The 143,214-nt window shown below is 47.4% G+C and overlaps 4 protein-coding genes, 2 long non-coding RNA genes and 1 pseudogene across 11 annotated transcripts; 4 read left to right on the top strand and 3 right to left on the bottom strand.

Moving 5' to 3' along the window:
- The first annotated feature begins 5,661 nt into the window (after positions 1-5,661).
- LOC127696447 (syntaxin-7-like) lies at positions 5,662-6,417 on the top strand (annotated as a pseudogene).
- Positions 6,418-15,651: 9,234 nt separating this feature from the next.
- On the top strand, positions 15,652-21,646 carry Grpel1 (GrpE like 1, mitochondrial). The gene is made up of 4 exons (XM_052198344.1): positions 15,652-15,765; positions 19,377-19,539; positions 20,582-20,663; positions 20,999-21,646. The coding sequence occupies exons 1-4, from the start codon at positions 15,704-15,706 to the stop codon at positions 21,343-21,345; spliced, it is 654 nt and encodes a 217-aa protein (XP_052054304.1). The 5' UTR covers positions 15,652-15,703; the 3' UTR covers positions 21,346-21,646.
- Positions 21,647-23,656: 2,010 nt separating this feature from the next.
- On the bottom strand, positions 23,657-35,063 carry Tada2b (transcriptional adaptor 2B). Its single transcript, XM_052198343.1, has 2 exons — positions 34,566-35,063; positions 23,657-26,957 (listed from the first exon to the last, which is right to left on the bottom strand). Exons 1-2 carry the CDS (start codon positions 34,833-34,835, stop codon positions 25,965-25,967), a joined length of 1,263 nt encoding a protein of 420 aa, XP_052054303.1. The 5' UTR covers positions 34,836-35,063; the 3' UTR covers positions 23,657-25,964.
- Positions 35,064-35,218: 155 nt separating this feature from the next.
- Positions 35,219-38,044, top strand: Ccdc96 (coiled-coil domain containing 96). Its single transcript, XM_052198515.1, has one exon. It carries the CDS (start codon positions 35,451-35,453, stop codon positions 37,197-37,199), a length of 1,749 nt encoding a protein of 582 aa, XP_052054475.1. The 5' UTR covers positions 35,219-35,450; the 3' UTR covers positions 37,200-38,044.
- A 3,670-nt stretch (positions 38,045-41,714) lies between these two features.
- Tbc1d14 (TBC1 domain family member 14) lies at positions 41,715-134,785 on the bottom strand. Of its 6 annotated transcripts, XM_052199483.1 has the most exons (15): positions 134,068-134,212; positions 129,888-129,974; positions 122,833-123,574; positions 96,090-96,210; positions 75,745-75,863; positions 73,042-73,124; positions 70,797-70,914; positions 69,588-69,694; positions 64,154-64,234; positions 62,220-62,314; positions 58,132-58,203; positions 57,358-57,486; positions 54,657-54,766; positions 45,981-46,239; positions 41,715-44,215 (listed from the first exon to the last, which is right to left on the bottom strand). In XM_052199483.1, the coding sequence occupies exons 3-15, from the start codon at positions 123,555-123,557 to the stop codon at positions 44,150-44,152; spliced, it is 2,085 nt and encodes a 694-aa protein (XP_052055443.1). In that variant the 5' UTR covers positions 123,558-123,574; positions 129,888-129,974; positions 134,068-134,212; the 3' UTR covers positions 41,715-44,149. The 6 variants fall into 6 exon arrangements, with proteins under 6 accessions (XP_052055443.1, XP_052055444.1, XP_052055442.1 ...); XM_052199484.1 differs by lacking the exons at positions 129,888-129,974; positions 134,068-134,212 and adding an exon at positions 134,753-134,785; XM_052199482.1 differs by lacking the exon at positions 129,888-129,974.
- Positions 82,344-86,254, top strand: LOC127696633 (uncharacterized). The gene is made up of 2 exons (XR_007980286.1): positions 82,344-82,712; positions 85,937-86,254. It is a non-coding gene; the product is annotated as an uncharacterized LOC127696633 (long non-coding RNA).
- Positions 112,306-114,726, bottom strand: LOC127696634 (uncharacterized). Its single transcript, XR_007980287.1, has 3 exons — positions 113,903-114,726; positions 113,337-113,453; positions 112,306-112,462 (listed from the first exon to the last, which is right to left on the bottom strand). It is a non-coding gene; the product is annotated as an uncharacterized LOC127696634 (long non-coding RNA).
- Positions 134,786-143,214: the final 8,429 nt, after the last annotated feature.

Below are 143,214 nucleotides of genomic sequence, written 5' to 3'. Positions count from 1 at the left end.
AATAATAAAAGATTTCAATTTTAAAAGATCAACTTGAATCTAGGCAAACGCAGTAAGGAAACAAAATGAGGAGTAAGGGAAGGCAGGCCGTGTGAAAGACAGAGCTGTCCGAGCAGCCACTTCACCAACAGGATCGAAGGGGCGGCAAGATGGCGCAGTAGAGAAAGGGCTTGCTGCACAAGCCTGGGAACCCGAGTTCAATTACTGAAAAAGAAAAAAACAGACAGACAGACAGACAGACAGACAAAAAAAAAAAAAACTGAAAGCAAGTAGCACCATGGTTGTAATACCAGGAACTGGAAGGTAGAAATTAGCCTAACTAGTGAGCCCGGACCCCAGTAAGAGGTCCCGCCTCAAAAGCAAGGGGGTCGACATCTGATACTGCGTGTGGTCTCTACATGCATTCTCACACACAGGCACCCGCATAACATGGGCATGCACATTCTTGTGAGCATACATACGTGTGTGTGCACACATGTGCACACACACATACACACAATTAATGGACTGAAAATAGTTTTAAGTGGCAACCATGAATACTGATAAGACAAATAAAATAAAGGTGTGGCCACCAGAGGGCAGTAGCACTCAGGAGCTATGTTAGGCTGATCGTGACAGGTGCCGGAAGCAAAGGCACAGGAAATTAACTACAAACAAATACATCTTTCTATTAAATATATTTTTATTGTTAGATTTATTCTCTCTCTCTCTCTCTCTCTCTCTCTCTCTCTCTCTCTCTCTCTGTGTGTGTGTGTACAACTCTTAGGACTTGGTTCTATTCACGCACTGCAGGATCCAGGAATCAAACTCAGATGGCCAGGTCTATCTCTAAACACTGATCCCTCTAGTGTGGTGGTGAGCACCTTTAATCCCTGGAGGCAGAGGAAGGCTTATCTCTATGATTTCCAGGCCAGTCATGACTAAGTCATGAGATCCTGTCTCACACAAGAAAAAAAAAGATTCTGCCCCATGTCGGGAGCCTGAAAAAGCAGGCATGATCCCACAGGGAACAGGGGGATCCCAGGTCCAGCTCCTGCAGACATATCCCTACCTTCCTAGCCCTGGGCAGGTGGAAAACCCACTCCCCACCCTCCCTCTTTTGAAATGTTCCTCCTAACACATTGAGGAGTAGGGATAGTTTGTGGGCTCTGCTGGAGGCCCTGTGTGTGTGTGTGTGTGTGTGTGTGTTTTCCATGGCTGTGATAAAATACCCAAGACAACCAATGAAAGGGCGAAGTGTCTTTTCTGACATGACTTCAGTGGCTTCACCCCTGGCCACTAGGCTCCATTCATTCTGGCCTGTGATGAGGCAAGAATGCATGGCTGGGAGCATGTGGTGGGGCAGATGCTCACCTAATGACCTTCAAGAAGCAGAGAGAGGGGGAGAGAGACAGAAAGACAGTGGGGGGGGGAGGTAGAGGGAGAGGGAGAGAGGGGGTGAGGGAGGGAGAGGGAGAGAGAGGGAGGGAGGGAGGGAGGGAGAGGGAGAGAGGGTGGGAGGGAGAGGGAGGGAAAGGGAGAGAGGGGGAGGAGGGAAAGAAAGGGAGGGAGGGAGATGGAGGGAGGGAAAGAGAGGGAGGGAGGGAGAGAGAGGGAGGGAGAGAGGGAAGGAGGGAGGGAGGGAGGGAGAGAGAGAGATTATAACAAGTTCCTGCCCTCTAGACTCACTAGCCTCTAAGTACATCAATGTATTTTTATACTTCCAGGTCAGAACCCTCAGGAGCCAACCACCTTCCACAGCTGCTTCAAAAACAGTTATTAAGGTGGTCTGGGGAAATAAGGTGCTTATTGGACAAGCATGAGAACCTGAGTTCAATCCCAGAATAGAAAGAAAGAAAGAAAAAAAGAAAGAAAGAAAGGAAGGAAGGAAGGAAGGAAGGAAGGAAGGAAGGAAGGAAGGAAGGAAGAAAGAAAGAAAGAAAGAAAGAAAGAAAGAAAGAAAGAAAGAAAGAAAGAAAGAAAGAAAGAAAGAAAAGAAAAGAAAGAAAAGGTGCAAACAATTAAACCAACCTGGAAGTAGCACTGTAGTTGTCACCCCCCAACCTCTGAACACAGCTGCACTAAGAACCAAGGTTCCAACACATACACTTTTGAAGGCAGCAGATTCAAACTCTGTCTGTGTCCTGTCTCAGAGCTAAACAGCGGTACCCAAAGGGCCCCTATCCTAAGCACTTGGCCTATAGACACGAACCATGCAAAGGTGGCTACATTAAGGACCTGAGACCAAGGCCCATCTGGATCACTGAGGGCTCAGGAGAAGCACTGGGCTCTTCCGAGAGGGCTCCAGGAAGCCATACGAAAGGGTTGATGGTGGGAGATGCAAGGGTCTCACACACACACACACACACACACACACACACACACACGCACACACACACACGCACACACACAGAGAGAGCTAAGAAGGCCTCATGCACCGCTGTCTGGGCACCCAGGGAGAGTCTGCTCTGCCGTACCCCACCTGCAGCCCAGGGAGGCTGGCTCCATTGGCTTCTGCCTCCCAGAGTGAGGGAACAGTTGCCAATTCCTTCACAGTGCTGTGTGTAGTGACTGTCTATGCAGCCATCTCCCTCACAGTAGGTGAACTGGGATGCCTGGGCCAGCAACCAAGAGAAAGGAAGGCCACCAGGGAAAAGCTGTTATCCTTAAATAATCCCATGAGTCAGTTCTTAGCATTCCTACAGTAAGCACTCACTACAGTATGGGACCCCCACCCCAGCCCTTCTGTATGCCCATGGCACTTTCTCAATTCTGAAAACTTTCTGCCTGACTGATCTGGTCACCACACAGGAGTGTTCATGGTGCATGGGCCTTCAGCCAGACAACGTAACCAGTTTTAGAGTCAAACCTTCTCTTCACACCCACCAGCTTTAGAAGATGCGATTGTCAGGATCCTGGGACTTCAGCACCTCCAACTCTCCTTTGGACCAGCTAAGGTCACTTGACACCCACTCTGTGACTACTCTGGAGGTGTCTAGAGATGCCCCCCATCACCGAAATATTCTCAGGGAAAATAGAGACTAATTTTGTGTTTGCTCATCTCCTATGCACCTGTCAACCCAAATAAAAGGCCTCACAGGAAGTCTCTGCAGCAGGTGACTTCAACCTGACCATCCACAGCCTTGCCTCCTCCCCACAGAGGTATTTTTCCTACCAAGAGCACCTCTTTCCATTTGGAACCCCATGGGTGGGGTGGAAAAAGCCAAGTTTCTGAGTCAGGGGCCATAAGGCCAACCAAGAAACCAAGGTTTAAGGCACATTTCCACACTACGCATCAAAGTCCACAGTGAGGGCACGATGAGGGGAGAGGGCAGTGCTGTGGCTTCTGTGAGATAAAACCAGCTCTCCTCTCCAAAGCTCACCAGGCTCAGGGGAGGGGCCACTCTCAGGCTCCGCCCAGTGGCTGGTTATTTCCACTCTTCCCTGCTGCAGGTCTGAAGTGCAGAGATTCTGACAGGCTTCAGCCGGGGTTTACCACTCTGCCCCTAGGATCACTTGTCCACCTTCCAGTCAGTGACCGAGATTCTACACTTGCTCCGGACTTTGCCTGGAATTCCCTTCTGGCTGCTTTTAAAGGACTTAAAACCTCCAACTTACAAGTCAATCGCTACCTCAAGGACAATGGACTTGGGACATGGATGCCAAGAGCAAGCTTCTGTCCAGCAGCACCTAGACTGAGTGATGGGAAAGGTGTGGGATGGTCTTCGGAGTCCATCTAGAGAACTGCCTGCTACTTCCTAGTTTCCTCGTTACGTCTTCCATTGCTATGACAAAACAGCTGGCAAGAAGCATCCTGATGGAAAAATAGCTCATTTTGGTTCAAGACTGTTAGAGTCCATCCTGGTGAGGGAGGCAGGAAGCAGGAGCTTGTGGCTGCCTGCTCATATTTCCAAGACCAGGAAGCAGCGGGAGACAGGACAGCAGGTGCTCCTCAGGCTTTCTTCTTCTCGGCCTTGGGCTTCAGTCTATGGGATGGTGTCATTCACATTTAGATCTTCCCTCAGTTCAACCTCTCTGTGATAGTGTCATGGACACCATCCCCCCCCCCACACACACACACACACACGTCTCCCCTGGGTCATTCTAATCCGGTCAAGTTGATAAAGGTGAGCCCTCACATCCATCAATCCCAGATGTTTCCAAACTGGACGGCCACCAAGTTGCATGAGAGGATGAAGAGCCACCCCTGAGCGCCACCACCATGTAGCTGAAGGCAGTAATGGACACCGTTGGGAGACAGTGCTGGTTCTGCTTTCCACCCAGTGCATGCTGGGTAATATTCAAGAGCCCTGTCTTTTTCTAGCTGTGTGATTCACCTAACCTGGCCGACTCCTCCTCTCCCCAGCAAGTCTTGGGTCTGATCCATAAGAGGCCGTCTTAAAGCACCGGGCACACAGCAGACATGATGGAATGCATTTCACACCCACAGTCAAGCTGTTGAGCCATCTGCATGACCTTCTGAGGACTGGTTTTCTTTGTAAACACTACTTCATCCTCTCTGCCAGCCCCCATCACGTGTTCATTTGATCCTCTGGTATCCTTGTCTCTGCTGGGCCATCCATGACTATTGGTGAATGTGAACCCAGACAGTTAACCCAAGTGTTTTCTCCAAGCAGCTCCATCTCCTTGTACAGATTGCTACCCTGGTGGGTGGTGAAGTTCTGGACCTCAGGGGAACTAAAGAACAGCCTAAGATGGTAACCTCTGGAGATGGCTCCCACTCAAGTAGTTCCTGAGTGGGTGGCCAGGTGGCAGCATAGGCCGGTGTGCCTCCAGGCAGGAGAACCCTGCCCTGAGAAGCAATTCAGAGTCCCCAGGGTCCTCACCCCTGGGAAGACCCTTACCTCCACACAGCAGCTGTAACTCTTCATCTGCCTCTACTTACAGATATGCTGGTCACAGGCGTTATCATTTCTTTGAAGCCTCACAGCAAATGAGAAGACACAAGATTTAAGAGTAACCATGTTCAGGACAGAAGCAATTTGGTGACCTGGTGTTACTGCCAGGGAAAGCCATGGGAGGTTTAAGTCTTTGACCAAGCCCGCTCAGTCGTCAACTGGTTTTCCAGCGCAGGAGCGATTAAAAAGAGACAATTAGACAAAACTTCAAGGAGACTGAAAGTGCGTTTAATAATTTCTGATCCACTTTTATACCAATTTAATTACATGCAGGTATTAAGATAGATAGTAGTACAATGAGGAACAAGGAAGACAGTAAACACAAAATTGTCAAAGCAATAAGCAAAGTCCTGTGACAGTTGTTTCCAAGGACTTGTCAGAATGACCAAAACACCAGAGCCTACTTCCTTGTCCAAGCCCGGATCTTGCCTGAAGCCTGCTTCTTTCTTTCCACCCTAAGATTAAAATTCCTGCCTTAACCTGCTTCCCTATTATACCCTAATGTCAGATTCCTGCCTGAAGCACTTGTCCTTGGTCAATGTCAAGTTCCTGCCAGGCAGCTTGGCATCCCAATAAGGCCCTTTACATCTCTCCCTTTTTTATTTCAAAAACAAGGCTGAGCCTGTCTTAGGTCGTTCTCACAAGGCCTTCCTTACCCATCTTCAAGGTCACACGCAGCTTGTGTTGTCTGAACAAACACAGCCTTACTAGTGTTTATTAATAAGCAAACATGGCATCATTAGTGTTTATTAATAAACCAGCCATGTCTTACACTCAGGGGATTGGTGGAGACCCTGTCCAGCTGGCTCAACCATCTCTTCTAACATCCAGAAGATCACACAATGCTCCGTGGAAATACAAAGGAGTCTGAATCAACTTGGAACACCTAAAGATTCACTGGAATTGAGGCAACAGCTGCAACAAAAGCAGCAATATACTAACAAACTTGAAAAAGAAACAGTTAAGTACATTAAAGAGTTTGACACTCTGCTTACCACCCCCCAGTGAACAGCCATCTAAGAAAGATACAGAAAGATCAATTGGTGGCAGAATTCACATCACTTAACAAACTTTCAGAAGGCCCAGAGGCAAGCTGCTGAGAGAAAGAGTTTGCACCCCAAGAGCCAGTTCCAGAGTATCCGGTGGTTTTCCTGAAGAGTTCAGAAAAATATCTTATATCCTGGCCAAACACAGCCTCAAGTGCAGGTCCAAGATGAAGCAAGCAATCACAGAGGATGACCTCCATCTCATGCATGAGAGAGGCTTCAATCAGGCAGCTGGAAGCTGACATTATGAATATTAATAAACTATTAAAGACTTAGGGATGATGATTCATGAACAAGGCGATATGACTGACAGCATAGAGGCCAATGTAGAGACTGCGGAGGTTCCCATTCAACAGCAAACCAACAGCTGTCGAGCAGATCAGCGCAAATCCAGGAAAACCCTGTGAATCATTATTTTCATCCTTGTGGTTGGAATCAAGATCTGTCTCATTACATGGGGACTGAAAGGCTGAGCCCCGAAGGCATGGGCGACTGCATGATGTTGTCCGAACGATGTAGGCAGACTCTTGATATCTCTTTCTCTTATTGTTATTTTGAGGCTATTGTGTAAAACAATGGTTCCATACTTTGCCATTTTTAACCAGGGTGGGGGAAAGATTCTTTTGGATTCAATCTGATATTTCCTAATACCCAAGACTTTTCTAAATACCCTTGCTGGCCCAAATTCCCTGCTTTTTTTTTTTTTTTTGTTCAACGACTGTTGGGTTTTGCTTGCGCTGTAAATGCCTTTCATTTATAATTTATTTGTATTGTTTGACTGAGTCTGGGAATTATTTGATTGGGGTGTATTTTCTGCCTGTGCCTCTGTCACTGTGTAACATGATTTTGCTATCTGGTTTTTTTTTTTTTTTTAAAAAATCCAAGTTTAAATTTCATTAGTCCAGTAAGTGTTCTCAATAGGAAACCCTCAACATACCTGTTTCTGGAATGTTTGATCCCCTGCAGTTCACGGCAGTGCGGATCATTATTGCTCTCTCATTATCGGATTGTTCTTACCATCTCTGAATAAAGTCCGTGTATCTGTTCTCGATGTGTATATATGCATTTGCTGTAGATTGCATAATAAAGATAGTAAGGATAGGTAGTTTTTACATATGGACTATCTAATTCAATGCATACTAAAGAAAGTATAGTTACTGTACTGTTCAGTGAAAGTTGGAGGAAGAGTCTGGAAAATCCATACCTATATCTATTCTGTTTAGAGGCTAAAGAGTCCAGGTTCTTACTGCACCAAATCGCTTTCACCATACAGTCTGGTTTCCTGGCCATTATTTACTTTCTGCAGTGTCCCACAGAACACTGCTTAGACATTCATCTGTCTTCACAAAGTAATGGTCCCATAGTTACAGATTTGGGATTTCGTTTTTTATACTTAATTTTTGACACTTAAGTTTTAGAGTGTATTTAGATGCTGTCTTAGTCGGGGTTTCTATTCCTGCACAGACATCATGACCAAGAAGCAAGTTGGGGAGGAAAAGGTTTATTCAGCTTATTCCTTACCATTGCTGTTCATCATGAAAGGAAGTCAGGACTGGAACTCAAGCAGATCAGGAAGCAGGAGCTGATGCAGAAGCCATGGAGGGATGTTTCTTACTGGCTTGCTTCCCCTGCTCTCTTATAGAACCAAAGAATACCAGCCCAGGGATGGCACCACCCACAATGGGCCCTCCCCACTTGATCACTAATTGAGAAAATGCCCCACAGCTGGATCTCATGGAGGCACTTCCACAACCGAAGCTCCTTTCTCTGTGATAACTCCAGCCTGTGTCAAGTTGACACACAAAACCAGCCAGTACAGATGCCATCTGTTTTTTTTTTTTTTTTTTATCATTCTTCATTCAAATAGGAATCAGATGTCTCCCGATGAACTCACTTGTCTTTCTGAATCAACATTCTCAATGCACTAATGGGGATGCTGTAGAGGGGGTTATCTTAGTTTATCGTTTTTGTTTTATAATGTTCTTACACAGCAGTTTGCTAATGATGGCACTGCTTAATGTGGCTCTGAAACCTTTAAATGGGAACAAGTGAAATATTAACAAAATAATTGTATCTTTGTAAGCAGACTAAAGATGATTCTGGAGATGTCTGCTAAAAATAAAATAAAATAAAATAAAATAAAATAAACACGGCCTTTTGGCACATACCTCTGTCTTAGGTTGGTAAGGATTTGTGCGGAATCTTACCTGTCCCTGGATTGCCAGCCTATAATATTAATGACTCTGTTTGAGGGTTCCTTTTTAGTTTCAAGCCATGTACCTTAGCCTCCAACAGATTAATGTTGTTAAAGACAAGCTTTAACATGATGGGCAGGAATAAAAGTATTCCCAGAACAAGAAGGGCCAGCATGATCAAGCCATTTATGCCATTCTTGAAACTTGACCAGGATGGAAATACTGACTTCAAGCTATGGATAATTTTGCCAGAAATATCGGCAGCATCAAAGCTCAGTGGAGCAGCATTCTTTAAATTCATAATCTCAGTATGCAAAGCTAAAACATCTAGAGAAGTGTTGGAATTATGCCAAACTCTGCAAGTGTTTTTGAACCTTTTCCAAATTATAGTGACTATCATTGTAAACTTCAGAAGTAACACAAACCCATTGGCATTTAGCATGACACAAGATGGCTTCTTACTCTTGAACTCTGAAACTCCTCTCTAATAGTTTGAATAGTATCATAAAGAGCATCAGTCTGTTTTTCCAAACCCTATCTAAATCCTCTTGAATACTCAAAACATTAGTAACATTTTTTGCTAAATGAACAAAATTAGCTGTCTTAACTTCTTGTGTCAAGGCAATCGCAGAGGCAGTGATGCTAGCTATCAATATAATTAAAGCTGCTATACCTGCAATAATCAAGCCCACTGCTCTCTTGCTTCTACTTAAAGCCTGACTTACTTCCTCCAGTACCAGCAAGCTTTTTTCAGAACAGCGAGGTCCTGTAATAGTCACAGGTAATAAGACAAAAGCTGGTTGATAGACCACCATAACAGACATGCCATTTTCCAACACACTTACATAATTATAAAGTGTACAATCGATACAACTTATATTAAATACTGTGGAAGAGACAAAAATAACTTTGACATTACCAATTAATAAAGATTGGAAGCAGTAACACTTGTACTAGCACTTGTTTGAAATCTAGATCCTGTCCTAATTTTATCCACTGCAAATGTAACTTTATACAAGGAAGTGGTCAATTTTCAAATGTCTCTGAAAATGTCCAGAACCAGCCTTCTAAATGAAGACTGTCATTTCCTTTTCTCCAGTATTGGATTGACTTCTAGACCAGTCCATGATTGAGTAAGACTAACTGGTCACACTAAAGGATAGAGAAGAGGCATTATAACAGCTTCTCTATTTGATTAATAGAACGCTCCAAGGGTGAAAGACAGTCAGGGGGACCTGACTGTGGTTTTCTGAAACGAAGGGGACAGAGTGCTCCTTCTACCGAGAAGGGAGTGGAAGCGGAATCCCACTCGTCAGAGGTCTCATTTGGCTGTTTAAGTCCAGACGCAGACGAGTATGTTTGGATGTGCTAGTGTCTGTTGTTTTTGTTCTGTTCTTGTGTCTTTTTTTGTTTTTCGCCATGGGGCAGACCGTGACAACCCCTCTGTCTTTGCCTGAGGGCCATTGGACGGACGTTAGGGCAAGAGGACGGAATTTGTCAGTAGAAATTAAGAAAAAACCTTGGCAGATCGTCTGTACCTCAGAATGGCCTGCTTTTGGGGTGGGCTGGCTGCCCATAGGAACTTTCGATTTGCCTACCATCAGGTCCGTGAAGGCCGTTGTTTTTCAGGAAGGACCAGGATCACACCCAGACCAACAGCCGTACATCACGTTATGGGAGGACTTGGCACCATCCCCACCTCAGTGGGTCTGGCCATTCCTCCCACCCCGTTGTTCCGGCTCCAGGATCCTGTCTGTCCGAGGAAGTGCCGAGAACGAGAAACTGAAGTCGCAGCCTGAAGATGGCGAATGCAGCACTTCACCAGCACCCACCCCTAAGATCTACCCTGAAATAGAAGAACTCCCCGAATGGTCCACTGCCCCACCCCCTCTTTACCCTGGAGCTCCACCACTGGAACCCCAACCCTCGGCTCCACCGGCCTCCTTTCCAGCCCTGGCCCGTGGAGGCAGAAGAAGGGGTCCCTCTGCGGGGACAAGGAGTTGACGGGGAGCCATCCCTGAAGGACCAGCCAACTCCACTGTGGCGCTTCCCCTTAGGGCTGTCGGGCCACCCCCAGATGACCAGAATGACTTACAACTTTTACAGTACTGGCCTTTCTCTTCCTCTGACCTTTATAACTGGAAAGTTAATCACCCTCCCTTTTCAGAAAATCCTGCAGGGCTTACAGGTCTAATATAGTCCCTGATGTTCTCACATCAGCCTACCTGGGACGACTGCCAACAGCTCTTACAAACCTTGTTCACCACCGAGGAGAAAGAAAGAATTCTCCTCGAAGCTCGGAAGAATGTCTGGGACAATGCCGGATGTCCTGCCCCGATCCCAGCTGGGATAGATGATGGATTCCCCTTGACGTGTCCTCAACGGGACTATAACACGGCACAAGGTAGGGAACGGCTGTCCAATTACCATCGGGCTCTAGTGGCAGGTCTCAGGGGTGCCGCACGAAGGCCTACAAATTTGGCTAAGGTAAGAGAGGTCATGCAGGGGACAACTGAACCCCCTTCAGTCTTTCTGGAGAGGCTCATGGAGGCTTACAGAAGGTACACCCCTTTTGACCCTACGCCTGAAGGGCAGCGAGCCTCCGTGATTATGGCTTTTAGTGGGCAATCAACCCCTGACATCAGAAGGAAATTGCATCGGATTGAGGGATTACAAGATTATACTATAAGAGATGTGGTTAGGGAGGCTGAGAAAGTGTTGATAAAAGGGAGACAGAGGAGGAGAAACAAGAAAGAGAAAAGAGAGAGGAGGGAAGATGAAGATAGGAGAGACAAGAAACAGGAAAAGACTCTGACTAGAATACTGGCCGCAGTAATAGACAGAGATAAAAGAGATAAGACTAGGAAGTTAGGGGACCTGGGAGATGGAAAATGGCAGGGGCCAAGGAGACCCAGAAGAGATAGACCGCACTTGGAAAAAGATCAATGTGCACACTGTAAAGACAAAGGGCACTGGGCCGGTGAGTGCCCCAAGAAGAAGCAAGGGACAAAGGTGCTGTCCCTCGAGGATGAAGACTAGGGGAGACGGGGACACTAGCATTCTCATAAACCAATTGTGTAAAAAAAGAAACCTCTGCTTGAGGGTCTCAATTGAAAATTCTACTAGCTGGGTTTTTTTTTGGTTTGTTTTTGTTTTTGTTTTTTAAGTCTATCCACACATTCCTGAAACAGTTCATCAGGAGCCTGTTTGATACCAAATAAATTCCCACTAAGATCTCCTTTCCAATCTTGAGGGGTTAGATTTTGTTTCTACCACTGTATCCAATAAAGCTTGTGTAAAAGGGGCAGAGGGCCCATACTGGCCACAGCTGTTTTTTTAACTTTTATTACCCTTGAAATCATCCTAATTACAAAATATGGGTGAGTTACGAATTGTGAGTCTGTGATCAAACTGCAAACTGCAGTCAATGGGAACACTGGCAGTTCAGCCTTAATCATTACGTTTCTTTTGCAGCAGGGCAGTGGTGGCGCACACCTGTAATATCAGTACTTGGGAGGCAGAGGCAGGTGGATTTCTGAGTTCCAGGCCAGCCTGGTCTACAGAGTGAGTTCCAGGACAGCCAGGGCTACACAGAGAAACCCCCGTCTCAAAAAGAAAAATAAAGTTTATTTTGTAATACTAAAGCATAACCACACAACTTTGGAAAACGAAACCCAGGCAGTGGTGGCGAACACCTTTAGTCCCAGCACTTGGGAGGCAGAGGCAGGCAGATTTCTGAGTTCAAGGCCAGCCTACTCTACAGAGTGAGTTCCAGGACAGCTGGAGCTACACAGAGAAACCCTGTCTCGAAAAACAAAAACAAAAACAAAACAAAAAATCCAGGGCTCTTGGGTGGGGGAGACCCTCTGGGAGCCAAAGCAGGGAAATGAAACCCAGTCCATTCTCTTTACAATCAATACTAAAACATTACTTTCAAATTACAAAAGTTTGACTGCCAGTTCTTATATGAATGCTTGACCGTGCAACCTTTAATACCTCATTAAAGAAACATTGTTTTAAATCTTATCCCTTATAAGTCTAATTTCTAGGATAAGAATTACACAAAATATTATCCCAATTTTGAAATATCTTTTAAGGGCTGATTTCCAGGGCTGGTTCTTGCCATGTTTGTTTAAAATTACTCGAACCATGAGTTACCAGTTTTAAGCTAACCTTTTTTTAAAACCAACGTTACACTTTTTTAATCATATCCAATAACTTATAAGCCAATACTCTATAACCAAGACATGCAGGGCATATTTATACCTTTAAGACCAATCAGAAACAAAATGAAACGATTACACACATCTTATAAATTTGACAAAAGTTTTCACGTTTTCTAACTATAATTTTAAGAGAGGAGCTCCTTGTCACTTGCTGAACCCAATAATCACAATCATGAAGATTTTTGTAAGAAAAACAGCCACCCTTACCATAGAAACTGAGAGTTTCTGGCCCCTTTAAGATCGGCTTGTACAGAGAAGCTCCTGTCAGGGCTTCTCAGCTGTGCCAGACTCCTTACTACAGGTGTCAATCTCCAAAGGCTGATTGAGACTGCTTTTTATTTATTTTTCTCTTTTTATGAAATTAGTTAAAACTAAAAGTATGAACAACCATCAGAGAAAGCTTTAACCATTTTTTTCTTTTGCACACGAAACAACCAAACAAACCACAAAAGGAAAACACAGACTTAACATAAAGCAGTCAGTTTTGACAGACATGGACAGATTGGCACACCACAGACAGACAACAGACAGAGAGGGAAGAGAATCAGAGGCCCGGAAGGGACCCAGATACCCTACCTAAGGCACCCAGAACCAAACATTTCTCCAGTAGGAGCCAGAGGAGGCTGGTCGCCTCCTGACCTCCTTCTGTCCCTAGGAAAGCTCTGAGACAGTTTATGTTCATTTTCTTTCTCCTTCACCAAAGCTTCCCAGACAGTTGGGGAAGAACTGCTTTTCTCTAGCCCATTCTCTCACGTCTAGGGTGCAAACTGTCTCTAGGCAGGGTCCAAAAAGCACCTATGAGATTTACCTTTGCTTCTCTAACCTTTGGCATAACTCTAAACACATACACAAAATACATTTTACCTTCACCTTGTCCTTCTATAAGGTTTATTCATGCCGGGTGGTGGTGGCGCACACCTGTAATCCCAGCACTCAGGGTGGCAGAAGCAGGTGGATTTCTGAGTTCGAGGCCATCCTGGTCTACAGAGTGAGTTCCAGGACAGCCAGGGCTATACAGAGAAACCCTGTCTCGAAAACAAACAAACAAAAAAAAAAAAGTTTATTCACCGCTGGCCCAAATTTTCCTCTTCATGTGCTTCCTTTTCCCCCGGTGTCCTTCACTGTACCCTGCTTTATGGAGCCTGATGTTGAGGCGCCACCTGACCAAGCCCACTCAGTCAGTCACCTGGTTCTCCAGCGCAGGAGCAAGGATTAAAAAGAAAGAGACAATTACACAAAACTGCAGCATGACCCCAATCAATTCTGAGACTGAATGTGGGTTTAATAACTTCCAACCCACTTTTATACCAATTTAATTACATGCAAGTATTAAGATCAATAGTAGTACAATGAAGAAGCAAGACAGTAAACACAAAATTGTCAAGGCAATAAGCAAAGTCCAGTTACAGTTGTTTCCGAGGGCTAGTCAGAATAACCAAACCTGAGCCTGCTTCCTTGTCCAAGCCCAAAATCTTGTCAGACGCCTGCTTCTTTTGTTCTGCCCTAAGATTAAAATTCCTGCCTTAACCTACTTCCCTACTATGCCCTAAAGTCAAGATTCCTGCCGGAAGCTCTTGTCCTTGGTCAAGGTCGAGCCCCAGCCAGGCCGCACAGCACCCAGAAGCCTCTACCACACCAGGCGGGAAAACAGGAATCAAGCTAAGCTGCAGGATGTTTTGCTCTCAGGAAACCTGTACAAACAGCTCACCTGGGGACGTTGAGCTAAGCTCACTGATGCCCAACAGTATAAGCCCCATGGCACGCATCACCAGCTTCAGCACTTGTCAACACTTTCCACAGTCTTACAAGAAACCTCACCTTTTAAAACGAGAGTGTTTTTTTAAAAGCCATTCCCAAGCAATTTGACAGTTTACCATAAATATTCCCATTCAGAGCCCTGACCATTGGCTCATATCATCCCCTAACCAAAGGGCCAGTGGCACCGAATTATCATCTGATACCTGTCACGCTCTAGTCCCTAGCCTTTTTCAGGGATCCATCACACCCAAGTGCTATAGACTCAATCCAATTATGTCTTTTCTTTTCATTGGTGCTCTAACGGTATTCCCTCTCCCCCTACTCGACTCCAGCCCTAATAAATTAACAAATCAGGTCACCTCAGTGACTGTGGAGAGACTGAATCTATGCAGGTGCAGAACCTAATCTTGGTAATGTAGTAACAAAACCCTATTCTCCACCAATCAAAGGGCTAAGAGTGCTATCAAATAGCATCAGCGGCTTACAGCTGACGTTCCTATTTGCTGTAATCACCTAAAGTCTCCACTGAAATATTTTATGTCTTCAATTGTGGCTTTCTTTGTTCTGATACTATGCAAACGTCCTGAAACAGTTTTCACGTTGGATCATCGGATTTGAGGTATTCTAAAACTGTTTCTGGGCCAGTCACTCATAATTGGCTCCAGAGTAAACTTTTTCCCTATGAGGTGAGAGCTGTGCTTTTTTGTGTGGACATGCTCCACACCACCCGCCCCCACGCCCGGCAAAAATGCAGCATGTGTTGAGGAAATGGTTTTAATAAGAGCGAAATTAAATAATTGAATATCGGTCCTTTCGAGGGCACACACAAGCGTCCACGGTCAAAGCGTTCTGTCTCGGGATTTGAGGAAGTCCGGAGACGAAGGAAGCAGCTGCACGTATGTAGACAGGACAGAAAGCGTCCTCCGACAACTCTCAGCTCTGCGACCTCCCCATAGCACTGACCAAACATCTGCACCAGTATTTTCGAAGCTCACCTGCACACGCTGCCGTTAGTTCTTTTTCTTATGTTGCACGCTGAGAAAATTGGAAGTGGCAGAAAGTACAAAACCAAGTCACGCTCATCGAGCCGTCCAGTCAGCCTGTTGACACAACGAGCTTGCGGCAGAGTAGAGATGGAGTCTGTCCCTTCCCGGGACACCGGCGTCCGGCCGGAGGAAGGTAGCAAGAGCCTAAAGCAAGCACCAGCCACCAGGCACGAGCTCGCGGGTCCGGACGCTCGCCGCCTCCCGCCCCGCCCCGGAGCTCTTCCTCTTCATTGGCTATGCCCCGGCGCGCCCACGCCCACAGAAGCTCCATTTCCCTTCACCCCGCCCACTTCACCTTTCACCTCCTCACCTTCCGGGGCTCCCAGAAGCCTCAGTCTCCGCCCACCGGAGAAGGGTGGGAGGGGAAAAAAAAAAGTACACCGCCATGACTCACAATTATTGGTGGAAATGATCTGTCCATCAGAACAACAACGGTCATGGATTAGCTAAAAAGCAGCAATAGGTGGGAAAAACCGGTGTAGGGCGTCTGCGCATGCTTAGTGTGGGCGCAGTGACGCGACCCCGAGGGCAATCATGGCGGCTCGGTGCGTGAGGCTGGCGCGGCGTAGCCTCCCGGCTTTGGCGCTGTCGTTCAGGTAGGAGAACATCGTTCCTTCTCACGGCCTTGAGAACATCTCATCACTCACGGCCGAGAGCTCTGGTGGGGGAGGGGGGCTTAGCACCAGGTCTGGTCCCCGCAGCCGGTGCCCCTGTGCCCTGAAGTCACATCCTCACCGTCGGGTCCCCGTGCCTGGCCTCAACGCACGGGTGTCCCGGTGTTTACTGTGGGGCGCTGCGCGAACTGGGCTCAAGAGCCGAGGAGTGGGGCTGCTGGGGCGTAAATGAGGTGATCTGGATGATGCGTCAGGTGGAGTGCTCCGCCATTTGCTGGTCTGGCGGCACACTGCACTCTCACGGGCATAGGGGCACCACCCCTCCTGGAATTGCAAAAGATTACCCCAGAAGCGGGAGACTTGCCCAAGGTCAGGCAGCCAGGCAGAAGCCCGCCTGCCCAGGGGCTGGGTTGCTAATCCCTAATCCAGACCAGGATGTGTGCTGCCTGGTTTGTGGGCTTTTTCCACTGCTCCTCACATTCCTTCCCCTGCTCCTCACATTCCTTCCCCACTTTTGTCCTCCGCGGAATGTGAAGTCCAAGGAGCAACAAAGCCAGTGTGTGCACAGTTTAGACAAATGCCCATTTTCTTGCTGTCTTTACCTTAACCCGTGGTTTCAGGTTTTTGAGTCGCACCTTCAAAGTTAGGTAGATGCTCGGAATCTTTAGCTTGTTCCTTGCTAGGACCAAGTTTTTGGTTGATTAGAAAAAGCGACTTTGCCTGAATTTTATGGAAACTGAGCAGAATGGAAGCTAGCCTTTTTTGTCTGGTGAGAGTCAGCAGTGGATATGGTCTCTTACATGTGACTACAAGATGAAAACAGGCTTACGTTGTGCAAAACAGTGGAGTCTGAAGTATTTTCGTGGAAGCATTTCCTATTTGTGGTGCTCTATTTAGAGTTGACAGGAAAGAACCCCCATTTCCCATCCCATCCAGTCCTGTCCCATCCTTAACAGAACTGTTTCTGAAATTGTGGTTTTGAAGAAAGGTGCTGTAGTAGGAAGTCATAACTCCAGTATCCCTGAGCTTGGTTTCCCACTTCCCTGAGAGACATAGCTCTAGGAATTCTTCCCATGAAAAGATCTGTACAGCAATATTGATCTGCTGAAAGACTGTGATTGTCATTCCCAGGGGTGGAACTAATCCATAGTGAAGGCAGGCTTCACAATTTATAGGGTTTTTTTTTTTTTAATATTTTTAGCATAATTTTGGTTTTCAAAATTAATTACTGATTTTTTTTTTTTTTTTAGATCTATGTGTATGGGTGTTTTGCCTATATGTATGTCCATGCAGCATGTGTATGCCTAGTGCCTTCAGAGTTCAAAAGAGTGTCAGATACCCTGCAACACTTAGATAGTTGTTAGCTGGGAATCAAAGTCAGGTCCTCTACAACAGTAACATGTTCTACCACCGAGTCAACTCTCCAGCCTGGATTCTTAGCCTTTTTTTAAAGCATGAAAGTAAAAATAAAATTAAAAGGTCACCGCTGGGGCCAGAGAGAGAGAATTGGGGCTCAGTGGTTAAGCACTGGGTACTTTTATGGAAGACCTGGGTTTAGTTCCCAGCATCTACACTGGATAGGTCACAGCCACCTGTAACTCCAGTCCCAAGAGATCCCACACCTCTCTTTACCACCCTACTCTGTAACTCACCTGGGCCTGCTGTGGACCTGTACAGGAGTGCACACACTGTAGTCCCAGGACCCAGCACCTGGGAGACTGAGGCTAGAGGATTGTAAGTTTATTGCAAGACTCAATCTTTGAATAAACAAATAGATCAGAAAGAAAACTAGGGGCTGGAGAGAAGTCTCAGTGGCTGAGAGTGCTTGCTGCTCTTGTAGAAAACGTAAGTTTACTTCCTAGCACCCACACTGGGACATCACAACTGCCTGCAGGTCTAGCTCTAGAGTATACAGTGGTTTTGGCTTTCATAGGCACCCAAACTTATGTGGCACACACTTACACAAACACACATACAAAGGTACACAGGACAGACAAACATGCACATAATATCATAGCAATACATTTTTTTTTCTGTTTTGTTAAATCAGTTTGCTGGGTATTGTGGTCCACAATTTTAACCCCAGCATTTGGGAAGCAGAGGCAGTCAGAGCCCTGTTGGGTTTGGGGCCAACTGTTATCAAATTCCAAGCCAGCCAGGGTTACACAGTGAGGCTCGTGCTCAGAAAAGAATAGCAGTCTCCTGGGTTTCCCTGCATCCATAGGTCCTTGTGTTTTGGATGTTTACTTTTTCTGTCTGACGACAAGATTTTTGCTTAGGCCACTGTCGTTGGCAGGATATACAGTGGGTCTTGTTCTATGAAAGGGGTCTAGGTGCTTGGACTCAAGGGGACACCATAGAATACGTGAGAAGGTAGATAGGGGACACAGATAGGTCAATATTTTTAGCATAATTTTGTTTTTCAAAATTAATTACTGATTTTCTTTTTTAGATTTATGTGTATGTGTATGGGATTACGGATTGTACATAGTCACATGTCACTTAATGACAGGGCTGCTTTCTTTGAACTGTTTTGTTAGCTGGTGGGTATCAGAGTGCATTAATAACACCTACTGGCACAGCCACGGCCACCTATGGCATGCACTGTTAAAGACTCTTAGGATGGGGCAGAAGTAGAGAGATGGCTCTGTTGTTGTTCGCTTCTCTTCTATAGGACCCAAGCTCATATCGGACAGTTGACAGCCACCTGTAATTCCAGCTCCAGGGGATCTAACACCCTCTTCTGGTCTCCTAGGACACCTCACTCATGTGGCTACACTCACACTGACACACCTAGAAAGGCATCTACATTCTTAGTGTGGTGTATGTGATATGAGCACATTGGGAAGGCCCAAGGTCAACATCAGGTATCTTGCCTCTATTCCACCCTCATTTATTTATTTGTTAGGGGCCATGGCAAATGTTTGGAAGTCGGGACAACTCGTAGAAATTAGCTCTCTCCTTCCACCATATAGGTCCTGGGGATTGAACTTATGTCATGACTGTCTTGGTGGCTAGTACCTTAGCCCAATAAGCCTGCTTGAATGCCTTGATTTGACTAGGGTGGCTGGCCAGTAAGCTTCAGGAATCTGCCTGTCTCTGCCACCTCAAGAAGAGGAGGACTACAGGTGTGCCTCCATACTTGGCTTTCTTCTATGGGTTCTGGAAGTCCAAACTCAGGGCTTGGGATTGAGCTATGGGGGGTCTTCACCTACTGAGACACTTCCCCAGCCCACAGCACGTGCCTTTAGTGTGTCACAGTTGCCTTTGTGAGGTTCAAGTCTTTTCTAGCAAATAGTTTGAAATTACCTACATGTATAAGTTTTGTTTTAAACATTTCCTTTGTTAGGGGAAGAGGGCTGCATATCTGTACAGTGAATGTGTGTGTGTGTGTGTGGTGGAGACTGGGACAGCTTGTGGGAAATTGGCTCTTTCTACCATGTGGGTCCCTGGGAATAGAACTCTGGTTGTCAGGCTTGGTGGCCAGTACCTTAGCCACTGAGCCATCTCAAAAGTCCAAATTCCTACAAATCTGCTTTCTGTCTTTAGCATGCTGAAAGGCTGTCTTCATTTATGTGTGGGCTTTTCCTTAGGCCTTCTCCTCGCTTGTTGTGCACAGCTACGAAACAGAAGAACAATGGCCAGAACCTGGAAGAGGACTTGGGTCATTGTGAGCCAAAGACTGATCCACCCTCTGCTGACAAGACCCTCCTAGAAGAGAAGGTGAAGCTGGAAGAGCAGCTGAGGGAGACCATGGTAAGGACCCTCAGGGTGTGCACACTGCTGGATTGCTGCCTGCATGGTCCATATGACATGGTCCATGGCACAGGTGACAGAGCAAAGCCATTTAATAATTTGTCTACTGCCTGCTGCAGACCCAGGTGGCAAACTAACTGCCAAACGGGAACTAGAATTCAAACCCTCTGTGGCTCTGCTTCTGACCTTGGGAGTTTCTGTGTGGGCTCTGCAATGTTAATACTACGGTGTTATCTATACAAATGAGAAATACTGATTGAGCTAGGACTCAGGAAAGGAACCAGAAAAGTCTATGTATAGGAGCAAGTATAGGAGTCAGTGGTAGCAGTTACCACTCCGTGTTGAAGAGCAGGCACCAGTCAAGTTCTTTAAGGTGTGGGCCATTTGTAGTGTCACTTACCTAGCTGGCACTGTGATCCCTTCATAGATGAAAATGAGAGACAGAGAAGCTAGCAGTTTCCTAAGTCACCAAGGCTAGACCAGGACAAGCTGTCTTAGAGCCTTGCTCCATGATTGCCTGAAAACTGAGATCAGAGGTAGAGACCTCTGGAGTCCACCAATGGACATTAAGCTGGAGATGGTCAAAATAGGTAGCTACAGGGGCATAGAGGCAAGGACCATCTCTGGCCCTAGTAATTATCTGGCTAGGCATGTGAGATCAGCCTCCTTGAGATTTCCTACCAGGTGATCTTCCTCCCCTGGGAGGCAGGAACTGAGGTTTGGTGACCCTTATAATAGGCTTCCACACCCTCAAGTTGGACAGGAAAGTCACATTCTTCTCTCACAGGTGACAAAGGTATCAATCAGCACTTAAGGACCTTCTGGCTCTTTCCCATTGTGGGCTTGGGTAGAACATTCCCTGCTTCTTGTAGATACTAGCACAGGTAGAAATTACTAAACTGTTCTGGTTTTGTCTAAAATATCAGTTTATGACAGGTTTTATTTATGTTCTGATTTGGAGTGTGTTGAATCATTTCAAAATCAGAATGGCTCTCTTATACATTTTGTTACATAATGCTCTCCCTCCCCCCCCCCCCCCCAGGAAAAATACAAACGTGCTTTGGCAGATACTGAGAATCTACGTCAGAGAAGCCAGAAGCTGGTGGAGGAGGCTAAGTTATATGGTAAGCAGACATTGTGGGCTCTAAGGGGAAGGAGCAGGGTTACAACTGTGACCAGCATGTAGTGTGATGGCCTTCCCCTGCCTTCACCATAGCCTGCCACCTTGGTTTGGGAGTCTGGAGGGCACATTAAGCTAATTTCTCTTTTTACCTGTGTTTTCTTCCTTTCCTACTCATTTTTAGCCCATGTCACCTGCTCTTATCCCAGAGAAAGCTCCTTTGGATGTTTTAAATTATTAAAATACTGTGGTGTATGATTTGACCAGGAATCGTGAGCATCCCTGAGTCTGGAACCCATGCAGTTGAGACTGAGTGCAGACCATCTTTCCTCCATGCAGGCATCCAGGGTTTCTGCAAGGACTTGCTGGAGGTTGCAGACATCCTGGAGAAGGCAACCCAGAGTGTTCCAAAGGAGGAGATCAGCAACAACAACCCTCACCTGAAGAGTCTCTATGAAGGGCTCGTGATGACTGAAGTCCAGATTCAGAAGGTGTTCACCAAACACGGCTTGCTCAGGCTTGACCCAATTGGGGCCAAGTTCGATCCTTACGAACATGAGGCCTTGTTCCACACCCCTGTGGAGGGGAAAGAACCAGGCACTGTGGCACTAGTTAATAAGGTGGGCTACAAGTTGCACGGACGCACCCTGAGGCCAGCTTTGGTGGGGGTGGTAAAGGACGCTTAGCTCCCTCCCTCAGGGCTCTGGACTTTGTAGGTCATTTGCTAGAACTTGAAGGGCAGGCTTGCAATTTCTCATCTGTGAATACATCTGACCCTTGCCCCACCTTGTTGGAAATCTTAAGTAAGCTAAGCAGAACATGAAGCTGCTTGCACACTGTCAGGGACTCTGGGAGTCTGGTCACTGAGTTTAGCATTACCTACTTCAGAAGAGGACTGCAGGGCCTCTGGAGTAGTGTGCTAACATTGTATCTGTTCCACCTGGTGATTGACTAAGTACTTTACACAATAAAAGGTCTTTGGCTACATCTGTACTGCACAGTCTACCTCTGAGTGCTGAGACACTCCCTGGAATAGAAGGGCCAGAGTGGGTACACTTGTTGCCAGCAAGGAGCGCACACATTCCTCCAAGTAGGTGTAACCATACTGCGATTTCTATGCCTGCCCTTGCTGTGAAATGACATGCAGTCCTGGTGTGCTTATTAATGAGCTGCTCACACTACACCTGGGCCAGGTTCTTATCTATTCTAATCCGACCGTGCTGCCTACCACCCAGTCGTGTGCCTAGTTACCTGCTATCTTAGTCTTGTCCTGGCTGCTCCTACTCATTCAACTTCTCATGGTGACACTCTGGCAACCTTCTTGCCAGTTATTGGCTGATCAGGTCTTTATTAACCAATCAGGTGATGGAAAACAATTTTATACAACACTGAGACAGGCGATGCTTAATGGTGCCAACATCTGGACTACAAACAGATCTCTGGCACAGTAATCAACATCTGAATACAAGGCGCACAAAACTGTTTCCCATCAGATAGTATTTAGCTATTGTGAACGCTAACCTTCCAACTGGGAAGACATAAATTTGAACATTTTTAGCTTTTCCCTGTTTATACTCTTAAGTCTGTAGCTGAGTAGTTGCTAAGGACATTATACCCTATCAGAACAGACCATTCTGAATGTAAAGCTGCATTACTGGCATGCTTTAGACATTTCCACTTTGTAGGTTGTGGTTAAGGGGATTAGAAGGCTCATCTGCTATTTTCTCACTTTCTGGTATTGGATTTTGTCATCTAATGGCGATCTGGTAAGTTCCCGAGGAGAAAGCCTGGCTTACTCAGCTCACAGCTCTTCAAGCTTGGAGCTGCATAAGCCTGGGCTGCACACTTGACTTTGTTATAATACAGATCATAGGAGAAAGCCAGGGAGCCAAAGCCACAACACAGGAGAAGCTGACGTTAGTCTCCTACCAGCCAGTCTTCCCTATTTCTATAGCAAGCTCAGAAAAGCATGATCTAAAGGAAGCTGTGCAACACCAGTGAATAAGGCATTGGTTATACCCTTGTGTAGAAGCCAGGGCCAAACAGGTAAAGCCACAGAGGTGGGGGTATTCTGTTTTGTTTTTAAATTTGAAAGATACAAGTAATTTTCCCCAATTCAAGGTTCCATTATCACCAAGTTTCTTCCTTTAAGCTGCCTTGAACTATTTAGACAAAACAAAAGCCAAGATGAAGGGCAGCCTGACACAGCAGAGGCAGTGTGCCTTTCCGCTGCATGAGTGGATACACCGTCGGACTCCTGTGCTTATGTAGTCAGCCCTTTTCAGCTAAAGCTGCTGAACAGCACAAAGCCATGCAAGGTCTAGTCAGCCTTGTTCACAGGATCCATGTCAGACTGAAGAAAAACTGTCAGAGGCAGCAGGATTACTCAGCCAGGAATGGTGCCTGCTGCCAAGCCCAACAACCTGAGTTCAGTCTCTGGAAACCCAGGAAGGGAGAAGAGTCCTAAGAGTTGTCCTCTGACCTCCACCTGCACTCAAACACAATAATGGAGTCTAAGAATGATTGATAGCGAGCATGAACAGGATTTTAAGTCTGTATATGGCATTATGGAGAATGCATAGATATATGGAGACAGTGCTTGCTGTTTTGTAAGAGCCACTTGCATACCCTGGTTTTGGTGTCCTGGCACTGTCAGATATAACTAGTCTATGTGATATTTTTAAATTAGTCAGCACTAACAGGATATCTGCACACATTTCCCCTGGATATTCAGGTCTCGCTCAGCACATGCAAGTCTAGACTGGAAGCACCAGGTCTGAGGTGGCTAAGTGGTTGAGTTCAGCTCACCAAAGGCAGCTGAGATGGGCCCTGCTCCACAGAAATCTGTGACACTTTCAGGATCAGACTCACCATGATGTGTAGCTGCATGGCCCACAAGGCCTGCTCTGCGACAGCAGCTTGCCAGGTTGGGTCAGAAGCTGCTTAACAGCAGAGTGTGCTGTGAAGCTGGAGGTTCAAGAAGCAAGCAGACACAACTCTGTTCTCAACAATTTAATGTAAAAGAATAATAAAAATGGTAGGTTTCAGTTCTTAATACATTCTTGGAATGTTGGCCTCCCAGAGAGCATTATTTCAAACAGTTGAAGAATTATCTAACTTTTCTGACTCAAAGACAGTTTGTTTAAATTTTAAAAGACTTGGTTCCATGGGGTTGTTGTAGCTAATTTATCAAGAGAATTAAATACAAACATGTCAATGTCTGAGCTAACAAAGAATAATATGCCAGAAACAGCTGGGGCAGACAGGAGAGCAAACAATCCTAATATTACTTTTCCCTTGTAACAATATTAATACTTGAACATAAATTAATTATACATTCATTATGGTGTTTTAAAACAGTCACGCCCAAATAAATTTATATCATCAAAAGATGTACACACACTATATGCCTGCTTAAGCACAGCTTTTTTTTCCAACAGCCCTTGGCCACATGTTGACAGAATCCTCTGCTTCTCAAGCTAATGTAGGTCTGGCTGTCATTTTGTAGAAGACACAACTGAAACTTCAAACCTCACCAAGCTGGGACTCTGGTGCTGGAGACACCAGGACAAATGCAATGGTTCTCAAATTTGAGCTTGCATCCCAGCCATCGCGATGGTTTGAAAAACACCCTGCTAGTCCCTGTTAATGAAGCCCCCAAATCTCTGCTTCCAGAGTTACATGGGGTATGACTGTATTTTTGACAGTGCCTGGGGAACCCTACTCTGAGAACCACTGGCTTAACTAGGCACTGAGCACCAACCACCCCATTGCTGTTCAGTCACACCAGCTACTTCCACTATTCAACTGCAGGGGGCAGTGTGGAGCTGGTCCTTTGACACCACTGCTCAGCATCTTCTGGTGTCAAGAGAAATCTGGGCCTGGCACACAGGGCACTCCCCTGCTAGCCCACAATGCACTTTACAACTAAAGCCATATACAGTATACTTGAAATGTTTTATTTAATGCTGAAAAACTTACCCTAGGGGACAGAGGATGTAAAATGAAAAGGCACATCGTCATGTCGTCCTTGGAAATGAGTTGTTTTCTTCAAAATAACTTCACTTTCACTTCTGAGCCCAAACACTCTATGAGGTAAATAGGCTCTTGTACCTCAGGGACAGGGGGCAGGGGCTGTGGTCACTCCAGGACTCTAAAGCAGGTTCTGGGCGTGAGAGCCCTGAGCAGCCGGAAGACAAACGCCCTCCTCAAGTTTAGAAGGAAGGTACCATATGAATCCTTGAAGGAGGCCCCAGAAACAAGCTTTTCAGTAGGGCTGGGAAGGAGCCATTTCTGAGTTTGTTGCAAGATCACAAACAAGCAGCACACAGGCTCCAAGGCCCAGGCAGGATGCTCTGTACTTCTAGGCTCCCGCCATACCCTAAGCAGGTCACTGAGCCAGGCTAGCTAGCATGTCTTGTATTTAGTGGAAGGGGATCTGCAATGGTAGTGGGAGTCCTCAGCACCTACTGCCCTGTCTCAACACTGTACATTCTGCCTTGAACTCAAAAGGTTCTTCCAAGTCAGGTGTACTTGAAGTGTTCACAGCAGCGAAAGGCAGCCCCTATCTGACCCTGTGGCCCTTCCATTAACTGCTTTCCCAATCATAGGGACAGGAATGTGCCAAGAGAGCCAGCCCAGGCAGCCCAGGCTGAGCCAGGCTAAGATGAAGCAAGCACTATTGAGGGCCTGAAATGGCTGTTGTCGGGTAAATGGAAGCTCATGTGGTCACTGTGTGCAAATGAGGGGCTCATCTTAAGTGGCTCAGGGGGAGCGGGCCTGGTGGTGGTCTCTGGCCTCCACAGCAGAGGGTTCTGTGCACAGCCTGCCTCCCGGTAAAGTGCGGTGTGCCGGGGCTGTGCTTGGGGTGTCAGCTGGGGAGGGAGGGTCAGCAGTGGGCTCAGCAAAGGGGTGCCAACAACAGCCCACCTGAGTAAAGCTTGTGTCACCAGGGAAAAGCTGATGGCAGGAGCACACGGCTGCTGGCTCCCACAGCACAACACCTTCTAAACCCAAAAGGGCAAAGGCTCATGAGATAAAGGGGACTCACCCACGGTGGGGGACAATCTTCATAGGAACGCAAAGGCAAGCTGTCTTCTGAAAGGATTACCTTAGTACTAAGTTAAAAAGACACTCGTTTATCTCCCCCATGAGTCAAATTTAAGATTGCTACTATTGCTTCTTCCAGAGGGTCATGAAAAAAAATGTAAGCCTTGAGAAAGGAATTCAATTTGTTTAAAAGAGCAACAATGCTGGGGAGACCCCAGGTCATTTGGCTCACAAGCTGCTTCGGCATCCTCTGGCCTCAGGAAGCATCCCTGGATATCCACCCACTTTCCGTGAGGAAATTTAAAATCCTTTTCTTTAGGACCTTGTCCAGATAACTGGGAAGGCGACTTTTGGAGGGGATCCCTTGCCGCTTCTGGAGGTGATCTTTAATTATAATAGTCTTCACAGTCACATAGCGCGCAGGACTCAAGTTCAATGAACTACAGAGCACTTTCTCCCGGTCTGACAGCAGCTCAAACCCCGGCAGGTTCTCAATGGCCGCAAACTCGCTGTCTCTGCCGTCCTCCTTCCCCCTTTTGGAGCTGGCCAGGTTTTTGTTCTCCTTCCTCCTCTCCCGTTTGTGTCTGGCAGCCTCGTATTCGGCTGACTCCTCCATCTTTGTGATGCCATTGCGCCGGTACCGCTGCAGCTCTCGGATCTTGGCGCGAAGCATCTTCTCTTTGTGCATGTTTTCAAATAAATCATCAAATTCTTTGCAAGACATAAACTGGTAGAGTGGCCGTAGTTTCAGCCGCAGCTCTTTCTCTTCCTTGGTGATCTTTCTCTTCAGTGTCTTTTCTTTCTCCTTCTTGTCCTTGCCTAGGAAGGCTGGTACCAAGTTATAGTCTCGTGCAATGTTCTTCCGGCGCTGCCTCTCCTTCAGCTTCCGCACATACATGTCTACATGGGCGCGCTTGAGCTCGATCTCCACATCATCATCATCATAGTTCACAGACAGCCCACTGATGAGCGTCTCAGCATCCTGGTCATATTCGATCTCATAGTCATCTCGCAGCGGCATGTAGCCCAGCTGCTGCTGCTCCGCCACAGAGATGTCCAGTGGGGGCAAAGGTGTGGTAAGGCTAGGCGAGAGAGGGCCTCCACTGGGGCAGGTATGATCTGTCACCCGGTTGGGGATGGTGTCAGGGATGCAGGCTTTGCCCAAGTTCCCATGGATATACATGCTAACGTAGTGCTCCATCACTTCCTGGGGAGTCCTTGAAGCACCAACATGCGCAGCCATGTCTTCCTATAATGACAAAAGCCAGATCATCAAGCCACTTCACTCAAGTTCCTCCCACCATCTCACAAAGCTTTATTTGGGCTACTTCCTATCAATGCTGTTACCCCCGCGCCCCCCACCCTCTCTCTCTCTCTCTCTCACACACACACACACACACACGCCAATTACCCTGAAAGATGTTCAGGTATGCATCCCATCCAGATCAGCAACAAAGGAATCTACACAGAGTGGGAAGATTCAGAGCTGCAGACTTGTGCAAGGCTATATAGGAACTGGTGACAGCTGGCTAAAAGTCATTCTTTGTTCTTTGAGTTCTTAAAGAGAAACCAGACATGTGCTATTGGACATTTTATCCACTGCAAATCCTGAAGAATATTTGAAGACAATATGGTGTCAGAGGACACACTTCTCACTCAGAGTAGAAAGCAGACTTGCCAACTTATCCAGAGGGCAAAGCAAGTCCATGCAGAATGACTAGAAAAGGGACTGTTTCTTTGTGCATCCTAGGACAAAAGGCCAGGACTCCTTTAGCTTTGTTCCAGCCTTAGGTTCTAGAATGTAAGCTTGTTCCTCTCTCGGGTGGCTGGAGATGATGGGTACACAGAAGCTAACTGCAGTGCTGCCATTGCTGAAAGCATTCTCCACTTCTGCAAGAAAGGAAACTGAATGGCTCCCTCAATCTTTTCCTTTTGCCAAGAGGCCTCTTCCTTAAAGTCAACCACTAAAGCCACTTCAGAAAGTAATTGCTCAAAATGCATACTCATTTCCAGGTTACTATTCTCACACAAGTTCCAGAGCCAACAATACCTCTTTTGAGCTGCAGGCTATACACAGCTTAGGGGGGACCAAGCTGCTTTGGGCCCCAAATGGTCATGCTTGATCCAGTCCCTATGCCCGTGATGGCCAGTTGGAGCTGATGGTTGTCCTGCTCATAAGCTAGGTACTGTGGGAGGTAAAAAGGCTCAATTCAGCTAAGCAGCCCTCCATCTGGGCCTTTTATGGGACATATACCTGGAGCACAGATCTCCTGGACACTCCCACTGCCTTAGTCATTGTAGGTTAACCTTAACAAAGCAATATGAAGAAAGCAATTCTGAGACTTGAGGGCAGGTTCTCCTAAGACTCCTAAGGAGAAAAGTGAAGATTACAGCAAGGGTCTTCTGGGTGGGTGAATAGGTGGGATTATAAGACTTCCACTCTAAATGTCACTATTAGCCTCACCCCAGCCTGTTCCTCTCAGGAAGCAGTCTAAAACACCAAGGCATCACTATGGCTGGCTGCTGCTGATCCTCACAGACCTTCTGCCGCTGATCCTGCCCAGCAAAGACACAATTACTCAGGCAGACAAGGTTTGGTTTTCTCAGAGATACTCCTCTAGGCCTTGGTAAGGTGTTCAGAAAGTGGCCTACAAGGTTACTCAGTTGCAAAGATTTACATACATGTGCATATATGTATATGGTGAAGAGGCCAGAGGATGACATCAGGTCTATTCCTTAATCCTTCTCCACTTTCTTTGGTCTCTTACAGAACCTAGAGGTCACTAATTTGGCTGTATTAGTTGACCCCTTCGCCCAAAGACTTGAGATTCTCAGCTGAGGTCCCATTCACAAGGTAGTAGGAAAGGTCAGATGCTTTGGGAAGCACAAGCACAGTACCCAGGGCCCAGGCAGTCTGTGATCTGCAACACCACTCCTGCTATTAGGAACTATCAGGTTCACTCAAACTCTGAGTGTACTTGTGTGCACATGGTCCAAGCGCACAGTCTTCCAAAGCTCGCCTTCTGGCTCCACCTCTTCTGTTCTCTTCATTTTTGCTGCTTCCCAGTCTGTGACGGCTCCTCTTAGGGGTTTTGTTGTAGTCCAATTAAAAGTAACAGGTTGTAATCCCAGGACTCTGGGAGGTAGAGGCAGGCAGATTTCTGAGTTTGAGGCCAGCCTAGTCTACAGAGTGAGTTCCAGGACAGCCAGGGCTATACAGAGAAACCCTGTCTTGAAAAACCCAAATCCAAAAAAAAAAAAAGAAAAGTAACAGGTAAGTGTACCTGCATAATCATCTCACTGAGGCCTCATGGCTGTACCCAAGAGAGCAGTGTTCTAACTGCCCAGAGCTCAAGGTCAATAAGCCTTTGAGTGAGCTACCATAGGGCACATGGCCAGTCAGCACTGTGTATCTTAAATTTAGCAGTCTGGCTAGGAGTACTGCTTGTCACCACAGGCTTGTTACCCCAGGCCTCTCATGATTGTCAATGGATCACGTGCTGATGAGTCTTTGCCTTATAGACTCACTGACACTGTGATCACGCATCAAAGCTGGACTATAGGCCACCGCTCTTTCCTGGTTCAACCAGCTCTCAAGCCCCACAGGATGGCTGGCCCTGATCTGACTGGTGGAAGGGTGCTATGCACACAGTTCCTGACATTTCCAGCACCTTGACTGACTCGGGCGGGCCTCACAGTTTCCTTCCTGTCCTTCCTCTTCAGTAGACAACCCCGCCACAACCCAGATGACGCTTAACTCCATTGTCTTTATTCTTCCAGCAACTGGACTGTGAGGCATAAATCAGGCTGAGGCTGGCCATAAGCTGGAGCTAGGCTTTCTTCCCTAAAGGGTTTGAGGCTGGACTTAGGGGTAGGAAGGACCGTGTATCCTCTGTGTAAAGAGAGCCCTGGCTCCTTTTTCCCCTCTTTAAATGAAGAAGCCTCTATCTAAAGGTGCAAAATCCAAAGGCACCCCCCCCCTTTCCTGGGGAGGTGCACTAAGACATGGCCAGGAAGCAGACAGCACCTACAAGGCCAGGCGGAAAAAGGAAATGTAATGTCCAGGGAAAGGCAGGTACAAAGCACTGATCACCACATACCCAGTAAAGTGCTCCGAGGCAGTTCTACTGCTTTCTCTTCCTCCCCAGATGGGTCAGTGCTGAACAAAGCTGCCGTCAGCCTCTCACGCCCCCAGTGAGCTCTCACAGCTAAGCCACCGCTGCACCTGCTACCCCATCATGGCTCTGCACACCCTCAGATCACACACACACACACACACACACCAGAGTCTAGAGAGGGGCAGCAGGACAATGTGGCCAGGAGAAAGGCAGGTCGGCCAGCACCGGCTCCCTGAGCTAACAGGCTATCGGCCAGCTGTTACACAAAGGGACATCTAGACATGACTTTTCTTCCTGCCTCACAGGACACAGTGGGCCCTTGAGATGGCCGACTCACACTACTCTTCTAAGGTATTGGACAACCCTGAGACATTTCCTTGGGCACTACTCCAGCCTCTTCTGTATTTAAGTGCACTCCCCTGGTTAGTCTGATTCAGCTAACAATTGGGAGTCAGTGCTCTACATGACCCTCTAGCTGTTTAACCACCCAGTATCTTTCCTCCTCTAGTCTGTCCTTATCATGTTTACCAATCCTTCTGTCAGACACATAGGCTGGTGACTCACTCCTGCTACTAACTCTGAAAGTCTTCTGCTCTGGTGAAAAAAGTGATGGTGCTACAGCCTGGGAACTCCTATAGATGGCAAGACAGTACCTGGGCTGATACCTGGCACCAGCAGGCCTGTACTATGCTGTCTGTGATCCAACAAGGCATGGGCCACAAAGACCTGGCTCAGACTCTAGATGAGCTCACCTTTTAATATAGTACAGTTGGCTTTTCACAGTAAGGGGGTGAAGGGGGGGAGGCACCTGCCTTAGAGTGTGGAGCAATCGGGAGGAATAGGGAATAGTACAACACACCTGCCTTGGAGCCTGGCACCAAGCAATGGGCATCAGCCTTAAAACCCTTACCATAACTCTGTCGAGCACCTGGCACATAGTTTAGCCTGGGTGTTTAGTCTGCTACCCAGGGTGCTCCATCTGTCCCTAGGGACAAGAACCTTCTTTGTTGGTTCCTCTTTACTACATTCAAAACCACATATGCTGGTCTAAGCCTCACTTCCCCCCTGATGGATGCCCCTGTAGAAGAGCTGGTCCTCTCAAACTGCCTCTTTTGTTATAGTCCAGTGTCTTTAAAGCCAAGTTTTTAACACCCCCAATCACACACTGGCTGGGGCTTAAGGCTTTTCCAATCATGACTCTATACAAGTTCACCCATATTCCTTTACCATTCCATAGGAAAAGTCCTCATATTCAGCCCTCTACTATAAGCAAGCTATGATAGCTTCTGCCTAGCCCACAAATATAACCAACTCCTAGATCAAAAAAGGCCTCCTTCCTCTGTGCTGCCTTCCCACCTATGCAGACTTTTCCTGTCCTTCTCAACACTGGATAGAGTCCTACTCAGTCACACTGCAAGGTCATAGCTGAGCCAGCAGTGTCTCTCCAGAGGGGCTAACACATAACAGACTGCTGAACACATGCCAGTGGGTAGGAGGATGAATGCACACTGCAGCAGTCTGCACACTGGGCATGGTTCAGCCTGTGGGTGTCAACTATCATCTAAAGAGTTTACTCCACCTGCCCCCAGGACAAGTGCTTTCTCCATTGGCTCCTTTTACTACATTCAAAGCCACATAAGCTGCATGAGCCCCACTTTCCCCTGATGGATGCCACTGTAGAGGAGCTGGTCCTCTCAAACTGCCTCCTCTGTGACAGTCCAGTGTCTTTAGAGCCAAGAAACAAAACCGATGGCTCCTCCACCAAAGCCTGGATCCTCCTGAAGCTCTGGATGTCTGCATGCTTCTTCTCATGTGCTCCAGAGCCCACCAGAGTCACTGTCTGGAGCCTCGAGGCACCTGAGCAGGCCTGACCTGTGTGTGTTGCTGAGAGCCACCTCTTCCCTCAGTCAACCTCCCTCTGTAACTTCTCTGTGGTACAGGTCCCAGCTAGGGAATGGTGGAAAGCCTTCTGGTGGTACCACACCTCCAACTGTACCAATAAGCTTCTGGTCTCCAACTACATTACTTAATGCTCTCAGGGCTGTAGGAGAGGCCCAAATTATAATCACACCTAGCCGTTACAGGCAAAGCTATGGAATTCTTTGCAAGTAGCTTACATTCTCACAGTTGCTGTCTTTCAACTGCAAACTAAGAATATAAATTCACCCCGACAGTGCTGCTTGTGCAAGTCACATGACATGTACAGAAAGGGTACAACAGAGCTGGCACAGACTCTGCACAGGTCCAGACTGAGACATGCTTCAGTGCAGTAGGATACAAGCTCAGAAAAGAGCCACAGATCCAAGCTGTAGTGCCTCTGATGGAGACAGACAAGGCTCAGAGGAGTAAAGCAACTGGCCTGAGAGCACAGAGAGGGGGTCACAGAGCCCCCCCATTCCTGAGTGAGGCTCTGTGGTCCCATCTCTCAGCCTGGCCCGGAGACTCCTGCAGCTTCAGCAGGTAGCTGTCCGTGCACTACATACAGGCAGCCAAGCCCCCAGGTTCTTCCCCTTGGGCTTTACTCCTTCCAAAGCTGAGACCAGGCCTCGAGAGAACCTGCATCCTCAACCAGCTCCTCTGGCTCGCAAGCCTGAAAGTGCTGCTTCAGAAGAAGCCTTCCCCATCCAGCCTGTCTGTTCATCCACATTTTCCACGCTTTAGTTTCTGACTGCTGTGCTTCTGACTATACTGTACAAACGAGCACAAACACTAGCTGAGGTACAAACTCTACAGACCAGGATGCTTTTCCTTTTTTTTTTTTTTAAACAAAATAAGATAGGACAAAACCAAAACCAACAGAAGCAAAAGAGAAGGCACAATAATCAGAGAACCACTCGTTCACACTTGGAAGTCCCATAAAAATACTAAACTGAAAAGTAAAATCTATACACAGAGGACCCGGTGCAGACCCATGCTGGCCCTTGCTTGCTGCTTCCGCCTCTGTTCATCAGAGTTCATCTGAGCTTTGCTTAGCTCATTTAGAGGGCCTTGTTCTCCTGGTGTCCCCCCGCCCTCTGGCTCTCATATTCTTCTGCAGGGTTCCCTGAATACAGCCAGATTTCAAGAGATAAAGCAAGCTCAGTGCTGGGGTCCCTGGAACTAACACTCTCACTCTTTTCTGTGGCTACTCTGGAAATAAGTGCTGGAGGAATGATGTGAGGTAAGCAAGGCTCTCCGAAACAGTGACATACAAGGACAGAGATCAGTCAGTAGTCTTGATTGAGCTGAGAGCACCTCAGGCAGAAGAAAGGAAAACTGATCAAGGGAGTAAGCGAGCTCACAGAGAGCCATAGACATTGTCAGGTCTTGCAGGCCCTGGAGTGTAATCTAAGAAGCAGAACTGAACTTGCTGAGGGCCAAAGAGATGCAGCTTATGCTTTTTGAAGCCCTGTATTCGTATGTGAGAAGGGTTATAGAACAGAAGGAAGAGGTAAAACCATGAGAAGTGATCACAAGAGGTGAGCACCATCGTGGATCAGGTCAGAATTAGCAGCTACATTATGCACATCTTTTAAATAGATGGCCACTGACCACTGATGTGGTTGATGGCTTTAGGTTGGCTCTGTGTGTAACTGAGGACAAGTGAGTCTTCACGGGCAGTGAGGTAGAGAGGAATCATCAGGTCTGCGACAAGCTCCAGGAACAGAGCAAATGCATACCACTTTCAGCTCTGAGGCTCTTCTTCAAGGTCCTTCCTGCTGCCTGATCTGTAGGAAGCAGATGCTCAATGCACACCAATAAACACAACTTATAGACAAAGTAACAAATTGTTTTTGGAGAGCAGAAGCCAGTGTTGGCCACTGGAAAGACATCTGTGGAGTAGAAGCCTTTTTAAGTGGGGAAGTGGGTCCAGAAGGTCACTCATTATATGATGATGAGGGAACAGGAGGGCAGGACGGCTGGAGTAGGGGAGCTCGGAGAAGCTAGGGTCAGAGGGCTCTAAGTACAAGGGAAGAGTCTGGACAGGATGGGGTCATGCTTAGCTCCCTGCTTTAAGATGTTACATATTCCTGGAGGCAATGGTAACAATGCAGCCAGATCTCTTCCCTAGCATAAGTGAGGAATAGAAAAGAGAGCTCCTTAGAGACATCCAGAGACCAGGAGCCCAGCACACTATCTGGCTGGCACACACGAAGGCTCTTGCTGCCGGCGAACCACCTCTACAGAAACCTGACAGCTAGAAAGCAGACCCCAGGATCCATGCCTCTTCAGGAAGACGCCTTTGTTCATTCTTTACTGCCCACCCATCACTCCATGTCCTGGGTGCTGTGGAGACTACGAATTGAACAAGATACTGTTACTCACAGAGAGCCTTAGCACAGGGCATATGCTGACACCCACAGAAAGCGCACGAAACCCCTGAATGCAGACTAAGTGCAGGCGGGACGGGCAGCCCAGGCTTCTGGCCTTCCCCACCGCTATGCCCAGGAGAACGCAACCGTATCAGGGGAACTCAGCAAGGACCGTGCGATCTAGCTTGCTGCCATCTGACTCAAGGATAAGCCTGGCAAGGCACAGGGCCTACCCTCCACCCGCGTTCAATGCACACCTCTTGAGGACGAGTGTGAAGGGCAGACAGCTCCGTGTCGGGGCCATGGGTCAGGGCCCTGCTCTACCAGCTGTGTGGGCGCTGGTGACCAACACGTTCCGGGCAGAACCACCCGACCACCTGCGGCCCTCCGCAGCGTGCACCGAGCCAGCCAGCCATGCCCTCCCTCCAGCCGTAGCCCGCTGCTCACCCAGTTGCCGAAGCCGAACTGCTCGATGGCGTCCAGTAGCAGCTGCTCCTCGCGGCTGGTCCAGCCGCCCTCCGCCTCAGGACCCCAGAGTGTGAATCGTCCGCCGTCCACCAGCTGGTAGCCGTGGTAGCGGCGGTGGTGACCGATTTCCGCGCCGGCCGAGAAGCACTCGGGGCACAGCTCGATGTCCTGGCACTCTGTGCAGCGGAAGCGCAGCGGGCTCACCTCGGCCAAGCAGTACACGCAGTACTTCTTACCCAGCTCCGCCATCTTCCCCTGCTCGCCCGCCGCCCGGCCCGCAGCCGCCGCGCCCCCGGCCGTCAGCGCCCCGCCGCCTGCCGGGCTCGCTGCGCCCGCCGCACCCGCGCCGCTGCCGGCCGCTGCCACGGCCGCCCCCGCCCAGGCGCCGCCGGAGCCGGCCAGGCGGGCCGCGTCCCGCCTCAGCACGCAGGCGCCCTCCGGCCCGGCCCGGCCGCCGCCGCCGCCGCCGCCGCCGACGCCGCCGCTGCCGCTGTCTCCCCGCCGCATCGCGCAGGCGCCCCGCGAGCGCCCCCTCGCGGACAGGCGAGCCTTCGCTCTGCGCCTGCGCACCGGCGCCTCCCGCTGCCTCATGGACTGGAGAAGTGGCAAGGCCCCGCCCTAAGCCTGTCAGCCGGCGGGGCGCGGACCGGAAGTAGGCCGTGTGCGCCACGCCTCTCGCGAGCCAGCGTCCAATTAGCGCCTCCCTTCACCTGTTCACAGATCTTCATTGGCTTAATATTGCCAGGAGGTGGAGAGAAAGGAAAGGCGGGTGACCAATCACGAGGCCCACCGCGCGCCCTGGTTGCCCCGGGAAACCTAACAGCAGGCATCAGCCGGCGGCAGACCCGGGCCAGCGGGTCGAACATGGACAGCCACAACGGGGGCACGGAGGGCGAAGGCCGAGCCGAGGAAGGTCTGGCTAAGCAGCTGCCCGAGATCAAGGTTAACTCTGAACCTCTGACTCCGACTGACCCTGCGGAGCGGGAACCAGAACCGAAGCAGGAGCGGGAGACTGAGCCCGAGACGCAGCCGGTGTCGGACAGCTCAAAAGCAGAGGCTTCGGGAGGGAGCGATTATGCACACGTTGAGGTCCCGGAAAGTCCGGGGGCCGCTGAGACCGCGGGAGAGGCAGTAGAGGCCGCAAGCGAGGCCGTGTCCCGAGAGCCAGAGAGTCTGCCACGGACCCAGCCCAAGACCAAGCCGGAGTCCAAGGAGTCAGAGGACAAAGACGAAGACGAGGACGACGAGGATGAGGACGATGAGGAAGAGGAGGAGGAGGACGAGGAACCCGAGAAGTCGGAGAAGCAGAAGGGCAAGGGGAAGAGGGAGAAGAGGAAGGAGTCACGGTTCCGGCCCTCTCTCCCGCTGACCACGATTGTTGAGGAGGCGGCTGCTCCGGCCCCACGAGCTACGAAGGAGAAAGCAAAGGGATCACAGAAGAAAAGAGAGAGTGAAGAGATCGAGGTGATAGGTCGAGAACGACGTAAGAAAAGCACAGAAGAGCAACTTTACCCCGGAGAGGAGAAAGAGGAGGAGGAGGAAGAAAGAGAAGAGAAAGAGGAGGACGCTGAAGAGTTTGAGTGGACAGCGGACGTGCGGAAGCTGCAGGAGCAGCAGCTGCGCGGCGAGCTGGTAGAACAGTACCACTCCCTGCTGGTGGAGCGCAACCGTTATCAGCGCTATAATATGTACCTACAGCAGAAGATCCACGAGACCCTGCGCAAGAAGGGCCTGGAAGCAGCGGAACCTACGGACAAGGGCGCCGAACCAGAATCTCCCGAGAAAGAGCAAGCGTACTTGCGCTGCCTGGCCATGCTGGAGGAACTGAAGAAACAAGAGGCAGACGACTTGGAGTGGTACCGCCAGGAGGTGCGTGAGCTGAAGCAGCAGTGCCAGGAGAAGCAGGCCAGGGTGGAGAAGGAGTGGCGCCGCTTCCAGGCCCTCAAGAAGCAGGTGGTGATGCAGGTCATGGGCAGTTGCCGCATGCGCGGTGGGCGCCAGGCTGCTCTCAGAGAGGTGGAACAGATTCAGGCTCTGGAGGATAAAAAGGAGAAGGAGATGAGCGCTGTGCGTCTCGAGAATGTGCAGCTGAAGCAGAGCCTGGTACACTTTGAAACCAGGATGAAGGCCCAGGAGGACTTGGCTGAGGGGCTGCTCCTCATCGACTTCGAGCAACTCAAAATTGAGAACCAGACCTTCAACGAGAAAGTAGAGGAGCGAAACGAGGAACTTTTAAAACTGCGCACTAAGGTGACCAGCAACGTGCAGATAATAACGCATGTGAAGGAAAAGCTGTCTTTCATTGATATGGAGAACTCGTGCAAAAAGGCACAACTTTCGGAGGTGGATGCCCAGGTGGCCCTAGGAAGAGACCTATTGACGAAGACAAAACAAGCCCGAGACAGCCTGCGAACCGACAACATCAAGCTGAGTCAGAAATGTGGGCTTCTGGGTAAGGAATCACTCCTCCGAGATTTGGAAGAAAAAGTGGAGAAGACAGAAATGCTCAATAAGCGCCTGGAGTCTCTGAAGCGCCATCACGCCGGGCTCGCCTTGTCCTGCAAAGGGGTGAAGCAAAAGATCAGGGAAGCCAAAACGTTCCTCCCCTCCTGACAGCCCTGGACAGGACAGTTGGCAAAACTTCTGCAACTCCAGAAACTGTCCCTTACTCTCTTCTGCCCCTGATTGTCCATTCTGTGGAACTTGGAATGCAACTTTATTTTTGGTTTATTTTCCAGCTTTCAAATTCCTGCTGAACACATAGTTAGCAGTAGGTCTACATGAGGTTAAGTAAAATATATCTAGAGAGTGGGGCAATTAAATCGACTTCTGATGCAAAGCCTTTATAGCCAAGCAGCCCCCATAGTTTAAAGAAGTGTTTAGAACTGTTTCTTGCCTATGTCTAAGGATGGCTTAAAGGCTCAGTGAGTGGACAAGGTACAGAAAATCCCCATGCACTGATCTAATGACTCAAGTTGTCCTTGTACTAATTAAACTTAAGAGTATTGAATCAGTCTTACTCAGCTCACATATTCCTGCCTCTCTGTGTGCAGGTGTGGGGGCATATGAAGGCCCAAGGAACATAGGGGGCGTCTCCTTGAGTTTTTCAGACAGGGCCTCTTAACTGGGACGTTGCATTTGGGCTAGACTGTCCAGCTAGCATGATGATCCTAGGATCTACTTGTCTCTGATCCCCAGCACTGGGGTACAGGCATGCTGGGCCACTCTGGCTGTTTCATGTGGATGCTGGGGACTTGAATTCAGATCCTCACACTTTTAAAACCAGCACTCTTACTCTCTGAGCCAAAACCTGCATCAGCAATCTGACTGTTGGCACTGCATAACCCTGCTTCCTTCTGATGAAATGGCATACTTTTGTTTGTTGAAATATATTGGCTTTGAAGTCAATGATGGTTAAAATCCCTTTTCTGACTTTCATGGCCTGGAAACATTTTATATCGCACCATTCAAATACATTCCTGAGGATAGTTCAAAAAACTGACTTCTTCCATCCCCCCCCCCCTCACTTACTTACTAGTTTTGGGTTTTCCTCTACCCTGCAAGACCAAAGCAGTTATCTTTGTTCCTCCAACTAAGAACAGAGGGACTCACAGGGATATGCAGATGGGAGGTTCCCAAGTGAAACTGTCAGTGGTGCCAGAGGTGTTTTCATTGTGATGGTGTCCTACAGAACTACCCATTAGCTACATAACTGAACACTTCATCCTGAACACTGAGCGTGGTGAGCCATGGACCCTGTAGGGCACCAAGGTTAGTGCGCCTTAAGCTGCAAATGTATCCTACGTAACCATTATACAGTGAGTCCCCAGTGGGCCCTTACCACAGCCCCTCATGCTGGAGGCGTTCTTTTTAAAGATTTATTTATTATATGTAAGTACACAGCAGCTGTCTTCAGACACACCAGAAGAGGGCGTCAGATCTTTTTATGAGATGATTGTGAGCCACCATGTGGTTTCTGGGATTTGAACTCAGGACCTTTGGAAGAGTAGTCAGTGCTCCTAACCACTGAGCCATCTCTCCAGTCCCCAAGAGGTATTTCAATTAATTACAATACATTCTTCATTTGATTACCTCATTAGTTTTGTTCTAATTAGATCTAGGATGAGTGCTTGATCAGGAGATTTCATCAAGTAGTTCAGGACCTGGAAAAAAATGTAGGTACTAAAGACATTCTGCTTGATATTTTAAGTCTTATGAGAAGTGTCTCCTTCAGTACCAAAGGAGGGTCTGTAACTCAGCCACCTGCTCAGAGATAGTCCAAGGTATTGGGAAAAGAAACTTTATTTTGGTGACTTGCCACAGTTAAGATTTTTTAAATTATGTTAAGTAGAAATAGGTTTTGTGTAAGTTCATCTGCAGCTATAACTTAGGGTTTTGCCAATGGTATGAGCGACTTGTCCATAAAGCATCAGGGTCAATGCCTTCCAGGCCAGCTCATGTATTTAACTTCAGAAGGTTCCAGAGTGCAAGTGGCATGGATTCCATGAAAGGTAAGCACCTCAGCTGTGCAGTGACTAGTCTGTCTCCCTCTCAAAATATCCTTATTTTTGCCTAATGACAAAATATGTGCATATTTTAATAAAATTAAACTCCCTAGGGGTTTTTTGTTTTATTGTTCAAGCAAGACAGGGTTTCCTTGTGTAGCCCTAGCTTTTCTGGAACCTACTCTGTAGACCAGGGTGACCTCAGACTCAGAGAGAGGTCTGTCTCTGTCTCTCAGGTGCTGCGATTTAAGGCATGGACCACCATCCCAACTCAATAAAATTACACATATACCTAGAAGACATGCCCAAACTGATCTGATGACCTGACTGACCTAGGATGGACATATGTCTAAGCCTCATGAATGGAGAAGCATTTGAAAAGTGAAAGGAGCTGGGCAGTGGTGGTGCACGCCTTTAATCCCAGCAGTTGGGAGGCAGAGGCAGGTGGATTTCTGAGTTCAAGGCCAGCCTAGTCTACAGAGTGAGTTCCAGGACAGCCAGGGCTATACAGAGAAACCCTGTCTCAAAAAAACAAAAAAAAAGTTTGTTCACCAAAAGTTTCACCAAAGTGAAAGGACAAGCCTTTCTTTGGTAAAATTAAAAGGAATTTTTCCTTTGTGCTTTTCTGTAGCCATCTGACACATGTATTTATATATATGCAAATATATATATGTGTGTGTAATATACTGGTATGCATATATTTATAAAATATATCAACATTATTAAAATATTCAAGGGAATATTTCTAAATCCCATGAGTCCACAAGCAGAAGACACTGAAAGTCCTGGGGACTTTCATAAGCCTGTAGAAAAGAGCTAGGTCCCTCAACCTTTATTTACAATGGGAGAAAAAAGGCTTTGCAAATTTCAGCGAATTCTCCAAGATCACAGAGCTTCTAAATGCCAATGCTTGGCCACTGACCATGAGATTCAACTCAAGGACCCTACTCTTGCCCTCTAGCATTTATTTCTGGTTAGGAGGAGTAGTATCTACTGGAACTCTGAAACAAAGACAGGGACAAGAAGCTATTTGGAAAAAGTGGTTCCCTCATGCCACATGAAACTCCCTGCAAGGTATAGAAATTGGGGCTTTGTTAGGAAACCAGAGAACAGCACACCATTCCAGCATACACTAGCTGGAATGGTGGTTTATAGGCAGTGCTGACACAAGAGATGTATGTCATGGCCATGTCTCTTGGGTAGCAGGCTTGAACACCACCAAATATTTCACAGCATATATCGTCCCACGCAAAGCATATCTAGTCTCTTCCATTCAAATCCATCCAAGCACTTCCAGGTCTTGCTGTGGTCCCATCTAAGAACTGGTTTTAGGCTCTAAGGCTGCCCTCTGCTGGGCAGTCCTTTGCCCTTGTCAACCTAGAAGCTATGCATTCAGTAATGACACTTATCCTCCTGTGCAGCAGTTCCTCCTCTCTTCACACAGGTTCATGATGGGCAGGATGTCTACACTGCCGGCCCCACATGAAGGCAGTAACTCACACTGGAAGTACTGGAAGGAATAAAGAATCTAGGCCTTACCCAGCCCTGTGCTTGGGTTCCAAAAGGCCCGAAGCAAGTATGACACCCCTAGAAAGCATCCAGAAGGCAGCACTTCTCTCAGGGACGGTATGCATGCCAGCTGTTACCAATCTGCTGAAGGAGCCTGTGCAAGTATTTTGTGTCATATTCCTGGAATGGGAACAAATCTCCATGGGGCTGCCGTGGAGACTAATAATTCAGGTATCACACTTGGCGCAGAGGCTGGTGTGGCTAGAGCAGCCTGCCAGCTCTCCGCAACCCCATAGTCTACCACCTGCAGACAACAGTGACTTGGAGAATGACTCCACTGGTTTCAGGGGAAGGCGGGCCCTGTGTAGGTCCCTGCTGGAAGCGGGAACACTTTAGGCAGTCTCCCAGCAGTCTTGGAAGGTTTAAGAGGAAACAGCAGTGGGGGTTTGGAAGGAGAGTGACATATACAAGCATTTGTCCTGTCTGTTCCAAGTAACTTCTGGATTCTACTACATACACAGCCATTTTCCTAAGTAGCTTACAGGAAGGAGCTCATCCTCTGCACCCCCTGAATTTGGAAGTTAGAGCTTTCAGATAGCTCCAGAGTTGGGAAAAAAGACCCCCCCCCAAAAAAAACCCAAAACAACTTAAAAACCTCATAGCCAGGTGGTGTGGTACACACCTTTAATCCCAGCACTTGGGAGGCAGAAGCAGGCAATCTCTGAGTTTGAGGCCAGCCTTGGTCTACAGAGTGAGTTCAAGAGAGCCATCTCTACACAGAGAAACCCTGTCTGGAGGTTGGTGGTGGGTAGATTAAAAGTTCAGAGTGTGAGGAGCCTTGGCTTGGCAGCTAGTACAGCATAAATAAATGTGGCTGCCTGCTCTCATGGCCACATAGGCTTATGGTGGGGAAGTCAAGGTTCAGAGTTCAGGAAGTGCAGCAGAGCTGGAATTCCCAGCAACTTGGAGAGGACATGCTGAACTCTGGAATCCCCCCAAGGAGAGCAAATCCCCTGCCCTGTTTGCGTCTCACAAGCCCTGAGTATATTCTAAAATACTTTCTGCCATACTTCAAAGCAAAAAGTCAGTTAAACCAAAGTACACAGCAAACATAACAATTTTACATGACTTTATTTTAATAAAACCACATATTTACAATTCAAAAAGTCCTAGTTTGATACACTTTACTAAACAAAATTAAAGGTTAACTGTACAAGCAATTAAAACATGATATGTAGCAAGTGTTATCAGGAGTTTCCTATTGGCAAACTGTTTAAAAATAGTCACAAACTGAGCAGTCAGAAGTACCTCCGAAGGAGGCACTGCTCCCAGGTGACAGGAGCTCCCTCCAGAGCGCCAGCTGTCCAGCACCCTCAAGTCTGGGACTGATCGTCAGTGACAGTTGAGGTGGGAGGTGCAAACCTCTGCAGGGTGTTTCCAGTCTGCCAAAACAGGAGTAAGAGACCGCCCTCAAAGCAGAGGACCATGGAACTGTATAGCCTCGGGGGAGGACACATGAGGCCCACATGAGCCCCAGTCAGTCTAGAAAGACCTGGGTTGGACTAGAGATGCAGTCAGTGCTCGGCTGGCATGGAGTCTTGCTGGAGAACTTCATGCATGCCCACAGAATTATGTCAAACAAGAAAAGTTAAGGACTGGGTTGTGAACACAGAGAAAATTCCACAATGGCATTCACAACAAGGTGCCCAAGTCCCCTTGTCACAACACTTTCTGTATGACTTAAGGAATGTCTTTATGTACAGTAAGAAAATATATACATCTTGAGAGAACAGATGCCCATGTTGTGGGAGAAAACTCAGAACACATCAGCAAGGAAGGACAGCAGACAGGGCTGGGTATGCGCGTCTCACGGCCAGCTGGGCCTGGGCTACATTCAGTATCTGATGTCAAGAATGGCTGGGTCTGGAGGCCACTGGATGGCTGCTGAAGACATCCTCCTCCAAGAGGTCAGACATCAGCCTTTCCCACTAAGGCAGAGAGCTCCAGAGAGGGTGCTCTGTGGCCTCCCTGAAGAAGCCACAGACTACAAATGAAGACTCCAAGAAAAGAGAAAAGTGGGAGCATGGGGTGAATATAACGAATATGACAGCCTGTGGATAACCAGAGGATCACCAACAGGCACACCGACGAAGGGAGCCCATGCACACAGCGCCACGAGGCTGACCCAAGCCTCCCCACCACATGCTGTAGTCAGTCAAGGGCTCTCCACGGCTGTCAGAAACAGCGCTGCAAAGGCTGAGTTCTGGGGGTGGGAGGTACAGCTGTGGAGGGCTGTGACTACAGACCACACAGGCATTTGCTGGAAAATATCTTCTCAACCCTGGCCTACCTGCATCCTCAGGAACAGGACGCCAGTATGCCCCAGAATGCCAATGGATATCAGGAGGCAACCAGTTTCCACAGACAGAACTGGACTGTCCTATTCTAGGTCGAAACTATTCATTTCTGTGAATTTGAATAATCAAGTTTCTTACACAAAGTTCTCAAGTCAAGCAAAAGCTAGAGCAACAACCACCTCACCCAATGAGCGGAGAGGAAGCCGCTGCAGTGGGGGAGGGCTCAGCACGTGAGAATGGGAAGACTGCCTGCCTTACTCTTCGGGCCTACATCAGTGTGTGAGGCTCATCTTCTAAAGCCAGATGGGGACAGGGGAGAATCACTGGCACTTAGAAAGGATCCAGCTACTCAGGTGACAAAGGCAAAAAGGGACATTAAGCTAAGGAAACCATCTCCTACACAATAGTGTTTTCAGAGGCTGCTACGCCCAGCCTCCCCAGAAGCAAGCAGGGAAGAGGCGCAAACTCTGCAGTCTCGCCATCGGTCTCTTTACAGGACCGGTCTCTGTCCCTTTGCAGCATGTGGCTTCCCTGCTCTAACCACTATGGCTCCCAAGATGCAATGAGTGCCACTTTGCAGAGTAGGATCCTAACATGAACTCTCAGTCTTCTTGCTACTGTGTGTCAAGGCAACAGGGTCAAGGTCAGCACGAAAGTCAGGTACATTTTCAGGAGCCTGGGCATTCACAGCAACCATCCCACCAGGCCCATCTTCCTCAACCTTCCTTGGTACGGAGGTTCAAAGCACACCTTTCATCTCTGGAAAGATTATCTCAGTACCTAAATAAGTCATTCCTTCCTTACAAGCATATGAGCCAACAACTCTGAGGTTTCCTAGTAGCATTTCTCATGCATCTTGGCTAAGAAAGATTGTAATGTACCTTCCAGTAGCCGGCATAATAGCATCACAATTTAATTAACTGCTGCTGGAATAAAGGTTCAAGGAGACAGCCTGCCCGTTCTTGAACACATGTAGAAAATGCAGTGGCTAGTCATGACCGATGCCAGAGCATGGGTCCACTGAGCTGCTTAAGGCTAAACCTGGATGTAATTCTGTTTTGTTGTAAGGCCAACTCCAGCATCGGAAATCCAACATGGGAAGAGCCCCCGTTCTTGCCGGGCTTCAGTCTGAAAGCACGCAGGTGCCATGCCGAGGCCTGCCTCAGCGGCAGGTGGGAGTCACCCCTGAGCCTCAGTGCCTGAGGGATGGGCTTCCTTTCTCCATTTCCCGGCTGTCTTTCTGCAGTGCAGACAGCACCTGGAATCACAGAAGACAACTCTGGTTAGACCTGAGAATCTCATAGAAACAGTAGAAAAGCAGCAGCCGTCTCACAGTGCACCCTGACCCCCACATGCCTGCCTGCTAGCCCCTGAGCACAGCACTGAGTGAGCACTGAGGCCCAGGCTTCCCCGAGGCCTCTAACAAGACCTTCTTCTCCGTGATGCACATGCAGATGGTCCCTCACTGAGAAGTTGGCCGAACATGGTGTGACAGACTTGAGGTGATAGTGTGTCCCCGCCTCCATCCCCCCTCCCACGTTCCCCTAGCTATTAGTTGACACCTTTCAAAAGCATCCGCTGTACTGCCGCAGTGACAGCCAGAGGCTCCGTTGCTGCACACCCACTGCATGCCAAGCAGAGCCTGTGAGGCAGGGCTGCCATCTCCTTCAATTCAGCATCATCTACACAGTCAGGAAGGACAGTGCCGTGAGGGTCTTGGACTACTGTCAAATACACCGAAAGGCTGTCCAGTTTCAAAGTCCTGTGATTCCCAACAGCACAGGACTTACCGTGCAGCACAAGTGATGGGGAGTGAGACAGAAATCTACTAAGTGAGGTTCAAGAAAAATTGGACAAAAGGAACAATAGCAGACAAACATGCCCTTTCCCTTCAAAAGAACTTGACTGTCAGCCTGGCCTACATAGTGTCTTGTGAAAAGCCTGCACTACTGTACACTCAACACAGAGTTGAATGTGCATGTCCCTGTGAGGACTGCATGAGCCGCATGAACTCGCCAGTGCCCACCACAATGAGATCATCTGCTATCACTACCCACTAATGACACAGTGTTCAATAGCCTATGACCTAGTTCTAAGGGACACAAGAAACAACACCTGGACTGACTCCTTCCTTCTACACGCTGTGCAGGTACAGCAGCAGGTGGGGGTGAGGCCTGAGCCCTGCTATCTCTGGAAACACCATGAAGCCAGGCAGCTGTGGCTGTGGGAGCAGGTAGTCAGAGAAGGGCAGGCCCGCCTTTCCATCTGGATCCACAAAACCAGTATAAGAGATAAGCTATAGACTGGAAGATTCCAAAACCCTGCCCACAGGCCTCCCACACAGCTTTCAAAAATGACTATCTTCAGGCTCTGTTGCCACCATCTTAAATTCTCAGCTTTGCTTCAGAGCCAGGACCCCATGTTTCTATTCACACCGTTCTTTATTAATCAATGAAAGGCCCTCCTCTGTCCCTGGATCGCTAAGGACAGCATAGTCATTAGCTCCCACATGAGCAGGACTGTGCACAACTTTTTAATTGCTTTGCTGAACTATGATTCATAGGTAATTCACTCACATAAAGCATGCAGGTCAGTGGTTTTCCAGATTTTCAAAGGTATGTGCAAACCTCACCAAAAGTCAGCTTTAAAGCATTTGCATCTCCTTAAGAAATGCCTTGAGCTGTAGAGATAGCTCAGAAGGTAAAAGCACTCGCCACCAAGCCTGAAGGCCTGAGGTCAGCCCTGAAACTCGCACAGTGGAAGGAGAGAACCGATTCCCATGAGCTGTGTGCTGGCCTACCACTCTCATGAGGCGCATGCACTGCTCCTCCTCATATAGTCAAATACACCCCAAGTAGTAAAGGGGAAAGTTAGGGAGGAGCGGAGCGCTCTGAAGAGTCCTACAGCCTAGAAGTGCTGACATTAGAATGGAGGCAGTCTTCCTACACACACTCCTCCAGCAAGAGCACTATTTTGAGAAGCACAGTGCTTCAGTCTCATGGCTGTGCTACACACTCACTTACCTGTGCCCATTTCTTGTTCCGGCTTTGCATCTGAACCGTGGAGATAGCTGCAAACACTTCATCTGCTGGCAGGTCCTCAGGCAGCCTGGTCAGAAACTGGGCACTGTGGATGAAGTCCATCCTGGTCAGGATATCCTCAAAAAGCTTCAGGATGCCCAGAGCTGTGCGGAAGAGAAATTCCTCTCCATCTCGACAGAATACATCCCAGATGCGGCAAGCCAAGTCCAAGGGCAGGGACTTACTGTACAAGGTGAAGATCCTGGGGAGACGGGATTCCAGGTTGGGGATCAAATAAGGCATTGCACACACACAGCACCCTGAGTCCACATCTTTTACACACGGTGGAGGACACCGGCCTGCATCACTCAAGAATGCCAATTTACATTTTACCCAAAACGGCACTTCAGCATCTATGTGTTATCAAATACCACACAGCTTCTGAATCACAGATACTGGCTAACTCCGGCTTGTGGTAGATGTCCATCAATCACCTACTATGTGCTTGCTGAGAGAGGGCTGCATACTGGGTGTAGTAAGACACCCACAGTAAAGCAGAGCTTGGGGTCAGCTAGGATGTAACAAGAGAGGAGAGTAACATTTTCCTAGCAGGGGTCAGTAAAGCAACAAGGTATCAATTTTTCTGTTGTCACTGTTTGGTTTTTGAGACACAATCAAGTTACACAGCAGACTAGGCTGGACTAGAATTTACAATTCTCCTGTTACAACCTCTGAGTGATGGGATTTCAGGTGTATGCCACCATGCCTGGCTTTCTCAATAAATCTTACTATAAATTACTAAAAACTGACCTTATATTTTAATAATGCAAACTATCAGATGAAAGGTATTCTCTTAAAAATATGACAATTGGGAGCTATTAAGATGACTCAGACGTGAAGGGAAGACCTGCATTCGATGCCCAGCACCAGGTGCAGTGGCATGCAGCTGTAATCTCAGATGGCAAAGCCAGCAGATCCCTGGGGCTTACTGGCCAGCTTGGGCAGTCTACTTGATGAGCTGCAGGCCGATGTGAAACCCTGTCTCTCTGTCTCTAAAACCGAGTTGAATGGCTTCTGAGGAATGACCCCTGGAGCTGACCTCTGGACCATGGTGTACGCACTCAAATACAAGTGATAATCCCAATCCAAAGTGCCTAACGACTGTGCTAGAGTAACTGCTATGTCCTGAGGTCAAGCACTTCTAACCTGGACTGTGCCTGTGTCACCAGGTGGATCTAGAACTTTGTTTGGTAGTGCACATGTATAATCCCCGTCCTTAGGAAACGGAGACAGAAGGATGGTAGCCGGGCAGGGGTGGCGCACGCCTTTAATCCCAGCACTTGGGAGGCAGAGGCAGGTGGATTTCTGGGTTCGACGCCAGCCTGGTCTACAGAGTGAGTTCCAGGACAGCCTCTGGGAGCTACACAGAGAAACCCTGTCTCAAAAAACCATAAAAAAAAAAAAAAAGGATGGCAAGTCCAGGCCAGGCTGAGTTATAAAGCAGCACTCTGTATAAAAACCACCGAAAATCAGAATGCAGAACCTAACCCACCCCTCCCACACAGAGGCACCAGTCACACACGGGAACCATGTCACCCATCTCCTTAAAGACTGATGGGGCCAACAAGGGAAACAAAAAGGATCCCCTGCATATTCCCAAATCCATGAAGTAAACCAGGTTCTTTTTTCTCATGTAGCATAAAAATACTAAATTGTATTTGCACGTGGCTCTTCGCCAGCTCCTCTAGGTCGGTACAGGCCAACACTGAAGAGCAAGGCCATGTCTCCCTGAGGATGGGATGTATACCCATCCTTGCTGAGTCTAAAGCGATCAGGTCAGACAGCTTTTTTTTCTCCCAAGATTTAGTTTTCAATATTTTAAATTATGTGCACATGAGAATAGGTACCTGTGGAGGCTGGAGGCACGGGGCCCCCGTGAAAGCTGGAGTTGTAAGTGAATGTGAGCCACCTGATATAGGTGCTGGGACCCAAACTTGGGTCCTCTGGAAGAGCAGAACATGCTCCTAACCACTGAGCCATCTCTCTAGCCCCTTGGGCATCTTTAAAAAGAAAAATGTGGACCAGGATGGCCTCAAACTTGCTATCCTCCTGTGTCAGATTCTCAAAGCCCTAGGTCATAAAGATGTTTTTGTATGCAAGTTGCTGCTCATTGTCGAGGAAGATACAAAACACCGAACAGACAGACATCTCAGGAACAAAAGGGACAAACAAACAGATGGGGTTTAAGGATAGAGGGACTGTCAGGAGGCCGTGCACTGAAAATGCACAGAGCTGAATGCACTCGGATGCTCTGCTTCGGTTGATCAGGAAAGAACAAGCTGCCGAGGACAGATCTTCCATCCACCTGAGGAGGAAGCCGGTGGCCACGAGAGGAGCTCCAAGGATGTCCTCACACACCTGTGGCAGAGTTCATGACAACTGACCGTGTGAGGCCAGCATGATGACAGATCGTGCCAGTGGAGGAGGAAACCAGGTACTGGAGAAAAGGCTGTCTGGGGAAGAACAAGGGCTCAGAATGGGCAGGGCCGGCGGCTGTTCTACAGACGCTGGACGTTATCCTGAGAGAAATGGGAGAGACTGAGCGAGCAGCATGCTGACAGCTCCTGGAGAGACGCAGGCTGGGCAAATGGTCCAGACAGCCGCTCTCTTGAATCTGGGCATGGAGCAGAGAGGGAGCAGGGGAGCTGGCATTGTTCAGGTATGACATGGGCAGTTGTGGGGAAACAAAGAAGAAAGCCAAGACTTCAGGTCACCAGGTAAGCCACCCAAAGAATGAAACTGTTGTTTTATAATCTGAGTTTGAGACATGTTAATGTGATGACAGTTGCTCAAGTGATACATGAACTGACTAGCAGTTCAAAGGAAAATTCTGTGCCAGTAACAGCTGTGCAAGCAGTCTGTGGAGAAAGCACCAGGCCAAGAGGAGAGCACCAGGATCAGAGAGTGAAGGTTATCAAACTGCTCCCAGCCTACACCACACATAGGGAAGTCTCCCTGACCTCACTGTTAGCACCTACCACTTGTTCTATATGAGAGCGTGATGATTAATGCTTAGACTATTATATCACCTGTGTGTTTGTGTGTGTGAGTGTGTGAGTGTGTATGTGCGCACACCCGCATGTGCACATGAGCAACTTTTGAAGAAAGTCTTTGTTTCATACCTCCTCATCCAAGTCTCAGCCTCGGTGACTTCCTTGGGAGGCTGTTTCTGACGCTAGGTGTTAGGAAAGGGTAGGTGAATCTTCCTGCCTGCTTCTTGTTTTGTTTGGAGGTTTTGCTTTGTCTAGTTTGTGCTTAAATATGGTCATCTTTTCCACATAACTTGGTATCTTCGTAGGATTAAGGCGTAAGCAGGGATGCCCAGCTTCTTCTGAGGTCTTCTACCTGGCTTGTAGAAGGCCTGCTCCTCTCTGTGTCTTCAGATGGTCATAACCAAGTGTTTCCTGTCAATGTTCACATTGTACCTCATGTATCCCTTCCCTATCTACATTCAAAACAGCCAGTTCTCTCAGAGACAGTACAGTGTTGGCAGAAAGGGATCTGTCATTATTGAGTTATTTTTCTGTGCCTTGCATATCTTCATACCTTTAGGGCTTTGCAGATTCCCTAAATCTGACATCTCAGTAACATGCTCCTAAAAGTGCCTCTGCTTAGGTCAGGAGCCCTCTGCAGTGCGGGCTCCCTCCCCTGCCCTCTGCTCTAGGCTGCAGGTGCCCCCAGGGCTCGCAGTCCCTTCCTGCTCCCTTCTCCTAGCTCACAAGCTTAGAGGTGGTGCCCCCATTCCCTGCTCTCTTTTATTGCCAGGAATCTGCAAATGCTTAGCTAGATGTGACTCAACAGTCACTGAAAAGGAGCTGGGCAGAAACCTCATGGGCTAGTGAGCTCCTGGCTCAGCCACAGGCCAGGAGCTGATGCCAGATTGGCCTGGTCCCACAGAACTGGATAAACTGGATGGAGTGGGAGAGCTGATGTGTGTATGCACACAGCCTTCCCCTGATCTCCGGCCCAAATTACCATCCTCTGACTTAAGGCTCCATCCTGCTCCCAGTCAGTGACTCTGTACAGAAGCAGGGTGGACAGTGAAGCCCCTTGACCTTCCCAGGACCTTCTGGTGCTCTTACCACAGCAAGAAGACAGAAATCAAGAAGAAATGTTTCTTTGCTCCTTCCCCCAGGCCACTGCAAATACTAACCTACCTATCAAGTGAGGCGCTTTCAGGGCTAAGTCCAACTACTGCAAAGCAATGCATTTCTGTGCTGCTGCACCAGTACATGGGCTTTCTTTTATTCTTGGTTTTGTTTTATTTTTCTTTTCCTTTTTTTGAGACAGGGTTTCTCTGTATAGCCCTGGCTGCCCTAAAACTCACTCTGTAGACCAGGCTGGCTTCAAACTCAGAAATCCACCTGCCTCTACCTCCCAAGTGCTGGGATTAAAGGTGTGCGCCACCACTGCCCGGCTGAATGACTTTTAAGATAGCAACACCAGAGTTGTGAGCATTCATTTTTCTAAAATACAGATGGGCAGAAAGGATAATCTTTCCTGTTGAGCCTTTAGAACTTAGAGAACTATTTCGATATAGCCATGCCCAGCCCAATCACTTCTCTGAGCTTGTATTAGGTTAGCTAGGTGAGGAGCCGAAGCTCAAGGAGAAGAGGAGAGGGAGCACAGCGCAGGCCCCTCTACACCAGCTGGACCTTGTCCTCCTTGCAGAGACAGAGACGGAGACGCTGACTAGCTGTGAGGCTGCAAACAGGGACCCAGCAGCACCCTTGCTCTTGGGGCATGCCGCCTCACTACAGCCTAAAGAGAGTCAGTCTCACCTCCACTTTACAAATGATGACACTGAAAAAAAAAGGGGGGGGCACAGTAGGAAACCTGATCACAGCTTAGGGTAGTGGAAATGTCACCTAGCTGCCATGGCCACAGAGAAACTATGGCTGAAGACTTAGACTTACAGGGCCTGGCATCAACTTTTAGCTATGTCCAACTTCAATGACTTATAGAAACAGGCCTTTCACCCACCACTGGTTCAGAAGCACCCTCAGCTGCTACCCTACCCAAGTTCCCCATATTCCTAAGAAAGTTAAGAACTGGTACAACAGGGTTGTAGTTGAGAACTCTTGAGCCTGAGGCAGCCAACTCCCAGTATAGACCTGCATGCAGGCAAAGCCAAGGTGGACAACTAGATTCAGTTCAAATTCAGGCAGAGTTCAGAAACACCCCTGGTCTTAAGAGTAGTCAGAAAACCATGTTCTGCTGTAGGCAGTCCTACCCTGAGTCAGCAGAATCCTCTGTGATCCAACAGTGATGGTAAGGCCTGACCTCAAACTCAGTCCCAGAACCTGAGACACAGGAACAAGCTTTGTACAAACTGCAATGAAAACCCGAATCCCTGTCATGTCCTTGAACCTGCCCTATGAGGAGAAAACTCACAGACGACAGCTCTTCATTTCAAGGTGCCATCATAGATGGAAGACTTTGCTAGGCCTTTTGATTAGTTTAAGGTTATTGTTACAAAACCAACTCGGATCCCCATAATAACTCTGCCATTGGACACACTGGACATGAGAGAGAAATCTTTTGGGAAGTTAAACTATCTCTCATCAGCTCCCCCACAGCATCTGAATGTCTCAAAGTCAAAACTCGAAACTCCACAGGAAATGAAGACAGCTGACAGGCCCTTGCTCTGATCTTCATATCTACAACAGAGAGAGAGTCTACAGAGAAACAAGGACCCTTTCCAGCTTCCTTCATAAAGCGTTGTCCTGCAGGGCTAGTAGGGAAGAAGTCTGTGCAGCAGGACAGGTGGACACGTAGCTTTAGGCCACCAGCACCTGAGGGGATCCTTGGAAATAGAAATGTCCTTGTCCTGCCCAGAACTTGAGCATACAGAGTGAACCATGAGGCTCTGAGAGGAACTGCTTTAAGAGCGTGGGTGCTGGAGGCGGGCGGACAGCAGCAGAGCAGCCGCGCAGAGGAGGAGGCTGGCACGGCTGCTGATCACTGAGCCCAGATACCTCTCAGACATCCTATGCACCATGCAGAGCACTGTGACATAAAGGCAGGCCCAGTGTGGAAGTAGCTTGAGAAGGTGGCAGGACACAACAGGAGCACAGTTCTAGAGCAACACCAAGCAGCTCACACACTAGAGGGTGGCACTGGGTGAGAAAGCGTCAGGGACAAAGCAATGAGTATTTTTCACATGGCAGCCTCCAGTGAGTAGAACTTGCCCTGACCATCAGCACCACGGAGAGCCAACACAGCTTTCTGCAGATGACTAGTACACGGAGTAAGGATAACAGAAGGCACTCCCTGAACTTGGTTCAACTTTAGCACAGCACTCCCAGAGCCTTCCTGTGTGCCTAGCCCTGCACTGGGAATGCACATACAGTGGCCCTTATTCCAGAAAGAGACAGCATCACATCAGGAAAAAGGCACACATTGCAGGCTCTCAGGGAGGCACAGTATACAGAAAGCCCCAGGCCTCAATCACATCATGGCATAAAGGTCTCAGAAGAAAAACCCAGTAGAGATTCCTTTCCTTGTAGACACCTTAGATTCACAGCCTTGCAGGTTGGGACAGGAGCAAACAAATCTGCCCTATAGGCCATGACTTTCAGGACACAGCCACCATCGTCAGTGAGAGTAGACTATGATGCACAGAACAGAACATCTCAGAACACTGTCCACACCGTCATGGTGGTTCTGCTTCAGGGAATGTCTGTCTCAGTTACTGCTCCACTGTCACCCTCTAGTGCCCTGTCGTGAAGCATTTTGTAAGCCACAGTTAAAAAGCTATCTGAACCCCCAACCTAGATCTAAGACTCCTGTGGAAGGCTTCTATAAGACCAGGTAGATATTTAGGTTTCTGGTTGTGTGGAGGGTCTGTGTTCTAAGTCAGGAAAATTCAAGGTCTAAGGGTTGAAGAGTCAAATATAGATAAATTAGGATGGTAAGGAGCTACCTGTGCATGCAAAATGTTCATAGGAGAGGGGGAAAATCATCTATTAAACAAAGGTATCCTTTTAAAAAGGCATCCCAAGCATTTATATGTAGGACAGGCAGATGGGACAGAAGAGTATCCCAAATGGAGGCCGATCCAAGCCTGGTGTTTAAATTCTGCAGCAACATCAGCTCCAGTGGCTTCTGCTGCAAGTGCAATCAATCACCAAACCCTCATACGTTAAGTCGAACCCAGAACAGTCCCCAGGTTAAGGCAGAAGCCATACAATGGATATCTGGCACGTGTTCCCAAGAATGTAGGCAGATCTACTCTATTAAAGTGGTTTGGCCTGGGCTTTGTCAGCACTTGGAATTCTCTTTTAGAACTTCTCTTGCCTCCTGAAGAAAAAATGAGGAGAAACCCAAACCAGCCTGCACTCTGTCCAGAGTAGCTAACAAGCTCATTTTACCTCTCTTGAGTTAGTGTTGTGGTTCAGATGGGCCTTCTTGCCAAGTGACATCTCTCCCCCAAAGAGACCCTTTTCTAAGACAGCGTAGTCACCCTGAAATACCCTGAAATGCCCTGAACAGCCAATGATTATGGCCTCTGCTGGAGCACAATTAGAGATTCCCTGGCCCACGCGGACCATGGTACAGTATGCCATGCCTGGCTGGGAGACAGGGTTCCTGAGGCACATTATTCCACCACGTGACAACCTGCAGCACTCGGGTCTCCAGGCCTGTCACCTGGCCCTCAACCTGGTACTCTTGAGGGTGACACAACTACTTCTCTGCAAAGACTCAGCTGATCCACTGCTTAAGCTCATAATTCTGAAGCCTCCTACTTACAGCTCTCCAGAAACTTCTATTTCAATCTCCCAGAGGCCCATCAAAATTTGCATGCTCAAAGTCAAATCTGGCCCCTCTTTGTTCTAGATATCAGCTGCTGACACCAGCAATCCCTCATCAGCACCATCACCAACACCATGATCCCCTGGCAAGGCCACAACACATCCTAAGACCTGCAATGACTCCTCCCCGTATTTCCACCACCCCTGCTTGCCTTTGCTGAGCTCTAGCCCAGGAACTCCTGCCTCCCAAGCTGCTTCAAGCTGGCCTGGACAACAAGCACAAAGTGTCAACCATGTCCTAGGGCCCACTGCTTGGCCTCTGAGACTCAGGTGTTCTGGCCTCCGAAACTCCCCACCTTTATCCTTAGCCTTCTGCAACAGTCTCCAATACTATCAGCCTAGCCGCTATGCTGTTCCAAGGCCCCACATATTGTTCTCCATACCTCCATGAGCCTAGGTTGAGGTCCATTGCCTCCTCTCTCCTCTTCTCTCGGTCTCTGCAGCTGGGCAGTGTCCAAAGCTCTGAGGCACACATATCGATTCTCCCTGTCACACTTACTCAAGCCCCCGTATTACATAGTGGACTTCTAGTAAAGGTCTGGCACAGACTTGCTGCCCAGAGACATCTTATTTAATGGATTGGCAATAGTGCTTTAAGAACAGATAGGTCTGAGACTGAGCGAGTCAAAAATGCCAGTCAAGTCACAGACTATGACAAAGAACCTGGAGAATAAACACTAGTTGTTCAAAGCAGGGGGAACCGGGAAGCAGGAGAAGGAAACCCCGATGAGTACTCCAAGAAGCTGGCAGTGACAACAGGAAAGTAAGCAGGGACGAGAAGTAAACCAGAAAAGCCAAGTCTTACCAATCGATTAGGTAGATGTCTGCAGTTAAGTTGTTTTTCTTGAAATGCGCAAACAATTTCGGCAAGTTTTCTTCAAAGAATACCTCAAATGCAGCAAAGTAAGTCAACATCTAGGAGACAATGTTAAACACACTAGTAAACTAGTCATCAGCATGATTTCCCAATCCACAAGAGTCAAGAGCACTGCACACTTAGAATATAATAATTGTTATCCAGGTAACATGCAGGTAAGTATAACCGTGCCTCTAAGCTTCCCAGGGCAGCTCTGTCCACATCCCATCATCTCTTCAAATTACTGGGGAAGACACTGAAACCCACAGCTGGTGCTTAACTCACTCCACAAGGGCAAAGTACCGGTACATGGTAGAGCTGGGATTTGAACCATGTCCTGTAATGCTATGAAAACTGCAGCAGCATTGTGTGGAACAGCTGGAACAGCTGGGAAAGCAAGGCTGCCTGCTTGCTGCCTAGGCCTGGCATATCCAGAGGGAGAGACAGGACTAGAGTCTGAGGGACGGGCAACACAGCTCCAGCTTAAACTGCAGGCCTGACCACCGTGAATAAAGACACTATTAGAAGAAAGCAGCAACAGGCCAGGCTCGTATGAGCTTTGTAGGAAAAGAAAGAAAGCAGGGTAGCAATCAATATGAAGGAGCAAAAGCCCCTGCTTGGTGGGAGCAGCCATGACTGGGTGGTGGTCTGCTCTACAGACTGTCCATCAGGGGCAGAGGCAGAGTCCAACCTTGACTTTTTACTCATTTTCATGACAGACTACACTGTAGAGCACAGGACATGAGGCAACATCTAGAGGCCTCCCATGAGCAGGAAACCCCGTAGCCGTCATTTGGCCTAAAGGTCGCCAGTGCTGCCCAGAGCAAAGGTCCCACTCAACAGCACATGCTGCTTCTCCCTTCCTTCATTCCATATTCAAGAGAGAAAGCTGAAATTGGCCGAAGCAGGTGCCACCTGACTATACAGAGAATGGGAATGTCAGAGTGTGGTGGGCTAGCGCACACCTGTATCTCTAGCAGTCAGGAGGCTCAGGCAGTGGGCAAGACCTTGTTCCAAAACAAAACAAACAAATTAAATAGATATCCAGGACTAATGCAAACAATATAAAGTCAGTAAGTTAGCAGCAATAAGCTATTCAAGGGTGTGAATCTCTCCTAAAGATTTCACTCTTTTTCTTGAAGAGGAAAGTTTTCATCTGCTTGTGAAAGGAATCCCTGTAACTACTCAGTTAAGAAAACCTAAAGCACAGAAACACTGCAAGCCAGGCCTGTGGTGTGCCCTGGATCCCAGAAGTTGGGATGCTATGGTAGAGGGCCAATAGTTTGAGGCCAGCCTGGGCTACACAATAAGACCTGGCCTCAAAATATTTAACAAAACAATGATTAAAAACACTAATTCAAGAAGGTCCTGTCCGTAAGTGCTGGTGGCTGAGATTAATTCCCTACTACACAGAGTGACTGCGCCACTGGGTGTCCTTCCCATTCCTTTTTTTTTTTTTTCCCTTTTTTTTTTTCCCCGAGACAGGGTTTCTCTGTGTAGCCCTGGCTGTCCTGGAACTCACTCTGTAGACCATGCTGGCCTCAAACTCAGAAATCCACCTGCCTCTGCCTCCCAAGTGCTGGGATTATAGGCGTGTGCCACCACTGGCCGGGCGTCCTTCCTACTTCTTACACAGCAGTGTGACGCAGCAACACTGGTGGCCTTGGCAGATCACTTACCACCCTGTTACCCCTCACCCCATTTTAAACCCTTGTAATAGTTACAACTATAAATAATTATGCAACAACAATCTCTGTATATAATGCTTCCTTCACAATTATGACTTTTCTCAGAATCAATTCTTATAAGACATTTGTACCAAAGCCACTCTCAGCTACAGAAGTGGAATACCAAGTAATCTTCATAGCTGACACTCCCCGAACAGCCAGTGTGAGCAGGAGCTGCAGCACACGGAGCATCTGAGGAAGAAGTGCCCAGCTGACATGTATCATCCGATAGTTGAGGTCTGGACAGACAAGTGGTAATGACCAGGAATTCAAAGCAACATCAATTTAGAAGCTGATGTATTAGTGAGTTTTCTCACAGAAAGAACAAGATTTAGGATCTGGAATGGATTCAAACCTCAGCTCTCCCATGTACCACGCATATCTTGGACAAGACACTTCTCCCCTCAGTCTGTCCCCACATCTGGACTAAGTAGAGGCCTCAGCTGTGAAGTTTGTGGGGAGTTCTAAAAGGCCACCAATGGTAAAGGCCATCAGCATGGCATACTAGAGCACTGCCCGTGGGAGTACGGGAGATGGTCAGGAGCACACCTCCTTGCTCCTGCGCACTCATTCCACTGCGACAGTGAGCATCGGCCTACATCAGCCCCCGGCCCTCTACTCACAGAGCTAAGGAGAACACTGCTGTTGTATCCCCCTAACCCAAAGAGCATGTGCTTGCACAGAAACCACCTTCCACCCTCTTAGAGTACAGTGTTTCAGACACTCTCTCCAGGAGAATGCATTAATCTGCTCATTCTAGGGGTGGTGGCCCATATCTTTCCACTCTTAAGTTCAAATGTTCCTCTCATTACAAACAGCCCACTAGAAAGGAAATATGCATTTCCTGCCTTGAAAAGTTAGAATGGTTGGATAGTTCTTACTGCATAAAACATGGTACTGAGATATACAAATAGCATACTTACAAGGCCATGGTCCACTCGGAAAAACGCCATTTGACAGGGTTTATTCAAAAGATTAGAAAAAGCAATAAAGGCATCTGCAGTATCGAGGTTCAAGATCAACACTGCAGCTATAAAGGACATGCCCTGAACCTGGAAGGAAAGAAAGGTTATGTTAACTAATGTGGCCACAAAGGCCAGAGCAGCTTTTATTTATCATGAGAAACCAAACACCTTCTCACTAAAATGGCCCACAGAGCTACCCTTTCACAGCCTAAATAAACCCTGTCAGGCCAGACCCACCCTCCGCAGAGCCATCAGCCACGTGCTCCCCTCCATCCTCTCCCCCCCAGTGGAAAATCATAAGCCAAGCCTGCCTTAGGCCTTTGGCATCTGAAATATTGCCCCCTGGCATGTGCCACGCTGGGTGTGGTGCTGTGGTCACACATATGAATTTAGCAGGCTTTAAGACCATGCATACATACACATCTGTTAAACCACAGGAAGAGTGAGTGGCAGCTTTGGGAAAAATGGTTAATGGTAAAGCCTTTTCTTTTTAATATCAGGAGTAAATCACGTGCAAAAAGTAAACATCACATCTGGTTAAAATGTGATGCACGCCACAGAGCAGCTGCATTGGCCCAACTTGTCCAAGGAAACTGAATCAACTCATTTATCTCATGATTTTTCATACTCCTCAAAAGCCACAATGACATTCAATATAAAAGATGGGCAATGTTTTGACTTTCTTTATAGATGATAACATGATTAAAAAAAAAACTGGAAAACATCACTTACATAACCCACATCCGGTCGGTAACAAGTATAAGCGCCCAAAATACTGTGCAACATGTCATGATATGGACCACCCTAAAAGGATTGACATACAAGATCAACACATGCGTAAGTACTGTTAGTCTCAGAACAGCACCTAGTAACACTGCTGCTACTTTTGCTACTATCACCCTGCTAGGCACACACAAGGGACTTTGCTGAGCTCTATGCTGGCAGCTCTAGATGCATTATGCAATTAATACATGAGCTAGTAACTTGATGTTAATGGAGAAGTCTGCAATTCTGTCTATGAAGCTGCTCTACAAAAGCTGAAGGGTCAGCTGTCACCGGACCCGCATGAAATGCCCTCCCTGCCTTTGGCCCGTTATAAAGTCATGCTCCATTCCAAGTTCAGTAGGTAAGCCAGGTGGCCAGGACTCCTCAGAGCACGTGACAAGGCTGTGGAGACTCAGCCTTGTGCTCACAAGTATGGTCCTTCCTGCCTCGCTTTCCTGCCTGTACTCTGTTTCCTCTGCATCTTTTTGAACAACAGCTTTAGAAAACATGTTCCAGGTCTTAGCTCCTAGTAGATGCCATTTCATTTCAAGCACTTTCCTGGTGCCCTCCCCATAACCTGCCAAGATCTCCCTTTGCTCTTAAAATTTTTACAAAACTGTCAGCTTTTCCCAGTTAATTGAACTAGGAGACAAGGCCAGAGCAGCCCAGCACTGTTAGTGTGCCTGAGACACTGGCTGGCCCCACCTGAAGCTCCTATCGCCTACATCTACCACACAGCTCCAGATAATGCAGGAATAAATATGCTTTCTGGCATATGACAGGTGCCTCTGAGTGGCTTACAGAGAAATGACAGGAACCAGATGATCACATTTTTTTGTTTGTTTTGGTTTGGTTGGTTGGTTGGTTGGTTGGTTGATTGGTAATAGGGTCTCACTGTATATCCCCAAATAGCCAAACCCGTTAAATCCTGTCTCAGCCTCTTAAGTGCAGGACTGACAACTCCCAGCATAGACTATTACATTCTCTCCTATAAAAAAGGCGTATCAAAGAGGAGATACTTTCAAAGCACAAAGAGCCAAATAAAGAAAATACAGTGAGATGGGGGAAGGAAGGACTACATGCAGGGCTAGGGACAATGGTGGCAGATCCATGAGCTGACCTGAGGGCTAGAGTGACTACAGAGAGGTTCTATGTGATCTGAGACTGAGAAAAACTATACTGATCTTTCCCTAGAGGATTTTCCACCTTGTCATTCCATCCCTCACAGCGGTGCCAGCTCCTTTTCCTGAGTGCCCTTGCTTCTCTAGACTCTCAGGGTTGGTCCCTCCTCCCCCCAGCCTTCACATCTACTGTTCTCTAGTCCCAAGATTCTAAAACCCACTGACTAAGTCTCACTTAGAGGAAGCCCGAGAGAACAACCTACCCAGAAGGGAGCACAGCGCTTCCGTGGCCCCTCCTCCGAGCTCACCCTCACTCCCAGGTAACACCAAGGACTGTCCATCCACTTCAACACTTCCAAAGTGTAACTGAGGAGAAGGCCCCTCGGACCCCAGTAATGCACGGCTGGGTCCTCAGCCTCTCTGGAGCATTTATAGGCTCTTAGGGCTCCATGACACCGAGCTGTGGCCCACAGCACCGCAGGGTCTTCAGGAACATGCTGGGAAGCCTGTCCTGTTGGCTCTGAGTCCCACTTGCTTCTTTGTCTCAAATCTCTAGTTTTACCTCTACTAATGGGAGGTTCATACTAAGGCTATGAAGCTTCTCTCTGGCAGGCAAGAGTCCAGGCACCACAAGCTCCCCTAAAGTCTCCCACGGCCCCATTTCTGGGCTGTCTCTAGTGAAAAGTCTTTAGCCTTTGGTAGACCTCACTGTCATTGAGCTTCAAATATAGTCCAAGATAATTAGTAGTCAGTATAGCACTGATGGCTTCCCTCTGCACGCTGAGTGCTATGGACAACCCTGCAGGGCTGTGGAGACCATCCCTCATCACAAGATCAACAGCTTAAGGGGCAGAGGGATTAAATGTTTTGCCTGAGGCCAAACTACTAGCAAGAAGGCAATGATTGTAGTCAAATGCAATCTGGAGGCCAAAGCCAACCACTTCATAAGCAGCACTGCCTACCCCTTCAAGAGCTGGAGTCACGGGAATCCCCACTGAGATGGGAAGGCCTCCAAGGAGAGAGAAGACCAAGAAGTGGGCTGCAAGGTATGGACTGAGGCCTACGGAAGCGAGATAGGAGAAAGATAATCTTTCAAAGAGAGAAAGGAATATTCTGAAGATGACTGCCCAGCTGAGTGAGTGAGCCCACACCTGCTACCAAGCCCAAGCAGGACTCCCAGGGGTTAGACACTAGGCCAAAATTCTGGACAGCTATAAAGCTATACAGACGTTTTCCCTTGTCTTGACTGCAAGAGTCCTGAAGACTCAATAAAACATTTCCGGATGTATTAAGATACAGGAAGCTAAGAGAAAATAAAGGCCTCATCAGGTACCACCAGGGTCCTCATCTTACCCCCCCCCCCCCGCCCCCTGCCCCATCCAATCCAGAGGCAGAGGCCAAAAGAAACAGGGAGGGAATGCAGGGAGGGAGCAAGGCAGACAAGGGCCAGCATATGCTCCCTGGCAGCTCAAGGTGCCCAATGTCTAAGCTCCTCCACACCTAGACATCGGGTCCCTGCTCTGTAGAATTACTGAGGCAGCAATAACCCTGTCACTGGAGCCTAAAGACTCCTCTTAGCCGTCCTCTCCCCAAACACCCACAGTACTCAGACCGGCGCTGCCCTAGAAGCTGGTTAGTCTCTGATGCCTGGCCAAGTCATGCTCCCTGCCTGCTTCTCAGCCACAATCCGAGCCCTAGGACCCTGCCCTGTACATCCTCTGCTCTGGCCAGGGAGCAGTCCTCCCCAGTGCTGCATTCACTAAACTGAGAGCCCGGCTAGGGAGGCTGCAGGGACAACAGTGTCTTCCAACTCATCCCTGCACAGAACAGGGTCCCAACACCTCTGTCCCAGCTGCACTTCTGCCTGGCACCTGCTCTCTGCCAGACTGCAGTAGTTAAACCTAGTGTATGCACAGACAAGACCACTCCCTTCCTCCTGCATATTACCTCTGATTCTCCACCCCTCAAAAGAGGACAGTGCCTCTCCTGGGCTGACAAGGCTGCCGAGCCCAACATCCATCCCAAGCCTACCTAAACTCAATGTTCTGAGCCTGGTCATTCTGCGGCCACTTAACCAACCAACTCATTCCAGTTTGTTACACCACCCTTTCCTAGTCAGCCACCGTGTACAAGGCATGTTAACAAACTGGATGTATTACTGGAGATTCCAACAGGATCAGCAGACAAGGGGAGTGGAAGGAGGCAGGGCAGCCAGGGGAGGTGAGGGAGGCTGTAGAGGCGACCTACAATACCTAGGCTCTTGAATAAAGCAGTGAGAACAGAGAAGGGAAAGATGGAGAGATATTATGAAGGAGAGCTGGTGATACTCCTAGCTTACAAGGAAGAGGCCTAGAAGGTCACCTCTGGATGCACATCTACTGACTCAAAGAACACAAGGCCTTGAGAGAGGACTCTAAGTCCAAGTCCCCTCTTACCTGTGCCCAGATGACTGAGGAGAGGCCACTGTTGATCCACTAACATCCTGATGAGAATCCATGCCCAAACCTCATGGCTCACCACCTCAGAAGCCCCACCACCTCTGCTCAGCCACCATCCTGGCTACACCCAGGGTATGGGCACTCCTTCCTGACTCTCCTCTCAGCGGGTCCCTGAAATCACACTGAAGCTCCTACAAAATGGACACAGCTACCTGCATTCCTAAAAACACAAGAGCACCAAGCAGCTCTGACACCACCCATAAGCCCTTCGACACCACCCGCCAGGGCTCTGGCAGGGACACTTTATGAAAGGGACCAACTGCCTTGAAGGCAGAAGTATGATCAGAAAGAACCATTACACACATTTTAAGCATCCTGACCCCCACCTTATCCCCCCCAACCCTAACTAACCTTTCAAACATGCCTACAGATACATGCGGCTCAGTATTCATAAAACTTAAACAGGGCACATTTGAGACAAATCCCCACCACTTACTTGCTGGAAAATGCAGAGATTAGGAAATGTTCTAGAAATGTCCAGTTTAATAAGCTCCAGACTGGCCTCTCTGTCTGCTGCTGAAAACCCAGCATCTGTCAAAAAAGCAAAAGTCATTGCACACCTCAGCAGAGACAGGGGCCATTACCAGGCTCTGAAGCTCTTCCCCAGTACAGATCAATCACGCCTTGCCTACAGTGTCCACCTTCATAAAGTGTGCATGGCAAGTACAGAATCCCTTACTCTGGGAATCAAGATGCCTCATGGCATGAGCCGGAGCATCATCAGATTATTTTCTAGAATCGAAGAATCAAACTCTAATTGGATATTTGAACCTAGGTGTGAGAAATCATAACAAAGACGGCCTTTCACCTCAACAATCTCTGATGAGAATGTTGTGTGTTGCCTCAAACCCTTAGGAGCAAAACTATACACGATCCTGCAATCCCACTCCTGGGTGTGCAGCTAAAGGAAACGGGAATGGTATCTGCGATGACCACTGCATGTTTACTTCAGCACTATGTACAGCAGTCAAGAAACTCAACAAGCTACTTGTCTGTCTGCAGGGAAACAGAAGAAGAGGAGGTAGCAGATATGGCAGCAGACAGGCTGAGGAGCATGGAGCCAAATGAATAAGGACTGTGTGACATCATTTGTACACTCAGTCTAAAAAAGTTGAACTCCAAGTAGCAGAAAACAGAACAGGTTTACCAGAGGCAGGGGAGGATGGAGCAGGAAGGAACCGGGAGATACTGGTCAAAAGATAACAAACTTTCAGATAGAAGGAAATCCCAAAACATGGTGGCTGTAGCTAGTTATACACTGTATCCTTAAAATAGGCTACAGGAGCAGAGGTAAAGAGCTTTCCATTAAAAAACCCTAAGGAAGGGGTTCAGTTAGGGACACAGATCTGTAACAAAAGGATGCCCTAGCATCTAATTTGATATTACTTATCAACAACAATGAGGAAAATAAGTGCTGAGACAGAACAAGAGGAATGATCTATGTGAGGTAATGTGTATTATCTTATATAGGTTAACTACATTTATACTTTCATAAAATCTCAAAAATATAATTCTAAATTTTTTTTTTCAAATTTATTTATTTATTGTTATATGTAAGTATACTGTAGCTGTCTTCAGACACACCAGAAGAGGGCATCTGATTTCATTATCATGATGGATGGTTGTGAGCCACCATGTGGTTGCTGGGATTTGAACTCAGGACCTTCAGAAGAGCAGTTAGTGTTCTTACCCGCTGAGCCATCTCTCCAGCCCCAATTCTAAATTTTTAAAAACATATTTAAAGGCATTTACTTACACTATCATGCTATATATGCTTCAAAATATGTACATGATAGACACACATGATCTTGTCAATTTATAAAAATAAAATAAAAATAGGAAGAGCTTATGTTCAAATATTCATAATGGCACAAGTCACACTGCCTAGCCCCAGAGGGACTGCTCTGTCAGTAGATCTTTCCTCTAATCTCACAGACACACTGCTGGGGCCCAGGAAACCAGCGCTTGATGAACCAGGCTACCAGGCAACTTTAATTAGAAGCAACTGGCTCTGACAGAGACACAAACCATCTCAGGAGCTGTGGGCTTCTATTTCTTCTAGATGCTATTTCCTTTCCGTTTTTTAATCTTATTTTATTTTATTTATTATTATATATATGACAAGTACACTGTAGCTGTCTTCAGACACCCCAGAAGAGGACATCGAACTCCGATACAGATGGCTGTGAACCACCATGTGGTAGCTGGGAATTGAACTCAAGACCTCGGCAAGAGTAGTCAGTGCTCTCAACCTCTGAGCCATCTCTCTAGCCCTCCATTTTTGTTTTGTAACAGTCCCTTTGTCCCAGGCCACACTAGCTGGTGAGGAGTAGTGTGGTGAGTGACCACTCAGTAAGGGAAGAGCTGTACCTTCATTCTCCACTTCTGAGCCTCCAGTGCTGAGGGACCGCCACCGCTCCTTGGCCCGAGCAAGACAGATGTCAAAGAGCTCTGAAAGAAAAGCTTCTGCTAAGTACGTCTTACACATTCCCTCCCTCGGCAACACCAGAGAACATACAACAATCTCTTTCTCTAGACAGAGTAGGGCATTCTTTTGACAATTCCTCCAGGCTTAGCCTGAAAGACAGCCATTTACAGAGGAATGCCACACACACCACCGCGGGCTGGGTGCCTTCCTCTGTTGCACAGCCACCTAAGTCATATCTTGCTCTGACCTTCTGGGACTGACCCAGTGCCTCTCGGATGACCAGCCTCTTGCTTACTACAGTATCCAAACTAACAGCCTGGAGACTGAGAACGGTCAGTGTCTCATCTATAGACTAAGGGGTGGGTGGGCAGAGTCTATCTGGTTTCTAACAAGTTGAGTCATAATCTTTAAAAAAAAAAAAAAAGCTTTAATCTGAAATTCTTAAGGTCTAAAATCCTAAAATGCATTTCTTTACAAAAAAAAAAAAAGAAATTTACTTACATCTTAAGAGGGAGATTTGAGAAACATAAAAATAATAGAATGCTTCATGTGTTGCTTTGTGTAGCAAAATAGGCATCAATGCTACTGTAAGCATCACAGTGGATGAAGGCCATTATACACCTAAGTCACAGCAGATGACCTATATGCACAGAAATATGCTGAAAATCAAAGTATATGAACAGCTATCATTATGGTTCGTAACTGTGCACTTGACTTCCTACCTGTGGCCATGTGAAACACTGGTCAAGATATCTAAATCTTTAATCAAAACCGAGATGGATTACCACTGCAAAAGGACATCCCTTTCTGGATTAAGAACATTCTTCATGCATGCACACAATTTCACACATAATCAAAACCATAATAACACACTTTCACATGGTCAAATCTGCAAGAAATTTGTAAAATGCATTAGGGCAATTTGAAGTTTATAGAAATTTCTACTTTGAATATTGAAAATGGCATGAAGATAATGCCCGGAACACAGGGGCTGAAGAGATGGCTCAGCAGTTAAGAGCACTGACTGACCTTCTAAAGGCCCTGTGTTCAGTTCTCAGCACCCACACTGGCTCACAAGCAGCTGGAACAGTTCCAGGGGCTCTGACACCCTGTTCTGGCCTCTGCAGGCACTGGAAACATGGCGCTCAGAATGCATGCAAGTAAAACACCCACACCCATGAAACAAAACAATAAAATCTTAAAGGCGCACCCCCCACCCCCGCACACATGCACACCTGCACAACAAACTGCAAAATTTAAAAAAATGCTGACAATTTGGGTGTTTTAAAGATAAACGAGAGTAAAGGGCAGGAAACCATTTTCCAGGGGTGGACTAGGGACAGCTCCATTAAGGGAGCCCACAGAAGCACCTCAAGTTGCTTTCCTGCAGGCCGTGGCTTTCCTTGGAGACACGCTCATTTTCTGTGTGTCACTACTCCTTCTCAAATGCTTTTAAGGACTCACCATACACGGTGGTAACTGTCCCTGGGACACTTGCTGCATGGCCTCTAGGACAGTACTTCCTGCACCTACTCCACCTGTCCTGACAAACTGCAGAAGCTGCAGAAGCAGTTCCACCCATCAGCCGGCAACACTATTGCCAGCTTCTAGAAGTATCCCAACTACTATCCCAACTACCTGCTGACCTCTTCAGATAAACACTGCTTGAGTTCCTTAAAAGCTTCTGAATGAGCCGGGCGGTGGTGGCGCACGCCTGTAATCCCAGCACTCTGGGAGGCAGAGGCAGGTGGATTTCTGAGTTCAAGGCCAGCCTGGTCTACAGAATGAGTTCCAGGACAGCCAGGGCTATACAGAGAAACCGTGTCTCGAAAAAACCAAATCCAAAAAAAAAAAAAAAAGGTTCTGAATGTCATTAGCTTGGAGAAACACCACTGCTGATAAAAGCTTAAAAAAACAAAACAAAACAAAACAACCAAACCCACAAAACTGGTATTTTAGACCCTGCTGCTTTACATGATCAATCCTTCCAGAGAATTTGGGTTTCTACTTCTCCATGGGAATTGCTTTTAGAATTCAGTTTCCAGGATTTCAATATTTAGAATTTTAAACTTTCAGATGTATGATTTCTAGGATTACGATGTGCACTGCCTTCAAATAAGGACATGGAGAGCTTGCTCCCCAGATGGCACAGGACTCCTCCTATCGCTGCTGAGGGAGGGTGTAGAAACTGGTGCTCTGAACAGGCAGAGCTCTCAAAGAACGATTCCTGCCATCAGAGAACTGTCACAATAGTCTTCAACTCCCTTCCACATTCAGACCCTGTGTGTTCAGCAGCACTAGGCCTCAGGCAGTTGCTAATAATCAGATAACTTCAGCTTCCCAAAAACCACTGCTGGCTGGCAGACAGGGCCCTTGGAGCACCACCATCTATGCTCATGACTACTGGGTGTGTCTCAGCGCCCAGCTCCTCCGCCACCCCCACTCCCTATACCTCTAGCTCCCATATGCTGAGGACTGCCTTTCTCTGCGTGTTTGCCACATTACCTTTTTCATAATTTACTCTGCAGGGTGGAGCCAAGCACAGCTGCCTTTACGTGTTTCACTAGGTATAACTGGTCCTAATGATCCCATCTGGCTTTTTGACAGCTCTAACATGCATATGACCTATGCTGGTGAGCCATGGCAAAGCGGCACAGTTATGACACACAACTTTAGATAGTTGTACTCTAAAGAGAAACACACAAGTGTCCAGGGATGGGGTCTAGAGCATGCGCTGGGACCTCGGCCCACTCAACCTCCAGGTGTGCTGGCAGATTTAGAAGCACATGTTCAATTTGGGAAACCCCAGATTTGTTCTTCTTAAAAGCTGAACAATTGGAAATTTGCTGCAACTTAACCTAATTGGACTATTAAGACTTCCTGGAAAAGTCAGGCTCAGAATCCAAATTAGGGCTTGGATCAAAACATTTTGTCATTCTCAGAGGAGCACACAAAACTACTACATGGCATGCTTACCGCTGGCCTTTCTGGAACCTGCACTGTGCCTCCAGGCACATCAGACCTCCTCTTATCCTGCTGGTAAATCTTTCTGCCTCTCAATTCTTCTCCCAGAGTCCTTATCTCTGCCTGGAAGTCCTCCCTTCCTAATCCAGCCATTAGCTTTATTAAGCCAATCAAAAGGAGAGGGATGTGCATGTTTACACAATATTGAGGCAGGTGCTGGTCCACAAGAATAACAATACCAACTCTGGATGGTATTCAGCTATCGGCAGAAGTCAGCATCAGAATAAGACAAAGACAACCTTCACACGGTGCATGAGAATGTTATCCCAACAGCATGTACCCATGAGGGCTCTACCTCACAAGTGAAGGGCTTGTTAGAAGAAGAGACTGGGTTTAAATGTGTCCATGTCTGAGCTCACAGAACCTCCCCACCAGTTTTACTGTCGTATGTACAGTCATGGTAGAAAGGTGACACTTTTCTCTCAGGACCCCAACTCCAACCTCTCCTGCTCAAGAGTGAAGCTCAGTAGTGCTATTGGACTCTGGGTCTTCCCAAATCAGAACACAAACTTCAGAACTAGCCAAAAGTAGAATGAGAACCTTGACCCCACACACACCGGCCACAGATATGCAACACAAAGCCTAACCTTTTTCAAGAAGAAAATGAGGTCCCAAGAGCTGCCTAAGACCAACATGGCGGACGTTTAATGAGGCATGTGGTAGTGAACAGCAGCTGGTGCTTGGCACCCAGCAGACCAAAATCACTATCTCAGACTGGCTGGGAGACACAGTAAGGTGGGGTCAGAAAGCCGCATTCATTCACTCAACAAACACTTCAGAGGGGGCCTGCCACATCCAGAAGATTAGGCTGGGCACAAATGACAGAGCAGATGGCAGTGCAGTGAGGCCACTCCAGTGGGGACAATGGGCAGGACACAGCACTCACTGACAGACATTAGCTATACAGAGTGAGCCAGGACCAAGGCACAGGTTCTGGGCATGACGCATACACACACAATCAGGCGGCTGCTTGGCACCGTCTGTTCATCATCTAGGTCATTACAGGTTTTAATTGAGTAAATTAAACTCAGGCATCAGTGAGAGCCAAATATTAAATACATACGCACTACGTGTTGCATCCAGTTAGCCACAGGACTGCGGTGGAGTGTAGAAGACTCTCAGATCTCATGTGTGTGCACACAAGATGCACGCAGACCTTGGCGTGCTCAGCAACTTCTCACCTGTTCTTCCGAGAGGCTAAGATTCACACATTACACATCGCCTCATACAAAGATCTGACACTGACATTTTGGCAACAGCATTTAGCCACAGACAGAGTTTGGGAAAGAAGGTTCCTTGCCCTGCAGTCCTCCTTGGAGGAAGCCAGTCACCAGCTGACTGACGCTCTGCGACTCAGCATGGAGACACTGCTGGGAAGAAAGCCACTGGTGTGGCAGAAGCTACGCTGTCAAGAAGAACACAGTAGCCTAACTAGTGGGGTCAGGGGCACGCTCTCTGCCTTAAACTGGAGAGTCTACCAGAGTAAAGGCAGCTTGACTTTGATGAGAGGAAGGAGAGGCCCTCCCGCCTGCCAGAGCAGTTCACTTTCAACAGGAGGAAATAGGACTTCCCTGGATTAAGGCTTCATGTTTGATCTGTGTGCTTCTCGAACTAACACCCAGAGCCCTACTGGTTGCTACAGACACATGAGTAAGTCAAACTAGGCTGGTATGACAGAGCCACAAAAGCTCAACACTTGAGAAATTTGAGGCTTTGTTTTGTCTTAGAGACTGGGTCTCACCGTGCGGCCCAGTCTGATCCTGACCTCACAACAGCCCTTGCCTCAGCCTCCCCAGTGCCAGGGTTACACTGGGTACTACCACGTCTACTTGTTCCTCCTCACACTGGGTACCACCACATCCACTTGTTCCTCCTCAGAGTTCCAATACTGGAGATTGAAGCCAGGGCTTTGTTTACACTGGTACCATGGACCAGGTGCTTAAGAAGACGGTAAACAGCTTAACAACTGAAGCAGGCTCTCCCTCCGTGCCTTCCTCCCTCCCTCCCTCCCCCACATGATAGCCTCATACACTTACTCATGCCCTATAGGTACCAGCCCTAGCCTCTCTAGGGCTCAAAACAAACACCTCCACTCTCCTGTCTGACTGAGGAGAATCCTGCCTACCCCAGTGAGCCCTGTGTCTGCTATCTTCCTCTTTAGGAAGCCTGCTCTGACTTCTCAGGAATCTGGGGCAGCTAGCATGAACCCACTACCCAGGTACCCTCTCAGAGGACAGATGCACCTGGCCTTCCCACCAGAGCTTCGTGCCAGTGGTTACCATACTCTCTAACATAAGGGAGCCCAGAACCCCAGGGGAAGCCTCAATGCCTAGAATCACACAAGCCACTCACCGTGAGTGATGTTCAACTCGTTGCCAATGGCCAAGCTCCAAACTTTGCCTCTTACACTCGGAGGGATTCCCTGCCACCACAAGTCTCGAACCTTCTTAGAGCACCACCTGAACAGAATGGAAGTATGAGTTTCTAAGTTTGCTCTCAATGGAGGATGGCTCACCTGCACACAAGCCTCACCCCCACTTCCCCTTCCCCTCAGGGAGCTTATCCTCCTGACTCTACTGAAATCCAGACAATACTCCTACTGCTGTGACAGGTACTAAAGGCACAGCATGGAACACCACAGACCAAAGAATCAAGAAACCTTCCAGAACCAGGTTCTGATTGATTAGTAGACGTTGACACACATGAAGAATTGAAAAGACTTTCTGAGCAGAAACCAGACAGGGGAAACAGAGTGGACTCCTACAGGGCTGCAAAGAGCTGCACACAGGTAAGGAGCACAGGGCACAGGGGAGGCGTGCAGGCCCTTCTCATTTACAGAAGTGTAGTGGGAAGGGGCCTCACAGGGCAGTCACACACCACGGTAGGCAAGATGCTAACTGGGGAACATCTAAACAACACAGTCATTCAAGACTGTTGGTCACAATGACCCTGCCCACACTGGCCACACAGGAAGAAAACAAGATGTCCTGCAGATCCTCAGAACTGAGGATACCACGGCTGCCAGGAACTGTGGGGCGTCACTCCTGACACTGCAGGTTGACATCAAAGACAAGTGGTTCCCACCCTCACAAAGAGACAGATGCTCGAGCAGACAAGTGCCAGGAGACTCGAGAGTCTTCCACAGGTTGGGGCAGGAAATTCTTCCCTGTGAAGACTGAGCCAGAGAAAAACAGGATTTAGAGGATGAAGAGGTTCGGGACACTGTAGATTGGGTAAAGGCAGGCAAAGGTCCAGAGGGTACAGATTAGCAGTTCCTACTAGGTAGTCCTGGGAACAGTCTACAGAGGCAGGGCAGGCCATCTCCACAGAGGTCTGTCCCTTCAGGTACAACACACAATTTGTACGATATGGAAACTCACAACAAGCTACCAAAGTTTCAAGTATGGAGTGACACAGGCATCACAAACTTTACAAACATGGCTCAGGCTCTCAAAAGATAAACTGGAAAAGGCTGTCACCATTTCCAGCCACTACAGCTCCCGCCCGCAGACTCCACAAAGGAGTGGTCACCCTAAGCAGCACCAGGGAGGCAATGCTTACATGGTTTCCCAGTTAGGCAGGATCTCGTTATTCCAGGTGAGGACGGCGTTCCCGATGCTCTCTTCCACCTTGCACCTTTCCTCCAGCTGCCTCCGCCGCCGCTGGGCTTCTTTAAGCTCTAGAGATGGCGATTAAAAGAAAGAAACCACTAAGCAGCCAGTACTCACCATGCCAGAAAAATAACAGGGAAGGGGGATTGGAGATGTGACTTAGTAGTTAAGTGTTTGCTGCATACGCATGAAGCTGGGGCTCAGATCTCAGCGCCCACATAAAGACTATGGTAAGTGCATTCCTGTGGCCCCAACACAGAGCAGAGTACACAGGAGGATTGCTGGCTGCCGGTCAAGGTCAGCAAGAGATCTTGCCTCAAAGAGTAAGATGGACAGCGACAGAACACCTGATGGGTGCCCCCTCTGGCCTGGGTTCATGTTTGTGAGAGGCACACACATAGGGGTTTGGGGGCAGGGAGAGAAGGAGAGTGACAGACAGAGACAGGTGGGTGGTGTGGGTAGGCAGCAAAGGTCTGCTCCTGACACTCCCTTCATAACCTATGGATTTACTGTGTGAACTCAGGGTCTTGCTATGTGGTTCAGTTTGGCCTCAACCTCAGTATTTTCCTCTTACTCCAGAGTGCTGAGATTACAGGTATAAGCATCATACTCTACTCCTCATAGACTACAGAAGATTCTGCCCATCCCCCAGTAAATGCTTTAAGTATAGCTCACTCTTTTAAGACAGTATACAATCACAACTATAATTCAATAAATACAACACACAAAAGCCTATGAAAGCGTCCAGTCAAACCAACAGAGTTCACCACGGAACACTGAAAGCCCATTGCAGTCTTCATCCCTCTCTCTGGATGTGACCCCTAAGCTCACTCCAGGGTTGTTTTCAATTTCACATGTACAGTATTTTGCCTGCAGATATATTTGTGTACTGTGTATGTGCCTGGTGCCCTCAGAGGTCTACAGAAGGCATCTAACCAAGCCCTGGAACTGAATTACAGGTGGCTGTGAGTCACCCAGTGTGTGCCGGGACCGAGCTTGGTCCCCTGCGGAGCAACCCATGCTCCCTCTCTCTCAGCCCCTGCGCTACCCTCGTGGATCACCAGCAGCAGTGCTGAGGCACACTAAGTGCATCTTTTCCTTAGTTTACTCCACAGGAACGTCTATATCCTTGGGCTCTCTCAGTCAACCAAGTCATATCTGTACCAAACATGTACAAATGGTCTTCGTGTCATTGTTCCCTGAGCAATCCTCTGGTGAATACCTATGTGGTGCATAACTACTGTGGGTAATCCACAGATGACCTGAAGTACAGATCAGTGTACACAGTTTATATGCCATTTTATATGCAAGCCTAGAGCGTCTGTCTTTAGATTCCGGAGCAGCAAGAGGTTCTGTAACCATTCAGTCATGGATCCCTGGGAAGAGTTATAACTTTTTGATTATGGAGAGACATAACACAGACTTTACTATTTTAACCACATTAACTATATAACCTCATACATTTATCCTTACTGTGATACACTCCCACCACTATCCTACAGAACCTTGTCTTCTCCTTGACTAAACTTGTCCTCATTAACCACTAACTCCCCGTCTGCCCCTCCTCAGGTAGCCCTCTGCTGAAAAGACTTTCGTACACTACCCCGTGGCACCCCAAAGAAATGGCATCCTACTATCTGTCATTTAGTCACTGGCTTGTTTCACTTTGGATCAATCAGGTTCAACAATTTAGTAATGTGTCGGAATTTCTTCTTAAAGGGTAAATGATATTCCATTTATTTATTGTATGTACTTTAACACACTCCAGAGTCACAGCACTCTCTAGCTTTTTAATTGCTGCAAAGAACATATCTAATCCCTCACACCTTAGGAAGAGCCAAGGCAGGGAAGGGGCCGCACGTGGCTACTGGCTGCCCTCTATCTAGCACACACCTCTTATCTCACGTAAATCTATGTGTTCTTTGTCACAGGATTCTGTCATATAGCAAAGAGTGGCTCTGAACTCCTGAGTCTCCTGCCTCAGCATCCCAAGTGCTGGGTTAACAGGTGTGTGCTAGCACAGCTCACTCTCATGCAGGCCCATCATGCTTCTAGGAATGATGAGAAGAAGCACTCTTTTATGTCTGTTTCATGGAAAAGTCGTATATTTCGAAGTGTGAATGCCTTGGTCAAGGTTAAAGCTAATGAACTTCAACAGAACAAACGCCAACAGAGCTGGCTGGCTGACACAGTACCTCGTTTCTTGGCCTGCACCACCATCTCTTCATACTGCTGTCTATGCTTTTGAGCTTCTTCAGCTGGCTTTGCTGGGAGATTTCTTGACAGGAAATAAACAGGATTGCACTGTTACAACCAGATAAAAGTCTGAGGGGGAAAAAATCACCTGAAGCATTATTGCATAAAAGCTCTAAAACTCAAGGTTAAAAAAAATCCATTTTTTAAAACTTCAATTCTTTCATACACTGAAACTATATTTGTTTTGTTGAGACTTACATAGTCCAGGAGACCCTCCTATCTCAGCCTCGCAGGAGCTGGGACTACAGGAATGTGCTGCCTTGCTCAGCGGGGGCACTGAGCCTGGGCCTTACACACACTAGTCCAGCAAGGGACTACTGAACTATCTCCCCACAAAGACATTCCGGACAAAGCAAGATATTCACTGTCAAACACTGAGTTATAAAGATATAGAAAAAGAAGTCAATTCTATTCTTCAAAGAAATTGTTCTTGCTGCAAAGCAGCAGTGTCAGCAGCGGATGCCTGCATCCGGATGACCTCACAGTATGTATGATACGGCAGTTTAAGTGCTTAGTTTCAGACCAGCTCTTGTGATGGTTAATCACACTGCTGGCTACAACTCCTTCAGAAACATTCCCCTGGGTGTGTCTGTGAGGGTTATTTCCAGACTGGTTTAAAGAAGGAATGTGGGTGATTCCATTCCAAAGACTGGGAGGAAGCAAGAGAAGTACCAACATTAGCTGCATCCTGCCAGCTGATGCCACATGATCAGCAGCGCCGCCTGCTGCCATGCCTTCTCTACCAGGATGGCCTGTACCCTCAAACTGAGAGCCAAGATAAGCCCTGCTTCCTTGAGCTTGATTTATTCTTTTGGTCAAGCGTTTGCCACAGCAATGAGAGCAATAATCTATATAGTGCTGTAGTTCCTTCACTGTTTTATGCAAATGCACATAGGAGCTATATGGATTCCATAGGGCAGGCCCGTGGACTCTGGCAGCTGACTTAATGGGATGTGATAACACCTGGCCTGCACACCACAAGTCCTATAACCACCATCCCTGTGAGACTGCAACCACTGCCACTGGCCAAAAGTGTCCTGCCTGGTCTACCTCTCAGCATACTAAAAGAGCTGATCTCTTTTCCACAGAGTTCCAACATCTTCTTTAGGGCTTTCTACAATCCTGAAGATATACTCCTTATTAGATTTCACATTTTAATTGTTTACTTAATTATATTTTCTCTTCTTTCTCTCCTTCTTACTCCTCCCTCCTCTCTGTCTTTCCTTTCCTCCCTCCCCATCCATCCCTGTGTGTGTGTGAGTGTGGTATGTGGTGTGTGTGTGTGTGTGTGTGTGTGTGTGGTATGTGGTGTGTATGTGTGGTGTGTGGTGTGTGGTGTGTGTGTGTGTGGTATGTGGTGTGTGTGTGTGTGTGCGGTGTGTGTGAGGGGGGATGTGTGTGTGTATGTGTGTGTGTGTGAGTGGTGTGTGTGAGGGGGGTGGGGGGTGGTGTGGGGGGGTGTATGGTGTGGGTGTGTGTGTGTATGGTGTGTGGTGTATGGTGTGTGTATGTGTGTGTGTGTGTGTGTATGTGTGTGTGTCAAAGGATAACTTGCAGAAGTCAGCTCTGTCTTTCCACTATTCAGATGCCAGGAAGCAGGCTTGTCAGCAAACATCTTTCTTCGCCTAGTGACCATATGACTGGTCTGACTTAACGGTTTTAAGTATCAAGGATGGACAGGAGGCTGGAATTGACTAGCCCAGGGTAGAACAACCTGTCATTGTTCTTGTTCTTATTCAAGTGGGAAACCTCCTCCCTGATGCACTGTTCTGTATAAATTCAGTAATAAGATTAGCTGTGACTTTCTTCTCCAGGAAGGGCTCTGGAGTACTGACTGGTTTTGTGTGTCAACTTGACACAGGCTGGAGTTATCACAGAGAAAGGAGCTACAGTTGAGGAAATGTCTCCATGAGATCCAGCTGTAAGGCATTTTCTCAATTAGTGATCAAGGGGAGAGGACCCATTGTGGGTGGTGCAGTCTTGGGTTCTATAAGAGAGCAAGCTGAGCATGCCAGGGGAAGCAAGCCAGTAAGAAACATCCCCCCATGGCCTCTGCATCAGCTCCTGCTTCCTGAGCTGCTTGAGTTCCAGCCCTGACTTCCTTTGGTGATGAACACCAGTGTGGAAGTGTAAGCTGAAAAAACCCTTTCCTCCCCAACTTGCTTCTTGGTCATGATGTTTGTGCAGGAAGAGAAACCTCGACTAAGAGAGGCTCCAAGCATGACAGCCTCATCACACAATGGGGAAACCAGGGCCCAGAGAAGAGGAGTTTTGATTCAAACTACACAAGAAACTCCACAAGCCACTCACTCTAAGAGGTATCCATAAAAACCCAGGCACCTCCAAAGCACGACTCTGAAGCCTGCATTCAGGGTTCCTTGTACTCCCAGACTAGCCGTGCACTTACAGCTGCCACGCAATGCAGACGTGGATAATAAAATACAAGAGCAAATAGTGCCTGAAAGGAAAAGCCTGCTTAAATTTCTGTGACACAGGACAGTTTCCTAAATCTCCATGTGATGTCTCACTGAGTGAAGGCTAAGGTGGAGGTAACAAGAGACCCACGCATTCTTCTCCCCTCTCCTGCCTCCAGAAGGGAGCATCCCACAGCACACAGCACAGAGGCTCCGCCTCAGACTCACGCGGGTCTGTCCTCAAGGATGAGCGCCGTGGTGGACAGTGGCTCAAAATCCAGGTTCTTCCTCACATTCTGCTTTGGAGAGGGTGGCCTGCTCAGTCTTCCAGCCTTGTCTTCATATTCCTAGGACAAACACATCAGGTGACTCTGGGCCCAGCCAGCTTTGTATCATCAAAAAAGGAGCCACTTGTAGCTGAGTTCACTAAGGGTACATGCACTTCAAATCTTCCCCGCTGTTCAGAAGGAAAGCCTTGGGCAGAGAAAGGGTTCCAAGAGCTCCCTGCTGAGGAAGATCCACACACTTCCCCGTGGTGGTTACAAAGTCACAAGGGTCAGCAGCCCCTGAACCAAGAGTCCCACATAGTGAGCGGCCTGTACTTCTTGGGAAGAGATGAGTGTCTATGTAATGGCCATTGCTATGCCATCACTGCACAATGTCCTGTCAATAATTCTACCATGCTCTGGAAATCTAAAAGTGACCTCCAAACCCACTGAGTCACTAATTAGATCCACAGACTGCAGCCACAGCAGCCCAGTCACACCTACTGACCCAGATTCCAAACGCCCAGTAGTGTGCAGGAGAGTCAGCTTCTGGGATAATGATGATTTGGGCTCCTGCAAAACCAAAACCCATCTACCGCTGGTTGTCTATCACTGCTGAGAAGTGTCTCAGAGAGATGATCGGTTGGGAACAAAGTGTGGAGTTGCCACAGATTCACACCATTCTGGATGACGAGAGCCACACAATCCTGTAAAAAGGATTTATTGACACTAGCTAGAAAAGCTACTTCACAAGCAATGATTCTCTCACCCAGAAAAGAGAGCCTCAGCTTCTAAAAACTGCAACAGCTCCTATATGTTGGGTGTGCAGGGTTAGGATCCTACCTTGCCTACCCTGAGTCTATCCCACTGAAGAGGGAAAATCCTTCCAGCTACGTAACTATGCAGAGCTGAGGAACTGATGTTAGCTCATGGACCTTGTACCAGGCTGAGTGGCGACAGTCCAATGCTAGCAGCAGGAAGTTCCAAGTCCCATAAGTAGGTATCAACATCTCCAGCTCTATAGCAAACCTACCCAAGGCTCTGTGCTGACAAGGATTCTAATAAAGTAGCATCTGTCAAGAATCAGTAACAATCATCCCATTGGGTGCTACTTATTTGCTGAGTCTAGTCTATGCAGTTTATACTAAGGCCAGCAATCTTACACCACAAGTCAGATGCCACAGTCTGATCTGACCTCCCCAACAGTCAGTATGCTATCCCACCTTACAGACAGAATGCTGCAATTCAAAGTGCAGGGTCGGGGTTGCAGGTCCTCTGCACTGCCACCCTAAGGAGGCCTGACCTCTTTCTCGACTATACTCAAACAAATGTGTAGTTTGGGAGAGAAAACACCAAGTCTTCCACGTTATAGAGATGAAACTAGAAGCAACACACAGATCCACTAACCAGCAACTAAGACCCAGGCAAAGAACGCTCTTAGAACTCTCAAGCCTGGTCCACAGCCGCCAGTGGGTGCGAACACAATCAGAGCAGGCACAGCCAGCTACAGGGAGACAGGCACATGTCAGTCAGCAAGCACAACCCTACAGCAGGGGGGCAGAGCTGTACACACCATTACATTTTCCCTCAGACCTGAAATGACTGTGGAATGCAAGGGAAAACACTGAGTTCGAAACACCAGGGATCAGAGAGTTCAGCAAAGTTTGCAAGCCACAGAAGCAAAAGGAAGGGAATGCCTCGATGCAAGGCTAAAACATCAGATCTTGTCACTAAGCACTTGTTACTGACTCAAGTAACAGCAGTGGCAGTGGCAGCTGATCAGGCTGATGTACCAAGGGCTTTCCAGGGGCCTCCCAAGCAGAGCTGATTTAATCTGCACAACAAGCCCAGGAGGCCAAAGATGCCACCACCACCACCACCACCCCAGTCCTAATGGCCATTGGAGGCCCTCAGATTTGCTCCACAGAGAATGGGGAAACTGATCAGACTCTAAACACTGAGTTCTTTAGGGACATTTCTCGCCAACTCAAGTGAGCTGCTCACAGGGTGTATTCCATGGGAAGCAATCTCATTGCATTCAGCCCCGACAACCTGTAATCCTGAGTCAGTTAATGCCAAATGGGGTCAAATAGCATGGTTCACCACACAGTGATGCATGATTTAATGACGGAGCCTGGCCTGCCGAAACTCAAAATCCCAAGTAGAGCCTTTTCAAAACCCAAGTGAGGGGTTGGAGAGAAGGCCCAGGTTTGGGTCCCAGTACCCACATGGCAGCTCGTAGCTACTGTCTGTTACAGGGGACCCAACACCATTACCCAGACATACATGTGGGAATAATCCTAATGTACATAAAATAAAAATATAAATCAATTTCAAAAACTCAAACAGTACCTGTAACTACAAATAGAACGGTGCTGGCATGATCACAAGTCCTGCCCTAAACCTAGTTCTTTGTCTACAGCCACTAGAGATGTCCACAGAAGGCTCTCTGTGCAACCAGCCAAACCAGCTCCACATATAGGAGGACAATACTCACTCTAAGGCCTAAAAAGAATGCTCGGTACTGTCTCGTAAACACTAGCACCATACCCAACGCAGCAGGGGCAAAACCTCAAACGGCCAAGGACTAAGTCCTACCTTAGGGAAGCCTGGACCATCTCCTGCTTCCACTGCATCTTTGTGTGTGTGTGTGTGTGCGTGTTTTGGATTTGGTTTTTGGAGACAGGGTTTCTCTGTATAGCCCTGGCTGTCCTAGAACTCACTCTGTAGACCAGGCTGGCCTCGAACTCAGAAATCCGCCTGCCTCTGCCTCCCAGAGTGCTAGGATTACAGGTGTGAGCCACCACCGCCCGGCTCCACTGCATCATTATGAACAGAAGTGACTGGTAAGACAGACCACTGTGAGACTTAAACAGGGCACTATACTGTAGTGACTGCGCCTATTCTCTGACAAACTGAGCTCTTTCTGTATGGTAGGCAAAATCTGTGGGATCTGTCCATCTAACTTGTCATGGCATGGGAACAAGGTACAGAGTCTTTCTGCCTTAAGTTGAGCAGTGCTTCTCTGTACCACGGGGCTTGTCAAAGGCCCTGCAGACCAGTGAGTAAAACAAATGGCCCATACAATCAGTTGTGGTCTCACCCACCCTGATCATCCCAGCAGAGAAGAATTTAGAACAGTATTCTTCAAAGTCCTACTGCAAGTCAGGTTAATTAGTTATGAAAGACTTAAAAACGTTGCAAGTCCCTGGCCTGGAAGTACCTGGATGAAATTTCTGACCTGAGCATTTAGTAATAAATCCCAGTGAGGAGGATGGGACCTGGCCGACACAGCTGCTAACCATGGAAGAAGCTGTCGGGTGCGGTCTGATGAATAAGTAAATCCGGAGAAAAAGCATCAAGAAGCCTGAGCAAGGCCTCAGCGCTAGGCAGAGGCTACGAGCAAAGCAAATTTAGCAGGGAAAAGAGGAAGACGGCCACACAAAAGAAGAAGCTCATCTGTAAGAGACCATGAGGACTCACTCTTTAAGAGACCCTCACCCACAGCCTTGCAGGAGCCCCTCTGCAGGAAAGTACGTACAGGGACATGAAGTAAAGGGCCAGAAGGAACAAGAGACAGCATCTCAGTACCTGTACCATTTAAGCAAAGACAGATAAGGTTTACACCAGAAGCTATGAGAGAGAGAGAGAGAGAGACAGACAGAGACAGAGAGAGAGAGAGAGACCTTCTAACAAGATAAGCAGTAACCAAAGGGCACACAGTGCTAGTGGGAATGGCCCTCCCTGGACACAGCCGTCTGGCAGACCCACCCCATGCTGTCTCTTTGATTAGTTTATGCTAGCCCAAGTCTCTCCTTCATGGGATGGCCTACTTCAGACATAGATCCTCATCAATTGGTTAGCAAGAACATTTTAAACAGCTGATACTGAGTCAAAATTATTCTGCCTAGCCATGATGGTCTCAACACACAGCCACCCACAGCTAGTGGAACAATCCAAAGGAGACTAGAGTGTGAAAGTAGTTAGACCTTATCTGCACACTGCCTAAGGCTAGGAACCAGAAAACAAAAATCAGTAGGCAACAGAATTTGTTTTAAAAAGAGAAAAAGAGACAGAACACATGCGTGCATGTGTGTGTGTGTGTGTGTGTGCAAATTTGTATTAAAAGGGAGAGAAGATTGGATCTGAAGCAATAGAAGAATGCCTCCCAGGAGGAAGAGAAGAGAGATGGCTATTCATCATATCCATCAGTACTATCCCTAGAACTAAAAGAGAGCCAAGAATGTCGATAATCTGATCAGACCCCCACTAGCTTCCTCAATTAGTCCACCGAGAAGAAAGGGCCATCAATCAGACCTGTGCTCACATCTGACTCAGCCATCTACAGCAGCAGGATCTGTCTGCTGATAAAGTCCAGGGTTAAGGACCTATGTCTGGAATAGGCTATCCCATGGGGTACTTGGGCTAGCATAAACTAACTTAGGAGACAGCATGGGGTGGGTCTGCGAGCAGCAAGGCAGTGTGCGAGGAAGAGCTGCAGGATGGGCCATCCCTAGCAGCACTGCCTCCCTAGCACTGTCTTCCCCTCCACGCCTGTTCCTTTGTCTGTTAAGGGAGGATCAAAGCAGAACAAGCAGGCAGGAGACATGTACCCAACGGAGAGGCCAGAAATGTCAGGCGCAGAGTTGTCACTTTTACTATAAAATCACTTCCTGCAGTATTTCTCTGAAAGGAATTGTCATAAAGACAAAGGAGACTCAAGCGTGGCATGCAGGCTGGTTATACTCCTCACTGTCCGCAACAAGCAAGTGTCTGAGAGAAGACTGCTGTTCTAGGACATGGAGCTGTGTCGCCATCTGAAGTGGGAGTGACCCATTCAGGTTTTACAGGTGCTCAGCTTCCAGAAGGCAGTGATGGTAACAGAGCCTTGGCCACAGGGCAGGAAGGTAAGGCTCAGTACACCTGGGAGAGCTCCTCCCCAGGCTCTGCTCTTCCCAGCCCCTGTACCCTCCCAGAAGACGCTCTCTTAGGTTCCCAGGAATGCAGGCACCGGGACCAGCGGCTCCCAGGAGACCTTCTCTGGCGGTCAGATTACTTGCAAAAGCAAGAACACAAAAGTTAACACAGGTACCAGGACCTGAGATGTTCCAAGTCTGAGCTGGGTACTGAGAACCCAGCTCCCGTCCGTCCTGAGTCTCCTGTTCCCCAGACCCTCAGTAAGAGTCTAGGTGGCCCCTGGCCTAAAGTGACCTGACTCTGGCAAAGCAGTAAGAATGAGGGCTGAAGGGTGAGCTCTCTGAACAACCCTGGAAGAAAATCCTACGAGCGGCAGACACAAAGAAGGCCATGGGGAGGAGGTGCCTCACGGGTGTCCCCAGCCAGCTCCGGCTAGTGGGAAAACAGAGGCGTGTGATGTGTGCTCACCTGCACTCAGGCTTCCATGCACACAGCCTCACACCCCGCGCACAGGACCAAGCAGGCCTGGGAGGGCAGGCCGAGACACTAGCGGAGGCCGAGCTGGGACGGCAGACCCGCAAAAGACTCACCATGAACGCCAGGCCTCAGAGGCGCGTGGCCGGCGGCTCCATGCCCAGTGAGTGGAGGCCAGCCTCGCTCCTGCCTCTGGACCACGGGTCTACACGCAGCTCCACACGGGGCGGCTGAGGCGGGCTGGTGGCCGGAACGGCAGGACACTCAATCGCTCACAGATGCAGCGATTCCCAGATCCCGGCTCAGCGTTCCTCGGCTGGGCTGGGCTGGCTGTCAAGGACCTCCTCCACAACAGCAGACGGGGCGGGGCTGGCTGAGTCAGGCTCAGTGGCCTTCCTGACAATTTTGCTGCGCCCAGCCCCACAGAGGAACCTTGGGGGTGCTAACTACAGAAAAGGGAGCTAGCAAAAGACAGCATGCTAAAGAGAAAGGTCTACATTCTACTTTTTAAGATTTTGGGGGGGCGGGGGAGGGGAGAAACCAAGAAATATGTGTCACCCAAAGAAACTCCATAAACATAATTAACACTTCTCAGAAGCTGACTGGTTATAAGCATAAATTACATACTGACAGGGTTTGTGATAGAGTTTCTTTCTGTAAAGTTACCTGGAGGGTCATCTGACACTTCCAGAGTGACTGAACATTCATTCATTAAAACTGACTAGTACCTTCAGATCAGAAGGTTCCACTGTAAATTACACCTTAGAAAAATTTTCACAAATCTATATAAGGACCAAAATCATTTCTAGTGAGTAGGCCAGTCCAGTGCACTGGAACAAAGTCTACAGGAGCACCACATAGTTCTCTTTCCTTCCTGGACACACACACACACACACACACACACACACACAAACACACACATATCCTGGACTAGGAGTTACAAGGCACCTCATCCTCCAGTGGTTTTCTGACAACTCAGTACTTAATTATTCATTCTCCAACAAGAACCTCCTCACAAAGCAGGAGCCCTGGAGATCTACCAGGAAAGGAAACCCTAATGCCACAAACAGTGGCTCCCATGCAGAAAAGCTGGGACTCTCTGGGGGCAACACAAAAAACAGGAGGGCTGCTTTGGAAGCAAGTTTCTTGACACTTCAACATACACCAGCCACACACTTGAGAAGCTCTCCAAAAGAAACCACCTATAAAAAGCCCCGCATGCAAAACTTCACAGCATTTGTGTATCAAACAAACACTAAGACCATCCAAATGTCTACCAGCTAAGGAATTTGTAAACAGCCCTGAACCAGCAACAAGAGGAAACTACTGACACATGCTGCTGGTCAGCATGCCTCAGAAACACTGTGGTAAGCAAAAGCTGCCAGAAGGAAGCCAGCCAGGGTGGGGCCGTGTACATGAAATCTCCTCAGAAGGCAATCTTCAGAGAGAATATAGAGCTGGGATTTGTCTGGAGAAGGGATGGGGACAGGCTGCAAACTTTCCATGATGGAAATCTTCCAAGACTGCATGCAATGGCAGGTGGGTAACTGTACATGAGGAGCCGCTAAGCATTTATAGTGAGTGGCTACCGTGGAGTCCATGGGCAGCATGCATGCCCACGGTGGGGGCACTGGGATCGATTTTACTACTTTAAAGGGGAGGGTGTGATTTTTCAAATCTGTTCAAGTGCTCAAAAAATAATTTAGTGAACACATACACATGCTCTACCCAGAGCATAAATTAAAAATGTTACAGTATTCACCTTACTTTTAAAGCATTTACCCTTTGAAAGAAGTTGCAGGTGTCATGGCTGCTCCTAACAGCAAAGAGGAAGAGGGGAGAGAGGAGGCTGGGGAACATGTAGTGCACCTTTACTGCACACCCTTATAGAAACACTCCACACCTTAACTCAGAGAGGCCCTGCAACCTGGTTTTAGTGGCATGTACAACTTGTCATTCCATGTTCAACTCACCTTCTCTCCCTGGTCTGCTGAGAGTCCACTGAAGCACGTGGCAGGGGCACACAGAACTTGTGGAATCAGTATGCCATCACAAGAAGCCATCTGCCCGCTCGCCTGCCTGTCATCTAGCAAGCACACCAAGTGCTTGGCCCTAGCAATGAAGCAGAACAAGGCCCTTGCCCTAAGTCACTCACAGACAAGCAAACGGGCAAGTTCTATGCCACTGCTAGAAGATACAACAGAAAAAGGAGGTTCGGGAGGGATACCGCCCTAACAAACATTAATGCAGCCTCAAGGAAGGCAGTTAAAAGTGCCTTTCTGGAAACAATGCTTGTGGATTAACCCTCTGGTTAATAAGTACTTGTGAAGATGAGTTGGGTTTTTGTTTGTTTGTTTGTTTGTTTGTTTGTTTTTGTTTTTTTGTTTTTTGTGAGACAGGGTTTCTCTGTATAGCCCTGGCTGTCCTGGAACTCACTCTGTAGACCAGGCTAGCCTCGAACTCAGAAATCCGCCTGCTTCTGCCTCCCAGAGTGCTGGGATTACAGGCATGCGCCACCACCGCCGGCGAAGATCAGTTCTTAATAACAAGGCCTGTTCATACCTGCTACCATCACTCGGTCTTTCAAAGCTTAGTGCCCACCCAACACGTTACAAGTTAGCCAACTGGGGCCAGAACTGAGTCCTCAGATGCACTCGCATTAAATCTAATCAAGATGACCATAAGCATGCCCTAAAATCGTGTTAGCGCATGTGATTTCTGTACCGTATTTTAGAACTGAATATCATTTATAAAGTTTTGACTACATATTAAACCAGGAGATAGCGAGCAGGGTGACTTCTACTAACATAAAGGACCAAATACATCTTTCAAGGTCTCTCTCCATCGGACACTGGCATAGAATCCTGCATTAACCAGAGCTCGTCCTCAGGCTCTGTGCCTCCCGCTGCTGTGTTTGGTCTATCTGCTTAGCTTGTGTATCTGTAGCACAGACATCTACCCACTGAAGCCAGGGAGGCAAGACTGACTCACTGTTCACTTCCTCGCAGACCAAACCCTCAAGAGCCCAGCAGGACACTGAACACCCTTAATCAAATGACAGCTGTAAGGAAAACTTCACTGTCTGGTCTAGGGTGCTGGCTGGCAAACTATTAAACAGCAGCTCCAAAGACTACTATGTATAAAATGAAATCATGAGACAATGTGTAAAGCTATAGAGAAATCTGTATGTTTTCAGAAAGCAGAACTGGTCTTAACCACACACTAAGCCATCAACAGGCACATACACTCTGACCCCTGTTCTCCTGGATGTGTGTTGCTAGAGAGACGCACAATGAAGCCACAAATAAATGGACGAGGATTCCCAATTTAGAAAGCTGTGGGGCTGGGAAGTGACTCAGCAGGAAAGAGCACTGACTGCTCTTCCAGAGGTCCTGAGTTCAATTCCCAGCAACCACTTGATGGCTCACAACCATTTGTAATGGGATTCAATGCCCTCTTCTGGGGTGTCTGAAATAACAACAGTGTACTTATATAAAATAAATAAATAAATCTTTAAGAAAAGGAAGGAAGGAAGGATGAACGGATGGAGAGACAGACAGATAGATGTTGTGTAGATAGGTAGGTAGATAGATAGATAGATAGATAGATGCTCTTCAGGGAATACTTCCCTGATGCCTGATGAAATCCCTTTAGACTAGGTGGTCAGGGGGACCTGAGAAGACACCCCTGAGCTGTGACCACCTTTAAAAGCCACACTGAAGGCAGGGCACAGGCAAAGGCTTAGGGCAGCAGACAGAGAGCCAGAGCAGACAGAATGGGGAAGGGGAGATATATGCTGGGGTGCGCTGGGCGGAGATGGTCCTTCCAAGTTCATAGCAAAGAATACATATTCGGCCCAGTCATGAGCCGGTCAATGCTGAGAGACTTTGTATCAGGAGTCTGTACCAGCATGGAAGTTACCTTCTTCATTAACAACAGGTAGTCTGCAGAGTCTGCACTAAGATTCAACCAAGTGCAGATTAATAGCATTCCTCAAGAAAAAAACAAAAAACAGAAAACAAAGATACCTGGACTGACCATCATAACTTCCTAAACCACACACTGCTTCTTACACAGTAGTTACACTGTATTAGGAAATATAAGTAATGCAGAAATAGTTTAAGTACATGGCAGTGTTAAGTTATCATTTTACAAAAAGGACTCTAGTGTCCAAGGATTTGAAGATCCACAGACGATTCTGAAACCAGTCTCCCACATGGCACTAAGAAACAGCTCTCTAGGTTTCACACTGAAGGAACCCCACCATGGACATGATCCTTCTCAGCTGCTCTGTGTAGCATCCTCTACCAGGCGAAAAGTTTTGTTTCTACTTTGCTGAGTTTGTATCAGAAAAGAATACTAACTGTTGTCAAATACTTTTTCTGCCTCAACAGAACCATGTGGTTTTCTTTAGGTAGTGATACAACTGATGACAATGATTGTTCTCATACATCAAGCCATCCTTGAATTCTAGGATAAACGTTACTTAGTCCTGTGTGTTGGCTTTAAAAAGTCTCTGGGGTTCATTCTGCTAACAGCATGCTGAGGATCATGGACCCTGGGCTGGGGTTCAGAGTCAGTAGCATCAAGGATGAGTTGGGAAATGTCTTCTTCCTTCTAAATTTGGCAGCGTTCTAAAATAATAGACTACCAGTGAAACCACGTGGGCCTGGAAAGTATCTGTCTTATCTTTCTCCTGCTGTAGTCAAATACAAAATACTTTTGTAGACAAAAGCAACTTAAGGGTTTATTGTGGCTTACAGTTGTGGAAGGATGGAGTCCACCATAGTGGAAGCACATGGAGCAAGAGCAGAAGCCCAGCCAATGAACTGCACCAACACACAGAAGCACAAAGTGAATAAGAAATGGAAACCCAGCACCTCAACGCTCACCCGGGGATCCACTTCCTCTACTGAGGTGCCACCTCCTGAAGGTCCCACAACCTTCCCAACCAGCTCCAGCAGCTGTGTCTTCAAACATGTGACCTTGTGGGGAACACTGCACATTCAAACTACCACAGTATTTAACTGTAGTTTTCCTGTCTTAAAACAAAACAAAGTAAAAGTGCAGGATGAATCTTATACCTTGGATGAGTTTTGGTGATTTCTAATTTCCAAAGAGGACTATCTCATCTGACCTGACAAATTCCTGTAGAGAGTTATTCACAGAATTCCATTTTCCCTCAGTTCTACAGGGTCCAGGTGCTACCCCCTGTGTTCATCCCTTTCAGTTTGTTTCCTTGGCAGTTCCGCTAAGCTAAGGTAGATCAGGCCATGGGCCACTCAAAGAGCCCACCTGCTCCACACCCTGCCCTTTACAGTTCTAATTTCATTTCTATGTCTCTGTATCAGTTGTTTCCTTCTGCTTTTTAGAGTCTTAAGATAGAAACTTGGCTTACTGATGTGAGACCTTCCTTCTTTCATTTTAATGTTATAGATTTCCTATCCAACCTGCATCTTCCATGCTTTGCTAGGTTGTATTTTTATTGTGTCAAACTATTTTCTGATTTTCCTTGTGGCTTGCTCAGAAGGTTGCTACTTATTTAATATCCACATTAGGGAGAAGTTCTTAATATTTGTTGCTACTTTGTTTCACTATGATGAGTAACATATTTTCCTTTAGTCCTTTTGAATATTGAAAGTTTCTTTTATGGCCCACACATGATCTGCCTGGTGAGTGCTCCACACACACTTGGGATAGCTACCACTGCAGGGCGGAATGTCGGGATAGGTCGCTCAGCCTCTCCAGGTCCTGACTTGCTCTGGCTGCAGCTGGTTCTTCGCATGTCTCAGAGCAGCACTGACTCTCCATTTGTGAAGTAGACAGATCCAGTTTTCCGCATCTCTGCTTGGATTTGCTGCAGTCACTAATGAAGCAAAAGCCCTCCAAGCAATCTGGTCTTCATTGGGCAATAGCCCTTTTTATCTCTGGGAACTGGCTTTGAAATCCAGTTCTTACTTTTCATGACATTAATATCTACCTGAAGGGAGGTACTGAAGATTGAGCCCAGGGCTTCATACACACCAAGCACAAACTACCACTAAACTACACCATCAGCCCTATCTTTTCCTATCTCTTAAGTGTTATCTTACATGTTCTGTATCTGAAGAGTTCCTTGTAGATAACAGAATTGGGTCATTTTTCCAAGCCTCTTTAACAACACTGGGGTGGGGGGCATCTGTACCTAACATAATAGGGCCTGTTTACATTTAAGTGCCATCTTGTCTTTTGTTCTTCCCTGTTTACTCTGTTCTGCCTTCATTTTGAGTTTTCTGAATTGTGTAATTCCATTTTAATTTCTCTATCAGAGTTCACTGATTGGCCTAGGAGCTGAATTATATGTGTAATTTTCCATGACCTAATTAGAATCAGTATTTTATCACTTCAAGTAGGAACTCATTGCCCTTCCCTTGGTACATGATTGACTTATATGTTACTTCTACATATAAAGACCCAAACAATACTAACCTTTACAATTAACCTAACGCACTTTTAAAGAACCCACCGAGAACTAATTGCCTATCTACAGTTATACTTCTGCCCATATGTCTACCATTTCTTTTCCCCTTTCTTCCTGTGTTCCGAGGTTCTTTCTAGTGCAATGACCCTGCAGTGGCCAATTCTCATATGAACTGTAGAAATGACCCAGAAAGTATGGTCTTTGGCCAACTCTCTTACAACGAGGCTCCTGCCAGCAAACACGTTTAGTCTTCATCTGAGAGCACTTCCTCTCCCCTTTGTTCTTGATACAAGATTCCCTTTGTGAGTTTTTAAAAAAGATTTTCATTGTATTTTTAATTGTGTGTATGCAGAGGTTATAAGCAGGTATTTGTGGGTACTAGCAGAAGCTAAAAAAGGGGGTACTGTGTCCTCAGAGCTTGAGTTGCGGGTCTGGCTGAGCCTCCCAACTTGGATGCTGGGAACTTAACTCTGGTCCTGTGCAAGCGCTGTAGCTGCTCTGATTGTTGGGCTATCACCTCTCCAGCCCACTCTGTGGTTTCTGATGAGAAACTCATAGACATTCAAATTATGCACTGTTTTTCTTGATGATTGTAGACATCTTTGCCTTTACTTTCAGCAGTTGGGTTATAACTTGTCAGGCTATGAACTTCTCAGAACTTATCCTGTTTATGGAGTGGCTGACTTGACTTAAATCTACAGGTTTACATCTTTTGACAATTTAAGACATATTCCTTTACTTCCTCTAATAATTTCTTTTTGTTATAAATTTTCTCCTGGGATTTCAGTGACACAAACTCAAACTTCCATGATTCTGGCTTCTTCTTTCAATTTTTGTTTTACTTACTGGGATGTGACTGCAGGTGAGTACAGGTACATCCATACAGAATCTAGGAATTCAACTCAGGTTGTGAGAACTGCATAGAAGCACCTGGACCTGCTAAGCTGTCTCCCTCTTCTGGGTTTTAAAACATTTTGGTGGCATCTCCTGTGTTCAGGATTATATTACTTTGTTGGCTTTACTGTGACCTGTAATATTAGACTGACTGCATTCCGCTGTGTGTTTGTTATAAATGTCCATTTATTTCTTATATTTTCTATTTCTCAAATGTTGTTATTTTGTCTTTCACTCTCAAGAATATCTGCCCTATTTGCTGGAGCATTCTTCTAATTGCTTCTCTAAGGTCTGTCTGAAACAATCCAAACATGGGTTGACCTTAGGATCAGTGTCTACTGATAATCAAAAGACATCCTAGTCCTGAAGCCCAATATTTCTGAACAATATTCTAGACCTTTCTTTTTAATATTTTTAAATTTATTTTATTTTGTGTGTATGTGTGTTTTACCTGCATGTATGTCTGTGCACCATGTGTGCCTGATGCCAAGGAAGTGGTGAACTTCCGTGTGGATGCTGGGAATCGAAACCAAGTCCTTTGCAAGAACAAGTGATCTTAACCCCTGAGCCAATTCTCCAGCCCGCAGACTTTTCAAACACTATGTTCCAAGACCTTATGGCTTTGTGTAAGTGTTGACATTGTTATAACCTATTTGGATTCCAAACAGAAAGACCTACAAGTTCCAGGCAGCTTTTCTATCAAATTGATGTTGCAAACTTGATTTTCAGCACTTTTGGCTCTGTCTTGCACGTGCACCACCCAGTGGCCAGTCAGAGATTTGCACGTGCTCTATCCATTCAGTTCTCCTGAAGTTACTTAGGGTCAGATGCACATACCCAGACAGAAGGTGGCAGGAAATCCAGGAGTCATAACAACTTTAAAGAAATCACTTTCCAGCATGTCTCTTTGCAATCACTAAGTGCCTTCTAGTTCCCTAGTTCCCCGAGTCTCCTGTTGTGGTTAAATAGCCACACACTTCCCACAACTGCATTGGCAAGAGAGGTGCAATCTCCTTTTCTCATCAGCTTCCCCTCTCGAGAGTGTTAGGCTCCTGTCAGACACCACAATTCTGCCACATGATGGCCAGGGAGCCGGCTCAGCTAAGCCAGCCAGGTTCAACCCCCAGCACCCATACACATGGATGTCTGTAACCCCAGCCTCAGAGGTTCTCTTACATCCTGGGCACCTCCTTGGGCACCAGGCACAGATGTGGTATCCAGACATACAAGCAGGCAAAATACATATAAAATGTATATAAATATACATAAGATAATTTTTTTAAGAACAGAGGAGAAAGTAACACAAAGGAGGGTCTCTGCCTATCTCTAAGAACTGGACCCTCTCTTTCCCCAAGCACAGAGCCCCTCCCTTCTGGTGCTCTCTTTCTGGGTTAGGTCTGCCTGAGTTCAGGCTAAAAATGTCCTTTTCCTTTGAGCAGCTCTCTGACTTGCAGTCTTCTTGCACAGCCCTGCTACCGTGTGCTCTCCGGCACCAGCAAGCGGTGCTCTGTGCGCTCTGTCTGTGCATGCTCTTACTGGGCATGGAGAGGTACCATATGCTTATGCTACTGACCTGAAACGGGGACGATGTTCTATATATTTCTCTTTTAAAATCTTTACATTGTGTGTGTGTGTGTGCGCGCATATGTGTATATGTACGGTGTGCCTGTACACACGTGCATGTGCATGCACATGCCATAGCACACAATAGGAGTCAGAGGCCAACTTGAAGGAATCGCTTCTCTCCTTAAAACTGTAGGTCCTGGGGTTAGAAGTCAGACGTAGTACGTAAAGTTGATGAAATGAAGCAGGGTGTTGATGAAAATGAAGGTTGTATTCATTTCTTAGTGCTTTAAAATTTGTCTGTAGGTTTTTAGCTACCCTCTGTTGACCTCCCAAACATATTCTTCCTATAATGTATGATCTTTTGTATCCCAGACCTCTCAGAAACCAGAGCTCAGGAAAATGAATGTTCCTCTAAGCTGCCCTGGATTTACCACTTTCTGGGGTTTTCTAACATCTAAAAACTGAGTTGATTCTTCGAAATCGTACACGATGATGCTGGGTGAACAAAGCTAACAAGGAACCTGTCAGCCCAAGGTTGCCTAGGCAGCGCCTCCGGGAGACAGAGCTTCGGGAGAGAGCTCCGGGAGACCGAGCGCACTCCTGCTCTCTGCTCAACCTCGCTCCCACTCCATCACCTGATTCACCAGGAACAGGACCACACTCCGGAAATGCTATCGCCACCCCTGCTGAGTGGCCACGGGCCTGTCACTCGAGCCCAGTGGGTGGAGAACTGAAGGCAGCACCTTACTGTCTAGCACAGTGGCTAGAGAGTTTGCATGCCTGCATGCCGGTGGGTATACTTCTGGCCCTGTGTGGAGTGGCCGCAGTGATGACTTGCATAGCCATTGTCCTTGAGATTATCTGGAGTTACTAGGACATGGCTCTGGGTCCCAAAACCCATGTTCACTTTAGTGAGTTGGAGCCACAAAGCCTGAAGACCTGTGCTTCTTACATACAGGTAATAAAGACAAGCCTCATCTCACTTCAAGAATCACGGCTTTAGTTTTATTCTCTTATCCTGGGTCATTTATCATTCTCCTAAAAAAAAAGTTTCTCTAAAGTCATCATGTAAGTTGATGGAAAGCAAGGCAATTTTCAAGGTTTTTATAAAATTTGAAAGAAAAGAAGAGAAAAGTAAAGTAACATTTAACATCCCCCTCCCCCGCCCTGCCCCCATACTTCCAAAGTCTCTAAGGCAAAGCCAAGTAATGTGACTCAGGCTGAATGCGGTCAGGTGCCCCGGGCAAAGCACAGAGAGAACTTCCATGACAACGTTGGCCCTATTTATTAGCTGGAAATCGCAACAGCATACCTTGACCAACTCCAGCAAAATACACTGCATACACTGTCTTAAGTTAGAGCAATACTGAATTTCAATGCCCAGTCCACACCTGAGGAGACCCAAAAGAGACAACTGTCCCAAGGCCACACTAGTGACTGGTGTGCTCACCTGTCCCACTGCTCTACCACAAAGTCAGCAGCCACATCAGCACACATATTCTCATGCCCCTGTTGCAGCACAGTGCCCACTGTGTCCACGTACACAACATGTTCCTACAGCGCCTGTAAGTTCTCTCCTCCACTGTGTGAATCTCACAGACAGCACTCAGGGAATTGGACTTGGCAGCAAATGTTTTCTCTCTCCTTCCTTTTTTTTTTTTTTTGGTTGTTCCTCCACCCCCTCAAGACAGGATTTCTTTGTGTGGGCCTGGCTGTCCTGAAATTTGCTCTGTAGACCAGGCTGGCCTCGAACTCAGAAATCCTCCTGCCTCTGCCTCCCAGAGTGCTGGGATTACAGGCGTGCGCCACCACCACCCGGCCAAAGTTATGTTCTTAAAGCACCATTTGATGATGCTTCTCCAAAGAAAATAATTATAGAAAGAAAAATGGAGAATCCCAAGAGTCCTTGATTATGTTTTAGCACTAAACAGAGTTCTGTCCCTGTCTCAGATCACACATATGAACAATCAAGGATCCAACTCTGACTTCTGTAAAGTCAGAGCTAGCAAGAGTGACAGAAGCCAGCTCAAGCCAGTGGTGCCCAAAGAATTCCCCCTGACAGCCAGGCATGGTGGCACATGCCTTTAATCCCAGCACTTGGGAGGCAGAGGCAGGTGGATTTCTGAGTTTGAGGCCAGCCTGATCTACAGAGTGAGTTTCAGGACAGCCAGGGCTACACAGAGAAACCCTGTCTCAAAAAAAGAAAAAAAGAAAGAAAAAGAAAGAAAGAACAAAAGAAAAAAGAAAGAAAGAAAGAAAGAAAGAAAGAGAAGAGAAGAGAAGAGAAGAGACAAGAAAAGAAAAGAAAAGAAAAGAAAAGAAAAGAAAAGAAAAGAAAAGAAAAGAAAAGAATTCCCCCTCACTCCCCCCCTCTCTGGTTTTGCTAGGTTGGGATCAGACCTAAGACCTAAGATCTGAGAGGGCCAGAGACATAAAGCATATACAAACAGGCCCCAGGCAGGTTGTGTGACTCACGCAGCAGGGTACAGTTACTTTCTTCATTATTGATGGCTAAAGCCAAAGGCCTTCTCAGCAGAACTATGTTCCTGCACAGCCAGCCGGCCGCCACAGTCCAGTTCACCAATAAGATTCTAAAGCAGGTACTACAAGCAGCAAGTGATCTCAAGAGCCATATGGATGCCTGTTAACATAATTGTCACTCCTTCTTACATTTTTTTAAATATTTTAAAGTTTTCTTTCTTTTTTTTTTTTAGATTTATTTATTTAATGTATATGAATACACCATTGCTCTCTTCAGACACACCAGAAGAGGGCATCAGATCCCATTACAGATGGCTGTGAGCTACCATGTGGTTGCTGGGAATTGAACTCAACCTCTGGAAAAGCAGTCTGTGCTCTTAACTGCTGAGCCATCTCTCCAGCCCCGTCACTCCTTCTTAAGTGCAGATGAAATAACCTTACAAACAAATATTTAATTGTATGCTCGCTTAATAAATCTCCATAATGACTAAAAAACCAAAATGTAATTTACAAATGAGGTGGTGCACGCCTTTAATCCCAGCATTTAAGAGGCAGAGTAGGAGGGTCTACAGAGTGAATTCCAGGCCAGCCAAGAATATACAGAGAAACCCTGTCTTGAACAAAAAAAAAAAAAAAATGTTTTTTCCAACACTGATAACCTTAGTGAGTTTCCCAGGGAAATGATAAACAATATTTAACAAATTTAATTTGCAAAGACATGAAAATGCACTGTGTGGATGCCCATCTTCTCGCATCCCCTACATCTAACGTCATCAGTCTGTCCTTGGCACTCACCACCTCAGCCACAACAGGTGCCTCTTCTCCAACATGGACGTGCAAGTGAGCTAGCTCATCACAGTGAGCTCAGCTAAGGACGGCCCTCCTGCCACAGAGAGGCCTGAGCACACCACCCGGGCACAGCCTCCCTTCTGTTCCCCAGGCTCAGCTCTCAGGAGAGCGTCACACAGCACCCGCCCAGCCCTGGGTCCTGACTGCCTGGAGTGGTGTTCCGGCTCTGCCACTCTCTACCTAGGATGCCTCTGCACAGGTCACACAGCCTTGGCACCTCCAGGCTTCCCCATTAAGCCGAAGAACCACTGTATCTTCCTTATAAGGTGGGGTGATCATATGAGCAGAGGAGGGAGATGCTGAGGGAGAGGGAAGAGCTACAGAACACTAAGAATAATAGAAAAAGCAATAGGGGAGCAGGTTATACCTACTAAAAAATACATATATATGTGTATACATATATAAGTAATTTAAATGAATTTCATTTGAGATGATCATGCTCTCCCTGACAGCCATAGACTAACAAAGACCCCAGTGCCAGCTATGAGAACTCTTCCTTCAAACTTTTGGTCAGGGGAGTTCGTGAGACTTCCCAAAGAATACAAACTATTGCCAATGCCTTTGGTTGTCTCCAAGAACTTAAAGATAAGACAGTACTAAACATACCACATACTTCAGACAAAGAACAGTTGGAGGAATCTAGCTGGAACTGACCTGTGAGCCTCACCCCTGAGGACTAGCACTCACAGTATTTGAAAGTGCTATACAAGCTGCCAAGGAAGAGAAACAATTAAAAGTCCTGCTTAGCTGTAAAGCCTACAAATGACAATGACCAGCACGGCATTATGTCTTAGGTGTAACTGTCAGCCACCTCATTGAACTTAAGGTCCACTTCACAGGAGGAAATTCCTGCCAGCCTTGTACACCTAGCCAACTACCCATGTTTGGTGAGGTCATGGACCCAACAGGACTACTACTACTGTCCATCTAAACCAGCATAGCTCCCAAGTGAACTCTAAATACCCATCTTTACACCCACAGGTAAGTGTAGATCTTACCTCTTACCCACAGTCAAAGAATCATCTTTTTACAGCAGGTGGACACCATTGCAGAAAGCCACAACTTAATCAAAATGCAGAGAACGACTGACAGTAGGAGGCCAGTCCCAGCAGATGCATCTATAACACAGCCCACACCTGTGGGATCGCGAAAGGCAGTCTGTGGTTTTAAAGCTTTATTATAGGAAAGTAGGAAAAAGAAAAGAGATAAAGAAGTAAAGAGAAAGAAAAGACAGAGGGGTGAGAGCTGGCCATGAGCACGTGGAAAGAGGGGAGAAGAACGGGAAAAGAGGGGGAACAGGAGGACAAGGGACAAGAGAGATCGTAAGGGCAAGAGAGCTAGGAGGGGCCAAGAAGCCCCCTTTTATAGTGGGCTGGGTTACCTGGCTGTTGCTAGGTAACTGTGGGTGGGGAAAACCTGGCTGTGGTCAGGTGACTGTGGGGGTGGAGTTCAGTCAGAACACTAGGGGCCTGACCCTAGTGACTGATGGCCACAGGATTATGGAGTTGAGGAGTCAGGAATACGGAGTTGGTGTTAGGAGCCTAAGTATCTATGAGCATGGCTCACTGATTCTGTCCCTTATTCTACTGGGACTCTGGAGTAAGCCTCACTCAACCAGGTCACAGACTGCCTTTCATGGTCTCACACACACCTAAGGCTTGGGGAACATCTATAACACAACCCCACACCTAAGGCTCTGGAACATCATGACTCATTATTTAAAATAAACTAGAAGCATAATGCTACAGTTTAAAACTATCACATAGTAACCCCTCAACACACAATTCCCACACCAACTGTGCTATCTTATGGAGAAAGACCTGTCTACTTTCCATGCGCTGCCTTAGGTGGGCCATGTCCTTTCTCAAACCCAATGTCAGCCATGAGGACTAGCACTTAGTTGGTTCCCAAGAGGACTCAGAGAATAGCTAACTGTCTCAGTGAACATAGATCTAAGGAGGGAAGAAAGCTGCTGAGGACAACTACTCGGCCAACAGCAAACCTTCAATTCACAGCTTTGAGGCCACAGCACTTGGCCAACAGCAGACCTTCAAGGTAAACAGGTTCAGAGCCTCAGAGAAGTTGCTGATGCTGAAAGTCAGGGCTGCCTAAGAGCTGTCACCATTTGGCCTAAGAGCTGTCACCATTTGGCCTAGGCTCCCTCCTTGAGAAGATAAGCAGGTGCTCCAGCGGCAGGCACAAGGAGAAAGTCATGGGACTGATGCAGGCCTGGCCTGGCCTGGCCTGGCCTAGAGTCTCAAAGCAGACTACATCTAAGTAACCAAGGGGCAAGGTCCTCCCAGGGCCTGGGGGCACCATGGCCTAGCCTGCATGTTCCAGAGCAAAATGAAGGATTTAAGCTCCAAGACGTGGAGACTGCTTTAGTATCAAACACAATATAACTCAATTATAAACACATCTGCAACTGTTACTGGAAAGAATGACTAAAAGGTATCAAGTTTAAGTATCTAAAGCCAAGCTGATCTTCCCTGTATGCATGTTACAATCTGTAAAGAGGTAAAGAGAGTTAGATCCCAGCACACCTTGTACTGGAGTAAGTTTAAGATCCAGGCACCCAGCGAACTCAGAGAGCTTTCCAACCTCAAGCCTCAGTGAGGACTACCTGTGTGGTTAATGAGCACACTCTGCAGTCATCAATGGCTTACCTTTTGTGTTTTCTTTGAATCTTTCTGAGCGGTCTCTCGGAGTGGGGCTTTTCCAAACAGCTTCCATCCCAAATCTCTCTGTCTATCAAGTCTTGTATTTTGTTTTCTAGCAAGCAAATTCCTATAGAAAGAAAAGAAAAGGGCTAGGCCATTTCTGGGTGTTTATAGAGACATTGGACAGCCAAAGCAGACTAACATGACCAAATCGAACTTTGCTTTGATAGGGATTCTGCAGTGAGCACACATCAACACCTCAGACTTGGTTCGTACACACAGAACTACACAGATACATGCTTCCTGCAGTCAACTACTATGTGTGCCAAGTCCACTATTTAGAATTTTTTAAAAAAATGTATTCAATAATAAAGAAAATCAGCCAGCACTTGGGAGGCAGAGGCAGGCAGATTTCTGAGTTCGAGGCCAGCCTGGTCTACAGAGTGAGTTCCAGGACAGCCAGGGCTACACAGAGAAACCCTGTCTCAAAAAACCACAAAAAAAAAAAAAAAAAAAAAAAAAGTAAATCAGCAAAAGTCAGCCAAAAAGAGCTGCATGCCTGGCTCTGCCATGCACTAGCTATGAGTCTGGACCAGGGAAGTAGCCTGAGCCTCAGTGTCCTATAAGTGACAGAGGCCCCATTTGTGATGCACAAGTTCATTTACAGACAGACATTTCAAGGACAGCAGTCTTTCAGATCAGAATTGCTTTAGTAGCTACCTTCTAGCTTAAATTACCTACAAGGTGATCTAGACAGCCTCCAAAGATCAGAGAAAATCACTTGTGAGAGGGTCACAAGGTCTTCTCTACCAACAATATGTAAACAAAAGCTCCAAAAACTCCAAATCCTAACTGGCAGTATAAATAAACTTGGTTCTCAGCTCACTGTACAGGTAGTCAGGTGCAGGCATTAATGCAAAAGGCTTCCAGGGTGCCCCCAAAAGAAGGCATGCCTGTAGCTTTCTAGTAAGTTTCAAAACACATCAAAACAAAAGCTTCAAAAAAGAACAACCAACCAGCCATGGTACCACACACCTACAATCCCTGAATTTTGGATGTTGAGATAGGATGACTACTCTTAATTCAAGTTCAAGGCTAGCCTGAGCTTTAATGACGAGCCTGAGGCCAGCTTGGGCTACAGTATAGCAAGACCCTATCAAAAAAAAAAAAAAAAAAAAAGAGGGAAAGAGAGGGGAGTGGGGCCAGGACTATAACAATGAATTGGTTTCACTGTTTTCTTCCCATGCTTCTGCTGTGACTGTAATAGGATCCATTTCAGAAATGGTTTCACAGCCCAAAATATTTGTGAAAACAAACAAATGAACTTTGGGCACTCTAGAGTTTCAGCACACTCACCAGCTAAGAAGGATTTATGCAATTTAAACCAAGAAAAGCCCCAGGCACCCACGGGTGCTAGGAACACGGGATACCTAGAACCCGAGTTACTGGAAGGTTTCGTATGCCTGAGGAGGAGCTGGCAGAGGTGGCAAAACAAGCCTCAGAAAAGGGAAGGCCGGGCACTGACAGCAGCCAGAAGCACAGACTGCGTGTTCAGGGAAAGAACCTGAGCCCTCACAGAGCAACCAAGGGATGGGATGAGGAAAGGGATGGGAACCTGGCTCTTGCATTTCTCTCTTGGGAGTGCTACTCGATGCAACAACAGGACCAGAAGATGAGAAGGAGCACTTGAAGCCATGCAGTCTGAGTGCACAATGGAGATGCAGACAAACTAAAGAGTATCCAGATTCAAAGCTGTTGGTTAGTGTCAACCTACGATCTTAAGGCCGCAAACAAACCAAAACTTGACAGACTCATGGGAAGCACCTTTATAGTTAATACCTTGAAGACTCTAACTCACAATGCTACATATAAAATGGTACTGCACCCAAGTGCTCTGAACACACAAGTGCTTTTCAGACTAGTGTGTATCACATGACCAAAGCCAGTGCCCCGCCAGGCACTGTTCCTTATGGGCACACAAGGAACCCTGTAGCCCCTGGGCAATCCTCCTGCCAGGGCTCTGGCAGCATCTTCGGAACATCGTCTAGAACCCATACGCATAGTACCATTCTTGCCTAGTTTCCAAGGCTATGTCACTATCTGCCCACGAGACAGAGAACTGGGAGCAGCTCTATTCACGCTTTAGGCTGACTTTAGGCGGCCAACCTCCGCCTAGCAACAGACCCTCGCACTTGTCCAAGGCTCGCAGCACTGTCTCCCTACTCATCACTTCCTGCTGCCTTCAACACAGGTTCAACTCCCTCCCCTCTGCTCTCTGTCCCTAGCAGGAGGGCAGGGAAGCCACCTCTACACTCCCAGAGTCTATCTAGCAAGCAGGAGGTGCTCAGGAGGTTTGCTGGCAACTGTAGTGGCCACCACGTGTGTCTGCAAGGAGGCAAGGGCAGGGGGATGAAGAAGCACGGTTCACAACTCTCTGAGTTTACTATTAAGTGTCCACCAAAAGGCTCATGTGTGGAAGGCTGATCTCCAGCTGGTGGCATTACTAAAAGGTGATTGATTTTATCAGTGGGCTAACCCACTGTTAAATTCACAGCTGAATGGCCAATTCATTAGGAGGTGGGGCTTCTTTAAAAGTAGGTCAAATGGGTGTGCTATTGAAAGGTGTATCTAATCCCTGACCCTTCTTGCTATTTTCTCTGCTTCCTGCCCAGTGACAGCCCAGAAGCAACAGAGCCAGCAAGACTTGGAAACAAAGCCTCTGAAACTCTGAAGCAAAATAAATCCTCCCCCATGCTGTTTTCCTCAGGTGTTTTGTCACAGAGCCTGAAACATGACTAACATACATATACACACAGCCTACACACGAAAGGAGTCAGCCAACCTGTTTATACCACAAGATCCACAAAGACCTCAGGGCAGAGGCAGAAACCTAGGAAAGAAGGGGCAACTCAGGGCTGAGGAGTCAGTGAAATGCTTGCCATATGTCTTAGTCAGGGTTTCCATTCCTACACAAAACATCATGACCAAGGCGCAAGTTGGGAAGGAAAGGGTTTACATGGAGGGGTGCTGCTTACCGGCTTGCTTCCCCTGGCTTGCTCAGCTTGCTTTCTTATAGAACCCAGGACAACCAGCCCGATTGCCCCACCCACAATGGGCCCTCCCCCTTGATCACTAATTGAGAAAATGCCTTACAGCTGGCTCTCATGGAGACACTTCCTCAAGAGAGGCTCCTTTCTCTGTGATAACTCCAGCCTGTGTCAGGTAGACACACAAAGCCAGCCAGCACACCATACAAGCATAAGGACCAAGCATGAGGACCCCAACCAGATCTCTAGAAGCTAAAAGAAATGCCAGGCATGGAGCACACTCAGGAAGCAAGGTGGATAGCTCCTGGGGGTGATGTGTGGCCTCCACATGCACGTGTGCGTACACACGCAAAACCAGTGGAAGATGAGGACTGGGCATGCCCGGGAGAAAGAGCACCCACTAAGCCCTTGAGGAGAACAGATAGGTGGAGGACAGCTTGCAGGACCTAAGAGTCCACTACAGAGAAAACAGTTCCAATAACTGCTGAACTCCTTTGTTCTTTATCCCTAGAGAATCATGGCTCCTCGGTGAAAAGGTTTATTTGTGACTCAACGAGGAAAAGTACCGTCCTTGAAGCATTAGGACAGATAGCTGCAGGCAGGCCCCTGCAGCGGCCTGAGCTAGCTACCAACAGGCAGTCGAGGGCCTGTAGGCCTGCTTCCAGTCCATATACTCCTCTATCACACTGCCTACACTCCAGCTCCCAAGTCCTGTGTTCATGTACACACACTAGTGTGGTCCTCCTCTGCCTAGTGTAAGCCTGTCTTAGTTTCTCACTACTCACTTCCTCCCAGATGCTCACTCAAATCCCCTTCCACAGAGGAGGCACAGAACCTCTTTCTAAATAAAGGCATCAGTCTGGGTAGGAAGCTCCTCTGCAGGCTGGGACTGAGCAGCCTTCAGGCCTTGTACCTGCTATATTTCCTGGGGCCTCAATTGTATTCAGTGATAGAAAGTCTCAGGTAAAGGAAGGTCTCTTTCCAGCAGCTGTCTTGTCTAGGACCCAAGAAGAGGCCTGTCCTACCTTATGTACAAGTTCTGGCCCTTCCTTCAGCTATCCTTCAGGTTCTGTCCAGCCCTGGACCCAAGGCCCCAAACACATCTACCAAACGCCATACACTGAAGGCAGAAATGGCTCACACTAGCCCTGTCCTCCCATCTTGACCCTGTTTTTAGGGGGCATGTGACCTGGCTCCATCTCCACCCCTATTCCACAGGCAGCCCAGTGGGGAGTTTGGCAAAAAGGTGTTTGCAAATAGGTGACATGAATGTTAAATGAGGTGGAGGCCAGAGCTCAGAGTATAGCCATATTCTTGACCTGCAGGAACGCTGTTCCCACCCATCAGATGTTTCCATGGTTCTCCACTGAGTAGGCACTGGATGGCAGGGACTCCTCATGCCAAATCCCTACCACCACCACCACCACCACCACCACCACCACCACCACCACTACCACGTCAGTACTCAGCACTCTCAAAACACAGAGCTCTGCAGAGAATGATCTAGTTCATGAGAACAGGGTATTCCACCTTAGAAGGTGGTGACAAGCAGGAGTGACAGCATCTCTAGCAGCCCCACAAGCTGCCTGCACCAAAGTGATTCCAGAATCCCACTGAAGCTGTCTCAACCTCTCAGACAGACTAGGGTGGCAGTGGAGGAAGTATCAGTGAGGAAGCCACATCAAACACAAGGGACTAAGAAGGATTCTAACAGCAGGAAGTGGGGCCTACATAACCCGGGACAGACAGCGCTGAGCTGTGGCTGTTTTATCCAGTGGCTGGGACAGTCATTCTTTTCATCTCAGTACACCATTAGTGACTCAGGAAAAGATACAGACACCCAAGACAAAGTAATGTTCAAATTAGCAGTGCGTCAGTTTCTGGGAAAGCAGGAAAAAGTTCATAGGTACAATGTGTGAAACACACAGGCTGTCACTAGAATTGGAAACAAGACAGTTCCTGACACATTTACCCGGGGCCTACTAGGATTCCAGCATGACCAGTATGCACTGCCTCCTCCAATCCCCGGCACCTTGCTCTTAAGGCCACGTGGGTAGCCTGAACAGCAGGAAGTAGCTGTAACACAGACACCAGCAAAAAGGCAAGGGAGACTAAGAGCCGGGGGTTGAGAACAGCACCAAATCTGAGCCAGAAACTCCTTAGCTACGGTCAAAGGTGTGGGCCCAGCACTGTTCGTTCCACTGACCACTGTTCCCACTGAATGCCCGGAACACAGAAGGTACTGCTGTCAAGTGTGATGACTGAAACAGTGTTAGTGTTTAAATGCCATAAAAAGTGAAGGGCAAAAGTTTGAGACATATTTATATAGCTTTAAGGAGGACAATGGACATCATCTTAGAGACTGAGAATTATCTGTTGTCACAGCAAAAGCCAGAGTCCTAACAGTATTAAGAAAGACATTTGATCAGCGTCAGCCTCTGCTTGTCCAGGGGTGGACTCCCTGCTAACAACCACTCCTCTGAAACAAGTTACTAGATATGATACGCAACTTTCCACCACTCCACTGTACTTTTTGAATTGTGAACCATGCAAATGTATCACCTGTTTTGAGGTTTATAAACAAGAAACTGCCACTACAAAGCCAGGTATTTCTTTTTTTCTTTTTCTTTCTTTCTTTCTTTCTTTCTTTTTCTTTTTTTTTTTTTTTTTTGGATTTGGTTTTTTTCGAGACAGGGTTTCTCTGTGTAGCCCTAGTTGTCCTGGAACTCACTCTGTAGACCAGGCTGGCCTCAAACTCAGAAATCCTCCTGCCTCTGCCTCCCAGAATGCTGAGAGTACAGGCGTGCACCACTACTGCCCAGCCAAAGCCAGGTATTTCTATCACTAGAAAACAACACTCTGCATCTCTCCCCAACATCTCTCCACCATAGCATCTCTACCTCACTGCATCACTCCCTCACTGCATCACTCCCTCGCTGCATCTCCCCCACACAACACTGAATCACTCTCTCAATGCATCTCTACACACACACACACACACACACACACACACACACACGCACACACGCTGCATCACTACTGCATCTCTACACATACACACAGCGTCACTCTCCCACTGAAATCTCTTTCCCCTCCCCACATACACACACACAAACACCAGCTAGTATAAATGAGTCCACAGTGTTCAGTAGAAGTGGCCTTAAACAAGGGAGAAGTTAAAGACAAAATGAAATTACTGAGTGACACTCCACTGGCACCACAGACCAACGTCTTTGAAAGAGGAACTAAACAAGCTTGCTCAGCTGCTGACATCTAAGCTTTGGCTCAAATCATTCACTCAAGGCATAATCTTTCGCCCTGCCTCATGGGCAGCGTGAGCAGCCTGGAGAGGGGCTCGATGAAGAACACCTCGGGATCTTTTTCCTGAGCCTTTCATGTTGTACTTCCAGGAAGCTGAGCTCCTGCCCAAATCTAAACACAGAAGTAGCAGGGGAAAGGGCCCCAGCCCTCATACCAAAGCCTAGCGGGTTGAGGCATTCAGTGGAGCAGATCCAAGGAGGTCAAGGACATTTGAGGGCTAGCCAAAGCTGGACTTTACCCTACCTAACTCTAACCTTTCTCTTCCCGGCCATCCACACAGGGGAAGAGAGGGAAGACAAGAGAGAGGTCATGACACCTGATAAGCTATCAATCAGTTCTTATTTCTCTCACTCTCCATCTCCACTCAGTGTGTGTGTGTTGTTTTGGTCTTTATTTGTGTGTAGGTAAGATTCACCTATTAACTTCTATTTCCACCTCCTAGAGCCACTAAAATCAGGATGTTCAAGAGATAATAACCTATCCAGATCCAGCTACTAATACGAAGCAGTGCTGGGAAGGCAGCTGCCAGGGTACCTTAAAATACAGCGCCCATGGAGGCCATCTACAGCAGCCATCTGGACCACAGCACATTTCAACAGATGAATATCAGACACTCTGCTCAGCTGCTCGTGGGACAGAACACAGGAAGCAGTATTTGCCTCCAGGAACCTCACAATGTGGGAAAACCACAGGACCAGCCCACGCTGTTCAGATTCTCATGTTAACTCTGAGCCTTCACCCCTTGACTTCCCAGGATTAGACCTAACCCACAGGTTCTCCTCCCAGGAATGCACCAAGCACTGTTCCACCAGCAGCCTGGATCCCTCCATGATGGCCAAGGAGAAAGTATCCAAAGACAACAGGAGCCAGAAGTCTTGCATAGAATAAGAAAGAGAACCACAGCTTCAAGAGGATAGAAATGCCCATGACAGCATCACAAGGATACTTGAGTCACATGGCAAGTTTCACCTCCATCTGTCCAAACACTTCCTGACTGAAATAGCTGTCCAGATATATACTGACCTTCTCCACATGGGCCTCTAGCATGGATCGCCTGCCCCACAGAAGTTACTGTAAACATCACCTGTGGCTTTTGGTTGAGATTAATGGTAAGATTCCAAGGTGTTGGGTAAATTCCCAAGACCACCCACCTGAATGAATATTAATTGATTTTTTTTTAAATTCTCTCTCTCTCTCTCTCTCTCACACACACACACACACACACACACACACACACACACACACACACACACGGGTTTCTGGCTTCTCTTGAAATAGCCTATGTGAGCACACTGGCAGCCCAGGGAGCCAGAGCCACGTGGCCTGTCGGGTACCTTGGCCTGTAGCACCTAGCCCTGCCCCCACACTTATCACATAGCTAATACCAGTATTTCTATCATCAGTTCTTAGAGAGGACCTGACCCAGATTTTTAGGGACTCTCTAAGCTGTAATAGCTTAGACAGAAGTCCTTTAAGAAAAGAAATTAATTATGAACACAAAATCAGGGGTAACTGAGAGCTCCTGAAGACTAAGGCTCATTAGCATTGCCCACATTCAGTCCCATGCTCTGCCGTGTGATGCCTGGAGCAGGCCAGCAGCAGGAGAGACTCAAGCTGCACTCTCAGGCAAGCACTCAGAGCCAAAGTGCACACCCTGTTGCTAAATGCCTGGCCTTCTAAGTATTGTTACACTTGTCCCCATTAACTTTTGGGATAGACTGAAAACAAAAGATGGCTTCAAAGCGATATGAAATGCTCACTGAAAAGATGCATGCTGGATGCACCTGGCCCTGCCCTCAGAAGGCGGCCACAAAGAACAGGGCAATGTCAACCTGGTACGTCACCAGGGTGTAAAGCTCCCAAGGCTGCCTCTGCCAGTCGTTGCTTCATCTCTAGTGCCCCAAACAGGCCCTGGGTACATATAACACACTTCTCAAGGTACTGAGGACACAGTCCAGGCTCCATTCCCAACACAGCATTAACCAAGGCACTGGTGCTTGCCTATAATTCCAGCACTCAGAAGGTGGAAACGGAGGGACCGGAAGTCTAAGTCATGCTTAAATACATGGTAAGTTTAGGGCCAGCCTGGGCTATATAAGACTGTTTTAAAAATAGAGAAGTAGAAATCCTGATGAAGGGATTTTTACAAGGGTTCCAGAAGGACTGCTACTGCACACTACCATAGAGGAAAGCAGGCTCTCAAACAGGCCAGGAGACATCAGCCACATGGAACTAGGAGCAGTGGAGGAGGAGGTTGGGCTGAGCGGGCAGATGACAGCCCCTGGCCTGGTGGAGCAGGTTCAACCAGTCAGGCAGTCCTGAGGGATTTCGAAAACTCTGCTGAGGTGTCAAGGATGTGAAGCCCCCTCCCCCCCAGGCCTCCACCCTCAGTATGCGGATGTGAGGGGCACGAAGCCTGCTGCGCGGTTTGGCCATCATTCCTTATCCCTTCCCTCCTTGGCTCATGACATCAGAATCCAAAGCTGACCTGCAGCACTCATCTCCAGGAGAGCTGCTGGCCCATTTCCAGTCACGGCTACCTGTCCCAGGTCACTGACACACACTTTACATTCCCCTCCCAGTATCCAGCCACCAAACAAACACAGAGAGGCCAAGAGGAACCCAGAGAGACGGAAATCCCACAGCTGGTCCCCCCCAGCCCTGTATCACATGGTGCTCCTACCCTCACAATCTGGCATGCATGTGCATCTACAGCTAGTCCTCTCCAGCCTTGATTTGAGAAAGCAAGGAAACAAAGCTAGCCCACTTCAACAGTTACAGGGCTGTTACACGGAGACACATTTCCCTCAGCCAGCCCTCGCTTACACAGAAACCAAGTAAGAGCACCAGTAGAGCGAGTACTAGGCATGTCTGCATAAACATGCCCGAGAAAGCTATATCCCCAACATCCTCCTTAAACACAAGTGAGTGTGTCCACTTTAAACAGGGCCACCCAAGGAAACTTCCCTACGTATCAAGGGCATCAAGTACCTCACACCAAATCCTCCACCACCATGAGAAAGAGTGGGCTCTGGCTGTCCCCAGTTAAACAGCTAGAGAGGCGATACAACCACTCACCTATCCATGAGCAGAAGTAAAGGGGAAACAGCCATGATTCTACTGTGAGCACACCGTTCTCGGGGACCAGCCACAGATGCTCTGAATCTCCTGGTGCCTCATTCCCGGCAAGCCAGAGTGTCAGGGCCACACCAGTGTCCTCCTTCTACCTGTTCTGAAAGGTGAAGGCTCACAGGATGGAGCAGATCAGCTGGAAGGGCAGGGGTGGGGCACCTCACGTGTCACAGGAAGGGTGGGGACAGAGAGCCAGGCAAAGCAGAGCAGCGAGCCTGAGTGCCTTGGTCCCCAGGCAGGGCACAGTTCTACCATAAGTCAAATCAGACGGGACAGGCAAGTTTCTTATCATAGGCCCACTGTCACCTCACACTTAGAAGTACTACCACTGTACAAACTGCCATCCAAGCAATACCTGTGACTACACAGTGCTGGACAGAGAAGGGAGTAAGTGTTAGGTATGCAAGTGGATCAAGGCGTGTGTCATGTCCAAACACCCCTTCGAAAACCAACACTGGAGAAATTCCCTCAGCCACAACTGCAGGCACTGTTTTAAAAAACCAAACAGAAGCCAGGCAACGTGATACACACCTTTAATTCCAGCTCTTCGAAGGCAGAGGCAGGTGGATCTCTCTATGAGTTCAAGGTCAGCCTGGTCTACAGGGTGAGTTCTAGAATAGCTGAGGCTATACAAAGAAACCCTGTCTGAACAAAACAGAACAAAACAAAACAGAAGCTAGAAATGACTCAGTGGTCAAAAGCACTTCCTGCTCTTCTACAGCGCTTAACTTTGGTTCCTCAACTCCAGCTCCCGGAAATCTGATGTCTTCTCCCCTCCATGGGTGAAGGAGTTCAAGGGCTTCCCTGGCAGCGTAGAAGTCTATCAGCCTGGGCTACTGAGACTGTGTCTTAAAAAAAACACAACACCCTACATGTGATGATTCATAAACTCAATACTCCAGAAGCTGAGGCAGGAGGGCCAGGCATATGAGATCAGCCTGAACTATACAGAGTTCCAGGATACACAGTGAGACCCTGGCTCAAAAAAGATCTAACAACCTTGATCAGGTTCAACAAGCACCTAAACTCTAAACCCAGCAGCAGTTACGACAGGTCCGTTCTTCTAGAGGCTGCCATCAACCTAAATGCCAACTGTCAGTCCTGTAAAAGCCCTTCCACAGGCAGCTGTCAGTTCTATCAACCCTTCAGAGAAATTCTGAGTCTGCAGCTATACCAGAAACATCTGCTGAACTGCCAGTGACTTTGTCTGGGACAAGGAGATGGTGACTCCGAAGAAAGCAATGTCACTTGATACACTGTAGAAAGGAAGTAAGTTTATATGGTATAGGACAATAAAAAAAAATGCTGACCACAACTCAGGGATCGGAACCCCAGCAGGGACTTTGCCAGCACCACCTCAATGCACCGTGCTGTAGAGGAAGTGAGGGAGCAGCAAGGTAAGAAAAGAGAGACACTAGACAGACAGAATTATGCACAGACAGTCCTGACGGTCCTCAGAGAAAACCCAAAAGGGTTGACACATGAGCTATTAGAGTAACTAAGTTAAGCAAGACTAAAGGATTCAAATCATATACATCAAAATTAATACTGCCGGGCGGTGGTGGCGCACGCCTGTAATCCCAGCACTTGGGAGGCAGAGGCAGGTGGATTTCTGAGTTCGAGGCCAGACTGGTCTACATAGTGAGTTCCAGGACAGCCAGGGCTATAGAGAGAAACCCTGTCTCAAAAAAATAAAAAAAATTAATACTACTCAGAGTCACAACTATATATTATAAAACTATCAAAAATAGTATCTTGAATTAATTTTGAATTTTTTAAATTACACTCTCTGTATTTATTATTTATTTATTATGTCCTAGGGGAGCGTGTGGCACAGCGCACATGTGAAGGTCAGAGAACAGCCTGTGGAACTCAGGTGCCTCCTTCAACCATGTGGGTCCTGAGGATGGAGCTCAGCCTGGCAGGCCTGGCAGCAGATGCCTTTATCTCCTGATTATTGGGCCAGCCCTTTTTTTTAAAAAAAAAAAATAAGTGTAATGAAAAAAACACAAAACTTTTACATTAAAAAAATAAAAATAAAAAACATAAAGAAACAAACTAACAAACAAAAAACCCCTAAACTAACAAAGAAACTAACATTCAAGGATAAGTAGTTTTTGTTGATCTATGTCAATAAAATTCCCAACAAAAAACCCTGGGGAACTTTTTCAAAAGGAAACTGCCAAACTTTAAAATTGCTATGGAAATGCAAAGGCGCAAAGCTGCCAAGGCGGTGTCACAGAGGAACAAGCTGGAGAGCACAGGCCACCAGCTCTCACACGGCTGACTGAGGAATACCACAGAGTTAGTGAAGGGGAAAGGAAGGGCAGGAGACAGTCAGCGGGGTCCCGAAAGGTTCAGGGAGGAAGAAAATCTGCACACTGCATGTGAAGAGCTACTGGTAATGGCAAAACAACGAAACTTCCAGAAGGCAGCAACATGGTAACAAGAAGTCACATGCTGTGAAAGGAAGCCGGATATGGTAGAATTGGTTACAGCCTAAAATACATTGTTCACAAACAAAAACAAAAACACAAGCAAGCAAAACACAACAAACATAAGGAAAATTAAAATGTAAGCTATGAACCTAGTTTTGGGAGTATATATCTGTGCTTCCAATCACCTGGGAAGAACACTTAAATCCAGGGATTTAAGACCAATCTGGGCACCATGATAAGCAGTATATAGAAAAATAAAGTAAGCCATGGTGAAGGACAGGGTATCTATGACACATGTGTCTGACACGGGATGCTTATCCTGACTATACAGCTCAATTTTTATGGGTATGCAGCCCAGAACCGGAAGGCATGTTCAGCATGCATAAGGCCTAAGTTCCTCCCAACTTTTCAGGAAAAACAGTAATAAACAACAAATAAAAACTGCAACAAAGAAATTCCAAGTGCCAAATACAATATAAAAAGATGCAGCCTATCGTTAAAATAAAAATGCAAATTAAAACCAGCACAGCCTATCCTGTCACCAGGATGAACAATGAAAACAAAATTGGCAATCCCCGCATCTAGAGAGGCCACTCTACTGACTCCCATTAGAGCCAGTGCAGTCAGTGAGCCTGAAGTGCGTACCATACTGGGAAGAGCCTGGCTGGCATGGACAAGGCAGCCTCTGAGATTCTGCCTGGGTATGTGTGCCTCACAGCACGGGTACCAAAGTGTTACAATCAGCATCACCCTTCAGTGCAAAGTGCCGTCCACAGGAGCACACACGGTGTGAACAGGAGCCCAAACCCAGGAGTGCACACCTGCTTACTCTATCCATCCCAACAGCGGTCACCTCTCAGGACAGATACTGTGGGGACGTGGCCCCAGAGAGGCTTCTGCAGGCTGCTAATACAGCAGCATTGGTGCGAATGTGCTTACTCAATACCTAAGATGTATGCGCTTTGCAGCACACTCAACTTCAGCAAAGTGAGTTCTGCTCTATAACCCTCCTCTGTGGTCAGGGGCTCGGCTGGCAGTCCCTCCCCACACAGCTCTGCACAGCTCCCAAACCACTCGCCAGCTCTTTGTGTGGCAGCACACGCTCTAGTTTCTTTCTTTCTTTTTCTCTTCTTTCCTTTTTAAAGGAAATATTACTTTGTTTGTTTTCAATTGCATGTGGAGATTAAAGGAACACTTTGTGGGTTCTGGTCATCAGGCTTGGCAGGAGGCAAGTGCCTTAACCTTGCAGGCCCAGGATTCTAGTTTCTAACCGGCCTACTAAATGGTGAGAGCCTTCCTACTTGGTCTCTGTATCCCAAGGCCGGCCTGGCATGAAACCTACTGGGTAACTCATTAATCTAACCCTGAAATGACTCCTCTGCAAGTCTCCTCAGAGTCCACAAGACCCGTATTTTCCCTATCCACAACCTTCCAAGTCTTCTAAACACTCCCTAACACAGGGATTCCTTCTAATATCTACTTAGATTTTTATGACGAGAAGAAGAAAGCAGAAAGCAGAGCAAAGGGAGCTAGAGAAATAGATCGGCTATTAAGAACACCTGCTGCTCGCCCAAAGGATCCATGTTCAGTTCCCAGCATCCACATAACGCAGTTCATAACTTAATCTTTAACTCTACTCCAGGGGATCAAATGCCTCTAGCCTGTGCCTAAACTCAGGTATACATATATTCACATGCAAGACATGCACATCTCAATAATTTAAAATTATCAAACTAAATCTAAAAAAGAAAGCAGCATGAAAGTGGCTACGTAAGTATAAAATGTACTTTACTAAAAATATGCAATCTAAGCCAGGTGGTAGTGGCGCACACCTGTAATCCCAGCACTCTGGGAGGCAGAGACAGACAGATTTCTGAGTTCAAGGCCAGCCTGGTCTACAGAGTGAGTTCCAAGACAGCCAGAGAAACCCCCTGTCTCGAAAAAGACAAATCCAAAAAAAAAAAAAATCTATTCCTAATCTCCAACTGAATACTAAGTAAAAGGGGGGGGGGGGTCAGTAGTCACGGGTTCTGTCGACATATTAGTCATGAGCAATTCTGGAATTGTACCAATCTCAGGAAAGCCGTGAGGAGACTTTGCTCCCTTAGCACTAGGAAGAAAAAATGTCTGACTAAAAGTAGAAAGTGTGTTCCTCGGATATGAACGCCAACAGATGTGGCTCAAATCCTAGCCGTCTCGCCTGCCTTAGTGGGCAGAAACGAGACTCGCAGCCTTCATTTATATTATAACATTGTCACCATTCAGTGCCCAGGATGGTATTTGTCAATGTGCTTATTAACTAGATAACAACTGATTAATTACATAAGGCCAAGCATCTCACCTCATTTAACATTGATAAGTTATTTTTCTTCGCCATATGCCTACTGAATCGACTTATGTCCTACACGCTGTGCCAATACTGGAAGTGATACTGACAAGCACAAGTCTAGGCCCCCTTCTCCAGGAGGCATACATACTATTTATACCTAATGGATGGCTTTCCCCAGAGAGGACAAAGTGGAAGCCGCCTTCCTGAGGCACCCAGCAGAGGGAAGGGCTCTCCAAGCACAGCCTCCACTTGAGGGCTGGCTTCACTTGCCCTACATTCCGATTTGCCCCAGGAGTGCTTACACATTCTGATGCATGTGTCTCTCCCTGATCCAGAAAGACCTACTTCTAAGAGTGGAACTTGGATGCCTTCTCTCAAGAAGTGGTATTTTCATAATTATTATTTTCAGTGCTAAGGGCCCCCACCTACCAGACACCTGTTTGGTCACTGAGTATCTCCTGCTGAACATTTTGTTAATGTGTCCCTGACAGGTTTATTGTGCTAAGAACTTTGCACTTTAACCAATAAACACTTCCTACTTCTTTAATTGATGTTTTACTCTGTATGTATTTAAGATAACTTTGTATTTATAGAAACTGTTGGAAAGAAGTTATCTTTAGACTTTGCTTTAAATCTGTACCTCATGTCTACTCACTCAAGCAAGGTCAAACACAAGCCCTGCCCTGCAGTACGTGGGCTGTCTAGTATCTTCAGATTCTTCTAGCTCATTGATCCAAGCTAGAAGTAACTCCTAACCCAATGGGCTTTTAATACAATGTGCCATTCCCCTGTACCCCAACAAATCTCAGCCACTTCCCCATAAGCCAGCAGACCCCTTGTTTTATTTCATACAGCAAACACCGAGCCAGAGTATTGCTTACACTGGCTCTAGAAGCATGAGTCTATTGGTATGGCTGAAGAGAACCAAGCCACTATATGCTGTTGATGTTCAGAGACTGGGGAACCTCAGCTGGGAGGAGCTGCGATCAGGAAGGACTAAGACACAGGCCCAGTCCTGGGGGAGCTCATAGAGAAAGCAAGGCCACATGGTATACGAGACTACAGGAGACCTGCAGAAGACAGGACAGGGGGACAATAATAGACTACAGGGTGACAATAATAGGTGCCTATAGGAGACAGGGCAGAATGACAGAGTGACAATCCCACTCTATAGTGACCTGTAGGAGACAGGAAGTACTGCGCTCTGGTAGGAGCTGCCCCTGGGCTGGAGAAGCTTCAGAGAAGGGTGTCTGTTGTGCTATTCCTTAATAATGCTGCAATTGGGCAAAGGAGGGAGCACCCCCGGCAGAAGCAGAAGGGCAAAGGAGGGAGCACCCCCACCCCCCGGCAGAAGCAGAAGGGCAAAGGAGAGAGCACCCCCAGCAGAAGCAGAAGGGCAAAAGAGGGAGCACCCCCGGCAGAAGCAGAAGTGTGAAGCAGAGCACTAGAGCCACAGTCTAGCAGGAAAAGAGAAGGCTAAAGAAAGAAGCCCTCTCCAAACCCATAGCATACTAATCAGAGGCCAAAGCAATGACAAATTCCAATAGCCACTGGCCATTGCTAGGTGTACATTATTCATAAAATAGAGTCTAGGTGGTCACTGCTTAGAAGCTTCCTCCAAGAAAAAAGGCTCCTGGCATACAGCACCATGCCTCGGTGGAGGGGCCTGGGGAGGGCAGTCAGAGCTGACCAATGGCCAAGGACAATGTTCACGAAGCAGCAGTTCTGGGAACCAATCCCTTATGTCATTATCTAAAATGTGGACCAAGCAGGCTGTAGTACACACAGCGGAAACGAAACCCATTTCCATATTGATAGGAAAGTAAATGATTCATAGGGAGGAAGACCACAAAGATATTATAACTCTACATTAGTTACTATACATTATCATTCTGCATTAGTATATTAAGGGATAAGTCTAGGAACAACTTTTATTTATGTAAGAACCTATTTTCTCTAAGTTAAAATGCAGGACGCCAAACCATGGAGAGAGCCTCTGAGTTTTCGCTGCTGATACTATTGTTTTATTTTACAGTGCTGAACATAGAGCCCAGGCCCACACGAGCTAAGCATGTGCTCCACCTCTGAGGCAACTGAAAACTCACAAAGAGTCTGTAAGGAAATAAAGAAAAATTATAATAGGAATGAATGTATAATGACACCCAAAGCCTTGCTGCGTATTTTTAAACAGAAAAGCTTGTTTCAATGGTATGTTTAGGGGTTAGAGATGGCTCAGTGGTCAAGCGCAATGCCGGCATGCCCCTGCCCCGTGCATGGTGCTTGCTCTCTGCAGGTTTCTCTCAGCTTCGTTATTTTACCCCCTTTATTATGATGTGCTGGTTAGACAGTCACTCTGTGTTGCTTTCATACATCAAAGGGACAAATTTAAAAATAAAGTTACAGGCTGTCCTCTAAAGTAGGCTGGCAACAGAACTTCCCACCACAATGGAAATGTACCCATCTGAGCTACTCATTACAGTAGTGGCTGACTCCCACGTGGCTATTAAGTGCCTGAATGTGGCTAGTAAGGCTGAGGAGTTCAATTTTCCATTTTAGGTTATTTTAATTGGCTTTAATTAGAGACTAACACACTGAGCAGCACAGGGCCAGACTGCCAAGCAGACTCCAGACAGCCAAAGTGGGCACAAGTGGCCATGCGGGCCTGGGACCAGGAGCTGGTGAGCTGCTCAGCAAGGCTCTGCTGCAGGGCCTGAGCAACACGTGAATATATAAGGCAAGCCCCACCCACTAGCCTTAGAAACACTGTCCTGCAGTGATATCCTTGGAGAGCACTCTCCCTTAACCAAACTCCAATCTTTACGAGAAGGTCACCTGCTTGGCAAGCCCCAACACCCCATCTAAACACAATCTTTCAGCTTTCTCATCCTCCCTGACACCCTGCTTTCTCTCTCCACTGCACCTACAGTCTGGCAAGTGAATCACCACTGCAGATGCACTCAGACTACAAGACAAAATGAGATCTTACGTGTGGTCAAGCAACTTCTGCTCACTATAGAGTGCGGTCCTCAGGTGAACATTCTCTGTGGAAATGCACGATGTCTGAATCCAGATCTTGGTTTGGCAAACACTGAGTTCGTCTCTACTACAAGCACAGTATGAACAGAAAGATGGTTTCTCAGTCTAGTAGAGGGGGCCCAGCCAACCGCTAATGCTCAATGACCACACCACAGCAACAACAACACACAAGCGAGGACTTGTGAAACCCTATGGAGGGAGCCCTCTGATTCCAGAGGGTTTCTTGTTAAAGTATGCAGAGCAGTAAGAAGGAGGAGGAAACCATTGCAGGAGGGGTCTCCAGACTTGCAGAAAAGACAGGGGCTATCAGCTGAGATGAGATTCAGGAAAGCTTAGTGACAAGTGACTCTGAAACCAGCTGGGCCAAATCTCTACTTAGCACACAGGAAAACCATGTCTACAAAGCAACTTCTCCATATATCATAAGAAGGCATGGCATGGCCAGACAGCTTCTGCTACTAAAGAAGAGTGTGCCAGCAGCCACCTGGAGGGCTCCACTGTCTCTTCAGCCCTTACCCCAGGCAAGTCCACAGACGCTCAGGTGAGCAGCCATCCTGGCCACTCAGCCAAGGCACCAGTCCCTCTCGCAGGCCCCATGTAGTCCTTGAAGGGTTCCAACCAGGACAGATAATCCGCTAAGTGTTGGCACAGGGAATACCCAAGGAACTGAACCCAGAGCCTGCCAGAACAGCCGAGCACAGAGCACAGAGAAGCTTGGGACAGACACTCCCCCAGCACCCTGCACGGGCTGCTTTATTGAGGATATGAACTACTTGGGGCATACAGATGACCTCCAAAGCTGGAAAGAACATGTCGTCTGGGCTAAGTATTTGCATACATGACTCTGGGATGTGGCCTCTCAAGAACACACAGTGTCACTGAGTGAGTCCTCTTCTCTGCAGGCTTGTCTTAGGGAGGGGTCGCTGTATAGGCTCTTAGCTAGGGGGAATGTGAAGGGAACATCAGATGTAGACAACCAGCTGTGAGTAAGGGTGGGGTCCCTGGGGAGAAAAGAGGAAGTAGCACCTCATGCCCACACGATGACGTCCATGTTCCTCCTGAGCATTTCCTCTCAGCATTCACTTCCCCTCTTGCCATAGTAACCTGCACCTCTCTGGAGGACAGTGCCTGGTTAGGCCCACCCAAGTGCAGAGTGCACGGAACAACCATGGCCCTTATACCAGGTGAGCACTGCAGTCACTAGTGGGCCCTTGAAAAAGGGGCACCTGCATGGCCTGTATTCAGAGCTATTCAGAGTCCTCGCCTTCCACAGGAACCAAGCACCATCCTCCAGCCCAAACCAACCTCCCCTGAAAGATGGGTGCTACTCATAAATAGAATCTTCTTAAACCATGGGAAGGTCTCTTTTATCAAGGCCAAGTAGTGCCTATTAGAACAAGGGGCTTGAGATGGCCGCCCGCCTTCCTCATCCCCAACATTTGAGGGTGTATATATACATATATATATATATATATATATATATATATATATATACATATATATATGTATATATATATATATACATATATACATATATATATATATATAAAGAGGGCACTTTGTCTCTTTTCCTCGACCTTCCCTGCTAGCATCTCCAAACACAGCTTCAATCACCAGTCGAGCAGAATCGGTTCACAGAGGAAAACCTCATAGAGGAAACCAACCTCAAAGTTGGCACCGAGCGCCTTCTGACCCTCCCTTCTGTGTCCATCACCTACAAGGGGCCCATGCTGTTCAGCACAAAATCAGAACTCACCACTGTGACCACACCTGCGCATATCCTCAACTCCTACTTCTTACTCACTTCATTGTAATAAGAAAAATGACAGCACTGCCCCACCCAAGTGCCAGCTCCAGGGAAAGGAAGCTGGGGAGGAGGCAGTTAACAGGAACACTGACCAGCTGCCTTCCGGGCACTCAGCAGGACCCAGCAGTGTCTCCTCCTCTGCCCAAAAATCCACTTGTCAGGATAACCTCAGCACCACCCCTTTCCTCAAACACGATTCTTCACCCTCCGGCCTAAGGCCTGAACATTTGGGTTCTCCACCCCCAAATTTACTTGCTGAAATTCTAATCCCCAAGTTGACAGCACCAAGTGGTAGATTTAGAAAGAATTGCAGGCAAAAGGCATCATGACTGAGACTGGGATCCATATAAAAGTGGCCCCAAAGAGTTGCCCCTTTAGCATGTAAGGATACAGCAAAAAAAAAAAAAAAAAAAAAAGGGCTGGAGACATGACTCAGTAGTCAAGAGTGCTTGCTGTTCTTCCAGAGGACCCAAGTTTGGTTTCCAAAACCCATATCAGGCCATTCACAACGACCTGTAACTCCAGTTCCAAGGGATCCAACATCTTTCTCTGGCATTCATGCCCCTGACCCATAAACATTAAAATACTTTTTTTTAAAGATGGCTGTCTGGGGATTACTCTTTTTTTTTTGGTTTTTTGGATTTGGTTTTTTCGAGACAGGGTTTCTCTGTGTAGCCCTGGCTGTCCTAGAACTCACTCTGTAGACCAGGCTGGCCTCGAACTCAGAAATCCGCCTGCCTCTGCCTCCCAGAGTGCTGGGATTACAGGTGTGAGCCACCACCGCCTGGCTGTGGGATGATTACTCTTGACTGCCAACTTGATATGATGTGGCATCAATACAGAAATACATCCCCAGTATATCTATAAGGGTATTTCCAGAAAAGCTTACTGGAAGAAAGAAGAGCCGCTCTGAACTTGAGTCGCACTATCCCATGCGCTCTCCTGTCTCTGCTCCCTGACGTCAGATGCACTATGAATCGCTGCCACACGCTCCTGTCACCATTACTTCCCTGCCATGATGGACTGACTATGTATAAGCTTTGAGGCAAAATAAACCCTTCCTTCCTTAAGTTGCTTTTTGCCACAGCAACAAGAAGTAAGTAATACGCCATCCATCAAAACAACCTTGGTGTGTCCACAGATACCAAATCTGCTGGCACCGATGGTGAGACTCCCAGCCTCCAGGACTGGTGGGCCCAGACCATCCACTCCATGGTATTTAATTATAGTAACTTACACCAGAGCATTTTCAGCTGAGGACCCTGCTTCCTACTTGACCAAAACCAAAACAAAACAAAACAACCAGAGAGGTGAGGGGACAGAACAAAAGGAATTCTCATTCGTTGCTGCTGGGAATATAAAATGGTGAAGCCACTTCGGAAAACAGGCAGTTTCTTCACCACTGACCAGGCTTATCATACAGTTTAGCACTGTATTCCTTGGGATGTACCCAAAAGATTTGAAAACCCTACACCCACATGGATCTTTACAACAGCAGCTGCTCATATATGCCAAAACTTGAAAGCAACTAAGATGCCCTTTGATGAGCAAATAAATAAACTATGTCAACTCCATACAGAGAAATATCACTCCAGTTTTAAACATGAGCCATGCCCTCTAAAACAGCAGGATCGGAGAACAGATGGACTCACAGAGACCGAGTGCCTGCCTGCACAGGTCTGTACCAGACTGAATTATAAGAATTGAAAGAAATGGACACATGCCCCGATCCTTAGCCCAGAAGCTACCTCTGGTTGACAACCACTTGCAAATGAAAATCTAGTTTTCTCCCAGGCAGTCTCACTGGGGAAACAAACTCCTCTTAGGGGCAGGCCCTGTGCCCAGCACAGATGTCAACAGGCAACAAACTCAACAGCCTCACTGGAATTCCTTGTCCATGTCAGATTTATTTTTACTTTTGTTTTATTTATATACATTTTCCCTCTCTTTTTACCTTACAGGTCCTCTGCATACATATGATGGCACCAGTTTAGGATTCTCATGGGATTCCTGGGTGTGTGATTCGTGGCCTCTGCATCTGTAGCTGTTTCATGTCCCTGTTCTCCGGCTCCAATCTATCAGCTTTTGGCTTATGGTGTTATTATGTCTTCTTCTTGCTCTCATCCCACAGCCAGAAGATTTAAAACAGTGACTTGTGCAGCAGTCTGCCCATTTTGAAATGTTCTCCCTTCTCTCCGGCCTGGCTCTTGGAGCTCAACATGCTGATTCCATGAGATGGTTCTTTTCAGTCTCACCGACCCCTACATAGGTCCACCTCCGCTTATTTCATGAACAAGCACACAAACAGTAAGCCTGAGTGCCTGCCTTACCCAAGACCATAGCCTAGCACACTAAGACCAGCTAAGAAACCACTGCCCAGCCCTCCTGCCCAGGCTTCTCAGCAATGCACAAGCATGTGCCCACACCAGCAGTAGCTCCAATTCATAGCACATGTTCTGATGCACCTAGAAAACCCAGTCAAAGACATAGGACAACAGTAAAGAGATTTTGTAAGAAAGTCATAAATCAAATGCTACCTTTCATTTCTCTAGTCCTAACTCTAAAATGGTCATAGCGGGCTGGAGAGATGGCTCAGCAGTTAAGAGCATTGACTGTTCTTTCCAAAGTCCTGAGTTCAAATCCCAGCAACCACATGGTGGCTCATCTGTAATGAGATCAGATGCCCTCTTCTGGGGTGTCTGGGACAGCCATAGTGTACTTACATATAATAAATAAATATTTTTTAAAAATGGTCATAGCATTAGAAAATAAGCCAAACAACATAAAACTGAATCAATATTACTATGCCGGCTACACACCTATCCCACATCCAGGTATACCCCCTCCCATTTCACCCAACAACACTTAAGTGTGAACTTGTTCCTCTCATGCAAATCATAATAAACTCAGAGACCGAAGCCCTGCTCATCTTTGAATCCCCTGGCAAGTTAATCCACACATAGAAGCAGAATCACCAGCATGTTCCTGAATCAGTAAGTTATCAGTACAAGATATAAGAAACATTCTAGGTATTTAAAGCAGGAATGGATTTAACACAAGGAATAGGATTATTTCAAGATCATAGGAAGAAGTTGATTCTGAATGTCCCCTAACTCCTAGGAACAGGTCACTGAACAACATAACCTGATAGACCTGAGGTGCAAACGGAAGCTGCTGAACTTAAGCACCCAGCAGGCAATCAGCACCGCTGCCTTTGGGAGGGAGCACAGGGCTCTCCTGCATGGCAACTGCTCTCAGCAGCCAGGAGGCCGAAAACAGACACTGCCGACACTACAGGAAAAACCTCTAACCTCTCTAACATCTGTAGGTACCAGAGAGCAGCGAAGAGAAGGAAAATGGCTTGCACCACATTTCTGCCTCAAACCTCCCGCAGTGGGAGAACTGGATGATCCCAACTCATGTCCAAAACTCTGGCAGCAAGCAACTAGGAGCAGGCTTCTGCTCTGCAGCTAATAAAGTCCAGTCCAGAGGATGAGCGGGCAGCCCAGAGCCCCCTCACGCTGCCCCTCTCACTGTGCACCCTGGAAAAGAGAGCCACGCCAAACAAAGAACAGCGCCGGCACACAGAATCACCACGTCCTGGCAAAGGAATTCACCTCCCCTGCATAAGCTGCACAAATTTCCTATTTATCATACTCTATAATCACCAGCCAACGGGTCAAATCCCAAAAGACTAGCTCTGTACAGGAACTAAACATGTGGTTAGACACATTCATATCGTATCAAAGTTATCTATCTGAAGATTCACTTTTAAACTTGCAAACATCTTTACACAGACGATGATTTTTAAAAATAACATTGAAATCTCATGAAACCTCAACAATAGGAGAAAAGCAAGCCAAAAACAGTGTATGTATCGAGCCCACTCTGCCTTGAGAGTTAACTCCTATTTCCTCACTTAACACTGGCATTATTAGCTCTTCGCTTGAGTGGTTTTTGTATTTGTTTTGCAGTGCTGGGGATGGAAACCAGGACCTCACACACACCAGGCAAATGCTCTACCGCTGAGTTATGGCTCTTTACTAGGGGAACAATCTGTCCCCAGTCACTCAAGTACACACTAGAGGCTGCAGAGGTTAAATGACTTTCTCAGGGTCACACAGCACAAAAACGACAGAGCTAGTGAGGCTCCCAGCCCCTTTCTCAAACCTCCATGGTCTTCATACTCTGTCTATTACAAGTAAAAACCGCAGCTAGCCAGACATAGACTGCGCCCCCAAAGGGCTCTCTGCCAGGTCAGGAAGTAGACTAGAAAAATCCATCACTCCAGACCTTTAAGCACAGGCAGGTGCTTCCCAAAGACTATGTCTACCCCCATAATAATTAGCAGGAAAAGCTAATTATTACTTCCTATACCCATGTGGATTAGCAGATTAAACCTTTGGCTTCGTGGAAACCAAACCCATAGCCTGAGGAAAACACCACAAGCATGCTACTGAATTCTTCAGCCACTCAGATGATCCTTTAACACATCTCTCTTCCATGTAAGATGAGGATTCTGCTCAAATTACACTAGTAAATGACCTCTGAGGAAGCTATTCAGTATCAAAGTTGTCACCAGTTAACCTAGTGCATTCAGAAAGGCTTCATCCATCTCCATCCCAGAACATGTGGCAAAGTCTAGAGACACTTTGGTCTTCTTGGTTGTGGGATGGTGCCAGTATCTAGTGGGCAGAGAGCAGGCAGTGTCGCAATACACTGGACAGCTGCCCACAGGAGTATGCATCTCAAACATTATCAGTGTGTGGTGCAGAAAGTCTGCTCTAAGTTACTGGGCAATGGGTTCAACTGAAGAAATGTACAGTACAAAGTCAAAAGCTCACAAGAGCATTAAGAGACAAAATATGTTCTGTTCAAACCAGAGAAAGCTACTATGTAAGTGATCCCAGGAAGCCAGGTGCCTTAGCTATTTGATCTTACTTGAGCCATTTTTCCCCATTAAAGCTATACAAGGTCACACAGTTATTAAGAGAGCTGACAATAAACCAAGCTCACCTGAGCCCTGACCCAGTGTTCCCAACAGCAGGGCCCACCCTCCCGTGACATCCGCCATGTCTAGAAAACAGGAACCAGAGCTCAGAGTAATCTGACGCGCGGGTGTATGTTACAACAAGAAAGGTAAAACAAATAGCAGGTGCACCTCCAGCTTCCCTGGGGCAACACACTGCTCTATCGCTTTGACTCGTTGCTTTTTATATCCCCCTGCTTCAGCGCTTCAGTGCGGCTCCTAACAGTGTCAGAGCTGCCAACCAAGGACAAAGAAGCAGGAACCAAGAAATAAGAAGGTCTGGAAACTGCAAAATGCAAAGTGTTTTCTCCAAAGGGGAAGAAGCTTCGACAGACAACTCAACTCTACCCATTTCCCCAAAAGAAAAAGGTAGCGATAGATAGGAATGGTGAAGATCACCCATGCTGCTGATATAGAAGTCATCTCTGCTGATTTTATGTCACAAGTTAAAGTCACCTGAGAGGAGGGAACCTCAATCAAGAAAATGCCTCCAAAATATCCAGCTGTAATTGATTAATTCATTCTTAATCAGTAATTAACTGGGGGAGGGCCAGCCCATTGTGGTTGGTGCTACCCCTGGGCTGGTGGTTCTGAGAAAGCAGCAGGCTGAGCAGGTCACCATAAGTAGCATCCCTGCACGGCCTCTGTATGGCTCCTACCTCCAGGTTCCTGCCCTGTTTGAGTTCCTGTCCTGACTTCCTTCAGTGATGACCAGTGCCCTGGAAATGTAAGCCAAATAAGCACTTTCCTCCCCAAGTTGCTTTTGGTAATGGTGTTTTATCACAGTAATAGTAACCCTTACGAAGACACCATCCACGTGTCAGGATATCTGTACTAACCCTTAAACGTATTAGCCCACCTAATTCCACGACCACAAACAGGAGCTCTTCACTCCAATCCTGGGAAAAATAAGCAGAGGCGGCAAACACCGCGACGATGAGGACAACAGAGGCGAGTGAAGCGGAGCCAGTGACACGTCAGGCCCCCACGACCCTCCTCAGTACTCTGCTAGGGATTCAGAACCTCAGGCAAGGTAAGTGATGCTCAAGGCCACACAGCTAGGCTGTGACTGACCTCTAAACCAAGCTGCTCCCATTATGCTGCTTCCCAGGCACCTCTATTTCAAAAAAAGAGTTTCCAGGTTTACTAAGAACCCTTGTCTCCTAGGTGACTATGAAAACCTGTCTTCTAGGCAAGCTCTTCCCCTCTGAGACTGATCTCAGGAATCACACATAAGGCACTCTGGTATTCATCAACATGAAAAACTGCAAGCACTCATCCAAGTAACTGGATCCAGCCAGCTACACAGATGAGTCTGCAGCACTGCTGCATGAGAGGCTTCGGAAGGATTCTGACACACAAGGGCGCCAGACAGCAGTCACTGAATAACAAGTTCTGTGACCAGGATTCCACTGGAGGTACAGGTACCTCCAGCGGGCACATCAAGAGCAAAGGTATCCCCAGAAGTCTGCATGCCATGTGAAGACCATCTCACTCAGGACTGACCTTAGGCTGACTGGAGATGGTCTACATTTGCCTGATAAAACAACTGGGAACCCTAAGTTACTACATGTCCCAGAGCCAGATGTCTCTGGTTAACTCTAAGCAGCACATCACACCAAGTATTGCAAAGTCCAACATTGACTTGCTAGAAACATGTGCCATATGTTCCTACATGCCAAGTTCATAGCCCAGAAGCCTTCAAAGAACAAATACATAGCAGATTACAACTCTAAATCTATAATCCATAAACCCACACCCTTCTGTAGAGGACCTCAGTTTCTGTGACTGACTGGTGGGGGTCGTCTACCACCCCCGCATTATAAACTCACCCTCCATCGTGACCTAAGATCAAGTCTATCATCCTATGTCTCCCACATGGCCTACCTAGAACAGAGCCTTAGACAGACTCTTGCTGAACAAAAGCCTAAAAACACAAATAAGAGGAAGAAATAGAAGCAACACTCCTCACAGCGCTCTAGGGACACACAGGAAGCCCAGTAGGCTTGCTGGGGACCTGGGAGACAGGGCACCACAGGAAGGGTGCACAGGGCAGGATCAACACAGTAAGAACTGTGTGACTGCAGGGCAGCCAAGGCCCATGCCCTCAACAGCAGGGCCAGGGCCAGGATACGGGAAAAGGCCCAGACAGGTACACTGGCAGCATGACTGGAGCATCTGGAGATGCCAGCCCCAGTATCTGCCACAAAGAGCAGTGTTAGAAACAGAGTTGCTAATGCTGATGCCAATCTCAACAGCATCCTTTTGCCTGACCTAAGAAACCATTAGTTTCTTAGTGAATTAGTGTAAGGAATGAATGACAAAGTAAGGGCACTAAGGACCTGTGGGAGACCCCACCCTCAAAAGGCAGGCCAAAAAGCCTCAAAGAGCCAAGGCCACAGAAGGGGAAATGGCAGTGAGAAGCCAAACAGCTGAGTCAGCAGCAGACCTGACAACGCACTATCCACAGTACTGAGGCACCAGGAAAGGCACAACTGTCTGCAGGACACAGCTCTTATTAACAATGCACAGGAGACACATACAGTTAGACAAGGAGGCCCAGATCTACATCTGTTGCCCTGTCTCTGCTCCAAATAGCAAAGGTGTTACCTTGTAAAGAAGTGACTGAATGGTTGCAACAGTTTCAATTTCCTTCCCTCCTCAGTCTCAGCAACACAATCCTGCTGGTGTAAGTCACTGGTTTCCTTGATGGAACTTAGGGTGACGTCAGTAAACTGTGGGTCATCATCATTCTCCAGGGTCACAATGGCGCTGGAATTGCTCGTGACCATGAGGTCCAAGATGTCCTCATTGCTGACCGACAACGTAGTTGACAGCTCTGTGCCAAGGCTAGACACACTGCAGACAGAAACATTGTCACTTCGGCTCAAGGCTTTGGAGGTGGGGCTGTAGAGTTTCACTGAGTCATAGCCTGTCCTGGGAAACGTGGAAGACTTCCGCACAACCTGCTCCTGCTCGCTGCAGGTGGGAGCCGAGGGTGTACAGGATGGCAAGGGGCATGCGCTCTGGAAGGCCCGCTCGGGGATGATCTCTGACTCAGACTGCTTTCTCTTCACATGGACCACACTGCAGGGAACAGGCTCTGGGTTGCCAATCTCCAGGGTAGGAATGCCCGAGTCCACTGACTGAAGGCTGTGTCGATCTTCCAAAGCACCAAGTTTTAGTGTAGGTCCATAGTCAGGCACTGAAATGGATCTGGGCGCCGCCTTGATACTAAGGTGTTGTAGGTCCTGAAGGGAGTCTCCTGGCCGACCATCTAGAATGCCCATCAATGCTACACCATTCATAGAGGTGGAAAGGTTTCCATCAGTCATCTTGGTCCCAGAAGAAACTAGAGAAATACAGACATGGAAATTAAAAATGTGCATATAAATCCAAAATTGCCATTCCTTGGGCATCTTTGAACACAGAGCCCCAAAGGCTGGATGGCCCCACTTAAAAGGGCACCTTTGAAAGAGTCCGACAAGTTGGGAATGGTGGCACACACTAGTAAAACCAGCACTGCGAGACTGAGGCAAGAAGCCTGTGAATCTGAGACCAGCCTGTGTGATACCCCATGTCAAAAAGAAATTTAAGCCAGGCAGTGGTGGCGCACGCCTTTAATTCCAGCATTTGGGAGGTAGAGGCAGGTGGATTTCTGAGTTCGAGGCCAGCCTAGTCTACAGAGTGAGTTCCAGGACAGCCAGGGCTATACAGAGAAAGTCTCAAAAAACAAACAAACAAACAAACAAAAACAAACAAAAAAGATGTCCTATACACTCAAGCTCTAATTGAGGCCCAGAGCAAAAGCTTGAACACATTCTCATGGCAGTAAGTAGCGGGACAATAACCCACACAGAGATCATCTAGAGAAAACAGTTTCATCGTCAGCTCTCCTACCCCATCACAGCTCTGGCATCCAGGTCAGCAATGAAGGTAAAACATCTGTGCCAAGCGGGAAAGATATTTTCTTGTGGAAATAGGCTACATTCTAGATTTTATATGCCCACATGTTGAAGGCTTGGTCCCAAGGCTGCGGTGCAATTAGGGGTGGAGCCCTCAGGAGGTTGGATGACATTAGATTATCTTGTTTCCTGGGTGCCATGAGCCAGTCAGGATTCTTCTGTCACCTGCTTCTATCATGACATTCTGTTCTTCCCTCGGCCAAAGCAACAAAGACAAAATACCACGGACCGAAGAACTCACTGAAACAATGAGCTGAAATAAGCCTTTCATTCTTGGTTTTTTGTTTTGGGTTTTTTTTTTTTTTTTTTGATTTTGTTTTTTCGAGACAAGGTTTCTCTGTATAGCACTGGCGGTCCTGGAGCTCACTCTGTAGACCAGGCTGGCCTCGAACTCAGAAATCTGCCTCCCTCTGCCTCCCAGAGTGCTGGGATTACAGCATGCGCCACCACCGCCCAGCAAGTCTTTCATTTTTACAAGTTGCTTGCCTCAGGCCTTCTGTAGCAGTGGGACAAAGATAACACAGGGGGCAAACTATCAATAGAATATCTCTGACCTAAAGATATGAACTAGGAACTGAAAAATATTGCTCAGTAGTACTACTTGGCTAGAGTGAACAAAGCCATGGGTTCAATCCTAGTCACTGTGAAATGACATAAAAACCAAGCTACCTTCATTAAGATAGAAGACAGCAACATATACACTTACAAACATACCATCTGCAGTAAGACTGCCCAAGTATACCCGGGCTGGCCACACCTTTCCACAGCACTACCAGGCTCGCCCAAGTCCAAGACAGGGCACGTTTTCCCTTCACAACAGAACCCAAGCACTCAGAAGAGTCCAAGGTCAGACTTAGCTAGAAGTTAGATCTGGGGGTGGAGGGAGGCCAGACCTACTTTTAAATGCCTTAGAACAGGTTCCTTAAATCCAAGACAGGAGGTTGGTTCAGTGAAGATATGTTAATAATAGAAGAGTAAAGACAGGGCTTGAGAGCACTGGCCACACACACCTCACAGGCCATGCCTACAATTCTCTGGCCAAAGAGGCGGGCACAAGCCAGAAGAAAATTCCAGTCTGAAGAACATGGTCCTGAGCACACTGTCACCCTCACCTATGAAAAGTTACTTCTTGTTTTCTTTTAAAATGTCAAAACTACAGTTCGGATGGTATACCCTAACCTGACCACAGAGTAGAATCTAAGGACTAGAACTCCAGACTCCAGCCACTTCCAGACTGTAACCCCAGCTCCATTACAGACAATCTTCGGGAAATTAATTAGATACCAGGGAAAGCAGCAAATGGGCACCTGGCCCTGGAGGGCAGCTGCTTTCATCAAACACAACGTGGCTGAGGACTTCAAGGCACAGCAGACACAGAAGTTTGCTTGCTAAGATGTCAGCCTAGCTTCTACAAGAAGCCTCCTGCAGCCCTCAGGAAGCCAATCTCCTTAAGTGCAACAGAAGCAAACCGATTAAAGGCGCAAAGGGGGAAGGGAAGTAATCTCCTCCTCCCAGAAACTGAAGGAGTCAGTCAAGACAGTGAGGCAAAGAGCAAAAATGGAAACAGGAGGGAGTGAATGGAAAGGCAGAATTCAGAAATAGCAGGAGCCACAGAAAACTATGATCCCACAAGTCAGGCTCATTTAACTCCAGAGGTGTTCCAACTAATAACCTATTTTTCTTACAAGTTAGAACCACAGTGTACCACAACACAAGAAAAACACAGGCAAATGTAATTTGTTATAGAAACAAAATTATGAAAGGACTGAGAAAGTTTTTAAACCTAAAGACAAAAATCCAATTTCTTCTCAGGGAGTTGAGCCTCCATCGGCAGTGTTAGCATATTTTAATTCACACGGCTCACCCTGGTGTCCACCTGAGTCCAGCAGCCCTGTGTCCCTCTAGGACTTCACTCACCACCTGTGTTCCCTGCTGTGGGAAAGCTTAACCAATGGTTATGTTAAGAAACAAGAACCACAAAAAAGATACAAGTAGATTCTAATACACACAAATTGGAAGTTGCACTCTGTTTTAATTAAAGCATGAATAAAAGAAGAAACATTTTATCACCTAGTTAAGAGCTAATCTTTGACAAAGGCAAAGGTTACTATATATCAAAACACCATCAGACTCCAGCTGATCTAACTGGCAGAAAGCCTTGGTTGGAAGAGGAAGTCTTTACAAGCCCAGCTGAAATTCTGGCTCTGCCACTTACCAGCTGGGGTGACCTCAGGAGAGGTGCTTAACCTTTCTGAGTTTCAACTTCCTGCCTCCCCAGCAGAGAACATTAACCATACTTTACTACAGGGCAGTCTGAAGACAAAAGAAACAAGAAGGCTAGGCGTGGTGAAGCTAGACACCAGACCTCACAGGTACTGCATAGCCACATTTCCTTGTTTTCTAGCTGAGTCTAGGAGTGTTTGCAGGAGATGCAGTTCAACTGTAATCAAGAGATTCTGCTCTTAGAGTACACAGCAGTCAGTGCCTGGGCAAACACAAGGCACCTAGCTAGTGCTGTCTGTGGGGTGAGAAACCATCTTATTCAGACAATGGCACCTCGTTCATAGAATTAATTCCAAGGACCCTCCTTCAAACCTAATCAAGAAGTAGGGAAGAAAGTAGGGCTGTGAGCCCAGAGCCATGGCATTCCCTGTCTCTGGGGCCTATTTCAGGGAAAAGCCAGATGAGCTCTGAGGCCTCTGGTGATTAAGTCTCAGGAACAGAAGAGTGTCTGTCTTTGAGGAAATAAACCTAAAAGGGAAAGAGTGCTCAGGCTGGCTTGCCGCATATTTGTGCTGGCTACTCTTATGTCAACTTGACTAACAAACTAGAGATATCTGAAAGGAGGAACTCTTAATTGAGAAAAGTGCCTCCATAGGATCTAACAGTAGGGTGTGTTCTTAATTAGTGATTGACAGAGGAGGGCTCAGCCCATTGTGGGTGGTTCAATTGGGGGAGGGGGGAGGCTGGTGTTCCTGGGTTCTAAAAGAAAACAGGCTGAGCAAGCCAGGGGGAGCAGGCCAGAAACAAAAGCCCTGCATCAACTCCTGCCTCCAGGTTCCTGCCTTGTTTGAGTTCCTGTCCTGACTTCCTTTGATGATGAACAACAATAAGGAAGTATAAGCCAAATAATCCTTTTCCTCCCCAACTTGCTTTTTGGGTCATGGTGTTTTGTCGCAGCAATAGTAATCCTAACTAAAGCTGTACTCTAAAAACAACTTCTGCAAAGAGCCAAGGCCACATGGTCCTTGAGCCCTTCCACCTGGTTCTACCAATGCCATATAAACAGAGGCCACACTCCAGGCCTCCAGCCTTCTGCCAGTGCCCCAATGAGGGAGAGGTTGCACAAACAAAGCACATGCTTCTGAGACAAGGCTGTAGGGTGATCTTTGGAAGTCGGCCTAAAGAAGGTGGCTTGCCTCCAAGTCACATGCTTTCTAAGCACAGACTGAGCCTGAATTCCCCACACTAAGCAGATACAAAGGCCCTCCCCTCAGCTCTGCCTTCCCCCACCTTTCAACATGCAGCCCAGCTGGGGCCACTGTAGAAAGCAAGGAGCAGCGGCCCAGCAAGGTCATCAGGGGCTTTGGGCTCTAGCAATCTATGGCACAGAAAGTTCCCACTAGCCACCTCCTCTGCATAGTGCCCCCTCCCCGGATCCTTCAGGAAGCTATAAAGCTCTTTCTATGCTCTTCTGCCACACCCCACCTAAAACGATGAGATTTTACAACTGTTCTCCTGTTTCCTGCCACCAGATCCTAAACTTCAGGCAGGAACAGTTCTACTCGTTTCTGGACTTCAGCATCTACCATAGATTAAGGATTTTTAAAAGTATGTGCTGAATTAATTACTAACAGCCAAGTCCTCAAGTGGGCAGGTTTCCCAGACAGTTCCCATGAGCATAACTGAAATCTGGGTTATGTTCTAAGAACAAGGCAGCACTAACAGAAGCAATATAAGCAGGAAAATCCCACTGAGTCCTGGTTACATGTGCACATACCAGACACTGCAACTGGGCAGTCCACTCAGTACAACAGGTTCCATGTAGACCCAATGATGGGAAACGCTATCCAGAATGATAGTCATTTTCCAGCATCTACATCAGAGCAACACAATGTGGCTACAGCAGGTACTCTAACCTGGGCAGACTAAGGCACTGAGTCCATTTAGGGAGGAAGGAGCACACTGCCAGGGGAGGGACAAAATGCAGGGTAACTGGTGATTAGTCACCACTTTCCGGACCAGAAACAGACACACACAAGATGTGAAGCAGGCATATGAGGAAGGCTGTTTTTAACACATAGCAAGACCTCATGAGTTTCAAAGCAAAGAGGAAATGTCTGAAGTTCTGGAACAGCCCAAATCCACCCCATAAAGCAGTTCTTTGTGTAAGACAAGTAACAAAGAAAAGAGAACCAGGTTCTACTAGTGATGTGGACAGGACTGTGTGAGACAGTCTAATCCAGTTGCGAACACTTGATTTCCTCCTCCCCAAAATCCAAGACTTAGGACATGGCCAGAATCTTCACACCACACCACACCCACCCACCCACCCACACACACACACACACACACACACCAATTTTGAAACAAAAACCAAACAATTAGTTTTGTCCTTAGGAAGGGAAATCCCCTCCCTGGTAGCTGCAAAGAACAAACTGCCCCTAGCACCATTCCTGGGGACTGTCCCCACCCCAAGCAGCCCTTCTTGACCTAACTCCTCTCTGGATGTTCCTGGGGAAAGGGGATTCTTGGTACCACCAGGAAAGGAATAGTGCTCTTCTCTCTGACCATCAAAGAGCAAGACAGTACACTCACCTCAGCTGCCATGTCTCCCTTTAGCCCAGTTCTACCTGATTCCCAAGTCCTTATTCTAAGGGCAGAACATTCAAAGCTTGTTTCTACTCCGTCACCCCTGAGAGCACGCACATCAGAGTCAGTATCAGGAGAATAGGCACCTGTAACATCTTCTACCTGCATAGCTACCAGTTAATGCAGACCAGGGTGTTCTAAGCTGAACAGGCCCCACAAGCTTCTGTATCTAACACCCACAACATTCCTGAGAAAGTCTCTTGGGGTGCCCCGTGTTTAACAGTGTGTTCTGATGGGGCCTTCTGCTTCTTCACAGAAGCAGTGGTTCCTCCAGGCTGCATCTGAGCCCAGAACACAGGGTGTCTGGGACAAACTTTAGCTCAGGACAGGTTAGGAATGAGGTCTAACACCAGAGTCCCACAGAGACTCACTTGTGTGCATTCTCCTCCACTGCAGAGAGCACCACAGGAACTAACCAGGGGAGAGTCTCTCTTAAGACCTCTTTTAAGTCTCTTTAAGGAGGAAAGTCAAAGGGACTGGGATAGTCCTAGGTCTCAAGTGCTAGAGCATTACACCACTTTACAGCCACCAACAGGAGCACAGAGCGTGCCAGATACTGACCTTCATACCCATCTACTTAGATGCGTGCCAGCAAACCCCAGCTCCAGACTAAGAGCCAGGGCTAAGAAAGCAGCCATGCTGGGCTAACCTGGATCTCACTCAAGAGTGGGAGGTAACCCCCTCTTCACTCTTTGTACTGCCACTATGCTGAATGGAAGTCAATTATAAAAGTTCTTTCTTTTTAGATAGGTTATTTTTAGGGCAAAAACAGTCCTAAAATAATTTCCTAAGCTCATACATTCCTCTGGAGGGTGAATGGCAACTTACCTGAAGTTCTGGGTGAATCATTTCATCTGTATATTTCAGCATACCAGATTTCAAACTGTTGAGGATCCCAAAGGCTCCCTCAAAGCCCTAAAGAAAGACACTTAACTTACACTGGCCATAGGTGCTATGATTAAAAGGCTGACATGAGACCCTTTAAATTAAGGACAGAATATATGGCCGGGCAGTGGTGGCACAGGCCTTTAATCCCAGCACTTGGGAGGCAGAGGCAGGTGGATTTCTGAGTTCGAGGACAGTCTGGTCCTCAGAGTGAGTTCCAGGAGCTACACAGAGAAACCCTGTCTTGAAAAACAATAATGCCAGGGGTACACAGAGAGACCCTGTCTCGGAAAAACAAAAAACAAAAAAACAAAAAAACAAAAACAACAACAAAATCAAACCAAACAAACAAACAAAAAAGGACAGAATATATGGAGTGTTCCTTCCTCAGTCACATTTAATGACTAAACAGACACCTGTGAGATCATGATGGATTAGGAAGATACACAGACCACTTCACAAAGATAACATAATTAAAACTCTTTAATTCTTTGTTTGAGACAGAGAGTCTCTTTCACTAAGTAGCTCTAGCTGACAAAGCTGGCCTCAGACTCACAGAGATCTGCTTGCCTCTGCTTCTAGAGCACTGGGAGTAAAGATGTGCTTAATTCTTAACAGAAGAGGCCACTCTGAGCACTCACCATGTCCTGTACATGTGAAGAGCCATACAACCCAGTCACAAGTATGCTAAGCACACTGTAGACACTGAAATGGAAAGAAAGCAACTGGCTCCAAGTTGCTGAAGGGAAGGAATAGATTCATGCCAGGTATGACATCAGAGCCCCACACAAGGCCTGCTGGAATACTTCAAAATACACGTCCTCAACTTGGTGATAATTGGTAAGCCAAACACTTAACAACTTTTACTATTTTATACGGTAGATGCTAATACGGTAGAAAGGAGCCTTAAATGTTATTGTATCTATACAAGTATTTCGCCCCCATCTCCGTCTGCACGCCAGGGTGCCTGTGCCTCCTAAGGTCAGCAGAGAGCACCAGATTCCCGGACTTGCACAGGTGAACTGCCATGTGGGTTAGGAATTGAACCTGGGCTCTCTGGAAGAGCTGCAAGTGCTCATAAATGCTGAGCCAACTCTCTAGCCCTCCAAACTTTTAAAAATAGGGCCAATGAGACACCTCAGTGGGGAAAGGCTCTCCTGCACATGCCTGGCAACCTAAATTCCATCCTTGGAACTCTCATAAAGGAACAAGAGAACTGACTCGGAAAATTGTCCTCCAACCTGTGCACATAAGCATAGGCATACTCAACCACACATGCATCACAGAAACACAAGACTAAACATTTATAAACGTTGGTAAGGCCATAGCAATGGCTCTGTTGGTAAAGATACTTGCTTCTGAGCCTAATGACCTGAGTTCAATCCTTAGGACCCATAAGTAAAAGGATAAAACTACTTAGAAATTGTCCTCACACACACACACACACAAATAAATAATAAATGTAATTTTGCAAGATAAATAAGTAAGGTGGGAGGAGCTATAGACTCAGAAACAGACTACCTGGATTCAAATCCCAACTCCTCCACTCGCCAATTGTGTAACCTTGGTTTAGTTTAACTTCATGTGCTTCTGCTTCACTGCAAAATGAAGTCAATAGTAACCTTAACCTTATCAGGCAGTTAGCAAGATTAGAGGAACAAAGTCACGAGATGCTTTTAGAACCATGCCAGGCCTAAGCTGAGCCTTAGAAGAGCTTGGCTAGTGGTATTCTTCTTGGCACAAGATGGACAGCCAGCTTAGGCCCACTATTTTAACACCATTGCCTTACAAAGCCCAGACACAGTCACCCTGTGTACAGGCTTCTTCCTGTTACTAGCGCCTCTCCTCATGCATGCTATGTGGCACTGACTGAACTCTGAAGCCTCAATTTTCCCAATGAAAAATTAAATTACCCACAATGACCTACTCCTGAGAGTCTTATAGCTCAACAGTCAAAAAGTTTGAACACTCCTGGTCCTAAGACATTCACTTTATCTAGTCCTAAAGAAAACATAAGGAGACAAACATACACAATTTCCTAAACTCTTTTTACATATGTCTATTCTGACAAATCCTCTCCAAGGTCTCAGTACCCCACATCATGTGGCAACGATGCCCAGTGCTGAGGATGGGAACATGAAGTTAAGGATCTCTGACCCATTGGGAGTCAGACTCTAAGACAAGGCTCCCTGGAGTCATGTCCTCCTCACTACTAGCGAGGCTTACACAAGGAAATAACAAAGGGTCCTGGTAGAGGAGGGCGATAAGGAACTCACTCTCTGCATAACAGGAGTCAGAGCTAACTGAAGGTGCTAAAGAGACACAGATCCTCAGAAGCTAAGAGAGATGCTGAATGGGAGGGGATGGGCTGAGGGCAGCGTACAAAAACTTTGCTGCTCAAAACGCAAGCAAGCCTAACTCATGCAAGAAAGATGCTAAGCAAACACACACACAGCTGGGGCCACTGAAGGCACCAGGGTGAGCAGAGCCTTGTGTTGTGATACACCAGCCCCAGTCTGCATCCCACCTCTGTCCCTCTCACTTCATCTCCCAGTCATGCCTTTGTCTCTTAATGTTCTGGAAGAGTGCACCCAGTCCCTAAGCAGCAGGTGTACACCAGGTTCTCATTACAGCTGGCTCTCATCAGGATCATGGAGCTCAGAACTCAATGGGCCAAACCTATACAACAGAGCAAGCAGAGCATGCCTGAGGAGAGATGTTAGCAGCAGGAAGAAGCCCTGTGTGCACAGAGTGACTGTGTCTGAACTTTGTAATGCAAAGGTCTTAAGAGCTGGAGGAGGGGGAGGCAGTACCAAACTTGAGTCTTAGTTTGGCATTGGTACGTAAGTGTGCCAAGACTGATACAAAGGCTAGCCAAGTCCCTTTGGCAGTGCTGCCAAGAGCCACAGGCAACCAACCCACCCTCCAAAAGTCTGCCCCAAACACCAGAACTCCCTCCCTCAGGCAGAGGACATGAAATAATCATAGACTACCCAGAGCCTCCGGAAGTGGCAAACTGCAATAGTGCACACAGACTCTTACAGAGCTAATCTTCTAATCCCTCCTGGAAGATAAAGATCCCATCTATGTTACTTTCAGAGAGAGGCAGTTTCAAGTTTCACTGGGCATGCTCAGGAGGTATCTCTGACATTCTCAGCCTCACTGGGGCTCCATCAGGAGTCTGTGCTAGCTAGCACCCTCTGGAAATCTAGCCAAGTCCCGGAAGGGATGGACAAGACCCTGAGTAGAGGTTGGGGCAGAGGTCAAGTTGTTCCTCTAGCCTACCAATATGCCTAATACTAAGGGTCTCTAGAGATAAAAATGGGTTCTACAGCCAGAGAGTAGAAGATCTGAGGAGGATATGACCTGGCCCATGAAATGGATCTGAGGAGAGTGGAGTCTAAGAGTCCCTCCCTGAAGGACCTTCTGCAGCCCAAGACCAGGATAAGGAGGCCCAAGATGTGAGAGGACCCAGTAGGTCAGGAGATTTAAGAAAGAGGTTTGACAGTCTGAGAAGAACTGGGCATGGGGAGGAAGACAATATGAACACACCATCAGGGCTGAGGAGAAGGACCGAAGAGGACAGAGGTCTGAATAGGTCAGAGATCTGAGGAGGATTCAGACTCGGTTCGCAGCCCACAGCCCCGAGAAAGTTGAATGAACCAGTCACAGCCTCCGGTCTAAGAAAACTTTAACAAATTTTGGGGAAAACGTCTTAGGGGAGGATGGAGATCCAAGACACACCAGGAGTCTGAGGAGCACTAGGATCTGAACACGAGAGGGATTTGGGGAGGACAGAGATCTGAATACCACAGGGTCTGAAAAGGAGTAAAGGCAGAGATCTGAAGAGGACAGGGGTCTGAGGACGCTGGCTCAGGGCGCGCAGAGCAGACACCTCTATGTGCTCGCAGCACCACATCAAAGGAGAAAACTTTTCACCAAGTTCTGGAAAAGGCGCAAGTCGCAACAAGCTCTGACCGAGGGCAGTCGCACGTCAGGCAGACACCAGCCCTCCCACCCACCCTCTCAGACCGCCCTGCCTGGCCGACGCAGCAGCAGGTGGCAGCGGTCAGCGTCAACCCTCCGCAACCTCTCAGCTAGACCCTGCAGAGCCCCTCAGTACCCAAGCTACCGCCGCTCCAACGCCATCTCCCGGCCCGTGGCCCGCAGCCCAGGCCCCGTGGGGCCCGCAACTTGCTGGGCTAGGAAGCTAGACAGTGCGGACGCCTGGCCAAAGCAGGTGCTTGCCAGCCGCCTAGCTCCAGACCCCACCCCCACCACGCCCGCGCGCTATAGCCACGCCCCCTCAAGTCCGCTGCTCTTCCGCTGAGCCGCTTCAGCCCAACACCCAACTCGGATCACTTGCTCCCAGGGCCTCAGGCGTACCGCCACGCCCCGTGCTCCATAGACACGCCCCGGGAGCTCACTAGCCACGCCCTACGCTTTTCCGTTCCGATTCTCCAGCCGGGATAGCCACACCGCCAGGGACAGGAGCGTTGCCACGCCCCGCGTTCCCTATCTACTCCCTCTCGTTCCCTATCCACGCCCTCACGCTCCCTGGCCACGCCCCCGCCAATCTTCCACTGCTCTTCCGCCAGGGCTCTCGCCTCCCGCCGCGTATCCGCAGAGCTTGGAACCCGACATTTACTGACGCTGCTCCTCCGCCCTGTCAAGTATCCGTCCTGGGTTTCGGGATTTGTGTCCCCGGACATTTCCTGTCCTCAGGTCCAAGCAGAGTTACGAGGAAAGCTCTGAGAGAGTCACAGTGTCCACATCGGCACTGCAGACGCCAGGCAGGGGCCCCTTACCTGGTCGGCTCCGCCCGCGGCCATCTTGGAAGTGGGAAGTGGAGGGAGGGGGAAGCAGCGCATGGGGCTGGTCCAGGCGTGGGGAGCCGAGCGACGGAGCGCATCGATGGGGCGCCCCTGTCCAGCAGCTGGGGGAGTCTTCACAGCCCACGGGAGTACGTAAGGGTACACCTGAGCACAGGCTACGGATCATTGACCATGGAATACCCTCCCGGTATAAACTTAGTCTCATCACCCGTCAGATGGGCTTTTCTGATCACTGACTCATTGCATTTAGTGCCTAGTGCTGTAGTTTTGCAAACTTTTGACTTCACTTTAATATTTCAGTATACAAAGCCCAGCAGCCCGGGCCTCCGGTGATGATATACAGGGTTCATCAGGGTGTTTTGAAAGTCGTGTGATGGACTCGCTTAATAACTAGATGAGGCCTCACTGGACAGCATCCTTCTCTAGCTTGGGACACAGAGATTCACCTGCTTCTGCCAATGCATTAAAGGTGTGTGCCACCAACCTGGCTTTATGCATATGTTGCCTTTTTAAGTAGCAAAATTACAGAGACTCAATCTATGAACAAGGAAGACTCAGGAGGTAGAAGTCAGCTATAGCTGAGAAAAGTAAAATCAGGTGCCTCTGGAGAATGTCTCCTACCAGGCCTGGTCATTGAGCTGCATTTGGCATCCTGAGCTCACTGTTTCCCAAGCCTCAGAAAGCATAGAGACATGAGTGTTTGTTGGGTCCATACCAAGGGTGCTCGGGATGATTTGGGTTTATCCTAGGAGTTGTCAGACCCAGAGGAAATTACAAACACAAACAAACCCCGTTAAAGCCTGACTACATCTCAGCCAGAAGCCATCACATCAGGCTGGAACCATCACAGTCCTTCAGGAAAAGGAATCTCCCTGCCCTGGCAGGTACCTGGAGACATGCAGGAACAAATTCATTTGTCTTGGTTACAGTTCTGTTTGTGCTAGCCTCAAAATTGCAACCTAGAAAAGGATGAGTTTGAACTCCTGATCTTTCTGCATCTACCTCCCCATTGCTGGGATTATAGGAAATGTACCACCACTTTTGTCTTAATTGTACATTCGTTTCAAAAAGCATTAGGTGATGGTTCAGCCTCTTGACAACTCTCTTAAATATTTTAAAATATGTTCACAAATCTGAGCACAGTCCAGAGAAAGGGCATACAAGACCAAGGCTATATCAAAGGCTATGAAATGCACAGCATCCTCAGGATGAAAGAAGACAGACAGAGGTTGGGGGATAGCTCAGTGGCCTCAATTCAGTTCCAAGAGTAAACGGGGAGCAGGTGGGGGGGACAGCAGGCCAGGAGCCAAGCCATATCTGAGTGACTTGGGTCTGCACAAGTGTTGTAACTTTTAAACTTCCACATGGTATGTGCTGTTTCACAAGGAAGCGATGTTGGGTCCCACACAGCCACCTGAGGCCATGAGATTGAGGTTCTCAGGCCACCACAGCAGAGCCTTCAGCTAAGTAAGCCCAGCCCTGGGCCCATTAGATGCAGCAAAAAGTTCTACCTGAGAGCCTGACCGCATTGGCTTCCATTGTGAGACCCATCCAAGCAGGGGGACTGCTGGGCTGTGGGGCTCCAGGCTCTCGCCAGTCTAGGAGCCCACAGACTACCTGAAATCCTGGATAGATACCGGCTTCAGCTTCCCTCCCTGGGTCACAACTGCAATTACTCTTGGCTCCAACTTACAATGGCAGGGAGGGCAGAGGCTTAAATAGGCAGTCTCTTGTCAACTTGCAGAGAATTGAGAGGCTTGCAGGGCACCCCTCAGTATTTGCTGCATAATAGGTTTGTTTGTTTGGTTGGTTGGTTAGTTGGTTGGTTTTTCGAGACAGGGTTTCTCTGTGTGGTCCTGGCTGTCCTGGTACTCACTCTGTAGACCAGGCTGGCCTCGAACTCAGAAATCCGCCTGCCTCTGCCTCCCAAGTGCTGGGATTAAAGGTGTGCACCACCACTGCCCGGCTTTTTAAAATTTTTTTTAAGATTTATTTATTATTATATGTAAGTACACTGTGGCTGTCTTCAGACACACCAGAAGAGGGTGTCAGATCTCATTATGGATGGTTGTGAGCCACCACATGGTTGCTGGGATTTGTAAAACTCCAGTCAAGGCATGGGCCTGCCATTTCCCCTGACTTTTTGAGACAGGGTTTCTCTGTATAGCCCTGGCTGTCCTGGAACTCACTCTGTAGACCAGGCTGGCCTCGAACTCAGAAATCCACCTGCCTCTGCCTTCCAAGTGCTGGGATTACAGGCGTGTGACACCATGCCCAGACATAATAGAAATTTCAAAGGTGCTTAAGTTGCTGGCAGTTTTAAGTGAAAACAATACCGGGTTTCTGTCACACCCATTGGTGTCCTCACAGCTGGATTTAAACACTGACTGGGAAGCAGAAACTTGCTTCAGTCCCATCTCACACTTCAAAACAGTGGATCTGTAGGCCAGTCATGTGCACGGGAGTCCTCATGACTCCTCACCTTCCAACCATAATGCTCCAGTATCAGTTTAGAAACCTTGCAATGAGGGCAGGAGAGATGGCTCAGAAGTTAGAAGCACTATCCCTTCTCCCAGAGATCTTGATCTCAATTCCCAGTAACCACCATAGTGGCTCACATCCATCTAAAAGGGGATCTGATGCCCTCTTCTGGCTTGCAGATGTATATACAGTAGGGCACTCATACATTAAATGAAAACTTTTCTTAAAACCTAAAAAAAAAAAAAAAAAAAAAAACTTGCTATGACAAGGGACCATTGTCCTGTTTCCAAAATCAACAGCTCTTTGTGGTGCACAGGTTGGTAGCTGGCACCCTCTGATTCTGCCTCACCCTCAGCAGCCTGGTGCCAGAGCCCTGATGTCTCCCTGGGAACTCCTCACTCCCCATCCCTTTGATTTGACCCATCTCTTACCTTTTGCCACCAGTCGCCAGAAGCGGTCTAGATAAAGCCTCATTGTAACTTGAATCTGAAACAAAAACAGAGTGAACAGCACTAACAAGGTGTGGTCACTTTCAGCATTTACCCCCTCAGAACCTAACACCCCTAAAAACCTAACACTTCTAGCTCCCAAGTACAGAGAAAACCCTCAAGTTGACAGCCCTTCCTGCAACTGCAGCGGAACCCTGGGGAAGCTATTCAACCTCTTCCCCTTCAGGCTCTGCTGAAGGGTTCCAGAAGGACTGTGCATGGTTTCTTTGATGGTTGTAAACCTCTCACTTGTGGACAGAAATAGCAGCTCCTCAGAGACTCTGACTAGCTAACTCCTCAGATTCTGTCCCCACCTCCATCTCTGAAACATGTAGCTCCTCCCTTCCCCACATTATTTCAAGATTGAACAAGGTCAAAATAGTTGAAGCAATAGTCATGTAAGAAGGTAAATTGTCCAACTTTGTCCAACAATGTTTCCAACATTCTTGGAGCCCTCCTAGAACTGTCTGACCCACCCCTAAGAATACAATATGAACAAGGAATGCTAGTCACCCAACCTGTGGGAGGAGGGAGACCTTGTCAGGGATGACTTCCATGTGCTCTGCTGAGTATCTCTTTAGAGAAGCAGGAATGCTTCAAGATGTCCAGTATCCATAGAAACCATCTCTGTGCACCTGCTACACACCCAGGACATACCGTTCACAACAACTGCTTTCATGGAGGCTTCTGGGACAGACAGATGCAATGCTCGGCAATTTGTAGCCATGACTTCTTATAAGGAAAATGCTTATGTAATCTGATGAAGCTCCAGGAGGGCCCTCATTAGGACATTAGGTCAACCCTCTGAGTTATCGAGGAGAAAGTAGGTCAGGAGAGAAGAATGACGAATGCTCAGTCAAGTGAAGTGCAGAAGGAACGAAAGAGCTGTTCTGTTAGGAACCCCCTTGCAGAGATAGAAGGATCTCATCTCCTGAGCACATACATAGTCCCCAATTTCTGTCAATGCCACCAACACATGAGCTATGTAAATGAGTCACACCCACACCTGACTTTACCTGGAGACATCCCTGCCAATGGCTAGCACCTCACCTCTGTGACAGGTTGATCTCCACAACCTGCCAAGCTCACTCAGCGCCTCACACCTTACAGAGGAGGATAGGGCTGGGAGGTGAAGCCACTCAGTCTTGGTGTCACAGATCTATCCCACTGTCCCCAGGTCAGGTCCTGCCCAACCCAAACTGCCTCCCAGGCCACTGGCTCCTGGCATGGCATGGTTACAGTAACAGTAGGTTGACATGCCACCCTGGGACTTTGCTGTCTCTGGCCATTGTCTTAGGCCAGAGAGCCCTCAGAGCCCTTCCAAAACCCAGTCTTTTCCCTCTCCATTCTGTTGGAGTGTTACCTCCTACACCATGGAGACCACAGTTCCCATTTTTAGGACACAATGCTTGGAATTTGGATTTCTCTGATTGGTTCTTAAAATTGTACAAGAAAAAACAAACAAAAAAAAAGACAGGAGCCAGGCAGAGGTGGCGCACGCCTTTAATCCCAGCACTTGGGAGGCAGAGGCAGGCAGATTTCTGAGTTCGAGGCCAGCCTGGTCTTCAGAGTGAGTTCCAGGACAGCCAGAGCTACACAGAGAAACCCTGTCTCAAACAAAACAAAACAAACAAACAAACACACTCAAAAAAGACTGTCTTAAAAACAAACATATATTTTTTAAAAAGCGAACTGTTATCAGCCATGCTGACCCTACTGTCATGTCACAGACCACTTGAGACTATGCCTTTTCATCAGCTACAACCCTAAAGATTTTCTTGATAGTTGTATAGCATTTCATTTAGTAAATCTCCCCGAATTGTGGCGCATGCACACAGTTTATCTTTTTTTTTTATATGACATCACAGTGATGTCTTGTTACCAAAGAAACTGATAATGGGTATTGTCAAGATTCTTCCTTTAAACATGTCTTCAAACTGAAGGGATTCCAAGACATAAATTTCATTTTGTGTTCTTTGATGGGGCTGGACCTCTGAAACTCGATGCTTCAGATCTGTTGTAGGCCAGGAAGCTGGTAACCATAATGATTTTTTAAAAATGAGGGAAAATCTGGTAATGGTGGTGCATACTTTTAACTCCAACACTTGAGAGGCAGACAGATCCCTGAGTTCAAGGCTAACCTGTTCAAGACTGTATCACTACTACTGTTTAATCATGTATTTCTTTCTTTTACTTTTCTTTCTTTTTTTTTTTTTTTTTTTTTTTTTTTTTTTTTTTGAGATTTATTTTATGTACGAGTGCTCTATCTGCATGTACGCCTGCATGTCAGAAGAGGGCATCAGATCCCAGTATAGATGGTTGTCAGGAGCCTGCCCTGCCTGAATGGCCCTGGAGAGGGACACAGCTTTGGACATCGCTTTAAAGACTCCTGGTCTCAGGCCTTCTTGCTCGCTAACTACGCTGAATGCTTGCTCATGACTTCTAAAGGATTCTAAAAACTTCCGTGCTTAGTCTATGGTTAAACAAATGCTGGTTTCTTTTCTCTTTAACTCTGTGCTGTAACTCTTTATGCTTAAATAAGTTCTCAGGAAAGGACTCTTTCTTACTGTTCTGTGCTTCCCTGAGTACTAAAATCTTAACTCTTTATTACCTCTTTGTGACTTGTGCTTTAGTAACGCTACTATCTGGTGGATAACACATGCTGTTTAGCAGCAGGGAATGAAAGAAAAGGGTTTTTTGCCTGTACTCCTTTCTCTAGTGAGTCAGCCAGAAGCCTCTCTAGCTAAGCTGGTTATCTCTTTGTGAACCAGAGAGGAAGGAAAGGAAAATAATTAAGATGCTTTATACAATCAAATATGCACAGACACATATATACATTCAAACATTCATATATCCACACTCTGGCCAGGCCCAACTGTCTGTCACAACTCCACAAGCATTCATGCATGCTTACATATATACACATATACCTACACACAAACATATAGACAAACAGACATGTATGTTTAGATGGCTGAATGACTGGATGGGGCAAAGATCTCCAAGCCAAACTATTCAACCAACAACTTTATTTCATTTATCTGATCTTTTATAACTTCTTAGACAGAAAAGTTCTTTAGAAAATTACCTCAGATAAAATGTCACATAAAATGGGAGTTATCCAGCCCATTTTTGGGGAGTTGGACTATAGACTGTAAGTCATCGACAAATTCCCTAACTATATAGAGACTGCCCATATATTCTGTGACTCTAGAGAACCAAAACTAATACAAGAAGGATGTTGATATTAAGGTCAAAGCAGTGTTTCATTATAATATACTCATTAAAAGTTCAAAGCAACAGTTTTTACATGGCCTTGTCTTATCATAGTGCACACCTGTGATTTTGTCCTTGGATCTAAATGTTTTTCCTTGAACACAAAATTGTTCCAAGTCTATTTTTCTTTTCAGTGTGATTATTATGTGACCTTTATTTACTAGTCTGAGGAATGGGCACATTCTATTCTTGATTCTAATTTAATTAGGTCTTTCTAGCAACTAAGACCATCTCTAAAAACGTTCTTCCCAAAATTATTTGAATCAAGCCAGGAATTCTATAGAATCATTATCTAGTTGCCGGTATAGCAACACTACAAGATAGTACAACTTCATAGGTCTGAAAAAGTCTGCTCAGATGGGTGGGTCAATACTTAGTGAGTGTTATATATTTAATAATAACAGATAGTCATATTAATAGCAAGAATCTTTCCTAAACTGAAATTCTTCTCGGCCTTGCCTAGAGAAGCAAATCTGTCATAGATTTTTTTTTTAAGATTTATTTTTTATTATTATATGAAAGTACACTGTATCTATCTTCAGACACACCAGGAGAGGGCATCAGATCTCATTATGGATGGTTGTGAGCCACCATGTGGTTGCTGGGATTTGAACTCAGGTCCTTCAGAAGAGCAGTCAGCGCTCTTAACCACTGAGCCATCTCTCCAGCCCCCATCATAGATTTTTAATCCATGGCAGAACCATCTCAGGAAGAGCACCTGGTAGTTTTTAAGCCTCTTCTAGATGGTTCTTGGTGATGTGGTTGCTGGAAATTGAACTTAGGATCTCTGGAAGAGGGGACAGTGCTCATATCCCCTGAGCCATCTCTCCAGGCCCCCAAATTATATATTTATTTCTTTCTTTTTTCCCCCCTCCCCGGCCCACTTGCTCAGGCCCTGCTCACTCTGGCCATATTTATTTCATGTATGTGGGTACACCATTATTATCTTCAGACACACCAGAAGATGGCACTGGATGCCCATTGCAGATGGTTGTGAGCTACCATGTGGTTGATGGGAATTGAACTCAGGACCTCTGAAAGCAGTCGGTGCTCTTAACCGCTGAGCCATCTCTCCAGCCCCAAATTCTATATTTCCAAATAGTTAATTCAGAGGGCTTAGCCGCCAATACAGAGGAATGATAAGTGTTTGGGGTGATGGTTCAACCCCTGAACTCTGTCAAATGTTTGTCAATATGCTTTGAGACCTACCAATGTCCATGTTTAACAATATAATAGGGACAAAGAGTGCTGGCCAGACCTTTGCACAAATCTTAATACAGACCAAGACTTGACTATAATCAAAGGCTATGAATGCACACCATCCTCAGGATGAAAGAAGACAGACAGAGGTTGGGGGATAGCTCAGTGGCCTCAATTCAGTTCCAAGAGTAAACGGGGAGCTGGTGGGGGTGGGGACAGCAGGCCAGGAGTGACTTGGGTCTGCACAAATGTTGTAACTTTTAAACTTCCACATGGCGTGTGCTGTTTCACAAGGAAGCGATGTTGGGTCCCACACAGCCACCTGAGGCCATGAGATTGAGGTTCTCAGGCCACCATAGCAGAGCCTTCAGCTAAGTAAGCCCAGCCCTGGGCCTGTTAGATGCACAGGAAAAAGTTCTACCTGAGAGCCTGGCAGCATTGGCTTCCATTGTGAGACCCATCCAAGGAGGGTGACTGCTGGGCTGTGAGACTCCAGGCTCTCGCCAGTCTAGGAGCCCAGTGGTACCTGCAGGCCACCTGAGAGCCCTGATCCAGGCGGGGCTGGCTCACAACCCGAGGTCATTCATATCCTGTGTTATCACAAGTCACTGACAGGAAGACTAAGTCACAGCAGAAGGAACAGGTCTCCCTAAAGCCTTGCCTTGTGGCCTGGGAAGTTCTGGATAGGAGAGAGAGGGATGCAGATGGTTTGTGACCAAGCCCCTTGCTCACCAGGAAGTGAGCTGAAAGCCTGCAGGCTGGAGAGACTCGCTAAGAATGGTGCTCTGTGTCACAGCAGCCAAAGTGGAATTTTCCAAACAGCTTTTTTTAAAAAGCATCACCCAGTTGCCTGCCATTGCCACCAGGGAGAGTAAAGCCCGATTTAGATGTGTGCAGGAAGCCGGTCTCATGTGGAGCACCATGGAGGTGAGGAGGTGGGAGGAGACGAAGGCCCAGCTCCCACCACCACCACCTGCTAGCTCACAGCCA

This window comes from Apodemus sylvaticus, chromosome 11 (assembly GCF_947179515.1).
Source record: "Apodemus sylvaticus chromosome 11, mApoSyl1.1, whole genome shotgun sequence".
NCBI lineage: Eukaryota > Metazoa > Chordata > Mammalia > Rodentia > Muridae > Apodemus > Apodemus sylvaticus.
This window is presented reverse-complemented; position numbering and strand designations above follow the sequence as displayed.

Coding starts and splice junctions, on each gene's coding strand:
- Grpel1 (XM_052198344.1), top strand. CDS start 15,704: ATGGCGGCTCGGTGCGTGAGGCTGGCGCGGCGTAGCCTCCCGGCTTTG. Junction 15,766..19,376: donor GCTTTGGCGCTGTCGTTCAG/GTAGGAGAACAT, acceptor GCTTTTCCTTAG/GCCTTCTCCTCGCTTGTTGT. Junction 19,540..20,581: donor AGCAGCTGAGGGAGACCATG/GTAAGGACCCTC, acceptor CCCCCCCCCCAG/GAAAAATACAAACGTGCTTT.
- Tada2b (XM_052198343.1), bottom strand. CDS start 34,835: ATGGCGGAGCTGGGTAAGAAGTACTGCGTGTACTGCTTGGCCGAGGTG. Junction 26,958..34,565: donor AGTTCGGCTTCGGCAACTGG/GTGAGCAGCGGG, acceptor TTGTCATTATAG/GAAGACATGGCTGCGCATGT.
- Ccdc96 (XM_052198515.1), top strand. CDS start 35,451: ATGGACAGCCACAACGGGGGCACGGAGGGCGAAGGCCGAGCCGAGGAA.
- Tbc1d14 (XM_052199484.1), bottom strand. CDS start 123,557: ATGACTGATGGAAACCTTTCCACCTCTATGAATGGTGTAGCATTGATG. Junction 62,315..64,153: donor CTCAGAAGTGGAGAATGAAG/GTACAGCTCTTC, acceptor CTTTTTTGACAG/ATGCTGGGTTTTCAGCAGCA. Junction 57,487..58,131: donor ACCGACCGGATGTGGGTTAT/GTAAGTGATGTT, acceptor CTTTCCTTCCAG/GTTCAGGGCATGTCCTTTAT.